The sequence below is a fragment of the Leptosomus discolor genome, chromosome 7, assembly GCF_034619465.1.
Source record: "Leptosomus discolor isolate bLepDis1 chromosome 7, bLepDis1.hap2, whole genome shotgun sequence".
NCBI lineage: Eukaryota > Metazoa > Chordata > Aves > Leptosomiformes > Leptosomidae > Leptosomus > Leptosomus discolor.
The window spans coordinates 13,304,012-13,413,490 of NC_141397.1; the positions used below are offsets into that span (position 1 = coordinate 13,304,012).

The window sequence follows — 109,479 nt, forward strand, 5'->3', positions numbered from 1 at the left end:
CCGCGCTTGCTTCGCTGCGGACACGCTTCTTGGTAACCGCCAAGTTGCCGTTTTCATTAAGCTTTTGATAGCCCAGCACTCCGTCACCTCCTCGCCTTCATCAGCCAGTGGATCCCACCGGACCCGCCGGCTCCCGCCGCTGTCAGCTCCGAGGCCCGGCGGCGGAGCGAGGCCATCGCCCCCGCGGCGCCCGCCGGTCACCCCCCGGCGCGCGGGAACGGCCGTGGGGCCGCCGCCCCCGCCCTCCCCGGCGGCCCTCGCCCCGCCGGCGCCGCCCATTCGGTGGGCAGAGGGGCGGCCGCCGGGCAGGGCCCCGACGGGAGGGGTGGGAAGGGCTCACGGCGCGCCGGCAGCCGCCGTCCGGTGCGAGCAGCGCTGCGCCGGCCGCGGGGCGGAGATGAGCCAGAGGGGCGGAGGATGCGGCCGGGCGCGGGAGCGGGCTTTTTTGTGTCAGCCAGGAGCGGCTGCGCGGGGAGAGGCAGCGTGTGCAGGAATCCAGCGATAACCCCGGGGCGAGGGAAAGGGCCGGCCGCCGCCGGGGCGGGCGCGGGTCCTGCCCTCCGGCGGAGCGCCTCCGAGCTGCCGGAGGCGGGTGCTGGCGGCGGAGCCGCCCAATCGGCGCGGGGCCGGCCCCTTGATTGGCAGTGGCGGGCGGAGGGGGGGCGAGCCCGGCTCGCTTACTCTGCCTTCCCCGGAGAGTTTCCTAGCGGGGGCGGCCGGGGCTGCCTCTCCCCTCGGCGCTGCCGGCATTTCCCCCCTCGGGGCTGTTGCCGAGCGCTGAGCCGGGGGAGGCGGCGGCGAGCGAGGGAAGCAACCACATGAATCAGTTTCTCTCTGTATCCGGCTCCGGGCAGAGGCGGCGACCATAGCGGGGAGGAGGGGAGAGGGGGGAAAAAGCGGCTACTGCAGCGGCAGCAGCAGGGGGGCTCCCCTGGCCACCTTGCCGCCGAGGTGGGTAGCGAGGGCGCAGCGTGCGGAAGGGGGCCGGCTACGGGGTGGAGGCGCCGGGGGCAGGGCTGGGGGTGCTGCTGCCCCCGGGCCGCGGCTGCGGGGCGGCTGGATGTCGACAGGCAGCGGGGAGAGGAGAAAAGTTGCCGATGGCGCCTGGGAGGGTGCCCCGCGGGGCGGCGACGGTGTTCGCGTTCCGCCGCTGCTCGCCGTCGCTTTCTCGTGGCCCGCCGGAGAGGGGCTGCGGCGGGTCGACCCCGCTGTGCGTGGGACGGGCTTTCCCCCGGGCTGGGGCCGGAGGGTTTGGGGTGTGTTGTTCTTCAAGTTCTCTTTTCGTTCCCGCTTCGTCGCTGCCGGTTTCGCTGTAAGGGTGAGCGCACCGCCATCAGCGCCTCTCTCGTTTTCCTGCTCGAGCCGCCCGAGCAGCGCCGTTCCCCCGGTCCCGCCCGACCTCTCCCCAGCGGAGCGGGCAGCGGCCGGGGCGGGCCGGCCCCTCTCCCCCCTCGGCGGGGCTGCGCTCCCGGCGCGCGCCGTTCCCGCCCGGCGCTGCCGGCGTCCTGCGCGGACCCCCGCCGGGTCGCGCGTGTGCCCTGCGTGGCGTTTCGCGGAGACCTCGCGCAGCCCCTCCCCTCCCGTGCGCGCGTCTGTGTGTGTGTGTGTGTGTGTGTGTGTGTGTGCGCGCGCGGGGAGCGCGGCGCGGTGCGAGTCTCCCGCCGCCGCCCCAGCGAGGGCCGGCGCTCACGATCGGTGTCTTTTCCTTCCCCAGGTGCTGAAGGGCTGGTGCTCGCCGAGACGCTGCCGAGGCGTTGGTCGTGCCCCCTTCCCCCCGCCCGGGAGCTGCGCGGCCTCGGCAGCCAAATGTGCGGAGGGGCGAGACTTTTGCTCAAAATCCCCCGATCGTAAATACACAGAAAGCGGAAGAAGAGCCACCGCCGAGCAGCTGCAGGAGGAGGGGAGGGGGACAGCGATATCGTTTCTGCTGTAGTCAGGGAGGGTGATGGCGGAGTTTGGCAGCGGTGGCGGCACCGGCGGCGGGGGGCTCCCCTCCTCCCCGGGGCCGGTCCAGGGGAAGGTGGCCTTCAAGGCAGGAGATGGGGAAGGAGGAGGAGGAGGAGGAGGAGGTGGCGGCGGCGGCGGGAGATCCCGTTTTGACAGCGCAGGCAGCCGGGTCTCCAACGGGGACTGTGCCCTGGCGGGAGCCGGCGAGGAACCGGGATCAGCTCCTCCTGCCAGCCCGGAGAGCAGCAGCAAAGAGAAAGGATTTTCCACCGGTCAACAACGGGAAGGCAAACCCGGCATCCCCCGGAGGAGCAGCATAATTAAGGTAAGGGCACTTGCTCCTCCCCATCGGGGTCTTGGCGCTTTCTCTGTGACAGGCAGGGAGATGCGGGCGAGAGATTTGGCTCTCGGAGCCTTGGCTCTAGATGAAAGGGTAGGCGGCTTTTTTTCTCCCCCCCCCTCCCCGCCCCCGTGGTGAGGAGACTTAATTTTTCCTTTGTCAGAAGTGGACAACAGTGAGCAGTGAGAGGAGGACGGCTTTACACACATCCACGCTTGGGGGTTGCGGGGGGGGGGGGGGGGGCGGGCATCATGTTTTGAGGTTTATTAAAACAGAAGGCTCTAACTCCTGTTGCAGAAGGCAAGAGTAACTAGCAGGCTTGTAAAAAGACAACATGGGCACCAGGCTGGCAGGGAAAGGCATGGATTACACAGTATCCGTGTTATTTGGGATGCACCTGTGCACAGCAATTTTGTGGCTCCATTGGCTTGTGTGTGTGACAGGCACACAGCAGGTGATGAGAGATTCGGGAGCTCATTGGGCTGGGGGTGGGAGAAGGTAGAATAGGGAACATTCTTGTTAAAAGTGACAGCTCGTTTAACAGTAGGCTGTGTTGCACTTCACCTATAGAAACATCTCTATACTTAGCTCTGCATACTCTGAATGCTAATGTTTCAGCTTGAAAAGTAGAGGGAGCATCGATGGTAGAATGTAGATTGGGGAAAAAGGAATGGGAGTGGTTTTTAATACAATTATTTATACAAACACATTTGTTCTCTTTTCTTAAATCCATCCTGAGAGATGGCACTTTGTCTTGAGTCAGCTTTCCCTATGAAAAGGCTGAGAGAAATAGAGAAATTACTCCATTGGTATAACAGCTCTACTAGCCATAAAATGAAGCACAATTTCAAGTACTTAAGAACTGAGTTTAATCAAGATCAGCTTGATTAAGATCAAGCTAGATTTGTTGTCTTCTTAGATATTTATATGTCTCCAAAATCAGCCGTGGTGGGTTGACCTTGGCTGGATGCCAGGTACCCATCAAAGCTGCTCTATCACTCCCTGTCCTCAACTGGACAGGGGGGAGAAAATACATGGAAAGGCTCATGGGTCAAGGTAAGAACAGGGAGCGATCACTCAGGAATCACTGTCTTGGGCAAAACAGACTCGACTTGGGGAAATTAGTTTAATTTGTTACCAATCAAATCAGAGTAGGGTAGTAAGAAATAAAACCAAGTCTTAAAAACACCTTGCCCCCACCCCTCCCTTCTTCCTGGGCTGAACATTATTTCTGATTTATCTCCCTCCTCCCTCTGAGCAGCACAGGGGGATGGGGAATAGGGGTTGTAGTCAGTTCATCAGAGGTTTTCTCTGCCACTCCTTCCTCCTCAGCGGGAGGACTCTTCACACTCTTCCCCTGCTCCAACATGGGATCCCTCTCATGGGAGACAGTCCTCCATGAACTTCTCCAACGTGAGTCCTTCCCACAGGCTGCAGCTGTTCATGAACTGCTCCAGCTGGTCCCTTCCACGGGGTACAGTCCTTCAGGAACAGACTGCTCCAGCGTGGGTCCCCCACAGGGTCACAAGTCCTGTCAGCAAACCTGCTCCAGCATGGGCTCCTCTCTTCATGGGGTCACAGGTCCTGCCAGGAGCCTACCCCAGTGCAGGCTTCCCGTGGGGTCACAGCCTCTCCGGGTATCCGCCTCCTCTGGCATGGTGTCCTCCCCGGGGTGTAGGCAGACATCAGCTCCACCATGGACCTCCATGGGCTGCAGGGAGACAGCCTGCCTCACCATGGTCTTCACCACAGGCTGCAGAAGAACTGCTGCTCTGGTGCGTGGAGCACCTCCTCTCCCTCCTTCACTGACTTTGGTGTCTGCAGAGTTGTTTTGCATATTCTCACTCCTCTCTCCGGCCACTGTTTTTGCAGCTGTATTTTCACCCTTCTTAAGTATGTTATCGCAGGGGCGCTACCACCATTGCTGGTGGGCTCAGCCTTGGCCAGCAGTGGGTCCATCTTGGAGCCAGCTGGCATGGGCTCTATCGGACATAAAGGAAGCTTCTAGCAGCTTCTCGCAGAAACCATGCTTGTAACCCCCCCACTGCCAAAACCTTGCCATGCAAACCAAATACATTCCGTCTCTTGCCTCTGTGAATCAAGTATTTAAGAATTATGATTAAATCCAAATTAATTACCCAGTCTTCACAGATTTCTGTCACGTCAACAAAAAAAGAATTCCCTGCACTAAAATCGAAATAACATCTTCACAACACCGAAAAAGTGGACAATTTACACACACAATCCACCCCTTATCCCTTCACCACAATTAGAACAACAGAAATTGCCCACAATCATTCACTCTCTAACGTCGCTCAGTCCACGCTTTGCCCGTAACCTCTGTTGTTCTCTTGGCTGGATGACAGAACACCACATTCAAGACTAGTAGCGTATCTCAAGTTGTGTTACTGTCTCCTGGACCTTGCTACAAAAACCAAGGGGAGAGCAAGGGCAGTCAGCAGTGGAACACATCTGACAGCCGGCACCCACCCTTCCTGTTCAGGCAGTGATGCTGGGCGTGTACGTTTGTGTGTGTGAAAGAGATTATAACAATAGACAAGGGGCAGCTGAGCTTAGTGTTGGAATAACTTAGTTTTTACTGGATTTGCCAGCGATTTCTTTTTACAAGTCTGATATTTCATAATACTTTTGTGGTAGCCCAAGAAAGGTACTAGCGTTGTTTTTGGTGTGTATCATGCCATCGTACTACTTTGTGGTGTATGATTTGATTATACGGCAACCTTCTGCCTCTCTGGGGACCAAACAAGAATACAGTACTTAGGGATTTGTGATATAGTAAGATCAAGAAGCATGAAATAAGGGAATATGTCTTGGATTACGTTTCATGAATACCTAAGTCAAGGTTCTTAATTTCTACAGAAATGGTAGCACTTTGAGATATAAAATTATTCAACTTTCTGGTATTATTACTGATGAATACCATTTTGCAAAGGTGAACAGTAATCTGTTTAGCTGTTGAGAACTGGTTACTACAACTTTGTGTTATCATTTGAATAATTATGGCATGAGTGGAAAAATCTGACAACACTACATTTAAAGTTAGGTGTCCATCTTTATTTTAGATATGACTGTTTTAATACTTCTGGGAAAAATCACTTGTCTTCATTAGGTACTGCGTATTCTTCTGCCTGCTTAATTCAGCAGTTCACAGGTAGTTTGAGTCTGGTTGCACAGGTGCCTAGTTTTTGGTATGAAACCTTTTGGAAAATCTGGCATGAGTGGTAGACCAAACTTTTACAGAGCAAAAGTCTGTAAAACAGAGTGGAAAAAGTAAAATGTGATCTCTTTCTGGAAAATGTTCCTGGAGTTCTAGTAGCTTACATCCATGATGTGAAACTGCTCTTAAAGAAATATGAAGTGACCTCAGAAAACAGGTCTGTCCCATGCAGATACAGATTTTGTACCTTTGTGCAAAACACAACATTATTAGTTGATCTGTAAAATGCACGTTTATGGAATATCTAATACTTTAAATGTTTTGCCTGCTTATTACTGTGTAGGCTTTTGAGTCACAAACAGAAAATTGATGTTTGAATAATAGTTCAGTTGAGGTTACATTCTTTAGAACTGCATTGTTGTGCATGAAGATCAGGAGCGCAGAAATTTATTTTATTTTGGTTTTAGTCTGTGCTTCCATTGGTGGTCTGTTTTCATCTCTTCTCAGAGTAGTTGCTGCCTTTTTTCCTTTCCTTTCTTTTTTCTCTTTTTTACTGGTTCTGTATTTTTTTCTTTCTTTTTTGTGCACCTGCATTATTTTGACTTTTTCTTTCTTATTTGGTACAAGAGGATATACTCCTTGAGGCTGAAGCGTCATCTAGGATAATGACAGGTGGTAGGGCCACTGTTACTGGAAAAACTAATGCGATCTTCATACCATGGTAGTTTACTTGGCCTTTGCCTCTTGTATAAGCTGCATTTAGACTGGAAGTGTTAAAGATTATACCCTTGATTTGGAGCAATTTCTATGGAATAGCCTATTTCATTGCTTACCTTTGACCTAAATTTGAGGGCTAGGGGCTGTATGTATGTGTTTATAGAGACCTTTTCACTTTCTATTTCATACTGTCTGTATTTACGAGATTCTGATTTTTCGGAAGTGATTGTGATGACACATTGTGCTTTCATATGATTTAGGCTCTTCAGATACCTGATTTGGGAACTAATTTATGGACCACTTATTTGTACATAGTGATTTTTTTGGCTGCTGTTTTGGTTTTCTATAATATTTTTCCTTGGTGCAACTAGCTGTGGTTTCCTATAATGTGATTTCCTACAACAGTTCCTATAATATTCCATAAAATGAATTTACAGTGAGTCTATCTTGCAGTGGATTTGAGCATCCTGTGAGCTTCTCTTAGCTGTTCTGACAGCTGGCAGTGAGCTTGCTTTGTTTTTGTATGAGGTTCCTCTGTGTCTTTCTTAAAGAGACTTTGAGGTGGTAGGAGTTTGAGAATCTTTAAGGCAGCAGATGACTTGTGGTGTGTATGTTTCCTCAGAGCTGCCTGCTTCCGGGGGTCTCCAGTAAACGCTTAATGGAACCTCACAGTTTGTCAAAACTATAGACCTAGACAGAAAGAGATCCAGTGGGATAAATATGTCTTTATTAGGAGAGGTGTTGCAGTAATAAAGTGAGAAGAGATACACTTAAGAGAGACTGCAGTTATTTAGGAAGACAACAAAGAGAAATAAATGGAGAAAGGTAGCTTGGCATTCTGTGAGCAGGAGTGTTCTTATCAACATGTGTCTGGAAGCAAAGTCCAGGGTTTTCTTTTTTGCATATAGTAATACTGATCTCAGTGTCAATAAATTTCTTGGCCGATAACTTAAACAAATTTGTATCTTCCTTTTTTATTCTGGGTGTAAACTCAAGCTTTCATTTTGTAAAGTCATGCACTTGCTGAGCATTGGCAACTCCTGAGTTCCAAAGTCTGTGAGAGGAGCGGAACCAAATTTAGCAGGTAGATATTCTAGGGTATAATTTTCAGCAGAGCTTTGCTTTTGAAACTCAACATTCTTATATCTGTGTCTTTCTGTGACTGGGGATTTGTACAGCATATGCATCAAGATCTTTTTTCTTATTAAAGTGCCAGCATACATTATTATCTTATTCAATCTTCTATGATCTGTAGTTCATATTGTGTACCTGTGTGTATCAGGTGTGCAAAATATGAAATACAGAGAATGTTATGCAGTATTTTCTACAACTGTGATTGTTTTAAAGGCTTTAATAAAGCCCTTTGTGTTCATGGTAAACTCTGAAGTAGTATTTTCAGTAGATCTAGGTTCTCTGCAGTCCTTAATTACCTTAGCCACAGTGGCATGTTAGCAAGTCTTCACAGAGTCCCAGGAATAGATCATACATGTTCAGCTTCCATCTAAAAGGCTATAAAGGAGTTAGGTTGCTGGAATCAGTTTAAAGTGTATGAAATTACCTGATTTTCAGTCATCTTTCATATACATATATATATATATATTTATATATGCATTTCTGCCCAAGTAAGTTTTCAATGTGCTAGACATTTTCAAGTTACCTTGATGGAGCAGCCATAGGCTCAAAGGTGCTAAGGCTCCTTAAGTTCAAAGAAAACAGTCATATGTGGAAAGAAGGAGAAAAGTAGCATGTACTTTCTTTCTGCACGCCCTTTCCCATTGAAAATAAAATGTTACAGTATGAGCTGAATTCTTCCTGGTTGCAGAAGATCCATGTGGAAGAAATACATGAATAGAAGGTACTTTGCTCAGAGCACACATGCTAATTGACACCACAAACCCCAGCATGTATGTAGGAAACAAGGCTGTGATAGTTGAGCTGCTCCATCTTACCTTGGGCAGGCTTTCAACTAGACAACCAAAGCATAGATTTTTTCTGAGGATCTGCTTCTGGATTTGTTTTGTTTGTTAATGTCTTTGTGTTGATTTGTAGTAGATCTATCTCATCTCTTTGGTTTGTCAGATAGTATGAGAGAGCTGAATGGGTATCTGCAACTCCATAAACCCTGGAGCTTTCTTTTAGAGGATAGTTTCTCTTTGATTTGTTGGACTCTTAGCTAGGCTATAGAAGGTTACCAGCACCTATCAGTGTTTGTATTATTACTCCTTCATCCTCTACTACTTATTGTGTACTGGCTTCCTAATTTTTTAAAATAGAATCTATATTTTAAAACAATACTTAACACCGTATAGTAGCTCTTCCTAAATCATATCTTCTGTCACAGAGAAGCTGTATACCTTAGGTATTTCCATATACATTGGACATCTATATCAGGCAGTTTACTACTTGTTAACAGTGACACTGGACTGAGGTCAGTCTCAGCCACTGAGTGGGTGTGTTGTGCATTGCATTTGGTATATATTTTTGTTTGCATTAGTACTTTTTGTAGATTGCAGTAATCAAAATTTTATTTGGATATGTGTAACACAATTTTAAAAAATGAAGGATGTTTGTAGAAATGTGTACATGAGGATATTCACTTTACCCCAGTTCAGCATGTAGTTTAGTTAGCTTATGTACTATAGACCATGAAGAGAAGATATTTTTTCCAGAGGACGGCTTGGAGCAGGAGCTTAATTTGGATGAATTTAGCTTCTCTGACTTCTCTTCTGGAAGAGCTTATCTGTCTATTTCTGTTGACTGAGTAAAGAGCTTGGCTAGTGTGAATAATAGCAACTCCTTCACACCCTCCACCCCCAAGTCCTTAGAATATCCACAAAACATCTTCAGTCTGTTCAGTGGTGAAAAAACAATTAATGGAGCTTAAAAATCATTATGAATACCTGATGAGATTTTTTTATGCCTATTATCAGGCTTGATCAAAGATATGACTATTAGTTTAGACGTTTTTTAAACTAGGAATTAGAGCAATGGTCTCCCACCCATGGCTTACAGATAATGCATTGCTCCCATGATTTGATTGCATTAATGGAAGATGAAAAAATTTAAACTGAGACCGACAGGAGAAGTTAATTGCATGGTTTTCAAGCCTTTGCTGGTCCATGGGTGATACTGACATTGGTCTTTGTATTATCCCCACTGACTATTAGAAAAAAGCGCTTAAATAAAATTTACCAATTGTCTAAGGGCCAAATTAAGTTAAAGCATATTATAATGCTAGGACATTGGTTCCAAAATATTTATCTTTGCAAACAAATGTTGTTCTGTGTTCAAAATTCAGAATTCTAAGTATAAATAGACTGGCAGGTAGATTTTTTGGGGAAGAAAGGTGTATAATAATTTATATTTAACATACATGGAGAAGAGGAAAATACGATAAAAAGCAGCAGCGTATGTGTATTAAAGAATGTTTAAAAATTGAGCTGGAAGAGACCTCAAGAGGTCAGTCTACTCTGCTCCTCTGCTGTGCTACAGGATCAACTGTTAATAAATTTTAGTATGATGCTCTTTGTCTTTTAATCATCTTTTGTTTGTGATCCTTCTATTGCAGAACTGCTGGCTGATTATTCCTCTTTGTATATGGGCAAAAGCAAGCATCTGCATAGAGTTTAAAAGCTTGTACTTGTCCTACTGACTGCATTCTAATTATTTCAGATCATGTTCAATTTGTCACGTTCTTTCTGATTTTGACTTACCTTCCGACATGCATGCAGCTCTTCCATCTTCAGGTGAACAGCCAATTTTAACTGTGCTCTTACTTCTGTTTTACGATGATGCACGATTTTTTTTGTTACATGATTGTAGTTTTAAATATAGGTTCAAATTCTGTACTCCATGGTTAAAATAAAAATCAGTTATTATTGCTCTTTACTGCCTGTAAACTGGGCAATATGATGTTGCAGAATCTAGTTCAGAAATACGATTTATGAGAAAATGTCTTTCCTGCTAAATATATTAAAATAATAAACAGTAAGTACAAATTTATAATATACTTAGTAGATGTCAGGTTAACGATTGAACTCGATGATCTTGAAGGTCCTTTCCAACCTAAATGATTCTGTGATTGCAGTGTTGTCATAAAGAAGGGTGCTTTGAAAGGGGCCAGTTTGTTTGTCATTAAGGAGAGTAAGTAGCGAGTGTCATCAGTCCCTGTTTTCCAGTTATGTTTATGAAGACTATCGGTACTGTTTTACAGTTGGTTTTTCACATCTGACATGCCTTTTAATCATGGGGTAGTGCCATCACTGTACTTGCTTCTCCCTGTTGTAGGAGATTATGTATGGAGCAGTCCTTTTGGAAGGGCATGTTGCCCATCCTCTTGCCTGCAGTACAATTTCTACTTTAGTTTCTTTTTAAGAACTGTCAGTATAGACTCCTCTGCCTCTTGCTTCAGAAGAGGAACATGCCTGAGTTCACCCACCTCTTCCCTCCTAAACCTTGACCTCACAAAACACCAGTGTTCAAGACAGTGAAGACTGCAACGTAGCATGTGACTGGAAATCAGCAGTAGTGAGGCTCACAGCATTAACTGGTGCAGCCTTGGGAAAGTTAAATAGATGTTATTCATTTCTGCCTCCCCTGGGATTCCTTTTAGTGTCATTTGACCTTTTGGAATAAGTAATAAAATATCCCTGAGTGCTTCAGATGGTATACGGTGTTCAGGGATCTTTTGAGATACCCAACAGTCATGTTCCAGAGATTGTAGGACGTGGTTCATGAGCGCAGGCAGACCGGAAGTGCCTTTAACCAACCAACCAACCAAAAGCCTTTCCAGAATAGCAGCTGAGAGTTTCATAAAATGAAAAGTATAAAATAACAAGATATTAAGCTGGATTTCCAAATTTACTATAGAAGTATTTACTTTAATAAGAGAAACTTATTTGTGGGTTTGATTTTAGTATAAGGAATAGGTGCCTTACAAATATATAGCGGATAATTGATATTATGTTTATTAGTGTCATGACTGTCCTAATACCTTTGCTAAAATTGCTGAAAATGGTTTGATCTTTCCTTAAACTTACAAGATAATCAGTATTGCAGAAGAAAAGAATTGCTGCTCTTTTGTTAGCAAGCACTTCCACAGAATTTTCAGGTTCTTTTTATGGTTGAGCTTCTGTGATTATAACTTCTTTTTTCTTTCCCTGTTTTCTTTTTTATTTTTCTTTGTACATCCTTCTTACAAGCATTATTTTGCCTTCACTAAAAAAGGCAGAGCATTATAAGGTTCTGTGAGTGCTTTGATGTGTTAGCATCCATGTATGTGAACATGTCCTCAGCCTTTACTGCCCTTTTTAGTGTAGGATAGGAGAGGAAGAATGATTGTGAAATTGTGCAGCAGCAGAAAAGTCTGGGTGGTTTTTGTTTCATGAAGCACATCATATGATGGAAAATATTTGCTTTATATATTTCATTACCTAGTTCCTGATGACAAAAGTGTTTGACATTGTCTGTCAACTGTTTACTCTAACTGCATTCTTTAAAATAAGATGTAAATGACTGTTTGTTTAAATAAAAAAAAAAATTAATTGCTTGATTCTTTGTATTATTGAAGTGTAATTTGGATTAAAAGTACAGGAATTCTGCTCGTTGCCAAAGCTTTTGTTTAGATTCTGTTTTCTTCCTACAAGTTATTGTTGGTGTTTTTAGGATGGGTAGTTGTTTATTGAGTTTAGGTAAAACGGTACAGGAACAATTGGGTTTTTTTTTATAAAAAAAAAGGCGAGACAGCAACTCTATATGCTCTACCATGCTTTTCCCTTTAGTGAATTAGAAGCAGAACGAGTATCTTTCATGTACCTATTGTAGAAAAAGGTAGTTTCTGAGTTGCTGAAATAATACTTATATTCATTGCAGTATTTATATGATTACAAATACATATATTTTTGCTACGTAAGGCAGGAAAAACTCAGTTGGAAATAAAGCACTTCAGGAAATAGCTTGAATCGACTGAAATGTATTTTGCCATTTACAGAGAATGGTTGCTAAATCACTTTTTTTTTCTTTTAGTTATGCTGGTAGCAGATTGTTGCAAAAAAGCATTTCCAGTCTGAATCCTGGAGTTAAAGACTAATATTTATGTGAAATGAGAATGCATTCAGTAATGGCACGTTACTACCACATAGTGGAGAAAGCTAGAGCAGACATAAGTAGTTTGAGTTTGGATAGTATTATGTTTTTCTTGCTTTTGAAGAACCCTCAAGAACATTTTATGGCTTATTGGATGTTCTTCATTTGTTAAACTCCAACTCTCCTTTATTTTCTCTTTGTTGTCCCCAGTTGTGGTAGTTGCAGTGATGCGTCTCACAAGCAGCGCTTGAGGTTGACACTTTACAGCTTTATTTGTTCCTCATCTTAAATAACGCATACCATGTGCCTCATGCTTGGTCCTTCAGTGAATGGCCAGCCTGACTGGGAACCTGCGCTCAGAGTGGTGGGACAGTGTGAAGGCACTGAGTGCTTTTAGTTGTGAGCATTGTCTTTTGGTATTTTGTAGATTTAGAAGTAAGGCTGTGGAAGAATTCATAACATTGTTTTTTTTTACTCTCCTAGTTGGCCTGGTTTTGCCAGTCAACTGTGTAAATCCATTATGGCATAATGAAGGTTTAGCAATATTGTGATACTAAGTTGGACTGTAATTTATTTATTTTTAGTGTTGTCATCATCAAAGATTTAAATGGTATCACTGTCACTAATTGGCAATGGGAGAGTGCTGTTAAAACCTTTTACTAAATATTTAAAACCTTCTCTTTGAAGAACTGTGTAAGAATGTCTGTGCTGGTGATGATGCTTGTGTTGAAAGTGGCTGGCATTAACATCTTTGCAGGAGACTGAAGTTCTGTTAGAAATCTTTTAACGTGTCTTTCTGTGGTGCTGGTGGCACAAAACGTTGCTGATTAGCATGTCTAGCTTCTAGCTATGGTCAAGTAAGTTTGTTTGCCCAGTAACAGAATAAAATGGCATGGACATTACATAAAGCTGAAAGATTTAGTACTGATAAAATGCTTTCGTTTTATAATAAGCTGTTAAATATGAAAGAGGAAGTACCTTCGTTTTGTAAATTTGATCCGATAGTATTTTGGATGTCCTAGATTTTTGAGTTTTAAGATTCTTGCCCAACACTCATTTTAATGGATTATTTTATTCAATCTTTTATTTCTTTTGCTTATATAATGTGTGATGCTCTTCAAGGGCACCTGTGTCAGAGTCCAGAGGAGCCAAGAAGGCATTTCTAGTCTTTAGAAAACTCACACAAAGTATAACAATGAAATCAGATAGCTTCCTGAAAATAGAAGAGCATTTAATGTTTCGCCTCAGAGGAGAACTTGTCTGAGGACTAAAAAGGTTATTAAATGGTTACAGTAAGCAAGAAAGGATAAAAACAACTAGCTTTTATGAGTCCCATTGACTTAAAAATCTTATATAAGTGTTAACAATGCAGTTGTACAAACCTTCCTCTTTTTACTTGTCTAGAAGACATTGCCAACAAATTTCTGGAGGTCCTTGCAGGACAATGTAAACAGTATTGGTCTTGCACTGATCAGCTGATTACGCAGTTTAAAGCCCTTCGTAACCTTCCCTGTTCTTGAATTCTGATTGTATTCAGGATAAAACCAGTATTATTGAATATTCCTGTCCATGAAGTTGACTAGCAGTAAGTCCTCATGAAAAGCAAGCTCATAAGTATAGTAGTAGCTTCTTTAGCCTTATCCTTGAACTTTCTGGGACTCCCCAGCTGAATTTTCTTCCTTTTTTGATCCCCTAGTTGCTTTAGACAGTGTGTACTCTTTTGCTTGCTTCAATTGTCCTTTTCTTTGGTTTAACTGTAATGAAACCCTTTGAGATAAAGTGTATGAAGAACATGTTTTGCATTCTTGTTATGTTTACCTACAGTACTGTCTAACCTTAACATTCAACATAACTATTGTTTAAATTTATCCTATATTTAAACTATTTGTTTCAGCAATTTGAGAGCAATTGCCATATTATTTCTGAATTGTGTTAGATTAGAGGCCCTGCAAGCTTTACCCACATACTATGGTGATAACAGGAATCAGATGCTCACAAACTTCTGTTTAGCTGACATGAGAATTTCTCTAGAGGAAAGAAATTAGGATAAAAGCTTCTACAAAATTCTCAAAACTTGTAACCAGATACAGAAATCTGAGGACCTAAAGGTTACTAGTTAAAAAAAAAAAGAGTTCTGATTGATAGTTAAAAATTCTTAAAATGCTGTTCTTGACAGGCAGAATGTCAGAAAAAAAGAGTAAGGCCTTAATTCAAAGCTCTTCGTTTGTTATACTAGAAAGGAAAAAAAATAGTTCTGTATTATTTCAGGCCAACAACTTGGCAAGAATTTAAATTCGAGTCCCAAGGTTTCTGAAACCAGAGACTTGAGAATGTTAGTGGGTTTCAGGGCTGGTAATGAAGGGGAAATACAATGATTTCACAGACAGCTGAGATATAGAATAAAAGTCACAATGTTCAAAGGAGTTACTTGGAAAATGTAGAATTACATATGGTGACAAATAGAAAGAGCGGCATTAAGTGTGCATGTTGCATGTCTTCCTTGTTGGTCAGTAGTAGGGCAGTTTTTGAGAGCCAGTGAAAAACAGGATAGATTTCTGGTTGTGGGTCAGGATGAGTTTTATGCCAAGAATAATGTGACTGAATGAGGCAAACTATTTTCGAGTCCTTTGCCTACCACTATGGTAGCTCATAAATGGTTTCAGCTACACTTACTAGTATTTTGTGGTGGCGAGGTTTTTTTTTTTTTTCCTTTCTGGGATGCCAGTTAATTTCTTGCTGGAAAGTGTCCTGGGAGATCTTATTGTGAGAGGCAGTTGTTGAGCAGCAGCAAAATCCCTCTGTGACTTGTCAAATCGTCTTCTATCAGCATTACAGTGTATGAAATTAATGTGACATTTCTTAACCCTCCTTCCTGAAATACGGTTCTTTTTATGATGGTTCTTAGTTTATAAGATTTCTTTCTTAATATAGGTGGAATAAAATTTTGTGTCTCATACATTTTTCTTTTGTTTCTACCCTGCTTTTAATGATAGTCATGGTCATCCCAGGAAGGAAGCTGCTTTTTCTCCCCAATGATCCAGTAGGAAAACAAACAGGACTGGCATTCTTGCACCTGCTACATGGAGGAAAGGGAGAGAGGCAACACTTTAGAGAAAATAAAACATGTTTGGGCTTCTGTCTTATATTGCACTACTGCTCTGGAGTGAGAAACGTTCTCATCCAACTACGTTGATGTAGATGATACAGGAGACTTCTCTTCACTGCATCTATGGTCGTTCTGTGTGTTATGCTAGCTGCAGATCTGTGAGGCAAAAATTATGCTGCTTGAGACTTCCTCATTTCCATCCCTGTTGTTTTTGTAGCTTGCCAAACTTGTTTGTTTTAAATCAGAAGTGAAAAGCCATTTCTCCTTGCCTCCAGGAAATCTTTGTTTTGATGTAATTTGTTACTGTAAAACACGATAAGAAATGTACTAAAACTGTAGGAGACTTTGAACCAAACTGTTACTGAAATGTACTTATCTCACATTTTACATTTTCTTTCAGTGTTCACAGTGACTGATTGGGAGAAGGTGACACCTGCTAGAATGTTATAACCCTATTTTGTTTACATGTAGGAATTAAAAATAAAAAAAAGTCTGTCTTTAAGGTGTAACTTCAACTGTGAATACTAGAAAAATTTCAAAGTTTATAGGCATCTTTTCTCCAGTTCCTTGACCAAATTGTTTTGAGATTCTTTACTGAAGGCATTTGTTATGCTCAACTTTTCACAATCTTTTTTCTTTCAGTTATTACAAAACTTAAGAGGGCTGAGACACTTGTATATCACAGAGAAACAAGGTCTCAGAAGCCAATGTAAGGGACAGAACCGTGATCAAGAAAATGTTTCTTAACAAATACTTTGGAAAGGAATCTGACAGTTTTTTCAAATGGAAGGAAGTAAATACTTGATGCAAAAAGCTGTCTTTTAAGGTGGCATCGTGTAACTTTCCTTCACTTTTAATTCCATCCACATGTTACCTTTTTTCTTTTTTTTTTTCCCTTTTTTTTTTTTTTTTTGGTGTGACTGTGGGGAGTTTCTTCTCTGGCCTGCCTGTTGTTTGAGTTCTAGTAGTTGACCTGTGTTTGTAGCTAAGAGCAGTAGAAAGAATAGTGTAATTTTATTTTTCTCTGCTATATGCATTAAATTATTGTGTTGTATGTGTTTTTTCTTCTTGTAGCATACGTATCCATTGTGTATCACTTCATATTTTGGAACCTTTTCTTTTAAAAGGTGGTAGCATAAAGTTACTGTCATTTTCTTGGTCCAAACTTGTAAGCTTGTTCTGTTTAGTTCAATGTGTAGGATTAATTGAATAGACTACTTTTATTTTGGTGGATATAGGTATTTTAAGGGGAAGACCAGTTTACCAGGAAGACGAAATATCCTATTTGAGTATTGTTGAATCGAAGCTGTGGTTTTCGTGATATTTGTTCCTGATTCATAGGAAAGTTCTTGATTCATAGGATTCATTGGAACAGCCAGGTGTGTGAATAAAACAGAATTCTACTTGCATTTAAAATTGTCAGTATAAACTTAAAAGCAGAGGTATTTAAGTTATTCCTTATTTACTCTGGTACTAGTTACCCTTCAGGTTTATTTAGTGGCTTGGAGATGATTAACTACACGGAAAGAGAATGCTGTGTTGCTGTGGTGTTCCAGATGGCCTAACTGGCTTCTGATCCATAGTGGTAACAGTTTGCTGTTCCAGCAAGTTTGTATTGTTAAAAAAGCACAACACAGAGAAGGTCAGAGCATTATGGGAGAGAGTTTATATATATAAAAGGGAAAAGGGAAAGGTACAGAGCACTGGTCTGCACGTCTTTTATGTTCTGGTTCTTCTATTATCTCATTTTCCTTTACACTTTGATACGGCCAAGGAAATGGAAAGTAGCTCAGAGCTACCTTATATATTCCTCTTCTCTTGGGGCAATGTGGTAGTAGGAGCCTTGCCATGAGTGAAAGTAGCATCATGAGTTGTTGCAAAGGCTCTATATGCAAGTTCATCAGTAAAACTCACTTCCATCTAGCACTGTTCCTGTTGGAAAATAAAAGATGGGTTTTAGAAGCTGTTAAACTGGTAGTTAGCAGCTGCTCTGTTCCAGTGGTGCACTGTAAAGCAAGCATCAAGCATTGTGGTGCAACAATCTCCATTATTGAAGCAGATCAGAGACTTAAAAACGAATATAAATTTGTTTATTCTCAAACACACATCTCTTTCTTAAGTCTTGGGTTGACAAGGGCCTTTCTGCATCCAGACCATCATCCTGTCTCTAGTGAGAGTGGGGTTGCAGAAGAGTGCTTGAATGCAGGCTCTGAGAAGCAGGCAAGGAGGGCAAAGCTGAAGGTCATTTAGGCCAGGGATGAGCAACAGGAGAAAATAACCTGGTGGGCGAGCGCTCACTGAATAGTTACTAGATGGGGACAGTCTGCTCAGAAAAGTACAGACAGTGGAGTTGCATGGCTTGGCAAAGTCTGAACTCTTAACTGAAAGAGAGAACTCAGTGCTGAATGTCCAGGCTGCCCTGTCCTGGATCCACAAGCACTTGCTGGACTCTAGCACAGGGAGGGGACAAGGTACCAAACTACAATGTCGGAGCCCCTGCAGCCATCCAGGTGCTTCACAATGAGGTCACCTGGAGGATATGGTCATGCTAGGGCCAGTGCAGCCATCACTGCTGCCTTTGCCTTCTGGCTGCTTTGCCCTTGAGCTGTTGACTGCAGTCAAGGCTGCCAGCCTAGGGAAGCGGGGGGAGAGGTGCAGCAAAGCAGCTTTGTGAAGCCAAGCATCCAGCTATGTGGCCTTGTTGCCTCTGCGGAGTGCTATAACGGCCTGTCAAGCCCCACAGCGCTTGGGACCAAGGACAGCATCCCCCATTGTCTCAGAATCCTCAGTGTGGCGGAAGGAGGACACAGGCAGTGAAGCCCTGGTTTGTGCTTTGACTTTAATAATAAAAAAGTTTGCTGCTCTACACCCCCTACCTTCCCCTCTTTTTGCAGAGAGGACTGCAAGGATGAAGTAAATATTTATCATTATCCCTCAATACTGACCTAGTATTCTTCAGTGACCTATTGCTCAAGGGTTTTCTGAGTCAGAGGTGGTATTCTCATATTTAGTATCTACATTTAAAGGACAGGTTTTGCTCCCATTGTTTTTTCATGTTTGTTTTTGAACCCTGTACACTTCGGTATCTGTAGCACATCCTGTGGCTCAGACTTCCATATCTTGAATGTGTTTCTAAGGAAAAGTTACCTTCTTTATTTTGAATCTGCCACCTCCTAGTTTAATTTGATGTCGTCTTAGTTGTTTTTGTAGGGTGAGATGGTGAGCAGTCATTCCTTATTCATGTTCTTTATTTCACTTTTTAAGTAATACTCTGATGTTGCATTTGCTGTCCTGTAAAGTAGTCATGTATGATGTATAACTTAAAAGATTTCTTGAGGTCTTGGAATCATACTTTAACACAACAGCTGTCCAGTCTACTTGGAAAGAATTGAAGTCTTTTATTAATAATGTGCTGTGTCCCTCAGCCTCATTTTCCTCATATGAAAGTATCTTGGGCACACCTGGAATCTCAGTGCGTAGGGATCTTGTGATACATGTTGACAGAGTTGGTTTATCTGATGTAACTGTGAGCCACCTTTCACTTATAGGAGAACTCTTCCACCCTTACAGCTTATTTTGACTAATCCTACTGATAGTCTTTATTACATTGAGTTTCTGAAACATCTGTCACATCAACATCCTCATTTAAAGTTCGGCATTCCTGTTTCTCCATGTTGTTTGTCTGCATTGTTTAAATGACTCTGTTCTATTTTATCCTTATTCGCTATTGAAGTGTAGTCACTTTCTATCCCCCCTCTTGAGTATAGAGTGTTACTGTGATTCTTCCACAAAGGATTCATCATCTTAAACTGTATGCTATTCAATCCTTAACGGCGTTTCTCAGCTATTAAAATTTAAAATGTCACAGAAAAGTATTGAATTAAATTGCTGACACTGTTCCCTTTTGGTTTAGATGAAGCCTTCTTCCAGTACGTGCTCACTCTCTTTCTTCTAGTTTTGGAAAATCTGCTTGGATTTATTCTTCCCAGAATTAGCCTCTCTAGGGAGATATGAGGTTTATATTCTTTTGTTTATTCTTCTTCCCTTCCATTCACCTCTTTTACCATATAAAAAAGAAAACCCTTCTTAGTTCTCAAAATGATTGGAATGATTTGATGACTTCTGCCCGTGGGAGAGAGGGAGATTATTTTCTTCATTTTTGGTGCCTTTTTCTCTTTTCAAGGAGTTCAAGCTGGCCTTTTGTTAACACAAATTGCTTGCTGGTTGAATCCATTTACAAAGTTCCTGTATTAAACTTAAGATACCTGTGGCTGTCTCATGGTGGGTACTGGAATTATTTCTTCATGCTCAGCGGGAGGGGGGGAAATGTGGTGTGTACGAGAGATGAAAATGAACAGAAAACTGTTCAGTAATTGTCCATAGTGTTTAGTAATATACTGATGGGAACTGATAAAATCCAATTGATCTGGAGAGTCCTTAGCACGTCAGTCTGGATCATTTGGAACTGGAGAATATGCTGCAGATGTAAAAATGACAGTTCTTAGTGTTCGTCCCTAAAAGCTGAGGCTGCAAGAGAGGATTTCTTCCACAGCTCCTGATTATTGCTGCCATGTTTTTATTACTGACTGAAAGAAAGATAAAAAGTATTTTTATTATTTCCATGTTTTTTAAAAAATATGTATTTTTTTAAATTGTAGATCCAAGTTAGAACATAGAATTAAATACAAACCCCCAAAACCTTGTAAAGATGACCTTGTAAATCTAGTTGCTTAGAATGGCAGCATCTCTGCCTGTAGTTTAATTTTCAAGTGAGAATTATTTTGTTACTTGTGATGCTAGTTGGAGGCTTGAACTCTGGTCTCTGTCAAGACCTTTGGGAGAAATCTCCTTTTCTCTCAAGGGAAATACGGAGAACGGTTAGTTTCTCAGAAGGTTGTTGGACACATTTTCTGTCTAGAGTACAGATAATTTGAGCCACAGATAATTTGGAAGTAGAATATAGAAAAAACAATCTGTACTGTGACTGGTTAGACTAAACAAATGGCAGTTTCTGGGGTATTGAGAAAAAATTTGGAAACACCTTGGCAACACAGGTGTTGAAGAACATGGTAAAATGACTAGCTTAAGAATTTAAAATTATTTCTGCAACTTATAGAAGTGTATACAGGTTTAGTACGAAAGTAATAAGAATACAACCCCAGAAGAAATTGAATTGGTAAGTTTTAGTCAGAAATTTACCCATTTTATTGCTCTGCAGCATTTTTTTGGCTATTTTTTACCGATATTCCCGCCCTGCCCTTCCATATATTGGTCTTTTAAATACAAAAAGGACAGCGTTAGTAATCCCAGGAGGGTGCTAGTGATGGTCCTTTTAGCAGAAAACAGGGCTGGAAAGGATCTTGAAGTTACCATGTGTAGTGGGTTGACCTTGGCCAGCAGCCAGGCACCCACACAGCTGCTCACTCGCCCTCCCCTCCCACGGCCAGAGGAAAGAGCAGGAACAGCAAAAGGAAAAAACCTCGTGGTTCAAGATAAAGACAGTTTCATAAGTGAAGGAAAGAGGAAAGAAAAACAAGTGATGCAAAGGAAATCACTGCCTCCCGCAAGCAGACCTGTGACCAGCAAGTCTCTGAGCAGTAGCCACCTTGGAAGACAAACCCTCCTCTTTGCTACCTGAGTTTTGTTGCTCATCGTTGGCTCATCCTTCCTATCAATCTGCCTCCTATGACTAATCCCTTTGGCCAATTCAGGTCATTTGTCCTGGCTCCTTGTTCACCCCTAGCTGGAGTGGGGCTGGAGTGAGAGGAAGAAAGAGCCTGAACACTGTGCAAGCACTATCCAGCAGCAGCTGAAACATTGGTGTGTTATTCACACTTAGTCACAAGTCCAAAACACAGCTCCATACAGGCTGCTGTGAAGAAAGTTAAACTCCCATCACAGCCAGACCATGGTTTTCCCATGTCCCAGAGTGGAATCATCAGAGTAATACGCTTCTCCCAAATAAGTACACGTGTGTATGGTTTGGAGTTTCTCCAAGTGTGTATTTCAGTTTGGTATGCTGATGTCTTTTGAGTAAACCACTTCTTGTGGTTTGGTGTTGATGAATGTAGGGAATATGGTAGATTTGTGATCAGAAAACTTGCATACAGCTAGTATGGCTTTGAAAAGCCTTTAAATGGTTTACAGCTCTTTAGAGTACTTAATTTTTTAAGTATTACATATATTAATTAAAAATTTTGGCTCAATCTCTGATAGATACTGAATCATTGTAAAGCTAGTGTGGCGTGCAGGCCATCGAGGCTGGCTTTACAACTGTTCTGTCTTCAAATTTCCCTGGCTACCACTAATACCAGTTTCTCTCTCTTCTGCAATCGTACATGCCTCTTCGTGTCATTTTGCCAGTTGAGAATAGAGTGGTGTAATACAAAATCTTAAGGCCATAATGTATTTTCCATCTTAACAAGTAAAAAAAGACAGACCCAGGTCATGGAAAAGGGTGACAATTCATTCCTCTCAGTGCCAGAAAGCCAGAATCTTTATGAGTTTTTCAAAGTACTGTTTAATTTCAGTAACGGAGAGAGACTTTGATGAATTCTAATTTCGTCTCACAATCTACTCAGTGCATCAAGCTTCCTTATAATTTCAGTAATTGTATGTCAGTTTTTAGGAATGATCTAGTACATGTAGGTCAAGAAGTCTGATAAGATAATAATATTTTAATAACATTTTAAAACAATTAATTGCTCCTGAACTGTCAAAAACTTGTCTTGAATTCAAAGAGAAAGCGCTATAGCTTGTTATGTATGGTACTCATGTATTTGGGAAAGGGAAGTTTGTCTTTCACATAAAAACTGTTACACAGAAACTGTAGAGAAATGACCATAGTTGTTGTTCAGACTGCTTTCTTTCCTCTATTACACAGGCGAGTAGCTTAGCAGGAGTTAGTTTGAGAAGTAGGTCCTGGATTTTGCATTGCCTATTCTTCTTCCATGTGTAGGTATTTAGAATAGGACCTTAAATTAACTGCTTTTGAAAGCATTTGTGTATTTTTGTTTGTATAAAATATTTGGTTTAGATGGTTGACAATAAAGCATATAGGTAAAATTTAATGTTATTATCTTTGTATAAACAAAAGAAAAGATTTTGGATTCTCCTAGTTGTTCATCAGTATGTATAGGGGTTTTAAAAAGTAAAGTATTAAATGGTTACAGAAAATGCAAAGCTTGACTTGAGGTGTTTTCCTGTAACTAACTACATTGGCACAAATAGGTGCAATTTTATACATGAATGGTTTTGAATTAAATGACAAATACACCAAGTGCTAAATTAGCATTAATTAAATAGGTATACAGCTGTGACTACTTTCTGTAGCCGTCAGAATATTGCCAGCTAAAGTGCTCCTTGATTGACATGTGAACATGTATTGTACATTCGCTGACTAATGTTGGAGTATTTTGCAAAACAAGGCAGTGTTGATTTTACTTCTGTATTGTTACAGAGCTCAGTATGTGAGTGCCCTTAGTATCTCAGGCTCTTCATGTGTTTTTATGAAACATGGATGGAGGAATTGGAAAGAAAGCCCTTTTGCTATAGAAGAATTTGCACATTGGTTAACCATGGAGTGCACTAGCCTTGCATGCAGCAGCTGAACAGGTTAGCAAACAGGTCATCAGAAGGCTTGAGAAACAGCCATCTGGGAAGGTAGCCGTAGACTGAACTGTTCCTGATGGAAAAATACATTCCTGAGCTTGGCATCTGAGTCTGCCACTGCCAAAAATATCTGTGAACGGTCTGTTCTCGACCACATTAGGGAGAAAAGGTTAAAAAGAAGCACAGTATTAATACTACAAACAGGAGGAAGCAATGCCAAAATAGTGTTGGATTTATCCTCTGGCCAGTTTTCTTACTAGCTGCAGTATGGTAGAAGGCCAAAACGTGAGTTTCAGAATGTATTTGATTCGTGCCATATAGAAATTGCAGAGAAAAGATTGCTGTGCAACCATACACTATCAAACAAGTTTTGGTCAACTGTTACTGAAATGCCAAATAGTTGGGGTTTTTGTTTGTGCATTGTTAGGGAAAGTTCGCTAGTTCTGTTAAACCTGTTATCTTCAAACAGGAGTGAGAAACTTCTCTTGTTTTAAGATTTAGGAATAGAAGAGTACTAGAATTGTTAATGCTGGAAAAACGATATTATACTGTTAAAAACAATTGTTTGAACTGGATATTTTTATCTGTTCTTTTTTCTCTGCAGTCTCACACTCCTTAGTTGTAATTTAATGTATAAAACTTGCCAAAGTTAAATGGAATGTAGGAAGAACGTACTTAATTAGCATCCATTTAGAAGCTGGGGAATGGTGGTGGGGGAAGAAGGACACTTTGCAGAATCTAATATTTTGCTGGATTCTAGCATTTAACATCTGTTACTATGTATTTAGTCTTTGAAATACAAAATAATTTTTTAAATGTTTTGAAGCTTAAGAAAAATATAACGTTTAATAGATGAAGGTAGAAAGGAAATGTTGTTGAATGTTGAAGAACAAATTGGATATTTTTGGTGCAGTGCTGAAATGAAGAAGCTGAACCATACTGATGCTGCACTTTCCACTCACTAAAGTAGAAGTCAGCAGCTGTTATAGCTCAGTGTTAAACACAGTAGTGCAAGGGTCATACCAGTAAAAGCAAAAAATTAACTTCCCGGGTTGTATTGGTGAATTTTTGCGCGTGCTGTTCTCAAATTAAGACCTGACCTGAAAGGTAGTGTTTGCTTGTCCTAAGTAATGAGAAGAAAATTGCAGATGAGTTTCAGTACTTTGATTTCAAAGAAAATGGCCTGAGCAAAACCATCTCTCTAAATTGCAGGAGTATAGTTTGAAGACACTTGAAATTAAAAATGTTTCCATTTCATTTGAATTTTTATCAGAGTGCTTGTAATATTTAGGCAGGACCAATGTCTTGTTAAAACACAGTAAAAGGATAGAAAAATCACTCAAGCTTGAAGATAAATAGGTGATTCTTAAGTTGCTTGATATAATTTATAGAAATAAGATACTGGAAATACACAAATGGGGTGACCTTTCAGAATATTTTTATAAAAGTATTTGCACTCTCATAGAGACAGTAGCAGGCCACAGCAGTCAAGTGGCTGCCGTACTATTGTCTGTTCTTGGTCACAGTATAAATGTACCTTTGAAAGGAGTAAAAGAGAAATTGCAGTTGTCTTTAGTTGCAGAATTGCTCAGCTAAGGTGCACGTGTTCAGAACTACTGATTATTAATGAATACTTATTCCAAGGAGTAAGGGTGAAAGTAGTTCTATATTGCTGGTTATAAACTTACCTGCACAGCACCAATCAAATGCTAGTGCGTTAACCTCGCAAGGGACTTGTGTGCTGGGGAAGGGGTGTTATCTCTGCTCTATCGTTTCTAGAGACTGAGTTTCATTCCACTGTTGTGTCATTTTTCAGTGAAAACTGGCCCAAAGGTTAGGTTAGTTACCATGTGAAACATTGCTGAGAAGTCGTTTCTCCCTTTCTTCCCCCCTTTTCCTTGTGAAGACTTCATCAGGCTGCCTTTGCCTTTTCCTCCAGTTCCATGATCTCGCAGGTCAATCAGAACTGCTGTCCCATCTTCATCAACTTGCACAAAATCCAGTCATAACTTCTTAAAAAAAAAAAAAAAAGAAAGAAAGAACATACGAAATGCATACAAAATAAATATGGCCTTTGTTGTCTTCTTCACCAGTGCTCTTTGCTTTCTTCTGGTTGCCCTCATGACGTACTTGCCATAGGGATACAATACCTTCTTGCTTCCCTCACTTCTCTATGCATCATTTTCCTTTTTTTATTTAGATATGATTTCCTTAGGTTCTGCCACTCCTGGTGGGATACCCTAAGGACTCTTACCTTTCTAATTACAAGTACTGTCTTTATTCTCTCCGCAGAATTCATTCTGTGTGCCCTGTCAGCAATGAAAGGGAGTATAACCTGTACGTGATTTAATACTGAAGGATCTGATAGCTCAGAACATGACAGAATTCCTGATCTAGAATGGTGCATTCAACCTTATTGCGTAGCAGTTTATAGAGTGCAGAACAAAACCCATGGAGTCTTGATTTATTTTTGTAAACTCTGGGACTGGCAGTTTCTAGTAACTATGCTCAGGTCCTTCTCCTAACTGTTCACCTAGGCACTATCACAACATTCTGTAGTAGTTGTTTAACTGACATAGTTTTGTGTTCACTTCTGTTTAAACTTTAGAGGACAGTGTAGAGGTTATGTCCCTTGCTACTGCTGGGCTTCAGGAATTAGCCAAGTGTGTGCAAACACTTGTAATCTCTCACCCAAGAGCAGAATAAATTTGCTGAGATAATTCTGTAGTCAGGATGCTTGCAGTAGCTGTTAGTATTTGCTTAGATATTATAGCATGACAGCTAGAAATGTGAGTATGTAACTAACAGAAATTAGTTAATTACAAAGCAGCAGCTTGTACCAGTTGTAAATAATGATAGGCACAGAATGCAGCACTAACATTAGCAGCTTGGTTTGTAATGTGTTTATGTAAGTATACTATCTAGATTTTATAATTTAGTAAAGCTTAAAAAATATTTATATTGGCCCTACCGACATCTCCGTTTTCTTGTGTTAATTTCAGTATATATATAGTTAGAACAAAACTGCAAATATGATTTGGAAATATTCTTACTGTATTAAACTATATATGAGATAAGGCAGTGTTTTGAAAGCTACTCCTGCTATTCATATAGAGTACCCTTCTTCACTGGGGACCTTGTAAGTGGAGAATTCTAGTGTTATATATTGCAAGCTATTAGTAATAAGGACATGAATTTGACAAGGTAATATACAGTGTAATGATGGAAAAATGGATAGGAAATGGACTTGCAAGTTCCCAAGAATAAATAAATAAGTGTAAATCAATGTTGCCTATTGTTATTAAGGTGTATAATAGAAAACTTCCAAATCAATGCAGATACTTAAATAGCTTCATTAAAATTTAGAACTTGAAAATTATTTTTCGACTCTGTTAACATTTTAAGGTATAGCGGCATATGTCTAGCCATTTACACCGTGTTGTGACAGATTCTCAGTAAAATGTGGGGTTCAGGCACATTCCTCACTGCTTTGCTAAGAAGCAGCAGGATTTTTTTTGTTTATTCGATTGTCAGTAGCCTCAGGAAATAGTTTCTTCCTCTCCCAACCAAAGCCATTCTACATTTGGCATTGAAAGTTGTCTGAATTATCCCAATATCTCAAAGGCTTGCATGCCCTTTGATATCAAATCCTTTTTTGTCTATCAGATCAGGAGGATCTATATTACTAGAAAAAAAGGATGTAATTGTTTTCACACATTGATGTGGCTGCTGCCCTTGTGTGTGTATAGATAGAGAGTGTAGTACTGAAAGTGAAATATGTGAGCTACTGATTAATTAATAAGCATCATTACTTCAGTTATTTATGTTTGTCTGAGTACTTGACTGTGTTTGCTGCTGATGCAATCAGAAGTTTCAAAATAGCTAAGTCTGTTGACACAGAATAGCTGAATCTTGTAGACAAGCATGGATTGGGAGATCTCTGAAGAAGGTTATATAAGTTAATTGCTAATGCAGATGTTATAAAAATTACTATAAAAATGCATGGAAGTTAAAAGTGTCAGGTTAGGTTTCGCTTGGTTCTAAAGTATTTCAGGAATATTCTGAAGTATTTCTTGTGGTTATAGTGTTGATAGGTATTGCATTCTGCTGCTGCAATCAAATCCTGTTGGACTGGGTTGTCTGAGGAAATTTTTTGCAAATGTAAACATATACCAAAAGATTTATCTGCATTTTTTTAAGTTTCAAGAAATAATGTTCCTGATCAACATGAAATCTTGATACTGATGTTGTTCTTAGTTGGTAGAGTTTTATGACCTTTTATAAGAGTAGACGAAAATAAAGTTCTTTTTTGGCCCTACAGTCGAGGAAATCCCAAAACTTGCAACTTCTTGCCAGAAGAGGTAATGACAACTGTTGACTTTGCCACATTCAGGAAGTAATTCAAGTTAACTTTTTTCCCTAGATTTTCAGAACATGATGTCCATATTTGCAGATTAATTTGAAAGGGAAGAAATAAATGTTACTTTTTGATAATTGGAAAGTAAAGTTAAGAGAGCATTTCATAATGTTGTGATGTGAGTTTTGGTTTCAGGTTTTATTTTTTAGAAGCACTGGACAATTAAAAGGGTTCTATACGTTCATATGTGCACAGGAATAGACAGATTAGTAGAAAACATGTAAAAGCTGTAGGCAATGTAATGGCTGTTATTAGCTGATAAGAATCCAATGTCTGGAGTCAGCCCCCCACCCCCAACAAAGATTAAAGTCAGGAGTAATAATGCTTGATTATTTGTTAAGGGACTCATGCTGAATTGTTGTTGATGGTGTCTGGAAACAAATCAGAACATGTAATTTGTTTTAATATATCTCGTTACCTATCAACTGTGATCAAACCTCGGATCTACCATTTTCTGCCTTGAATAAGTAGCGCTAGCTCTTAAATGCATGGAGCTAATTTGTTCTGCAAACCAAATCAGGTCATTAGTTTTCAGTATTTTTGTTCTTAGCTGACTGCAATTCTGTAAACTTAAAATATGCCCATAATAACAGTAGTAAGACAAAACATGCTTTTTTAAAAACTGTATTCGTAAATTAGAAATTCTGGTGTAAAATTGCTGTTGCATGAGCTTCAAATGGGTCTGACATTTTTCAAAACTGCATTAACATCATCATAAAAATACTCCACTCAAAAAATATGAGATGTAAGCCATTGCAGCATAGTATCTTTCTGAGCTTTCTGTAATCCAGAGAAACTTCTGATATCCCATAATCAGTTCTACAGCCCAGGGGGAATGGGATATGCTTTATTTATAGGATGATATACCATGAGGATATTCTGGGGCTGATGAGAGATTTCTGATTACCATCTGCTGCGACTACTCAAGTTTCAGAGTGGATTAACTATGTATACTGAGACCGTAAGATCCTAAATCCAGCTGTAGGCTGTTTATCAGTAGTGGTAGACTATGTAAAATCTCGTTGGGTAGAACGTCTGAGCCCTTGTCTATGGCAAAAGAAACTTGGCACTTGGAAGTCACAGTGTTAATGAAACAATTTCATAGTCAAACTGTGGATTTTTGTTCCTTAAATGCTACTTTTCCATTTTGGAGAAGATGAAATTGGAAATTGAATCTCTTGGGTCTAAAGGTGAGATAATGGCCAAAATGGCCTTGTAGGAGTTTGCCGATTCAGCAGCCACAATTTTGCTCTCTAAAGAAGCTGAAGATGATGGTGGAACATACTTTTGTTTGAAATTCTGAATCTAGACATGATTCAGTGCAGATCTTAAGATTCTTGAACACTTGACTCATCTTTCTGGTTAGGAACAGAAGGTATTCTATGGGTATAGAAAAAGGAGGCTTTGCAATAATAATAGTAAAGTTCGATACTTATCTTTAGAAAACTAAAAACTTTACAATGACAATTGAGAATTTCTCCTGTTAAGCCCCATTCTTGAAGAGACAGCTGTATAGGTAGCTGTAGAGATGCCAACTGGGTGATGGGTTTCAATGAGCGGCTTAATTTGGCCCACTTTTTCTAGTGAGAAATGCTAATTTCTCCCTAGAGTCTCCCTCCTTCTCACACCAATTTTTAGGAAAACAGCTGGAATAAAATGATGTTAACAGATATCTCTCTCCTTTTTCAAATTTCATTAAGATACATTTAAAAGCTATGAGACTGCAAGAGGGAAAGACACACAACTAGGTGAACATTGAAAGTATTTACATAATCTATGTGTTAGAGGAAGTTAGTTTAGATAGAGACTTACCTGTTTTTGAAGGAAGAAACATAATTACATCAATAAGGATAAAACCCCTTTATTTAGAAGAATACCAAGACCTTAAGTAATTTTGTTGTGCTTCAGTTGTTAGTCTGTCATAATTTTCCTGCTTGGCAGCTGTCATACACTCTTGTATGGGAATTTGCCTTTTTTTTTTGAGGGGGTGGGTGGGTGGGTTTACTATTGATAAATGATAGCAATGTAGCCCTGGCGCTAGTGAAGCTGTATAATATTTTCCTGAACCATAGTCCAGAATTGTAGCCTAACTGAAGTAGTTTCTTGAATAGATTTTGCCTTCCTGCAATCTGCTGTGTCCTTGCCAACTCCAGATGCCTGGTTACTCTGTTAGTTGGACCCCACAGCCTGGAAAGGGTGCGGGGAAGCTTTTTAATCTATTCTTAAACCAGCTGCAACAGGAAAGAGAATAAACTGTGCTTAAACTCTTTTTGGCCCAGTGCTTTTCCAAGCTAATTTTAGTAAACATGTTTTGTTAAAGGCTGCAAAATTAGAATACATGTTCTGAGAGCTGTTGTGGGGTTTTTTTTAACTTTTTATTGCAGTGGTTGATTAATTAATGTTTGTGGTAGGATCAATGACCTTATGAGTAGTAGTTAGAGGCTCTTGTGGTTGAGGACTTGGCAAATACTTTCAAATGAAAAACACTAGCTAGTTTTTGCAAAATGGGTGGTAATCTTTCTGGCAAGCTAATGTAGCATTAGCAGAGGAAGAAACAACACATTTTTGCTCTTGACTAAAGAACTTGCTTTGTAACTTCACATTATCACTGAATTAATGCAAAAATGTTTTCACTCTTTCTTGTCCCCTTAGTTGCCTAGGAGCAATTGGTTTACAATATTGGAAAGTACAGACTGGTAGAATTTCACAAATTGGATGATACTGTGTTCAGGAAACAATGAATAATTTAGGCTTCTGTCATGATTGGATGATACTGTGTTCAGGAAACAATGAATAATTTAGGCTTCTGTCATGATTATTGTTGTTAGGATGCATGCTTCTTTGCTATGAAGATTTTTGTAGTGTCTGAAGGAAAAAAAACCAACCACCCATGAAATAAAACTTGTACAAATTAAGGTGAATTTCCTACCAAGTTGTATGAGGAAGACCATGGAGGCTGTGAACAACAGGATCATAAGTTAAACTCTAAAGATGGCCAGAACAAGCTAGTTCTAGTGTAATTTTAAGGCTATTGAGTCAAATTCTGCTTAGTTGCACTATGCTGAAAATCCGTAATACTTGATTTTAACATTTGATTTGAAAGCAGATTAACAAGGACAATCTGGATGCTATTCTGCAGCTAGTAGTTAGGGAGTGGTTAAACAAAGAATTAGTTTCTGTCGGTGGAGTTAGAGACAGAGTGGAGTAGAAATGTCATAAATTTTGGAACCAAAAGTTCTTATTCAAAAGTTGTTAAAGATTTTTTTCTAAATAATTTAAACTTCAGTTTTTGCCTGGTATTTTTTTATAAAACTGCTTCATGTGCTTTGCAGTAGCTCCTAGAAGACCTCAGGTAGAGTTACATTTTGTAAATTGCTAGCACTTAGCTAAGAAATAATACATGCAATAAGAAGTGAGGAGTAGATCATGAAGTTTGATTCATATCTAAAAATGTGGTAATATATTTGATTGTAAGTGCAATCTGTATTATTTGCTTAACTGGTAATTGTTTTCACATATAATCATTCCTATAAAAGGAACCCTTTCTTACTCCACTGTAGTTTCTGCTTATTTGTGGATGTTAACTTTACAGAATTAGATTCAGTTGCAAAGATAGGTTGCAGAGCAGACATGAGCTTCAAATCAAATATTTTTGAAATTGTCTGTTTTGTGTGAACTGGATAAGCTTATTTTTAATCATTACTAATTTTCCTTTTTTGCCTGTTTTTACAGGCAGTGTTCTTTCAAGTTAAACCTATGAAGTCAAGTGTTAACCAAGTTGACATATAGAATTAAAAAATTATCTATATCACAGAAGTTCCAGATCAGTCCCTTATGTACCAGTCTCTGTACATGCTGTGGCTTTCTAAATGCAAACACTTCTAGAGGATGTTAGAAAACAGTTGAGATTCTGAAGCATATGGATCAAAGTGTGTCTCTCTCATCCCAGTCAGAATATGTAGCTAACACACTTCAGGATGTTCCAAAAGTGCAGGACATTCCTTTGGGAGTAATCTGCTACTCACTTTAATTGAATATCTCTACAAATATTTATGTTGAAATGTGAAGGGCTAGCACTCTTGGGGGGGGACACTTTCAAAACTTGGAGAATGTTGTGAATGTCACTTTATGCGACAACAAAGGAATTTCTGCTTCCAGCCTACAGATGTGATCACTTGACTGTGTATTTAGAAGTGAGGAAATGCCTGAAAGCATTTTCTGACTCTTACTCCTCTGTGTTAGTGAGAACAATATTGCAGATCTTCATTATTATAAAATCTGGGTACACATGTGAAGATGTGCAGGAAGTATTGGGTAATACTTTGAGACCAATCTAAATAAAAAATTATAATTCAATTTTATTTGTCATTCCTTTTCAGTATATTTCACTGAGCTTCCAGAACAAATAGCAGCTATGCTTTTTTTTCTTTCCTGCTTATCTGGTGCTCTGATACTATATGCATCATTTGGGCCTCAGATGTTGTGAGTGAACCTTGTAATTCAAGTAACATTTTTTGTTGGAAGGGAAACTACTCTGTTTCTAGAAATTCTTGTAAACTCTTTTTCACAGAGCTTATGTTTATAAATTATTGAAAGCACTCAGACTGCCTATAATCTACAGATCTGGGTAATTCTTGCTAATTGTAAAGCGCTGAAAAATCAGCTTGAAGTGTGTTTTGATTAAATTTTGAAAGCCTGTTGCTCTGAAATCAGCGAACTACTACACGTGACAAATTGTATGCAAACATGCTGTAAAATTATGATACAATCATATTTGTATGATTAATACTAATGAGAAGAAAGTAAATAGGACAGGAGGTGCAATACAAGTGGTGATATTTGGCAGGATGCAGTGCCCATGCTGCTTTTCAAAGTAGAAACTACGTGAGACTGGAAGACGACTACTAACCCCCCCCCCCTTTTTTTTTTGTGTTTGTGTGTTTATGTGTACGTACGTGTTCGCACCCAGAAACCTCTACATTACTCTCCCCTCCGAGGTAGAATTGTTACTGTTTCATTATACTCTTCTGTTCAGGGTGTGCTATGCTTGAGAGTCATGGATTGGTCCCGCTGTAAGAACAGGTCCTTTTCTCTTTCAGAAATTTGAACCTGTATTGTGAAGTGTTTTTAACTCTAATAAATACGATGTGAATAAGAGATTATTTTAATATTGAAAATAAAAAAAATTAGAAAGCCAGAGTAGTTTGTCTTTGTTTTTTTACTTTTGAAAAGCGTAGTCCTTTTTCTTTTTCTTTTTTTTTTTTTAATGAATGGGAAAACTTCCAAGAAAGTCTTCTGTCTTTTTTTTTTTTTTTAATATCAGTTTCTATTTTTTAATATAATGTAGTTGTTTGGTTTTTTTATTGGGTTTGGTGGGGTGTTTTTTTTGAATATCATTTATTGGGCAGTGTAACAACCAGTTTTTTTCCTCTGCTGCCACTGTACTGAAGAGGATTACGGTCGGCTATTTTGAAAGTGGTTCCAGAGCTGTGCTTTCTTCTGTCTGCAGTCTTGAGCTTGGAGTACGATGCCAAAACTCGTACTGATCATCTCAATGTGTTTTGTTGAAAGTTTTTATAAATAAAGACTCCACTGGGTTTTTCTACAGAACTGATGCCATCTGCTACAAATGAGCTTTTTCTTTATACTACAGGCTTGCTCAGCTAGTCTCCTTCCAAAACGAAGACATAATAAAGAGGAGATACTGTTTTGTATTGCTGATTTAAAATCTTAGCAAAAAGCTTATCAACTAAACTAAATACAAATCTGTGATTCTTTCAGAGAATAGTGCAAATTAGTTTGAAATGTAACAGTGGCTATAGTGAAGAAAAATTAGAAAGTTCTGTCTTGCAGTGTGACTTACTGTAGAAGCATGAAAATATTTTTGATAAATGAGAAAACACCCCGGGTTTTACTGTGTTTTCTCCAAGTCCGTAGTCTTTTCTCTCCTATAAAAGCTATTTTCTGTTTTTTATAAAGCCAGCAGGAGACTGATCTTTTGTATGTGCTTCCTGTCTGGATTGCTCAGACAATGGAAGAATAATTTGATTTTTAAGGTTCTAGGATGCTAAAATAAACCCTTAAGAGAATTTTGTCTTTTTTTTCTGAGAGGCAAATGGTAGTCAGGATGTGTTTCCCGTATAATGTGGTTTTCCTGTAATGATAGGGAGATCCAGACAGTTCACACCTCCTTAATTACCTGGAGAAAAAAAAAAAAACTGAAAGAAAATGAGATGTATAATAAGCTAGTTACCTAGATACCAGAGTTTAATCCAAAGATTCCCACTTGTATTTGTAAAAGTTAGATTTTAATTCTATGAGAAAATTTTTCCAGCCAGGTTTCCTGAGGAGTGAGTTACTGCATCTGCCTGTCACTGGCTAATTCCTACAAAATAAGACTAAAGGGTAAAGGTCTCAGACATAATTTAGTTTTTCTAAATTTCATGAACATTTACAGCTGGAGGCAGAAAAGAGACACTGCTTATTCGTCATTACAGTAACTTAGGGAAAGTGCAGTTATATCTGTTCACTTAGTAGTGACTTCTGAGCAAGTAACATGTCTATTGCCCAGCCTTTCAGCACAGGTGCTGTTCCACATGAGCTACAGCACGTGCTGTCTCTTTACTATCCTGCAAGGCACGTAAGCAGAGTTCAAGAGGAAGGGATCAGGATTCACATGAAATAAGTAGGAGCATTGCTGGGGTTGGGAGGGAACCATAAAGATGGGAAGAGGTAGTGGAAAGGAGTGTGTCTGATTGGGAAGATAGGGATGCGATCGAAAATGAGACTTGCAGCAGTTGTGGAATCTGGCAGTGTGAGGAGATGTGGCTTCAGGCTGTGTTCAGACCGGCTGAGGCTGAGAATGGTTGTTCTGCTCTCTGTGTTCCTGTCTGCCTGTTTTGTTAAGAGGAATTCTCTCTGAAGCGCCCTTCTGGACTTGGGCTGTCTTCGAGGGCTGCAACAGCTGTACTGGCTCGATGCGGTGCAGTGGGTTGCATTCATGCATGGCACATGCAATTTTAGCATAAATTGGAGTCTCTTGAAACGTCTGTAATTTACAGTAGCTGACGGTGACCTCAGAGGTTGCCCTGGTAACTGGTGTCCCAGGAGCCTCTGTAAATATACCCAAAAAGTGGCCCAAAGTCCACATACCAATGCAATAGATCTAAAAATATTGAGTAATTATGTTTATATTTAAAAGTAGTTATATCAAGGTGGTTTTAGTAGCAGTCTCACCCAAATATAAAAATAAGAAAAATATTTTAAGATATGAAATTATATGGATTGAAAATTCCTGAAAAGACATCAGTGAGCACTCTCCCAAATTATGAGCCATTGACACCTTGGCAGTGTTAGGTTAATGGTTGGACTTGATGATCTTAAAGGTCTTTTCCAACCTAAATGATTCTATGGTTCGATGATTATTTGATGATGCCTTCTACTTTTAGCATAATGACATAACTAACAAGTGAAGTTCATTTGGTAAGAATTATGTTTAAGTCATTAGAAGAATGACTTCTACCTTCATATGATATAAAAGGAAAAGGTGTGGGTCAAGGTACTTTCATACTCTTAGCCTCTGAATGAAGAAGCTAAGAGGATATAATATGTTAACTAACAGGCACAAGTGATTCTGCTGTAGGTTTTTCATTTACTTATATACGATATAAGTAAATATAAGTTCTAATGAAGGAATAATTATCTTCATTGTAAGTATTTGTTTCCTTTCTTTCCCTCACTCTCTCTGAGCTGTGAACCCTGAGCAGGAAGCAGCTTAATGGTGTTGGCACTTTGCATTTGTTTATGCAGTTTGGAGAAAGAATGAGCTGTAACGCCACTAGCTTTTAGTTGGAAGATGAGTAGTGTTGCCTAAGTCATAGAATGCTTATTCTCTCGTAGTTACCTTGACTTCTGAAATGCTTTTTCTTTTGTTTGGTGAATTTTCATAACAAGCTATAAATAGAAATTGTAGAAAGCAATCTATTTTATTCCATTTAAGAAAAAGTGGGACTTGGAAATCTTTATTTAAATCTTGACATGTGGTGCATATTTAAATTTAGTAGCTGTACAGCTTGGTTTCAACACATACCTCAATGGAATTTTCCTAGTAAAACAAGAATTTTAGACCAATGTCATGAAGACTTCTTGATTCTACTGTAGTTTCATTAAATAAGAGAATCAGAAATGTATACACCAGTGACATAATTATTGGATGGTGAATAATATAATTGAACAAGAATATATTAAAATATCAACAGATGTAACAGCATATACATTGCTATGGTTGTGTATTTTGTAGTAAAGTGAGAGTGGTCCATTCCTGAAGGAAATAGCAGTTTATTCTTCAGAAGTCTCAAAGTGATATTCCTTAAACTAGATTGTGGCTACAGAAGCAATTTATCTAAATGCTGTCTTTAAATAAAAGAAAAAAGATTACCAGATGAACGTTATGGCCATATCAGGCAAGCTTCAGAAGGCCACAGATTCTATAAATACTGGCCTGCTGTGGCAACGTACAAATAACCGAAGACAGACATATAAAAATACCACTCATCTCGGTTGCTGTGTATTAAGGAGCTGACTGGCAGGTAGAGAATACATGATTGAGCCCCTTGTCTTTTACAGTCCTGAATCTTAGTCTTATCTTTATATTCTTCATATTCTTTATCACTCTTGTCTGATGACAGCAAATAAGTCTGTCCTTTGTCCTCAGACTATGGACAATATGTTACATTTAAAGTCGGTTAAAACAAATTAATGTCACACAGTGAGTCAGAGTTACAGTCTGAATTTGGAACATTTTGCTGAAACTTGTTAAAGTCTTTGGATGAAAAGCATCCAAAAGATTTACTGTTGTTTAGCCTTCGGGTTCAGCTGTTCAGTTTGTTTCTGGAACGAGCCAAGGACAGATGTGTGTGCAGTCTCGCTGTTAGCACTCCTTGCCATACAGTTACTCGTTTTATGACTTCTCCACATGCTACAGGATTCAGAGCTGTGAGAAGTCTCTCATCTTTTCTTGAGGAATTGTGTACTGCTGATGTGTATGTTGTTCAGTTGTGTCCATGGCAAAAGGATGTGTATGGGAGACTTGCTGTTTATAAAGTTATGTATATACCTAGAGTCTGGTTTTAGATACAGTAATTTACTTTTAATCTCAGGCAGAATTGCAGTCCTGTTACCATACAGCATAGAATTGTAGGAAAGTTGCCTGTGTAAACATCTCTTTTTAGCTGCCAGTATCTTATAAATCAGTGAATAATATGCTTTCATGCGTCCATAAAATGTATCTATTTTCTCTACATAACATTTTTCAATCTGGCATGTGAGAACAAAATAGAATCATAATTCTGGAGCTGCAGTACGTTCACAGCAAAGTGCAATGAATGGCTAAATGGAGTATAACATTTTGGACATGTTTTTATGCATCTTGAAATATTGGTGTTATGAAATTGCTTCAACAACTATTAATTAGTTGGGAACTAAACAGGGATTACAGTCCTGTAAGATTTCCCTGATGTTGAAAATACTCAGGTTAACGTAGGAAGTGATGATGATGTTGGACTGTTCATTTTGGGGTGTCTGACTCTAGCACCTCCTTAAAGGAGTGACTGATATTTGCTAGGGGTCAGGAAAATAGATCACTTGAAAAAGGTTTAGTGGAAGCAACTGAAAATTGAGCTCCAGAAATCAATAGCTGCTCCAGAAAATTTGGGGCTGTGTAATAATGACATTTCATAATCTTTTTGAACTTTGTGGCGTTTTTTAGCATGTTTCAGTTTAGTTTATAGACCCACAGAGTTATCTACTAGTGTTATAAGAGGGAGTGTTTAACAGCGCTCTTGCTTTGAGTTACCTTTCATGTATCACTTAGAAATGATCCAGAAACCCTGAGAAAACCATTGACTGTAAGTCATAAATCTTGAAAAGCATAGAAGATAATATCTTGAGGTTTTTTGGTATATTTATAGTCACCATTAACAAGCTGAAGAGTAAACTCTGTAGTATGTGTAGTATTGTTTTGAAGGCTTTTCTCTACTGCTTCTATCAATGCTTTCTCATTAACCAGTGGGTAGACTGGGTGCTTAAATGGTATGTTTTCTCTCTAATTTACAAACCAGAAAGATGTGTGAATCAACTGATCATTGTAGGATTAATGTGTATACTTGCGTATGTGGTTTTATTAAAATAAAATGCATTGTGAATCTTGGTGTCCTGTAAAGATATACTATAAAACAAAACTCTGTGTTAGCTGCATAAATATTGCGAAGATAAAGGCATTTCTAACACTGTTTATTAGTCAAAATAGTACATCCATATCCAGTTGCCTTCTCAGCATGCTTTCCTAAAAGTGTGGCAGTACTTGGTACGCTAGAGAGAGAAGCACTTGCTCCTGTAAGAACTAATGTAATGGAAGGCGGGTGTCTTTCTGTCCCCCATGCTGTATATACTGGCCTTGTGTATTGAAATTGTAAAATTTTTTTTAAGTCTTACTGGGTTTGATGTACTCAGCTGCTTCATCACTGAGGCTGATAATAGTTAGCAGAACATGGTTAGCGGCTATTAAATAATAAGCAACAGAGTTCCTAACAATGGATAAAGAAGCTATGGACAGCATTGTCGCTTTGTTCGTTGAGAACACAAGTAATTGCTGAATTATACTACAATTATCATAGGTTGCAGCCAGTATGAACCCTGTGCATAATGAATTTTCACTTCATGTGTTTCACTGAGCACAGAACCTTCAGGAGCAAAGGTCCTAAGAAGAGTTGTATTTGAAACAAGCAAATATTTAGACATGCTTCTAACTTGTGATGAAAGTCATCGATAGTATATGTATCACTACTCTGTTAACTTTTCTTTTTCCTCTTAACAGTCAGTTAGCTATTTTCGTCCTTTAAGGCACCTATCAATGAAACATGAGAATGTTCATACTTCGCCAAGAAGGACCTTGGAGTCCTAGTGGACGAGAAGCTGACCATGAGCCAGCAATGCACCCTTGCGGCAAAAAAGACCAACAGTGTTCTGGGATGTATTAGGAAGAGTGGTGCCAGCAGGTCAAAGGGAGGTGATTTTTCCCCTTTACTCACCACTAGTGAGGCTACATCTGGAGTAGTTAGTCCAGTTTGGGTCTTTCCAGTACAAGAAAGATATGGATTTACTGGAACAAACCCAGGAGACTCCACAACCTCTCTGGGCAGCCCCTTCCAGTGCTTTTTCACCCTCAATGTAAAGAAGTTTTTCCTCATGTTCAGGTGGAACTTCCTGTGCTTCAGTTTGTGCCCGTTGCCCCTTGTCCTGTCACTGGGCACCACTGAAAAGAGCCTGGCCCCATCCTCTTGACACCCTCCCTTTAGATATTTATAAGCATTGATAAGGTCCCCTCTCAGTCTTCTCCAGGCTGAACAGCCCCAGGTCTCTCAGTCTTTCCTTATAAGAGATACTCCAGTCCCCTCATCATCTTCCTAGCCCTCCGCTGGACTCTCTCCAGCAGTCTCTCTTGAACTGGGGGGCACAGTACTGCAGATGTGGCCTCACCAGGGCAGAGTAGAGGGGGAGGAGGACCTCCCTCGACCTGCTGGCCACAGTCTTCTTAATGCACCCCAGGAGACCATTGACCTTCTTGGCCACAAGGGCACATTGCTGGCTCATGGTCAACTTGCTTTCCACCAGGACTCCCAGGTAATATCATCCTGTGCATGTACTTTCAGGCCCCTGTTGTCTTCCCAGCTCTGTGCTCTATGCTGTGTTTTTATTCTAGGGTCACGGACTGTTTGTTCTACCCAGGACATCTATTACTTACAACTGTCTGTTAACTGCAAAAATACATAGGGTTACATTGCTTTGGAATTTGGTCAATTGCACAAAGCAGGTAATAAACACCTGGTCATTGCTATTACAACTAGACAAGCTAAAACAAAGCTCCAGGTTGGCCAAGACAAATCCAGAGAAAACCTGACATGCCTAAGGCTTTTGGTATGATTTTAATGCAAAGCCCATGGCCCTTTAGTAGCAATGTCTACAGAACAATACTTCGTTAACCTCCTACAAAGCTCTGGTCTCCCCTAAGAAAATAAATCGATCGAGATTAGGGTAGTCTGTACTGTGTTAACACAAAGAACCTGTTTCTGAAATCTTACAGTTTAAATCAGATGTTCTACTGTCTTCATTAAAGGAAGTTTTGTGACTAGTGTGTGTATCCACCACTTGTCAATACCTGCTAAGGCCAATGGGATGGGTGGTTTTGTTGAGATGCAATTTACAGCTGACTTGGTTGAAAAAGAGCGTGAATAGTACAGTGCTGGTTTTAAGCACTTCAGGCAGTACATGAATTTCCTACGTTGAAAGAAACATCTGTTTACCACAGTAGGGATTTTGACACAGGTTGAGATCTGATCTGAAACCTTTCCTGTTCTCTCCCAAAGTTGCCATAAACTTCTGTGGGAAGACAGCAGGTCATGCTCAGATGAGATAAGCCTCTCTGTGGTTTCTTTCCTAGAGGAGATAAGGAATCTCGGTCTCTGTAGCACCAGAGACGATTGTCTTTGAAGAGGCAGGTACTCTACACCTGCCCTTCTTGGAACAGGGTTTGACTGATAATGTTATACAACAAGCTTTGTTTTTCTTACCAAGCCCTTGGGAGTTCTTGTCAGTGCCATAATGCCTGCTGAGGAAATCTGAGCGAGAGGCAGTAAGGAGAGGTACTTCAGATGTTTAGATCTGGGTGTCGTATATCCTTTTCATTTATGTGAAGCCAGAATGAAAAAAATGAAGGGGGGAAAAATGGGATTTGGGCTAAAATCAGTCTTGCCTCTGGGAGACAAGACATTGTGGAAGGCATCAGGACCTTTTCTCTGCTTTGGATTCAGTTATGTCTGCCACAAGGTTAATGACGTATGAACTCCAGTAGGATTGTGTCTTCTTAGTTGACTTGGGGATCCAAGGAGGTCTTAACTCTTGATTTGTACTTTTTTAATAAGCTGAACTTTTTTGATCTTTTTTTCTTCCTGGCTTCCTGGTTTTGGAAAATTTGTGGGGCCTGGTCGTCTTGAAACCTCTTCTTTTATCAGATTTAGTTGAAATCAAGAAATAAATTCTAATGTTAGGAGGATGGATACATGAAGAGGCACACATAGACCATGTGAGCCCTAGGATTATTTTCCTAGGAAACCATCTAAAACATAATATATGGTTCATTGGTAGCCCTGGAAACAGCTTGCTTCTATCTCAGTTACTTTTATCTTCATGAAGCTTGCTCTGCCATGATACCCTTCTCATAAATCTGTAGCTTGGTTTTAAGAAATAGTTCTTATAGTAACTAAATGCCATTGTAAGAAGTGTGCAAATACTGTGGTAGGGAAAAGAGTAAAAGGGTCTATGTACACTGGGATATTTTTGCTGTATTTGAGTGCAATAATAAATTAGTGGGCCCAAAATTGAATCCTTTACAATGTAACACATACAACTGCAACTGTTCTTAAAAAAAGCTAAAGTAAATAATCTGGTACAATAGGCTGGGACCAAATTGTTGATTTTCCAAATGTGTAAAATTTGTGCACTTCGTGTTGTAAAGTTAGTTTGTTTCCTGTTACCACAAGTTCAAATAGCTAACGTACTTTGGTAAATGATTGAAATAGAGTTGCAGCATAGAGCAAGTTACTGAAATAAGGTTTCAACATAATGTTGAATGAGAAGTTACCAAGTATCAGTGAAATAGTTATACCACTTATGTTTGTTCTTTCCTTCTAAACTGTTCTGACAGTTAAAATCCAATGGTACAGAAAAATTGGCCAGCAATGAGTTACTACAGATATGAATAGACAGTTCTGTTAATATTGCCAGAATGCTTTTGCTGTGTTCGGTTAACTTTGTACCTCAGAGAAGTGGTTGATTTATAGGATTTTCAATTATAATGTGACTATTTTTAGTTCAGAATTTAAAGAGATAATGAATTCTATTTTCAAATCTATAAATATGCAAGATGTAGTATTCAAATGATTTAATAATTTTGTTAACTTTTCAATTAACCATTCCATCAAATTAATTCAGCAAATTGTTTTCCCTTACATGTATTCTTTCTATTCTGTCTTAGTACAGAAATCTAAGTCTTCTAAAGCAGCATTCCACTAATGGTCTCTCTGCTTCCTCAGTTTTTACAATTCCCTTTGGCTCCTCTGTCATTTCAGACTTAAGTTCTGTTGAAGTGCAAGTCATGTTGCAGCATGAATTTACTAAAATGTGTGGTAATCTGGGTAAAGTTGGTTAAAGATGTGCTTTTAAAATGTTTTACATGGGATCTATTTTTAAAGCAAGAGTTTTTAATTTTAATGTTAGTGCTTTTCATTTTTTCTTTTATCTAATAATCTCTTTGGCTTTGTAAGAGGTTAGATTTACTTTTTTAGTGTGTGTATTGGTTAAACTACTCTGAGAGTTGTTTAATATACAAAATGTAGTTCCTTCCACTTTTTATGATAGCGCTTGAATGCTTGCCTTTATTCTCAGGGTTCAAATGTAAGTAATAATACTAAAGGCTTGTCTGCTTTTGACTAGAATTATTGGTATAGGTGACATGAGGGGCAGCTCTGTTTTTAGGGACTACACAGATTCTAACAGTGGGCTTCTTTTGCTGGCATAATTTAGCTACTGAAATGAGCAAGCTAGGTTACCAAAAGGTGCATTTGCAGATATAACTGTCCATTCTAGTACTTTTCTGGTACACCAGTGTCATTTACAGCTGGGATTTTCTTTACGTTACTGTCCGCTGTACAGGCAAACTTTCGAACATAATGTAAATATACTCTCCACCACATATTGATTACACTATCGGCGTATGCTTTATGTACATAAGTGGTTACTGTGATTTATTTTCAGTTCCAATTAGCAGTATTAGGGAAAGAAAACATTTTTTGCACAAAAGTTTCCGTGTTGAAGATGAGTGTTTAAATAATTTTGAAATAATGAAATATGAACTATTGAAATATTAAAATATGTTTGGAAAGTTCTGTTAAATCAGTAATTATAACAAAATAGAAAGTGAACAGTTGAGTATAGGAAGCTGGGAGGGTGAGGTGGGTGACTGTAATGGAACAGTTCTAGTTTCTGTCTCTCTGCTGCATCGAACAAGAACAAAACTTCTCATAAAGTCGCTCAGGTTGCATTGTGAGTGGCTATAGGGTTGAGATAAGGAAGATGCATATAGTTTTGAACCATTATCTAAACTTTTCAGCCTTTTCGTGACCACCCAAGCCATGCTCATTTTTTCCCCTTGGTTTAGGCAGACAGGCCTTCTTGGAGGGACGCTGACCTGACTTCAAAGGACAGGGAGATATCACTCTGCTGTGAGCAGAATCAGTGGAGACCTTTGGTTTCAGAGTGAGCACACAGTAATTCAATTTGTTGAAGTAAATAGATGAGAAAATTGTTTTGCTTGTATGATTGCTTTTAGTTTTTAGATGTTGTTTGAGTTAATTTTTGTGCTCTACAGTGTGACCTTTTGAGTATTGTGATATGCAAGATATTCAGAAAGCTGCATACAGTGTATTGAGAGATGGTAGAGGAATGTTTTAATGAAAGATTGATGTTATTTCCCTAGTATGTCTTAGTGACTTAAAAAAAATTAGTCCCATTTTCCTAGTAGGTTTCTTTTCCTCCTCAGAAGACAGTTGCAGTATTACCATATTTTCATTATTGCCCATGTGTTAAATACAATGAGCTCTGAAAATTGAAAGTAGGATTATTTTTACCTGCCATATATATATTACTGAAGTTTGAGTGCATACCGGATCCATAGGCCTCCTCCACATCTAGGAGGGTTGTAAACTTTATTTTCAAGTATTTGAAATTCTTGCATACTTTCTTACCACCTAAGTGCTAGAATTCTAATCTATATTGAGAATTTGTGTTGAGATCATCAGCTGCTTGCTAAGATGCTGCTGTTGTAGATGGGTTTTCAGAAATTGTCTTCAGTGAACTTGCTCTTGACTCTTGCGTCCTTTAACTGCTTGAAACTGTAATGTCCTGTAGTGATGCTTATTCAGCATTCCTCACAAGGTAAACTTGTAGCACATGATCAAAACAGACCTCTTTAAAATAGTAAAAGCCTGGAGAAAACTGCTATACCTGGTAATTTTTATTTGTTTAATTGTAATTGTTTGGTAAAAGCATACAGATGATTTACTAGGTTTGGTTTGTCAAAGCTATGAACATTTATATAAATTTAAAATCTAAAGAGCGTATGCCTTGCTTATTGTTTGTTGGCTTAGGATAAACAAATACTTTATACTGTTTGTTTTTTGTAGTCTCTCACATGTCTTTCTGTTACAGACATCTTGTATTAAATATTTATAGTTCACTGTTCTTTTCTAAGAGCTTGTAAGTGTTATGAATAATTAAAGAACAGAGTTAAGGGGGAAGAAGGGCATTGAGATAGCATTCAGAATGAGGATTTCCTATAATTGTTTGACGACTGTAAATTACATCTGAAAATCAACAAGAAAAACATACTAGAAGCAGCAGTATGTGGTTAGCAGAGGTACTTGGGTTCATGTCTTCTCTGACTGGGTGATTGCTGAGCGATGGTAATCCAAATAATTTTTGTCTCATTCATAAGAATTGTACTTCTTAAACAGTTAATTACTACTGTTTAATTTTCATCGCCATCTACGTAATGAGGCTGAAATGGCAACTCAAAGAAGTATTTGCAAGATAATCTTTGTTTAGCAAATAGTAAGTTTTAAAAAGTTCCAACTTTTGTACTTCATTTCATACTGAATTATGTACATGAACTTTTCATGGCATTGAAGAGTTAATATTGGTAATGGTCACTCTTCTACTTGACAAAAAGTAACTTACTTCAAACTACAAAAGCAGAACAATTCAGCTTGTGAAGTTCCATCTCTTTAATCTTTAGGGTTATCTTATGAAATTTACTAGTCCAATTACCATTAGTCAAACAGCAGATCTGAAGACACCGTTCATCAGTCACTGAAATGAAGCAAATCAGTTGATGAATAGAAAGCTGCTGGGCAGAAATAATATTAATTTTTAGAATAAAAGAAAATTCTACATTTTATTCCTCTTAAGCCTGAACGTTTTACTCGGATAAAATGACCTTTAGGTGATAATTTTACTTCTGTGTTGTTCCTGGAAGACACTCAGTGAGAGGAAAAGACACAAAAAGACACCGTGAATTTTCCGAAAGAGCAGATGACATTTGGATTGAAATTTGGACAAAATAAATGAATGGGCAGTACAGGTAGAAATTAGCATTTTGCAACATCAGTGAAAGTGAAATTCCGTGATTTAGACATAACCTTGTGCTGAGAGGTTGAGTGGGATGACCTGTATGGATGTGTGAAAAAGGTCAGTCCTTTGAATTATATAACACATCCACGGTCAATCTGCTGCTCATTCCTTGGGAGCAAAAGTTGTTTGACAGTTAAGGGAATATCATGTAGACTACGTATCACACTAGAGGAGAAGCAATATACTTTTTCTGCTTTCTGACTAAATTAGTCATTTATAACAAACACAATGACTTTCACTTGTTGGCTGCATTTGCAGCATTGAAAAATAAGAATTATTGCCTGCATGGAGCAAGGTGTCCTCTTCCATATTACTATTTTTTTAGTATTCAAATTTATGTAACTTCAGTTGCATCATGGAGTACGTACCTGTGATGGCACCCTAAGATGCACACCTTACAAGCTTGTTTTTGTCAGGTGGTTTGTCCTCCTGTCTCCCTTAGCTCTGGGTGACATGCAGAACATAGGAATGTTGGTATTCGTAAAATGCAACTTAATACAGTTGATTGCAGGAGGGCTTGGGCACCCCAACTGTCACTGAAAATAACTTCCCTCTTGTCATTGAAAATGTCCTTCAGTATGATCCCTCAGAATGATTCGTTACTTGTCTTCTGCAATTCTACCATTTTAATCATACAAAAGTGTGAAATATACCATGTAGACACAAATACATACAATTATGTTACTTTTAATAATTAAAACTTAAGTTCTTCAGAAGTAGTTTAATTTGCTAGGAAAGCTGTAGAGTTAGGTTCGTGAACTGATTCTCAAAGGTAGCAATTGAGAGGCTAGTACATTAACAGTTTTCCTGTTTTGTGAGTAGAGAGCTGCCGCTTCCATCTTTGTGTTTCAAAACACCTTTAATGAGTCTTGCTTTTTTTGCACCATTGTCAAGTTTTTCAAAGCCTCATTTAATTTTACGTTGCTTGTTTGGAAGTAATGTAGAAACAGCAGTCTTTAACTTACGATCAACACATTGTGTTTGCACAAATGTGCACAGAAATTGCCTTGTGGGTTGTGAATTAGATAGGATAGTGTGTGGGCCTGCTAGGTAGGAAACTTGGTAAAATAAAACCCCAAACACAACAAAACCAACCTATATGTCTGTGGGAAACTTTGGAAAAACTGCTGAGAAGGCTCTACCAAGAGGAGAGGGTAGGGAGGGTTGAGCCAGTGCTCACACTCGCCTCTTGCTGGTCCTATGTTGGCTTCTCTTTCCTCTCTGATGCTGAAGAGGAGCAGCACAGGGAGAGGTGAAGCAGCTTTCTGCAGAGCCTGTGCTGCATCTGAAATTACAAAAATCTTAAATGGCAGTTATTGTGTGATCTTTATAAGTCACCCACATGCTGTATTTTTGCTTAAAACTGTGAAGCCTGACAGCTGTGTTACGGAAGTTACTTACTTTGCCAATTCAGTCAAATTGTTGTTTATGCCTGAAATGAGAAATGGAAAAATGCTGTGCTTTCTACCAGTGGAACTGACTTGCAGCTATGAATACTTGAAAAAAATTTGAGATTCAGCTTCAGAATTATTGCTATAGTATTCTGTGTATTAAATCTTGTCGATAGGTTTTGATGAAAATGTGCATGAAAGTGTATCTTAGCTATAACATTTGGGTATTTAAAACATTATTGAAGAACTGAAAATGCTCAGTGTTTAAATAATTGTGCCTGGGTGCAGAAAGAGCACCTTGCTGGTTTTAAGGATAACAGCAGAGACATAGAGGCTTCTTCACTCCTGAGTGGTACTGAAACCTGTTGGGCCAACTTGCTTGTTTGAATCCTCCAGTGCCTTCATCTACAGTGTCAGCTTTGTCACCTTCAGTTATTCTTCAAGCGAAAAGCATGTATAACTGTTATTCCTTTTTCTGATCATCGATGGCTGAAAAAATAAATGCTTATAATAAACATCGGTTTCTCTATAGTAGTTAAAATGGTCTGTTTGTCATAGTTTAGATACAATTTCTTAGTGCATGAGAAATTAGGAGTCTAAAATACTTGCTACTTAGTTATCTAGGGTTATTACTCTTTTCCCATCGTCAAGTATTTTTTAACAACTTTCTGTCAATGCAATTTCCTTGTTTTAAGTAACTGCTGGTTTTCATAAATAATTATTGTAGTTCATATGAATGTGCTTAAAATACTACTTTTTTGGATCTGAAATACACATGTTTTGCTTTTATCAAGTTTGTGAAAACCGGATACTTCTTTTCCTCCAGTGGAAATGCTACCCAGAAGCCTGAACTGTAACTGACTCAGTAAAATTAAAAACTTATACATTCATGCCAAGCATAACTCAGGCTTTTGCTCTCTCAGTGCTTGCAGCAGTCTGAGTAGTTTCCTTAGATGCTTCTTACTTATTTTCTTTTGAGATTAGACTTTTCTTTTTTCCACTGCTCATTTCTATTGTATATTAACCCCTGAAACCAAATGCCCCTTTATTTTAGTATCATAAATATACAGATCTACTTACACATGAAAGAATGCCTCAGTGGTGTTTGAAAGTAATTTTTGCTATTGTATTTTAGTATCCAAATATAATATTATCAAGTTATCTCATTATGTGTTTTGCTTTATAAACGTAACCTTGTTTCTGTAAGTTACAGTAGTTGCTGCTAGAAGGCAAGTGTACTTGGCAGCATGAAACTGCAGAATGGAGAAGTCTTAGTTAATATAGAATTCAAAATTTAGGTCAAATCAAACATAGTGTAAATAGTTACAACTCCTTTATTTTCAGCAGAGGAAGCAGTATCAGATTGTTTACTTTCTTTTGAAAAATATATGGAATGAATTTATGTGTGCTGAATATGAATATGGTGAAATGAATATGGCTGAATGTGGTGAAATACCACTATGATTTAATGTTTTGTTTTTAAAAACCTAATTAATTGATCATTGATTTTTTTAGTTCTCTTTGTAAAACTTACCAGTATGACTTGCAAACACTAACAGCGAGGAATATAATAGAGCTAATGTTTTGAGACAGGAAATGTGTTCGTGCTGCTTTAGCAAGTTTTAGCATTGGAGTTAGGACATTCTCTTACCTTGCTCAGCTTGTGTCAGCTTTAAGAGCTGAGTGAGAGGGAGCTAGCAGCAGCAAGCCTGTGGATGTCTTGGGCATCTTGGTGGAAAAAGCATCTGCCTCGTAGCAGAGCTTCACAGAAAGCTCCACGGCAACATACTGCGAGAGCATTTGTATGTTGAAGAACCTAAGGATACTTAAGACAACAACATATTAAAAAAAATCAGTTTCTTTACTCTTGGTAAACTGATCAAATGACTAAATAAGCTTTTCTGTAAGAAGTTTTACTAAAAAGGTCTTAGTCTAGACTTTATTTGCAAAACCATATCCTGTTATTTCCCTGCTCATCACAGTCACAGTCTTTAAGTTAAATTGCCTGCTGTAAAAGCAACAAGGACAACACAAGCTACCATTTTTCTCTGCACTTTCTAGTAGCTAGTGTAGTAGTGATCTCTCATATAATATACTCAGAAATTTTTTGGTGTCCTGTTTCCTTGAAGTGAGGTGGAACAACATGAGCCAAAGGAGCCCTGAGAACCTAAATTCTGTTATTTTATGGTGTTGGTAGTTCTTTCTTACACTTTGCCTTTATGTTTATGAAATGCCAATATGCTCATGAAATTGTTAATGTACATTCTGTGAGGTGGACCAAGATGACAGATTTTGTTTTCCCTAATGATGTAAAGTTCTTTTGTCAGGACATGTAGGATCTGATTTCAAAAGAACAGTTTCAACTGCATTGATTTTAATAGAATTAATTTCTTGATAAAAAGGAGTGATTCTGTTCTCCCATTTTTAGTTAATTCCCTGTTTCTAGTGGTTATTTTGAACCAGCTCTGATACTTACCCAATCATGTGGCAAATTGTTTCTTTCTACTAAAATTTCAGAAAACTAATTCAACAAAAAAGAGATTTTTTCATTTCTTGAGGTAGTGAGGTAAATGAAGCTACTGTGTGTTAGAGAGGTGCTAACGCAGACCTGAGGAGCTGAGGTAGGCAGAAGGGAGATGCAGCTGGGGCAAGAGGAAGAGACAGTTTGAAGAGGGAATTGGTTTAGCTGTATCATGAACCACATAATTAGCTGATCTGAAATAATATAAGTAATTTTTGTTTGTATATTGAACTAAGACTTGCCCTTATGTCCATATTCCTTTAATAACAGAGTTCCCTTAGTAAAATAAGATTTAAAAAAAAGAAAGAATTGTTACTTGTGCAGCTTAACTTTGTATTTTTCTTTCCTCCTCACTGTTACTTACGATGTTGTGTAACTGGGTCTGACTGGGGTCAACCCACCACATACTGAAAAAATATCTTTCTCCTCAAAGATTTCTGCAAACAGCAGATATGCTATGACTACCGGTTTGGAAATATATTTAAATGCTGAGCTCCAATGTAGTGATTCAGGACGTGTGGGAGGCCCTGTGTTTTCCAAATAGCTGATGTTTTGTCTCCCCTCAAATGCCTATTATTTCAGTTGAGGACTCTTTACTTTGTCTTAGATACAACTGCTCAGTGCTGTGTACTGTTAAACAGTTCCATTCAGAAACTGTTGTACATGGTGTGATTTAATATGTGCAATTTCTGCAGTGTTTGGGATTCTGTCAGCTGAACTGCTAATTACTTGGAGAGCTTTTTCTTGTTTTGATTTTCACATGCTCTGCAAGCCTTGGACAGCTGTGTTAAAGCATTATAAAGAGAATGCTTTTTAGTGAATTTGGGTCACTGTGTTAGTAAGAATCTCCTAGTAATGGCAACTTAAAAGGCACTGACTAGGAAGAACATAGATACTTGGCTGGAGGAGAGAGGCTGAGTGGTGGCTGTCAGCAGATTCTTCTGCTGAGTTGTTGATTCCAGGAGAATTAGGCTGAGAGAGAGTGCACCAAGGGTGTAGACCTCCTGCCTTCGAGGGCATGGCTCCTAATGGTGGAATGGCTTTCCTGTCCCACCTTCTCTCCTCTTTCCCTCCTGCTTTCTTCCATTTCCCTGCCCTCTTCTGAAGAAGACTGTCACTGTGCCTTTAATTGCATGTAACTTTTGAAATTAATGTTAAATTTTGTGTAACAAAGATGAAATGTTGCTGATTTTCTGATTTTAGTTACCTGTTATTTTCCTTCCTTTTTTCTACTGATTCTTTCACACAAAAACTTGCTTAGCTTCTTCTGTAATGCTTCATATTATGTTCTGGAATGAGCTGGCAGCTGTATGTAGGCAGCCTATACATAATATTTAATACCTTTTTGTGTGTTTGCAAAAATAAGTGGTCCTGTTTATTATTGCTGTAGCAGTTACAGGTATTTTTAAAAGAAAACACTAAATATTTTTGCAATGAAAATATTTATGAGGAGAAGGATAATATGATATTAATGTTGCATTTGTGACTCATTTGCTGTATGTCTTCATTTATATCTCTAAAAGCACAGGTGAAACCTTGGAAAAGAACAAATCACAGATATTACTGTATTTTTATTAAAATGCATGGAGAAATGGAATGTTTTAAAATACTGCCTTGAAAATCTATGTTTTTTTCCTTTGAATAGACCTAACTATATATAGACATACCTGAAGGCTTTCTTAAGTATAATAAAAATCTATAAAATTCAGGGGTTTTGTTTTGTGGAGTTATGAAGAAAAATGCTTATGTATCATAATTAAATTAAAGCTTCAAATTTTTTTTTGTAACTAACCACTTCCTGAAATAGGCTTATGTTATACATCATGTTGTTAAGCTAGGTGATTTTGCAATTGCTGCTGAATTGCATTTGGTGAAGACAGGCAGTTTTCATACTCGAATTGGCTACTTAAGTATCACATGCACTATAAAAGTAATCAATGAGTTGTATAGTGTCAGAAGAGTAGTTCACTGTATGTTCATCATAAAGATCATTAGAGTGTCCTCATCATGAAGTAGTGAATTGTATTGCAACTGTTGATGTACATTAAATTACTTCTAAAACAGCTTTTATGCTATGTGACTAATAATAGTGTGATTTAAAAAAAAAAAAATTAACCAAAGTATGGCCTGTGTTCTCACCTACTCACCAGTAATTGTTCAGGGTATTGCCACAACATTGACTCTCAGATTCACCAACATATCACTTAATTGAGAGCTTAGGTGTGTGTGAATTTCTTCACATATTGTCAAAGCTTAGTCATTTACAATCAGAAAGCCTGCAGTGAGGTTCTGGGGTTGACGGGAGATGTCTTATGGTCTGTTTTTTATATAGTTGCTTTGTTGGCAGAGCACTTGCCTACGCATTGAGTGTCTTGGCTCTAGTCCTTCTGCCTGGAGATCTTCAAACACACAGCTCCTCGTGTGCTAGCCACATGCTCTTAACACTAGGGTGGAGCTGCCTTCCACGCTTCTGATGAACCTCTGGTACATAAACCTGAATGGGGATTTTGTACGGTTAGAGCATAAACAAGAAGCAGCAGGATCTGTCACCTGGGGATGTGGGTGTTGCTCCGAGAGGGCAAAATTCAGTGTTCAGGTCCCTGCTGCATGGACTATTTGTATGTTTTGCACTCAGGGTCACCAAGTGAAATGTTTGTGGAGTGATGCCATCAGGGACTTTCACTTCCCAGATGAGTGATCTAAAAATGTGTCATTCTGCCACTTCCTCTTGTTACCTTTGTCTTTTCTTTGTAAAGTCTTCTCTCTCAAAAAGAGCACTGTAACAGGCTAAATGCAGATTAGAGCCCTTAATCTTCAAATCCCAGTTAGTGTAACTACCGCATCAAAGCTGCAGGTGGCTGCTTTAGCCGTGGAGAGAGGTGGGCTCACAGACACCCGTCTCCGAAGTTTGCACTGGTGACTGTAAGGACCATTCTTTGTTGGCTGATGGAAGGACTGTCCTGCCCAGTGCTCTGGTTGCACCCCCTCGCCTTCCGCCTTGGGCTGTAAGTTTCTTCCCAAAGTGTTCTAGATTCCGCTGTACCTAACAGTACCTAAACTTCTTGTTAACTCTGTGACTGAATGTTTTTTGAAGTACTTCTTTTCCCATGATGTCTTCAGAGGCATGGTTTATTTGAGCGTTTACAGGTCATAAAGTTCACTCTCTGCATCCTTTCCTTTAGTAGATGGCTTTAAACCTTTCACTATTCATAGTTTCCTCTATTATCCTGACCTGTTACATTATCAAAGCTTTGTTTGAATTCCACTATCAGTACCCATGGTTATTGGAACTGCTCTTTAAGTAATTTTATCATAAAGTTGCATATTTTAAAAGCTTTGCTGTTCAGGAATGATGTGCATATCTCTCAGCGTCTGATTCAAGATTCTTTGTTGTCTCCGGAATTCTGTTTTGTAGACAGCGCTGTCTAAGTCACACAACCGTTTCTTTGTCTGTACCTTGAGAAGAATTAAAAAAAAAGTTATTGTGGAGATACTCTTCGCTGTTTGCTCTTTTAAGCTGTTTTCTCCAGCTGTCTCTGTCTCTTAAGTGCCATAGATGTCAGCTGGGATTATTTCTGGTTTTTAAATTGCTAGATACTTTGTTTTCTGTTTCTCTGAACTCCTGGATAAACTAAATTCTTTGTATTGTCTCTTGCAGCAGGTATTAGCAAAGTTTCACAACATTTTTATCTGTGGTCAGGTCTCTTTCTCAAAACTTCTTGCAGGTGACCTTGGATATGGCACACATGTTTTAGAAAATGTCTTGATGAGGTGGTCATTTGAGTTTCAATGGTAAAGTCTTCTGAAGAACAGGCAGTCGTCAGGGGAAGTCCTGAGTTATGATGACAGTAACTGTTATAATTTGAAGATTGACATTGTCTTCATGGTGTGAGAGATCCTAGAATGACTCTGAAAGTTGTTTCAGCACAAAAATTGTAGCTTCTGCTGTGGCCAGAATTATGCATCTGCACTGTAGAGCCAGTCTCACTTAGAGCATCTTGAACGGCATCAAGAACACTGTAAGTCTCATGAATGCCGAGAAGTCACTCCTCTGTTCATTCAGATACAGAAGAGTTTTCTGATGCACCGGTCTTTTTGTTTCAAGACAGACTTAAGGCCATGAGAGACCTGACCCAGTTCATGAATGCCAGTCCACTTTCAGGATGAAATCCTCTACATCATGTAACAGAATATATGTGTCTCCTTCTTCATGCCAGACTATATCTCTGAGGCTCATAAACCTGTTTCATACAGTTTGTGCACACTCTATGCAATTACGTTCTCAGCCTATGACTGAGTTTCTCTACTGTTTCTTTTCAGACAGGTGGATAGTTCAGATAGGCAGATAATTCTGGCCAGTGTGGTTGGGAAAATATTTTTTAAATTATTCTGTTTATGCAGGTTGATTGTGACTGCTGTGTCTCTGTCAGGATGGGGACTCGCACAGGCAGTCTGGTAGCTCAGGATCATCGATCTCTGGAGAAGCAAAAAACTTAGAAAGGAAGGGTGTTCTGGAGCTCAGAGCTGTGAGAAACTCATGAGTGCTTTGGAATTTGCCTTCACGGTCATCACATTCAGACAGTGATGTCTGCCACCAGCAGGCTTTATATGAATAAGCCAAGTGGTAAGATTGCTTTACCCTGCAGAAATGCAGAATACTGTTGAACTGGCTTTAAATTCATCTGGCAGTGTCAATAGTCTTGCAGGTGGTAGATTGAATAATTCCTCTGATCTGCATGTGTGAACTCCAATTCAGTCTTTAGGTAACTAAAGCTGGGAATGGTGTTGCCTCGAAATTGACCTAATTACATCAGATGGCATCAAGAAATGGCAGATTTTTTTTTCTCCCTTGTCATTCAGTGTCTTAGATCAGCCACAATCCTGATCATAGAGAAGGGCATAGAGCTTTCTTCTGTTTGGTTAATACTGATGATGGTCAGGCAAGGTAACACTTCCCAGGCCCTGACAGTTCTGGTGTCAGGAGGTTGCCTGTCAGCTGACTCTCACTGGAGAGTTCAAGAAATATATTCTTTTCCTAGATCTGTGACCGAGAAACCTGGAACATTAAGGAGTTTCAGCATGTTTCATTCTAAGCTCTAAAATACTGGAGAGGAATGTCATTGCCCATGTCTGTGGGACTGTCCCTTGCAACTTTTTCAGGTCAGAAGAAATAGATAGGTAGCCAGACAAGAAGCTAGGCTTAAAGCAGAACAAAAGTCTTTGGAAACAAAAATAATATTTGTAATTTATTATTTTTTTTAATTAAGAAAATGTGTTTTTGTTTGAAAGCAATGCTTATGCCAAAACTACATATAATGAGATTCCAAGAGTCACCCTGTGCGGTATCCATTGCAGGTGTTTGATCTGGAGTTAGAAATGAAACAGTCCTCTGTAGAGTTATTAGCTTATACTGGTCTCTTGAGAACTTGCATAAAGCAAATTCTGCTGTCATTAAAGGTGCAAGAATCGTATGGTTGATTAATTTTCTCAAACATGGAACAGCAAATATTAAGTCTGCTTACTTTACTAATCATTGTTTTCAATGAAGGGCTTTTTGGATGCTTATAAATTAAATTACAAAACCAGAATTCTGAATTTTTAATTTAATGAAATTAAACATACAGCGTATATGCCCTGAACTGGAAATGTATTCTGTAATGGATGTGTTTTATTTGAACATCTGTTCAGTTTAGCAATCGTTAATTTCCCTCTCCTTTCTGCTGTATAAGCAATGCTGATTGGCAGTGGAACATACTTCCAATGGAAAACTCTTTGAGGGAAAAATCGACATTCGTTTTGGATGAAGTTGGAAAAGTAGTTTTTTGAGCTGTGCTGGAATAGAAGAAGAACACTTATAAATAGAGCATCTAACATAAAAAGATTATTTCCTGGAAATATTATTTTAGACTAAAAGCTTATCAGGACATGTGGCGCTTTTGGAAAAAACAAAATACAGCATTTTTTCAATCTCAGAGAATGCATATAACGAAAGCACACAGGTTTCTTAAATTCAGTTCTTTCATGGAATTGATTGTACTTAAGTCATCTGTTACTGATTTATTTGCACTTGTTTGAATTAATGCAAACAGCAAATAGAGGTAGCTAAATGACACTGTTTTTTCTTTCTTTTTTTTCTTTTTTTTTTTTTTTAAATGGCTTATATATCCAGTTTTCTGCCCAAGCTTTCTCTAAACTAAGACCTCTGGGTTATTTCATTATTTTAGAAGCAAAGGTGCATCACTTTTGCTTCCCTTCCTGACCAGGTCTTGCGTTTTCCATTCAAGTTCTTTCTAATGGTACGCAGCTTTTTTGGAACCAGTTGAACTTTAATCCTCTCAAACAGTTCCCTCCTGAGTCACTGTCATATTTCCTGAAACTTAGAACTTGCAGTCAATTGTGTCTGCTCCAGTCGCTTGTGTTTGAGTGTAGCTTCTTAAGACTAACATGGATGTTTTCCTAGTGTAGGGGAGGGATGCATGTGTTAGTGCTCTGGGCAGTCTGTGGGAAGAACACGGATGGGTGCAGTAGAGAAGGGAGCTATGTGTAATGAGTCCTGTTAACTTCTTGTGTGCTTAGATTAGGACCATGTCCCATGGATTTTATGTAGTTAATTGTGTATTAATGTTTCCTTGGTGTTCATGAGGACCCTGTCAGCATGGTATTAAAGCATTATATTCTGTACTGCCAAAATGCAGCAAGTATCTGTAGGACTGTATAAGGACTCAGAGGAAAGGTTACTTCCTACTGCCTTGGTTGTAGAACCTGTTATCTCTGTAAGTAGGTTATTACTGATAAAATAAAATGCATGTATTCAGCAATATTATTTCATTAGCATTCAAAACTTGCTTTGTTTAATTTTGTGTACATATAAAATATTAAAAATAATACAAAACCCCCTGGAACATTACTTATATAGGCAAGAACAAATATAAAGCCCATATTAGTATTTTCATTTGTGATGATTCCAATAGGAATTTCCATCTTACTCATCATTGCACCGGTGCTGGCACTTTTTGAACTACTTTATGAACTTTCAGCTTTAAGTTGAAACCTATTTCAATGTTGAGCAAAATTGTACTGATACATGTTTTCTTTTTCCCCCCTCCTTGTTTACCAGGATGGTACGAAACAAAAGCGAGAACGGAAAAAGACTGTGTCATTTAGCAGTATGCCAACTGAGAAGAAGATCAGCAGTGCAAGTGACTGTATAAACGCGATGGTTGAAGGCTCTGAGCTCAAAAAGATTCGATCCAACTCTAGGGTGTATCACCGATATTTTCTTTTAGATGCAGATATGCAGTCTCTACGCTGGGAACCTTCAAAAAAGGATTCTGACAAAGCAAAGATTGATATTAAATCAATCAAAGAAGTAAGAACAGGTAAAAATACAGATATTTTTCGCAGCAATGGAATATATGACCAGATATCAGAAGACTGTGCATTTTCAATTATATATGGAGAAAACTATGAGTCACTAGATCTTGTTGCTAACTCAGCAGACATTGCAAATATTTGGGTTACTGGCTTAAGATACCTGATTTCTTATGGAAAACATACTCTAGATATGATAGAAAGTACTCAAGATAATATGCGGACTTCATGGCTTTCACAAATGTTCAGTGAATCCGATGTAGATAATTTGGGACATATACCACTGTGTAGTGCTGTACAGTTTATAAAAGACTTAAATCCTGGTTTAAAAACGAATAAAATTGAACTAAAATTCAAGGAGTTACATAGATCCAAGGAAAAAAGTGGTACTGAAGTAACAAAAGAAGAGTTTATTGAAGTTTTTCATGAGCTTTGTACCAGACCTGAAATCTATTTCCTGTTGGTTCAGTTTTCAAGCAATAAAGAATTCCTAGATACCAAGGACCTTATGATGTTTTTAGAAGCAGAACAGGGAATGGCACATGTTACAGAAGAAATAAGCCTTGAAATTATTCAGAAATATGAGCCAGCCAAAGAGGGCCAGGAAAAGGGTTGTCTTTCTATAGATGGGTTTACGAATTACCTTACTTCACCAGACTGCCACATATTTGATCCAGAACATAAAAAAGTTTGTCAAGATATGAAACAACCTTTATCTCATTATTTTATAAATTCATCTCATAATACATACTTGATAGAGGATCAGTTTCGAGGGCCTTCTGACATCACAGGTTACATTCGTGCTCTTAAAATGGGTTGTCGAAGTGTTGAACTGGATGTATGGGATGGTCCGGATAATGAGCCTGTGATTTACACAGGGCATACAATGACGTCACAGATTGTCTTCCGTAGTGTGATTGACATTATTAACAAGTATGCATTTTTTGCTTCAGAATACCCTCTTATTTTGTGTTTAGAAAATCATTGTTCTATTAAGCAACAGAAAGTGATGGTACAACATATGAAGAAAATTTTGGGGGACAAACTACATACACAGTCTCCAAACATTGAAGAGTCTTATCTTCCATCACCAGAATCACTTAAAGGGAAAATACTAATTAAAGCAAAGAAACTTTCCTCTAATTGTTCTGGACTAGAGGGAGATGTTACAGATGAAGATGAAGGAGCAGAAATGTCACAGAGAGTGGGGAAAGAAGGGGTAGAACAGCAAAATTCGATGACGGGGAAACGATTTCAGCTCTGCAAAGAACTTTCTGAGTTGGTAAGCATATGTAAATCAGTTCAGTTCAAAGAGTTTCAAGTTTCATTTCAGCTCCAGAAGTACTGGGAAGTGTGCTCGTTTAATGAAGTGCTTGCTAGCAAATATGCCAATGAAAACCCAGGAGACTTTGTAAATTACAACAAGCGTTTTCTTGCAAGAGTTTTCCCCAGTCCTATGAGGATTGATTCTAGTAATATGAATCCCCAGGACTTTTGGAAATGTGGTTGTCAGATAGTAGCAATGAACTTTCAAACACCTGGCTTAATGATGGATCTTAACATTGGTTGGTTTCGACAGAATGGAAACTGTGGCTACGTCCTTCGTCCTGCTATCATGAGAGAGGAAGTATCCTTCTTTAGTGCAAATACGAAAGACACCGTGCCTGGAGTTTCACCTCAGCTGCTTCATATTAAAATCATTAGTGGGCAAAACTTTCCCAAACCCAAAGGATCAGGTGCCAAAGGTGATGTTGTGGATCCTTATGTCTATGTCGAAATACATGGAATCCCTGCTGACTGTGCAGAGCAAAGGACGAAAACTATGCATCAGAATGGGGATAATCCCATTTTTGATGAAAGCTTTGAATTTCAAATAAATTTACCAGAACTAGCTATGGTGCGTTTTGTAGTGCTGGATGATGATTACATTGGGGATGAGTTTATCGGGCAATACACTATTCCCTTTGAGTGTCTACAGACTGGTTATCGGCATGTTCCTCTGCAGTCTTTAACTGGTGAAATTTTAGCACATGCTTCCTTGTTTGTGCATGTGGCTATTACTAATCGAAGGGGTGGTGGGAAACCTCATAAGCGGGGCCTCTCTGTGAGAAAGGGCAAGAAATCAAGGGAATATGCTTCTATGAGAACATTATGGATTAAAACAATAGATGAAGTGTTCAAGAATGCTCTCCAACCTATTCGGGATGCCACGGATTTGAGAGAAAATATGCAGGTACAGTTTTTACAATGAATTTATTGGTTCTTATGTGTATTTTTATATTATGATGCAAATGGAATATATGTTTTTAGGAGTCATGCTGCATTTTGTAAGTCAAGTTATTAAAGTCTAATGCTGAACAGTTTTAAAAAATGGATTATGTCAAATCAGCCTTTTAGGTGATACTGGCTTCTGAGGTGACCTTGGATACATACATGTATTTTGTTGAACATGAACTGGAAATGTGACTCCAGTGTTAGAACTAAAGCCTGTTCACTCATGTTATGTCTTTGAAGGAATGTTAGATACACACTAGAGGAATGTATTGGCAGTATTTTATTTTCAGAAAATTAAGTTAAACAGAAATGCGTGAGGAAAATAGAGTTGATAGAAACAGGAGACTTTACTCCTTTTTAGAAAACAACTTCTTATACCTGAAGTATGTTTAGCATAGTTTCACTGAGGTTTGGGTTTTAGCTCATTCCCAAATAGAAGACAGTACTTTCAGAAAGACCATTTGCTTTCCATGACTCTTCCTAGCAGCAATAAGTTAGAAATACATGGAATTAGCACTAAGGTATTAGAAGGACATCCTCTAGAAGAAATTACCTTACCTTAAAGGTCACATATAGTAAACACATTGAATTTCGGGAAAAAGTACAGGCTGAGGTGCTTATTTTTGTGGAAGCCAAGAGATCCCACTTCAAAAATGCGTTGTTTGGAAATTCCAATAAAGATTCCAGGTAGGTACATAAACCCTTGTAGACATAGATTAAAGTGAGTTGTATAGTTGTGTTTTATTTAGTAAAGCTTTTAACTACCTGTAAACTTCTGATAGAATACTAGTAGTGATCAATAAAATTAAGCATTGTCATTTCAAATGAAGTGACCTATTAAATCCTCTTACTCCTGTGTAATGTTAAGGGGAAATGGATTAAAGGAAGTGTCTGAGGCTTGATTCTGGATTTTAAAGGCACATCAGTGTAGATAAATTTTCATCATGAATAATCTTATATTGAAGAGATTTTAATAGTAATACAGTTTTAAAACTATTTTTTCTTATGTGTTATGAAGCTCTCCCATTCCATTTGGTATACAAAATTGCTATACTAAAAGATTATTAAAAAAATACAAGGATGATATTTTGACTCAAGTGTTTCACATTATGGGCTATGTATAAAGTGAACTTTACCTGCAGTTAACCTATTGAAGGCTAGAATTCTGTCATATAAAGGATTTTGAGATACCTTTCAAGGAAGAGCTGAACCTAAGATTTGAGGAGACAGTGAAAACATGCAGTTTTTGTAGCTACTTCAAACTCTTTACAGTTCATGCTGCAGTATTTTCCAGAATGGATATAGTTGAAAACAGGCTCTCCAGTGTGGTTTCTTTGAACATGAGATATTAAAAGGTATTTTATGCATTTTATTCTGTCAGTTTGAAAGTTGTGCTATCAACTAAATTCATCGTTATCATCTCTCAAAATGCTATCAAGAAGGTATTTTAGGTACATGAGGGAATATTAGTCTTGCATAGCTTTACTGACAGATTATATAATGTGCACAATTTAAACTGCCTAACTAAGGTTTTACAGCTAATAAAAGTAAATAAACCACTCAAATATCAGCTTATGTCAGGGAATGTGGGATTTGTTTAATTTCTGTATCACTGAAATTTTGTATTATCATAGAATCATTTAGGTTGGAAAAGACCTTTAAGATCATTGAGTCCAACCGTGAACTTAGCACTGCCAAACCATGTCCCTAAGCACCACATCTAAATGACCTTTAGACATATTAAGGCATGATGACTCATCCACTTCCCTGGGCAGCTTGTTCCAATGCTTCACAACCCTTTTGGTGAAGAAATTTTTCCTAATATCCAATTAAACCTCCCCTGGTGCAACTTGAGGCAACTTTCTTTGGTCCTATGGCTTGTTACTTGGGAGAAGTGACCGACCCCTACCTCACTACAACCTCCTTTCAGGTAGTTGTAGAGAGCAATAAGGTCTCCCCTCAGCCTCCTTTTTCTCCGGACTAAACAACCCCAGTTCCCTCAGCCGCTCCTCACAAGACCTGTTCTCCAGCCCCTTCACCAGCTTCATTGCTCTTCTCTGGACACGCTCCAGCACCTCAATGTCTTTTTTGTAATGAGGGGCCCAAAACTGCACACACTATTTGAAGTGTGGCCTCACCAGTGCCGAGTACAGGGGCACGATCACTTCCTTGCTCCTGCTGGCCACACGATTTCTGATACAGGCCAAGATGCTGTTGGCCTTGGCCACCTGGGCACACTGCTGGCTCATGTTCAGCCGGCTGTTGACCAACACCCCCAGGCCCTTTTCTGCCAGGCAGCTTTCCAGCCACTCTTCCCCAAGCCTGTAGCGCTGCATGGGGTTGTTGTGACCCAAGGGCAGGACCTGGCACTTGGCCGTGTTAAACCTCATACAATTGGCCTCAGCCCATCGACCCAGCCTGTCCAGATCCCTCTGCAGAGCCTTCCTACCGTCCAGGAGATCAACACTCCCGCCCAGCTTGGTGTCATCTGCACTCGATTGAATGCTGAGGTGCACTCGATCCCTTCATCCAGATCATTGATAAAGATATTAAACAGAACTGGCCCCAGTACTGAGCCCTGGGGAACACCACGTGTGACCAGCCACCAACAGGATTGGATTCCATTCACCACAGCTCTTTATAAATAATATTTAATTAAAATGTATGATTATATATAATTATATATAGTAATATAATGTACAATATAATATGTAATATAAAAATAATGTTATAAATTGTTACAGGTTTTATGATACAGAAATAATGTTCCCACAAGCCAGATTATAAAAAGCAGAGTTGTTTGGTTTTTTTAATATAAGGCGGATGAAAAGAAAAAAGAAAGTGTGCAGCAGTGAGTTTAATGGTTTCTCTAAATCTGTATACAAATGGCTAGCATTTTTCTTCCTTGTTAGCTACTACATTACTGTGACAAAAGCTGATGTCATAACTTCTTGTTACATATTGATCACTGATAAAAGTATAACATGAGTGATTAAACTGCATGTGACGTTGCATGTTTAAATCACTTGACAGTATGAGGGATAGTCTCTGGATATAGGGTTGGAAGTCCAAAGGCAGGAGTTACAGCGTAGTTCTGTCCTGCCTGCCGTTAGTTAATATGTATGTCCCCTGGGTCCTCATTAACCTCTCTGTAAAATTCTTGTTCATAATGGCTTACCCATGATGTTTATCTCAAACAAAATCTGTTTGAATGGACTTCCCAATGTCTGTCTTTTCAACTATGTATTTATTGTGTCATTAAGGTGTAGTCCAGTTAATAAAAGTAGTTTCTGTTTTCTGGACATCTACTGGTGCTACTAAACATTTACTTAAGAGTTGAAGTGCACTGTAAGTGACTGTAGGAGATGCAATTTAGTATTCACATAATTTTACATGAATATGCTTTATATATGTATTTTGAAGTCTACTTCAGGTGTTTTGTCTCATAAAAGGTCAGCAAAATATTTCACATTTGATTCGTGTTTGCATTAAGGTTGGCATTATCTCACTCTAAGAAATCTGTCCACAAATGATGTTTTAATCAAACCACTTTCTACCGTGCCAGCAAGATGGAAAATGGTTTTGATTAAAATAAAAATCTGTCATATGCCCTGCTTGGGTAAGACGTGAGAGAAAGGAGCATTGAGCACATTTGTAACTTAAATATACCGTATTTTTGTTTTTGTTTCCTACAGGAACACAAACTCCAGACCTGCCATAGATCACCAGCTCCCACTTGGTATAAAAATCTTAAATTCATTACAGTGCTGAGAATATTCCTATCATGGAATTTCAGTTACTACTTGGAGTCACACTGTATTTCTAACACTAGAAATTGTCTTCAAGTTTAAATATATGGTTTTATATTCTACCATATTGGATATAAAATACAACTGTAATAAATTTTAGGGAAAGGCACAAAATTGGTATTTATATTAAAGTACCTTAAAAATTCACTTAAGTGTGATTCTGTGATAGGATTGACATCGGTAGTGGAGTGCAGGGTTTGTGAATCACATCAAATGGGAGCCAGCAGATCCACAGCATGTCTGGACTATAGTTCAGGTATGTTTAAAGTTATAAATGGGCTGAATTCCTCCTTCCACTTCCCTTTGCTTATTTAAGACATTCAGCATACAAATTGTATTTTGTTTCACTTGATGGCATTAAAAAAATTATTTTGAAATGTCTTTTAGAATTTTTCAAAATATATAACCAGTCTGTTTTAGTATTTAAATGCGTGGTTAATTTTAATAGTGATAGAGACCAGACATACTTGTTCTGAATAGATTTTTTTTTTTTTTCCCCTGTGGCAAGTATTGAATTCTGTTTGCATTTTTAACATTTTTGGTAAAATATATGTGTAATATTGGTTGCTTTGGAAAACTGCCAGTTCTTCAGGGAAAAGCTGTGGTAATTCCACATTGTAGCTCAACTATAACAGTGAAGTATTTTATCCTGAAAGACTTGAAAATTCATATTTAACTGTAAAGGAAACTCTTTCTTTCCTTTTTGCAGAATGCAGTAGTTTCATTCAAAGAATTATGTGGCCTCTCTCCTGTAGCAAATCTTATGCAGTGCATTTTGGCAGTGTCTATGCGCTTGGTTGGGCCTGATAATACACCCTTGGTAGTACTGAATCTCAATGATCAGTATCCGACTATGGAGCTCCAAGGGATTGTTCCAGAGGTCTTGAAAAAGATTGTAACAGCATATGACATGGTGAGTAGTCCTTTGTGGTTATTTTATATAGCGCTTGAAAGACTTCCTTTTTATAGTATATTTTTATAATATACCATGCCAGTTTTGAAAGGTCATTTTAACCTGTGACTTCCTATTTCATATTTCATTACATGTGCTTGAAAGTCATTCCCATGAACGTACAGCAACTGATGTTTTCGTATTGAGTAAAACATAGAGATTAATACACTGCCTGCATATATGTGTTTGTGCACTTCAGAAGGCGAAGTGGTTATAATCAAGAGGATTTAACATGAAGAGGATGTATTAATTTACCTGTTTTCCATTAACTTGAAACCTTTTGCATATCTTTAAACCTCTTCCATTAATTTGCTGCTTTACATTTTCCAGTTTGTGGACCTTGATTTCTTTTAGCTTTGACTCCACATAGAATAGGAGAACGTCAGTAACTATAACTAGGGATTGTAGTTTGATAAGCAAATTCTACACATGCTTTTTCAATTTCTTTTGCTATATCTTTCTTACGGATCTCATTTGATTGGGCATTTTTACATCTGTAAGCAGCTCTAATGTTAACTTCGGCCCTTATACTTCAGTAAATATGTAAATTGTGTCTTTAGATACTGGAAATTAAGAAAGGAGAAATATCTAATACACTGAAAAATACTGATTTACATCTGCCTTGCATTAATTTGAAGTACGGGAAAAAAAGATCCAGACGAGTGTGATTTGAAATGTCCTCCTTACTTCCACTGAAGTAATTGGCACAGAGTAATTGAGCTTTCATTTATTTATTTATTTAATGATTTCTTTAATTTGATGTATCATCTGGCAATAAGTAAATGTTTCTAGGATAATTTTGCGTTAAGTTTGTGGGCTAAAATGAGAAACCTCACTTGGTGGGATCAAGTCACTGTTTTAAAAATAGGTCTTGCTATTTAAAGAAAGAAAATGAAGGAAAAGAAGCCAGTAGCCCAGTTTCATATGTATCTTTTAAATTGCTTTCTCAAGAAAAAGTAGCTTTAGAATAATGCTATACCAAAGTCCAAAAAGCACTCACTGGTAATTAGGAATTTAGGTAGGGTTTATGTAATTCAGTGGTGATGTAAACACAACAGAATTTGTTTGGAATGGTAGCACAGTTAGAAGAAGATAGTGGTATGTTCTCTTAGTGGTAGCTTATAGGAAATCACTATGATTAGGATGCAAACAAGCTTGATTGTTGGGATTACACCTGTAACATGTACGTAATGAAGTTCTGTCTGGTTGATGGAGATGTCTCTACCTGCAGTTTGTTCTGATGTGACGATGCTGCTTGTTAGTTGTTAAGCTATTCCAGATACTTAAAATCTTTTTGTAAGTCTGGATTAAATTTTTTGTTTGAATGTCACTTAGAGGTGACTCGTGACTCCAGAAATCTTTACAATCCAAGTTTGGTTTGCTCTTTGTTTCTCAAGGACTTTTTTTTCCCCCTCGCATCCTGTAGTGAACACATGATTTGAATATTTGTGTACATCAGAAATCTATACTCTATTTTCATATGTAAGAAAAATAGAATATTTATTTAGTGGCATGTTCAAAGCATTTTTCCATCTCCTGTTCCCTAAAGGGTAAAGGCTTAATTTCAAACAAAGACAAAGAGTGTGATAGTGCTTCTAGCTCTAAATTACATTGAAGATAAGTAAAAATTGAGATTATTTTTGTCAAAAAAACAAAATTAAAATAATGTGATATGTTTCAATTTGTGAAACTTTGGTCTTGCCAATACTGTGTCCGGTTTGACAAAAGGTTTTAAGCAATTAAAATCTGTAGGGTATACTGGAAAATGAAGTCAGCCATGGGACCCATGCTGTTAGCTCTTACTTCTGGAAATTTCTCATACTTGTGAAACAGTGGGAGACATCCATACTATCCTTTCCTTCAAAGTGAAGCTATTTAGCTCATGTATTGATGTTTGCTATAGTGGCAGATGTTTATAGTCTGATACTATCATAGATAGTATTCTTTTTGGGTGTTTTTGGAGTAAATTAGTATAGTGAGCCCTCAACATAAGGGCATCTCAATGGTTGATTTTTGGCTTGGGGATTTTTTTGACATGAATAATTAACAGGTGGGTGTAAAATTCAGCTTAATAATGAGAAGCGTCATCCAGAATTAAAGAAAGGGTAGATGTACTGTCAAAGTAATGATTGCTTACTTGTCTTATTTTCTGCTGGCTTAGGCCTCAATATAGGTCAAAATTATATGACTACATTCTTCCGTATGTCAAGTACTGTAAGTATGAAATCATGTTGGTGACAGAGATTGTGTTAAATGTTTATTAAATAAACCTTGGTTAGTAGCATAAATGCATAGGCTGTCATTATCTTATGTGCATTCTCAATGTGGCACATGTAATGATATTCTCAGAGTACTGCTGTGTCAGGGTCACGGTGTTTTTGGCTAATGAAGGGATTCTAATTTGTTAGAAATACTCTCTTTTTTGTAAAATGATAATAAACATAGAAAGCAATATTCAGTCAAGATTCTTAATTATTCAGAGTTTGTTTACATTAGGAGCGCTTAAAGGACTCATCGTTGCTCTGTAAAGTGAGAAAGGATGGAAGACCATTACAGTGGGACAGTCAGTCCACACTGAAATAATTACAAAAGAGTACAGTACTGCAGGGGCACGTGGAAAGGTGAGAATACCTTCAGCGTAGCCCAGGTACATATATTTTTTAAAGAAACAATGAGGCAAATGATAATAAGTTAATTATTATATCACTAGATACTTGGGGTTTTTACAAGTAAAGAAATAGCATGTAATGCTTTCTAAAATTGTCAGGATTCACTACTACATTAATGGAAGAGCTGTAAGTGATAAAGGTTAGTACTATTCGTGGGTTAAAATATTATATTTTTGAATTTAATGAGTAATTCGTCACCAGCATTATTGGAACTAGTTTACCCAGGAAATAAAAGGATCTTTTGCTTTTATGCATGTTATAGGAGCTGGGGTGTCTTTTCAGAATAATGGAAAACGGATATATCTAGGAATTTTTGAGAAAGACAGAAGTTTGTTGTGTATTTTTCTCTAGCTTCTCCGTGCCCCTGAGTATTTTTCACCCTAACATATTTTCAGTGTTTAACAATGTTTTATTTTTCCCTCTTATTCATGAACTTCAGCTTCCTTTATGTGATACTTCAGCATGCACTCTGTTGGTGTCATCACACCCATCACTGATCAGTGCTGCAGACTGAAGCTTGGAGTTAAGGCAAGTGCCTCTTCCACACCATTGCATGTTTTTTTAAAAAAATGTCTTACAACCTTTAAGATAAACAGTAAGTAAACCTTCAAAAGTTATGCTATGGCAAGAGAAAAAAAAAATTACCTCGTCCTAAGTCTGCAGCATTTTCAGTGATGAGTATAATAGCACTGCAAAGATATGCTAGAGGATCATACAAATGAAGCCAGATATTGTTGAGAGCTTGGCTGTCTCTATCTGCCCTTAGTGGAGGATGAAGTGTCCTATCTCATGAAGATAAGGCTTTCTGAACTCTGCAAGCAGATGTTTACTTCTAAGAGGGAAGCTAGCACAGAAAAGGCAGAGAACTGTACCTGTGTAAAAGAAGATAAAGCAATGCTGCTACAATAATTAGGACTAAATGTTAGTAGGACTAATTAGATAATGCTGCTAGATCAATTTTTTCACAATTTCTGTGGTGTTTGTTTTTTTAATATTGAGGTTATGTAGTAATTCAAAATATCTGCAGACTACAGTATAGGAGGACTGTATTTGATTCAAACAAAATAAAATAAGATGAATAGATTTTGTATATGCACCCTAGGGATAAGCTTGAGAGCAGGGCTGTGTTTATTGGTGGTGGGGGTTGTGAAATAATGAAAATGAGAGATATTAAAATACAGCAAAGCTACTAAACTGGAAAACAGTATATGATTGGTGATTAGTAGCTCTATAGTAAGTTTAAATCTACAACAATAAATTGTTGGCTCATTTCAACTACTGACTCGGTCACGTGGAAGTTAACTTCATGTTATGGAGTTGCAGATTTGGCTGATGACATAAACTGAATATGATAGCCTATAGTTTAAACTTGAATGTGTCCGTCCTGTTGGGGAGTAGGTAGTTTGACACTATACCTTGGAAGAGTTACAGGCTGGGCTGGTACTAGTAGGGCTTGTTAAGAGACTATCTAAAAAGGTTTTTGGTAAGATCAAGGTTTTGATAAAATGTTAATAGCCCTCTCATATTTCAGTTACTGCTCAAACCCCTAAATATTCTTTACCTTTAAAACTTATTTTGATATCAATATAGATGAATTGGGTGGAGCACTTCTGAATCAGGCATGTTGGATTGAAGCTTGTAATTCTGAAGGAAGCAAAGAATGTGTCCATTGCCTTTTTCACAGGGCCTAAAAAGCAATGATGAGCAGCTCTGTTTTGGGTTATGCTTAGCTCCTAAAGTCTGTATTAATTGCCTTGTTGTTGATGTAAGTCCTTGGTTATGGTTACTTTGCAAATACGGTAAGAGGGATTTCAGTCATTCTGCTGTAGTTATAGAATTGTAAGTTGAGAGAACAAATAGATGAAGACTTTTCTACTTCATCTCAGCTTACTAATGTGCCAGAGTTGGAAGCCTTTGTTCCACAAATTACCCTTTGAGGTTGCAAACTTCTGGGGTAACCAAAAAATACTAGATCCAGTGCTGGTAATTACCAGTTTTATCTCCTAAAATGGAGTGAGTGAATAGGTTACTTTAACTCTTGCATAACTTTGTTTTGATCTAAGTACTTAATGTCTGATTGTGGCAGAGAAGGCTGAGTTCAAGATGCTCTCCAGTCTCCTGTAACTGAACTCAATCTTTGGACTATCTGTTTTGTCCACGTGAAAATCCAGATTTTTCCATCTGTTACCTTTTCTGAGGAATACGTGACTGGCACAGATTGTGATAGCTGTGTTCTGATTCCTGGTTCATTCAGAATGTTGTTCTTGAGCCAATGTCTTCTGAAAGTCCAGCACCATGGGTGTTCCATGTTACAATTTAACCGTTAGCATCATCTGGCTTATAAAGCAAAGAGCTTAGGCTTTGCACAGAAGATTGAAAAGCTGTTATTCCTTGCTTTTACACTTAAGAGAGTAACTACATAAATATAAAAAACCTTGTTAAAACAAAAAGATAAGAGAGTTGGTCAAAAGAACAGATGTCATAGACACTCTAAAGATAACACACAGGCGGCTTGAAGTAAATATGTACCACTTACCAAAAAACACTTGAAGAGGACAAAAAGAAGGAGGTGCTGCTGAAAAGAAGGCGGCATCTTCCAAAAAGCTGAATTCACATTCAAATGAGGAAGATAAGATAGATATTTAACCCTGCAATGTTAAATAGAACTTAAATAGAAATTATAAGAAAGCTGATGGTGAAGAATTTCAGGAATGATCTGAATAGACTTCAAAATATCTGTAACTTCTTTTCTGAAAATACCAGAAACAGGAAGCCTGTCAAAGAGTGTGTATGACCACTAGTTGATCAAAGTATAAAGGAAAGCCCCATGAAAAGAAATAAAGCCGCAACAATAAATTAGTTTTTGCATCCATTTACCTCCGGAGATTAAGGTTTCACATGGGATGCTTCTTTATGAAGGACTCATTGGAGAACTCGTTTCTAACTGACATGCTGATTGAAGATATTACACAGAAAAGGTGAAATTACTAAGAAAAAAAATACCAGAAAGAGGTGACATTCATTCAAGGGCTCTGAAAGATCTCAAGAGTTGATATATCCAAACTGCTAATTGTTGTGTGTATCCTCTCACTTAAAACTGACTATCAAAGTTGTTAGTGTGGTGCCAGTGTTTTAAGAGATTTCCAGGGAAGATCATGAAATTACGTATTAGACAGGCTGACATCTGTACTGTGAAAATGGGTAGAAACGGTTTTGAAGAAGAAAATTAGAGGAAACATGTCATGTTGGGGAATACAGCTTTTATAAAGTGAAGGGCTCATTAATCTCTTGGAGTTCTTTGAAGTCAAGAAATGTGTAGACATGGAAGATTAGTCTGGTTGGATTTTCCAAAAGTCCCTTTTCAAATGCTCATATTGAAATGAAATTACTATTAAATTTTTAGCCTTTAAAATTCTTAGCTGTACTCTGATAGCTGGAGTAAATGTTGAACTTAAGCTAATGTTCCAACAGGAGAAGATCAGTTGAAGACAGTTGCTTGTGTTGATTTTTGCATTAGGGTGTGTTTTTGCAGTAAGTGGATTAGAGATAGTAGGTATAGCTCCAACAGCTTTGATCTAGTTAAAATAGCTGAGTGCTCTTGAGGATGTATGAGTTAAAGATGCCCCCCAGATTTGCAAAGATCATCAAGATGTGAGGCGTGTGGGTGCTTAGAGTTTAAACAACTTTCATGTTGGATTGTTTTATAATGTGTGTTAAAACAGTAAGTTTCAGAGTTGGCAATATAAATGCAATATTTAAATAACGATAACGCACACTGTCTCAGTATTTCCATTATTGCCTCTGGCTTTGTACAGTATGTTTGCTTTCATTATTAAGTCTCTGCAGAGTTAGAACTGTCTTTATTTAGGTAATAAATGGCTATAGTTCAGTGATGAAGAGATCTAAGGGAAAATATGCACCATTTATTGGAATTTAATATTGCAAATAACCCAGGTAATGTTTTTTGCCATGTTAAATGAATTATAATAATTGTAGATCTTAGTTGTTGAGATGAATTTAAATAGTTAACTGATTGTGTAGTTGTTTGTCACGAAAACTGATGGAAAACAAAGTATTGATGGAAAATATAGTGAATAGCTTGGACAGTTTCTTCAAAATGTTACTTATTATCAGTTTTTATTTTCCTGTTTTATAACAGGACAGTCATTCTAAACTGAAGGTTGCAATTATGCTTCCAAAAACAGAGCTGCAGGTGATAACCTTATAAGTTATGTTGGGCTTTTCAGTCCATAAGGGCAGAAACAAATGTTTAATTTTGGATATTCAGACTCCAGTGCCAAATGTTGTGAAGTATGAGCTGTTTTACATTGATTGAAAAGCTCTGATAATGACAACTTCATGCTTCTGGGAAGTCAAGATTTCTTCATTTTTTAAGAACCTGAACGGTAAAGCTTTTTGTATGCTCTCACTAATCCCATTATGGCTAATGGCTGACTCAAAGTATTCATAAGAGCATAAAATAATATGACTACTTAGGAAGAGGAGTTCGTCTAGCTTACTGTCCTGTTTCTAATGTAGTCCAGTGGAATGTTTATGGAAGAGCATAAAAATAGGTCAGATGCATAGCAACTTCTCTTAAATATACTCCATATTTCCAATAGTTCTCTTTTTTTTTCTCAATGAATTGTTAATCTTCTGTTTGTCTTTATCACTCCTTCGGTGTGAAAAAAAATTGTGGTTATTCTTAACTGTTACTGATGGTTTTAGTTTCAAAAATAACACTACCTATTAATTTTTTCACAAGGGTGATAAATTTCTGCTTCTCTTTACAGATAGAGGATGTTTTCCTTTCATATATGTGTGCATCCTTATTGTCCACTTTTTCCGTAGTGCTTTCATTCTATCCACTTTAGTTTAAAAATGATGAAAATAATTTTGCTGTAACAGCCAGAGTGTCAGGAAAGCAAGGAGAAATGGCTGTTGGATTTAAAAGAGTTTAATGTCACTGTGTGTATAGCTTAGAAGAGAGCTACTGATTTTTTATTTGCTCTGTCTTTCTCAAATACTTTACTCATGAGGAATTAAGAAAGAACATAAGACTTTTTAATGGAGAGCTTGTGGGCTGTTTGTTTCTTTGGTAAATTTTCTTGAACTGTGGGAAATCTAATTCATTTTGGGATACTGCAGAATTAAGAACAGATGATGTCCTATTTTTTCTTGGGCCTACAAGAATTACTTTTGGTAAGTGGATTTAATCTCATGCTCCTGCACTGCATTAATGGCATAATCTCAGTTTGCTTCTTTCTGAAGACAAAAAAACTTGTTCTATATATGTATCTCGTAGGATATACAACATCTCAAAAAACGAGGTTGGAGAGGAAAGGGAGGATGAAAAAATGAAACCATGAATCTGTTCCTGTGTTTTTCCCACTTATGGGGATGTGCTGCCACTGTCACTTAGGTACAGCATTATGTTTATATCATAATATACCGGTGAGTTCAGGAAGTGTAATGGAAATTTCTTCTGCATTTCTCTCGGAAGAGGACAGTTTGTGGAGTCTACGTCCTTGCAGATATTAAAAAGCTGTCCGGACATGGTCCTGGGTAACCTGCTGTAGGTGACACTGCTTGAGCCCCTTCCAACCTCAGTGACTCTGTGTCTCTCTGCAAAATTTTTTTTTTTTTTGTACTTGAAATAATTTCTAATTTAGACAATATGTCTGCTAAAAACCTTACTGCTTCAAAGCAAATTTAGTTTGATTTGAGGAGTCTTCAATCTGTACAGAAGTAGTACTTAACAGCTTTGTTTTCTTACCTTAGTACTTCAGACCATACTTAGATAGTAGAAAGATCTGTTGTTCTTTATTATAGAGCAGCTTTGGACTGTACGGGCAAAACCACACCTCATTTTCATCTATAATTAAGTTATTGTTGATTGTAGTCTTGAGCCAGAAAGCTCAGTTCTAACAACTTCTTTTGATTAGAGATGTGAGCGTCACTAAAATCCTTATTTACATAGAATCACTGAGGTTGGAAGGCACCTCTGGAGATCCAATCACCTTGCTCAAAGCAGGACTAGATAGAGCAGGTTGCCCAGGACTGAGTCTAGTTGGGTGTTGAACATCACCAAGGATGGAGACTCCACAACCTCTCTGGGCAACCTCTTCCAGTGTTTGACCACCCAAGATCCCCACTGAGCCTTCTCTGCTCCAGGGTGAACAGTCTCAGCTCTATCAGCCTCTCCTCATACAAAAGATGCTCCAGTGCCTTCATGAATCATCTTTGTGGCCCTTGCTGGACCCTCACCAATATGTCTGTCTCTCTTTTGTCCTGGGGAGTCCAGACCTGTACGCAGCACTGCAGATGTGACCTCACCCATGCTGAGTAGACGGGAAGGACCAACTCCCTCGCTCTTCTGGCGATGCAATTCCTTAGCGTTGTCCAAGTTGTTGTCCACCAGGACACCCAGGTCCTTTTCTCCAAAGCTGCTTTCCAGCCAGTCAGCCTCCAGCCTGTACTGGTGCGTGCACGGGGTCATTCCTCTCCCGGTGCCGGACTTGGCACTTCCCTTTGCTGAACCCTTTTCATGGGGTTCCTGTCAGCCCACTTCTCCAGCCTGTCAAAGTCCCTCTGAGTAGCAGCACAACCACCTGCTGTATCCACTCTCCTCCAAGTTTTGTGTCTTCTGTCAACTTGCTGAGGACACACTTTGCCCCATCATCCAGGTGATAAATGAAGAACTTTAAACAGGAGTAGCTCCAGTATCTGCCCCTGGGGCACACCAATACTGACTTTCCTCCAGGTGAGCTTCATGCTGCTGATCACAACGCTTTGAGCCTGGCTGGTCAGCTAGTTTCAATCTACCTCACTGCCCACTTATCTGGCCTCTACTTACTTCCTTAGTTTGTCTAAGAGGATGTCATGAGGGACAGTGTTGAAAGCCTCAGTAAAGTCACAGTAAAAACCATCCACCGCTTCCCCCTCCTCCACCAAGACAGTCACCTCATAGTAGAAGTCTGTCAGGTTGGTTAAGCGTGATTTCCCCTTTGCAAATCCATGTTGACCTTGCCCGATCACCTTCTTGTCCTTCACGTGTTTGGAAATGGTTTCCAAAAGGATTTACTCCACCACCTTCCTAGGAATTGAACTGAGGCTGAGTGGTCTGCAGTTCCTTGGTCCTCCTTCTTCCTCTTCTTGTAGATAGGAGTGAAATTTGCTGTCTTCCATTCCTCAGGAATGTCCTCTGATTGCCATTGCATTTCAAAGACAACCGAGAGTTGCTGTACAATGACATCAGTCCGCCCCCTCATGTCTCATGGGTACATCCCACATATATGTCTCTGTGTTTGATTAAATTGTTTTTAAAGACAACTTGGTACATCTTTGCCAGTCAGTACCTGCTTTGCATAACATGAATTACTCAACTCATAGACTGACTGTGATCTACCTGTGTTAATTTCTAAAATTTCTCTGGGTTTTGAACAAAAATATTAAAAGAAAAATAATAAAAATCTGTTCTGCTGGGCCTTTGCAGGTTTTTTCCTGTCTCATCACTTGCCAGTAGTAGTCATCAGAAAGTTGTAATCTTGAAAATTGTTCAGCTATCTTTTTTTTTGTGTTCTATTTTCCGTGCAACTTAGCGAAGTATTCTTCAAATATTTTAAAGCTCTACTAAGAGGTCTTCTGGAAGACTGTAACTTGAAGTTGGGACATAGAAAAATATGTCGTCCCTTCTTTCAAGGTGCTACTTCACAATCACTTCAATATATTTCTTTGCTTTATATCACTCCTTTTTGAATTTGAGGATGCCTTTACTCTTGAAAACTGAGTAGCATGGATCTAGTGGTACTAGCAGTCTGAAGGGTGGTAGGTGTAAGGCTTTTATCACTGCTTATTGAGTTTTGAACTGAGCTCAGTAACATATCACCAGTTGCCTGCTTATTAGAAGTCCACTTCTGTTGTTTGTGGTGATGCTGGTTAAAAGTTGGACATTCAGAATGCTTTCAGTGGTGTCCACACTATTAGAACAATTCATTTGAGTTATGAGGTTTCAGATGAGTTTACAATCTGATTTTCCAGTAATTTCCTTCCTTATTGCTATAACACCATTCTTCTCCAGCAGAAAATCAAAGGCAGAGTATATAGTTCAAAACAACTCTGTATGCAACTTCAGAGTAAGCTGACCATGACAGTCGTCACTGAAAGGACTAAGAACAATTTTTTCGCTTGTTCCTGTGCCACAACAAAAATGCCTTCTGGTGCACTGACATTGAATACTGGTCTGCTTGGATACAGGTTATACATACATTTGATTAGAACTGACCATATTTTGTTTGTGTTCCCAGGATGTATAGCAATTCTTGAGAACAGAAGTGTGAAGTGTTTATATGCTGTGTCTACCAGAGTTCCTTTCCTTGCTGTTACTGCTTCGGGCAATGGTAGCAACTTCTGACCCTCTCTGGGTCATACACATCTTTTGAAATGGTGCAGATACTATTAGCAGTTTGTGTATTGTAGTTTGGGACGCGCTGTGATTGGTTTCCTTTTTTATGAAGTGCTATTTGCAATTTGGTGCTGTTCTGGACTTTATAAAATGACTAGAAAATGCAAATTACATTTTAATTACTACTCTTAAGAGTGCTGGTTTGGCCACTGAATACTAAACTGTTTTCAGAAATGGTCTAGTTTGTGGTTTCAGAAGTATATCTAATATGTGGAGACTTGAGATGAAAGAAGAATGTGAGCAGCATTTTGTGGAGAGCGCCATTTTAATAAAGATTTGGTTTATACCTACTGTAAGTATGGCTTCAATTTTACTGTTGGAATGTAGGTCTAACAGTATTGGCAACACATATTCACAGATTTTGAAATGTATAGTGTGCTTTACTTGCTAAAAATAAAGTTCATCCTTGCTGTTGGAACTCTGTCAGTGAAGGTATTTTCTCTCACTGAGTTTCATCAGCCAGACACAGTTTATGATTGGCTGTTTTTCCCATTTTAAAATGCAGCTGATGTTTCTCTTGGTGTGCTGTTAACCAGTTCCACATGCAGAGGAATTAATAAATCCTGGGTTTTTTTGAGATATCTTTCTCAAGGTCTGTATTCTTTGTTAAATGCAATGTGTAAAATATTTAGTGTTGAGTTCAATCTATGTCTTTTCCCTAAGTTGGGGGCATAAACAGGATGTCCTGTCTTCTACCAGAAGACCTGTCTTCATAAGCCTAGTAGAAGTAGATCTTGTTCAGCTAAAATTGAATGGATGGTCTCAAATGTATGCATGTGTACATATGTAGAAGCGCTTATATACATGCATAGACATACACATACACAGAGTTAGTTCATAGCACTTGCGTCTTTCATAAAACAACAAAACAGACTTAACAGCTTCGCAATATAAAAAATAAGCCAAAAGGGTAGTAGAGACATGTATATTCTTTTTTTTTGGTTTTCTGTAGCTGTCTCTCTTAATAAGAGAATTCTATTTTGCTGAGGAAGAGGATAGATATATTTTTTAAGCATATGACTTTTTCATTTGGTTTGTGAAGACACAGTCACAAAAGTGGTGATTGGTACTGTTAGCAACACAGTTCCACCAGTTTGATGCAAGAGATGTGTTGATTTCTAACCATCATCATCATGCTTTTTAATGCAGGGACAATATATAATAATACTGGTCTCTAATCCTCACTGAGAACTCTGGACAAATCAGTTAGTGTTTATTTCTAAACCCCCTTAAGAATAATTTAAGTATTTTTTTACATCTTCCTTGATGTTTGTCCTTTTCTTAGACTTATTGACAGTTTTCCTGATAACTAGGTAAAATGATTGCATGATTTAACAAATAGAGTTTGATGAATAGATCAAATTGTCAGCCTGACCTCTTCAAAAATGTTATGACTTTAAGGCTCATAAATCAGACCATTCTGCGTTTCCCATTTTCCTTTGACCAAAAAAAAAAAAGAAAGTCCAATATGTAGTGACTACCAGAGCAGTTCTCTTAACTTAACTTAACCAGTTAACTCTGGTTAAGATTGGAGTGGGAATTGAAGTGACAGTTGAAGCAATTCCAGCAAGTTCTGTATTTTAAATATGTTTGTTGGATATTTTGAATCTTAACTTCCAGAAAAAAAACAATGTAAGTTAGAAATAGGAATTAATATTGTAAAAGACTTGCTGGAAAGTATAGCTGCTGTTTCATATCATATCTGTTCTTTCCTTAGAATAGGCATGGGTAATTTGCAATACATTTTTAATGATCAGCTGGTAACTGGTTGTCCCCTGTTAAGATTGTTTACATTTCTGTTTCCAATTTTGACACTGATAATATTCTCAAAGTTGGCTATGGTTAGCAAATATGTGCTTATTTGTTAGCTTGTTCAGTACCGACTAGTCTAATATATACTAGTATCTACTTGGTCTTTCTCCTCAGTTTCCACGACTGATTTGCCTTGAGAATTTCATTTCTCATTCTGTTGCAGACATACTGTTTTTCATGCTGGAGCTCATGCTTACTCGTCATTTTCTACTTTGCTTTTATACCAAGCATACGCATACCTACAAGTGTTGTTTGGATCAGGCTGATTTTCTGTTAAATATAACCGTTTATACTCAGTTGTTCCATATGCTGTGCCTACCAAAAGTCTTTCAGTCTCTGTTAGTATCTACATGAATGTTTGCACAATGTTATAATTTTGTCTTGAACACCAGAAAGAATTTGTATGTTCAAACGCTCCTTAAGAGTCATTTAACAAATAGCTGAATATGTAATAAAAGGTGACTGCATGGTGAGGAGCAATACAAGAATAAAATTATAATGAACTAATACTATTACTTTATTAATCAAGCACAACTGAAAGTGACACCTAGTCACACAGTTTACTGCTCCGTTATTTCATTAGTGAAGGACATCAACCAAACATACCATTGTTTGAATGGTAGTGGCAGTCAACCCCCAAACTATTGTTGTCTCAGCCAATTTTGCTTTGTGGTGCTGTTAATCTTAAATACAGTTTTGTATGTATTTTAGAGACCAAAGACAAAGAAAGTAACTGTTACTGGCCTTGGTAATATAAAAATTGGTATTGCAATCATTTTTGTCACATGAAATGCATTGGCATTTTTCTTCAAAAGTTGCAAAGAGGGCATTGCTTTTGATCTGAGAGTATTTAGGCAAAGAACCTTTCCATAGCACAGCTGAAATAAGAAATCTGCATGTTACTATAAATTCTTTGTCAATGTTAGCCTTGCCATGATGAAAGAGCACTAATACAGCGATTAGTTTAATTTCCTTTCATCTGCAGAACTATTACGACTTTCTTGCTTTGTCAATACAGAAAGTAAACAAAGAAACAGCGATATAAGCATTTTATTAATGAATCCTCTTATTTCTGAAAATTCGTGCAGTGTCTCAGAGTCAGTTTTCTAATCTGCTAAGACTTGTTGTCTACTATTTCTAAAATGTCAGATGTGCGTATAGAATGTATTGTATGAAGGAAACAGAGCAGACAGAGATGTTCTGTGTCTGAAATAGGACCTAGCTGAGATGACTTAGAAATTATGTTATTATACACATGGGGTCAGAAACACAGAATGGACTAACACAGAGCAGTTGCAGTATTTCATATATGAACAAATATCTTGAATAAGGCAGCACAATTGGTCTCTCTTTGCTGTGAACTCCAGTCAAAAGGGTTTTCAGATTAAAGGATTCTGATTGACAGAGAATCCCACTGGAGTCCCTATTATTGTGTATTAGCGTCTTGACAAAACAAGAGCCATATATGCATTTCATTTTTCAAGGTGATTTTCAATGCAGCAAAAGCTCAGTGGAGGATGCTTTACAGTATACTTTCAGCTAGTTATCAAATAACATCAGTTATTGGAAGTGTATTTGCAATCAAAGTCAACTGCTTTGCTTCTCTTCATTTGAGTGCCTTACAGAAGCAAATGTGTTACATGACATACATACTGAAACAGGTAAAATCCTTGCCTTTCAAGGAAGTTTATAGTGGCTTTATTTCAATTTTTAAATACTGTTTTAAAGACCAAATAGTAATGAAACATAGAGAAGTGCAGCTTTCTCCTTGACGCATCAGGAATAGCTGGTTTGCAGTACTACCTATAGAAGCCTATCTGGGTGAAATACAGTACTAGTCTTTTATTTAGGTATGCTTCTCTTTAAAATAGTTGTCTTCAATTTATTACACATAATGATTAATCAGCATAATTCTATTCATAGGCAAGTTTTGCTTGAATGAATATTGATATTTATATTCAAAGAACAGTCCAGTTAAAAATGGGTAAGCTAAAGTGTTTCACTTGCAGCTTAGCAACCTGATCAAATTATTATTTTTTCCTCATTTGTTATGATTTGTTTGTTGGGTTTTTTTTAAACTGACTTAATAGAAATCAGGGTAAATATATACTCTAAAATCAAACACAGGTTAATCAGGATGTGAAAATTTAATTATCCAGTACGATGACCTCCACATACTCTGAAGTTGCTTGTTCATATGTGGTTTATATGTAGCAACAACATGGAATTGTGGCTTTTGCATAATTTTCTTTATTCTGTGATTTTAAATTGTACTTATAGAAACAGAACTAGAATTATTTTTAAGTGCTTTGTAATTTACATAAACCAGATTTTTGTGTAGCTGCAAATAATGGAAATCTGTAGAGCAGTTTACGTCTGTACCAGTGTTCTTCTCACTTGCACACTTGCCATCGTAAAAATCTGAGGCTTACTTGCCTGCTTCTCCAAATTGATTTATACCTCAGAGCAATGTTCAGAAAAACAGCCTCAATGTCACTCAACTGGAGAAGGCTCCTTCTAATATGTGTGAGGAAGGACTGCCGTAGCCATGCCTCATAAAGTATTATTTCTCTGAGGAAAAGTCTTAGAGAGGTTTAGGTTTTTTTCTTTTTTTTTTTTTTCTGTAACGTGGAACATTCCTGCTCATAACAGCAATTGCAGTCTCCAAAGGAAAAGAAAGTTCTACATGAACATCCACATAAGTAACATGTTAAACTTTAGTCATTGTTCTTTGACGAGAAATCTATCTGCTTGAGTGGATACCAGAGGTGTCAGGGTAAGGTGTGAAGCAAAGTTGTTACTTCTCAATACATACCCTAGGCCAAAACATCTGCACCGTTTCATCTTAATTGGTGTGCTTTCAGCTGAGCTTCCATGAAAGGCTTTTTGTTTAGAAAGATCAGGTAAAGGAATAAATTATTTTTCCTTATCTTCCAGTACCAGCCTTGAGTGATTTGTTTTCTTCCATAGAGTGTTGTCTCATACGTATGTACAGGTCAAGACATAGAAAGGGAAAATGTAGAGGAACAAATCTAGAAAAGCAATGGGATGATCCCTAGGGAAAAGAAAGCACTAGGTGGTGGGTGGTCATCATCCTGACTGTTGGAGTGAGTGAGCAAGAGGAAACCTGCATCCAGGTTATCTCCCCCAAGGCACCAAAAGTGAATTACCTGGTAAACAGTTGTATAATTTCCACTTGCTTTGATAGGCAGTGAATTATGGAGTTGGCATTTTGCTTCATTGTTCACAGATCCCAGCCCAAAACCATCATATTTTTTTATGGCTTTATGCCACATTTAGAGTACTTCTCTGCCTGCTCATGGCCACGAAAATGAATGTATTCATTATGTTAACAACAAATATTAGTTTATTGATTTGAGTTTCCATTTAAGCATCTTTTACAGATTAAAATTTTTCAGTAAAAATTGAATTTTACTGATGCTTCTGTATATTTTCATTTATTTTCTCTACAGATGATTCAGACCATCAGGACTCTAGTTGAGAATACAGATAGCTTATATGAGAAGATAGTACAGTGTCAGAAAGCTGGTAAGTAAAAGGTGCTTTTTAAAAATGTTATAAAGACCTTACTGGACTTTTCTTTATTTCCCAAAAATTTTAGTTGAGTTTATGTTTCAACCATAGGAAAAAAAAAAAAACAACCAACAAAAACCACAACTAAACAAAAGAGATTATTGTAATACAGGCATGTAAAATAACAGTGAAAAGGACATTTCAAATCGTAGAAATCAAAGATCCATACAATTACAGCTTGTCTTTGGAAATCATGAGCATTTTCTTTATGGACAGTAGCTTGTCAATATAGTGATTTTGCAAATGCAAACAAAGTTAGTGTAACAGGAAAGAAAGTGAATGATCTTCCTTCACAATGAAATCTTTTGACCATTTACTCCAATCTCCTTTTACTATGTGAGAACTTTTCCTGTTTTGTCACAGTAGGCTTAATGCCTTCAAGAGCCTTGGTGAAGTACCCTGCCTTCTGATAATTACAACAGTAGTTCAGATATTTTGGCTTTGTGTTTCTCTAGACCTATGGGGTGGATACACTCTAGTTCTGCTGAGTTGTTACTATTTTGTCTATTCAGAGTAAAATTGGTTTTTCAGGCAATTACATGATTCTTCCGTGGCAGGCTTTTCAAACCACATGGATGCAGAAAGTCTGTTTTTTAAAACTTCGTTATGACCTATTTGTCTCACAGATTCTCTAGAATTTTTGCTGTTTCTGATACATATTTGAAACAGATTGTGTAGTTAATTCTTAATTCCTTCACAAATTGCCCCTTTTTCACCTGATACATTGTAATGGTTTTCCGATTTGAACAGGACTTTGGATTTTGAAGGTTTCCCTCTTATTTTGAATAGGATCTCTGATCTTGCTGTTTAATCATGCTTGTTTTCTTTTGGACCTTCTTAAGTATTTCTTAAACAATCTCATAAATGTACTCAGTGTAGTGATGCGTCATGTTTTGCATCAGAAACAGGAAGTCTGCCAGAGAGTCAGTCAAAGTGTCTACAACCGTGTCTTGCGTGACTCAATCGGGACAAAAACTTTTTATATACAAATTCATTTTTATCCATCTCATATTCAGCATCCTGCTGCTACCATCATCTTCCATGCTTTTTTCCTGTTCTTTGATCCACTTCTCTGCTTTCCTATAAATTTCAGTGTCTTTTCTTGGTTCTCTTTTCCTGCAAAAAAAAAAAATAATACTCTTCCACCCTCACCCTTCCTTTACAAACCCTTTTCTGTTAACAGTGTCTTCCAACTCAGATCAGCAGCAGGAAGCCTTACCCACTCTGAATTTCTAGATCTCCCCTTTATTCACATTCCTCAAACTCTGAACTTTAGTCAAACCATAGAACTGTCAAAATAGTTGAAAATTTTAATATGTCCTATATACTTCCTGCTGTTAAACATAAATAATCATAAATACTGTGAGTGACAAAATATTATTTCACATATCTTGTTGGTAGATGCAGAGATTTATCTAAAGTATCCAAACTCAACATGTATCATGCTTCCATAAGGACATTGTCTTGGAGACTTGTACGTTTACTCCTTGAATCTTCTCCCATTTTTGTGTTGATAGTGTACCATATATTTTTAGCTTCATCAGTGTCTCAAGCAATTTAGATCCTTGGTTAGAGGTAAGGCAAAATCTAATTGCTTGATTTACTTCGTATTTTAGAATTGTTGCCCTTCAGAAAAGATTGCTTTCTACAAGCTTGTAGATTCCAGGAAAGTTCTGTCTGTCTGATTTTCTTGAGTCTTACCACCTTATTTTACGTCAAGTGCAGCTGGGTCCAAGAATCCTTTGTTTAAGAATGCTAAAGGCTTAAAGCCTGTGCTAAATACTGGAGATTTTGATCTCATTTAAATGAGAAAGCTCCAGCAAAGTGACATAAGCCTAAGTATGGATTATGTAATAGATCCTGCTATTTAGGGCAGCTTTAGCCCTGCAGGGTCAAGGTGCTTTTTAAGATGAATGAGCTGAATTGAATTACCTTTTAATATCAATGGTTTTTGAAGGTTTTCTTATGACTAATTGATCTTGTGATCTCAGTAGTTGCTACTCTATTTAATTCTGAGTAAAAGATTATATGTTTTCCTATGTAGTTTCTTGATAAGGAAAAAGAAAGATTATGCACTTGTCTGGGCTTTTTTGTTCTGTGGCTCAGAGTGAAAAAGCTGCCAGAATAAGAAGAAATACTCAGTCTTCCAATAAGCAGTAATATTTTGTTGTCATGAACAGGCTTCTAAGAGAAACCTGTTAAGTAGATGAAGTGGACTCACTTTATTAAATAATTTTCTAACTTAAATTTAATAATAAGACTTCTGTCCTCTAAAATTCAGAGCTAATTTTAAAATAAACGCACCATTATTTCTTACTTAGTGACCTATTGAATAAGCAAGGATAGGATTCTTGAGATGGCTCTTTTCAAAATTCAGATTCTTTGCTATTAATATTCTCTAAGAACATTTAGCTCTAAACTTCTCCTTTTGGTTCTTTAAAATTAAACCGTATCAAAAAACTTCTCTGTTTTCTTCATATCAGCATATTCATTTCAGCTCAACACATTCTGTTCTTAATTAAATAGTTATTGAAAGCATTTTATATACATTAATGAAAAGGTATGGGAACATAATATTGCTTTGTTTCCCACAGTGCTTCTCATTCTTTAACAGAATTAAGGAAAAAGTCTGCATAACTTCAAAATTATTGCAGTGCCGTTTATTTTGTTGCTATTAAGCCAGCTAAAGATCCTGCAAGAAAATATACTGTAGGTGCTAAAGGGAATTTAAAGATAATCCAGTCCATCCCCTTAATCTGTTTAAAGACCTAAAATGCTTCTGTGTCTTCTCTAAAGAATTTGACTGTCCAGGTCACCTTACCCCATTCCTAGCTTCCTTCATACCCAACTCACATAATTCTTGTACTTCTCTTTTAACTCTTCCGTTGCATTCTTTTGCTTTATAATTTAAATACTGCCCGAGTTCATCAGTGGTTAAAAGAGAGAACCACAGCTTAGGAATTCATTTTCATGTTCAGCAGTGGGAGCTCAAAAGGACATGGGATATTCCAAGTATTCATTAAATGATCAGGGGGCCAAATAATGAGCGAACACAATTTGCTGGTGACAAATAATTCTTGAATGTAATCAAATGTAGATGTGACTGTGAAACAGTACAGAAGGATCTTGCGACACTGAGAATTACAAAACAGAGTGTGAAATGTAACATCAGTAAGGGTAAATTAATGTATGTAGCAGAAAAAGTAGCCTCGACAATATCTACAAGAAATGGTCTCTAAGGTTTCTGTTTTAATTCAGGAGATGAAGTTATTGTATACAGTTCTACCAGTGTTAATTTCCTGCTAATATCATGTATAAATACGCATTCCAACACTGTGAGCTGGTGATGTAGATCACTTTTTTTTCTGTATGGTTTTAGAGATATAACCTTCCTTAGTCATCTGTGCAACCAGATCTCTTGCTCATGTTCTTATCTTCTGGGATCTTGGCTACACTATCCTTTTCTCTGAGTTTGACCGTTACAGTTTTGCTTTATGTACATCGTTTTCCTGACTGTCATTTTGATGATGTCTGTCCCTATATTAATTTCTATCTTTTTCCTCGTTGTACGTCAGGACTGAGCTGCTTTCACTTTTCGTATGTTTGCTCATTTGGTAGCAAGAGTTGCCAGTGCCTGATAGATTGTCAGCTGTCGTCATGCTTTCTATCATGTTGTCCCACAGGCTTACTGTAAACATCCACCAGGCTACTTCCTTTGAATTGGTTTTTAAAATTATCCCACAAATATAGCTAGATTGACACATGTCCTCCTACCACCTGAACCAAAATAGTTTTCATTGCTTCCTTGTACTCCCTACTCTTTCTTTATCCATCTGTTCTCTTTTTTTCCTCATACTTTGATTCTGAGTTGTTGGAGCAGGGACTGCCTTAATTATTCCATCTGTACAGTGACTAAAACAGCAGTGACTCTTGATAACTTTTCTGATAAGCTTAATTTTAATAGTTTGTAAGGTTGGAATACCTGAGTGTTTAAGGAATATAATCAGAAAGAGAAATATTAAGAAATGTATTTAATGCTGTAAAAAATTAAAGCCCTGGCTTTCAAAGATGTGGCCACGTGTAGCAATTGTATGTGCAGATTAAATATTTATGTGTGGAAATGAGTACTTACAGCTTGAATTCTTTCCTTTACTATATTACCATTTAACCTACACAGCATAAGAAGAAGTACATTAATGTATAAAGTGCTTTCTTGGATTTTTTTTTCACTTAAAGAACGAATCTGTGTATGCAAATTATTCACAGAAACTTTGTAAGCATTTGAGATGACTGTATGTAGTAATTCAGCTGCAATATGTGGTAACCTAAGCAAGAGCTCTATGATATTTTCCTTCCATTTAAAAAATATTTAATGTTTATTACATTTTTATTACTCATTTATTACTCTTTTGGAAAGTATTTTGTTTGCTTTATATCAAAGTGCTTTACCAAGAATGAAATAATATATATGTTGCTTGACTGAAGTTGAGTGCTTACCTGCAGTATTATCAGTGTGTATTTTATATAGGCATAAACAAATATTGTTTGCTACCCATTTCATATTAGGCCTACTCAGTATATATATGCATTTATTGCCAAAGTTTTGCCATTGTGCTATTTCAGTGACACAGTTCTTTGTTAAGAGAAAAAGCCTACACCAGGAGGAGCCCACCTGCTGTGTCATCATATTTCAGCTGGGCTGTAAAATCACGCTCTTGGCCAGAAAGCTTTCACCAAAGAAAACAAATGAGTATGTCAAGTAGAAGTCTGGCTTTAGAAATACAGTATAGCAAGTGTTGTGCTCACTGTTTTGCTAAGGATTCCTTGAAAAATGAGTATCTCAACTCTCAGTTAGAGAGGTGTGAATTTTTTGCCTGTAAACTGAGGTTGCATGCCAGGGCTTTGTGATAGTAACTTTTACAAAAGCAAACAAATTGCAGAGTTCCAAACAGTCTGAATGCCTACCTTACGCGCATGCACTCCAATTTCCCATGTTTCAGTCTCTTTTCACGTCTTGATTTTAATAAAAATGTTGTTATCATCAGATTTTTCCAACAAAGATATATGCATTGTACATATTTTATTGTAACATGAACGTGTGCAGCTCAGAGACTTATGGCTATCTGTATAATATATGGAATAGCTTCAATTAGTTTAAAGCTAGCAGAATCACTTATGCTGCCTTGTATGTCACATTTTAATCAATATCTTAAGTATACTACCTTGGAACTATAGTAAAGGCCCAGTAGTGGGAGGAATTGCTAACTGAATTTTCAACAGGTGTCATTTCTAGTTAGTAATTAAGGATAGTGAATTTCATATGAGGTTATTTCATTTTGAAGAAATTAATAAACTATTTTTTCCAAGCTAAATACAATTGGAAATGAGTAACTTTTAATAGTATCTACAATGTTGTTTCTGAAATATATCCCCAAATAAAACTTTCTTCTGAAGCTACTACAAAGCCAACATATCCAGTGTGCAGGGCAGCAGCAGAAACACATCAGTCTTGTTCCAGCATTTCAAGCATCAGCAAAACAACAACATGCATATTATAAACTCACATGCTTGTAAGTTATGAAAGGTTGTGGATCTTCTGAGCGTATTTGTGACAATTAAAATATTGATTAAGAACCCAGAACTATAAAATAAAGCTAAGACTTTAATCTGGAAGTGATTCTGACAAGTGATGGTTCAGAATTCTTATCAGCCCATCAAGACTGTTGTATTGCCCTGTATGTTTTATTTGGGAAAGAGATCTTGGCAATTGAAGTATGTTATAGCAATAAGACAACCTAGTTTCTGTACTGTCATATCAGTTCTTGTTTAGTTTATAGACTAAACTCAGATATGCTAAGCATAAATTAATGCAGGTTCGAGGTCTGCCATGTAATATTACATAGAGGATTCATTGTGCAGCTGATTGAGGAAACACAGGGCTGGAAGGTCCTGAAGCCTACTCCCACATACAAATTTTGGAAACTGATCATGTCGAGCTCTATTTTAAAATTCATATGAGTTTTTATTTGAGTAATTTTGTCCTTTTTAAGACTGCTTACAGAACATATCTACACCACTTATAAATTTTATATAAATTCCAATTTTACTGTTAGACATGTGTCCTAATACTGTTCTTTAGCTGGAATGATTCTTTGATGTCCAAGGTCTTCCCTGACTGATGTGTATCTAGAGAGCAGTTACTCCTCTTTTGGTGTTCTTTTTGCTAGACTAGCCAAGCAAGTTTTTGTTGGTCTCTCACATGATACTGGGTTCCTATTTCATTGATCAGCTTTATAGCACTTCTCTTTTCCTCATGCTATTTGAAGTTACTGAAAATGGGAGAAAAGAATTGTACATAAAGTTTCATAAGAGCATCTCAAATGGTAGGGTATTCCCAGGAGGACTGGAGAAGTGTTAAAGCCATCTAATGCATTCCAGGGTTGGGGGGAGGGTCTGAAAGAGGAAAAAGCTGAGACAATCATGAAATTCAAACTAAACTAATCAGCATTCACTGGGGAACCAGAAAGTGATGTAGCAGTGAAAGGGAAAATAATTATTTGGAAATAATGAAGCACTGCTTATGAGAATGCTTAAAAATAATAAATGTACTGCAGAGGAGAAGGATATGCTGTGAAATCTTTGATTATGATTGTTTCCAGTATTTTATTCTGTTTAAAAGCCTGTTGTTGAATCATGCTATTACTATTTTGTTACAAACGTATGTTTACATGACTTACAGTAGTTGAGGTGAATATTTCACTGAAGAGCTGGCCTTTAACATGGGAGACTTGAATCAGATTATGAAAGATTGGAAGTGTTTTTGTTTTGCAATCACTTACGAAATTGTATGGCTTCTGTCAGCTAGCCCTTAGTTATGATGGTGTAGGGGTTACCACACTTCTTGATGCAGCTTATGCAGACAAAGTGCCCTAATATGCCACAGGCAGAAACTCAGAAGGGAATCAAGTAATGACATTTGAAACTTCATCACACTGGCGTAAGAGGCACATTTACCACAGTTTTAACAAGTTCAAGAAGGGTAAAAAGTAGGACCAAGCCAGTCAGCCTCGGTTCAATCCCTAGGAAGGTGGTGGAGTAAATCCTTTTGGAAACCATTTCCAAACACGTGAAGGACAAGAAGGTGATCGGGCAAGGTCAACATGGATTTGCAAAGGGGAAATCACGCTTAACCAACCTGACAGACTTCTACTATGAGGTGACTGTCTTGGTGGAGGAGGGGGAAGCGGTGGATGGTTTTTACTGTGACTTTACTGAGGCTTTCAACACTGTCCCTCATGACATCCTCTTAGACAAACTAAGGAAGTAAGTAGAGGCCAGATAAGTGGGCAGTGAGGTAGACTGAAACTAGCTGACCAGCCAGGCTCAAAGCGTTGTGATCAGCAGCATGAAGCTCACCTGGAGGAAAGTCAGTATTGGTGTGCCCCAGGGGCAGATACTGGAGCTACTCCTGTTTAAAGTTCTTCATTTATCACCTGGATGATGGGGCAAAGTGTGTCCTCAGCAAGTTGACAGAAGACACAAAACTTGGAGGAGGGTGGATACAGCAGGTGGTTGTGCTGCTACTCAGAGGGACTTTGACAGGCTGGAGAAGTGGGCTGACAGGAACCCCATGAAAAGGGTTCAGCAAAGGGAAGTGCCAAGTCCGGCACCGGGAGAGGAATGACCCCGTGCACGCACCAGTACAGGCTGGAGGCTGACTGGCTGGAAAGCAGCTTTGGAGAAAAGGACCTGGGTGTCCTGGTGGACAACAATTTGGACAACGCTAAGGAATTGCATCGCCAGAAGAGCGAGGGAGTTGGTCCTTCCCGTCTACTCAGCATGGGTGAGGTCTCATCTGCAGTGCTGCGTACAGGTCTGGACTCCCCAGGACAAAAGAGAGACAGACATATTGGTGAGGGTCCAGCAAGGGCCACAAAGATGATTCATGAAGGCACTGGAGCATCTTTTGTATGAGGAGAGGCTGATAGAGCTGAGACTGTTCACCCTGGAGCAGAGAAGGCTCAGTGGGGATCTTGGGTGGTCAAACACTGGAAGAGGTTGCCCAGAGAGGTTGTGGAGTCTCCATCCTTGGTGATGTTCAACACCCAACTAGACTCAGTCCTGGGCAACCTGCTCTATCTAGTCCTGCTTTGAGCAAGGTGATTGGATCTCCAGAGGTGCCTTCCAACCTCAGTGATTCTATGTAAATAAGGATTTTAGTGACGCTCACATCTCTAATCAAAAGAAGTTGTTAGAACTGAGCTTTCTGGCTCAAGATTGCAATTAATAACAACTTCTTTATAGACATTTGTGCAATCAGCAGAAATTAACACCCAGGACATTCCATCTGAACACAAAAATATCACACATCCTATCTAATCTTTGTGATCACTCAGAAACTTCTCAGTGATATCCTTTTTAACATCTATAAGTATAAATGGAAAAGATGAGTAACTTGTGCTTTTTGGATTAAGTGGGTGGTATATGCAGTAACATATTGAGTGATCAATCAGGTTAGTAATATGTCTATTGTTAATGAGCTCTCAGGCAGTTCAAAATTACTAATGGACTAATAATTCTAGAAGTAATTAAGCCTCATAAAATAATTTGCTTACTATATCTTAAGGAGAGCCAGAGCTGAACTTTTACTTGCAAGGAGATGAGAATATTCTGTGTATCTATAAATAAAAGACGGTTAACATTCAATTTTCCTTGCAAGCATATCTTAAAGGCAGTTTTACATGAGTGTATATGGACATATTTTTCATTTTATTAACTGATCAGTAGATGAAAAGCTCTTTACTTTTTTCCTTGTTTTGTTATCTTCTAAGTAGTCAGTTTCATTTTGGAATTTAACACTTTTGGTTTTACTTTGCCACTATTAATGCACAAAATAGTTCCAAGGCAAAATGCAAGAAAATAAAGCAGGGACATAGAAGGGAAATACCAAGAGAGATGTAGCCAACAGTTACATGCTGTGCTGCATTCATACTCTAAAATTATGTTATCCATATATTGTGTAGCAAATATCATTCATTCCATTCAGCAGATGGAAAAACTGAGACTAAGAGGTGCAATAATCTATTTCAATTTATCAGACAAAATAGTAACAGAAACAGAAATAAAATTCAAATCTACTTGTCCCTGGTTGTACGTTTAGATTTAGAGTAGGATAGCTTTACTTTAGCATGATAGGTAGGAGTTGCCCTACCCAGTCCCTAAGAGATGTTGAGGACAGGGGCATGATTAGTGCTGTTTAAGCAGGAGGCGCTTGTTTGCTGAGGGTTTGCATGTGTGTGCCCTGGTAGGATGATCTGACTGTGTTTCATTCTCTGAAAAAGGGCACTGAAATATTGCTGCTAACTGCCAGGAATATTTAGCTGGAGTGGAATGGCTTTAGCAGAACAGAAATGTAACATAGCATGAGCGTAAAGGAGAAAGAGAGTCACCACAGGAGGTAGTCAGTGAACCAGAAAAGAGGTCTTCTGGCTAGTAGAGTATGTGGTCCGTGTTTGAGATAGCAGTGACTTTGTAAACATAAGAATAATCTGAAATCTGCAAAGCACCAATTTCGCATCGATCATGCAGGTGCTCACCGTTATTCTTAATCTCCCTCTGAGCAGCTTCAGTTCAAGGTTAGTATCGATCACTAGTGCTCGTGGATTTGAAGGGCAGTATTTATAAAGATGGAAATGAAGTACAGAACTCCAAAAGTTTAGCAGTATAGTCTCATAATTTGTGGTTCAGATCAGAAAATCTGTATTTTTATGCTGGCTCTAGAAATGTAATGTTGTGAATATGGATCTGTGCATAATCTTTCCATGATCATATTAGGAGTTTATTTTTTTGAATGATGCGAACAGAAAATGGATGCTTGGAAACAGTGATGTATAAATGGACTTTTATTTCTCACCTGGTTAGAATTCTGTTTTGGGGAAATAGAATATGAATACTCTACCCGAAGCTGTACTCTAGAGGCAGAGTCAGAGCTATGGAGTTGTGTTTGAAATAAAAATGATATGGTAGTTTAATTCAGGTAAAATATTTGCCATTTGTTTTCCTTGTAGTAAAAATTAAAATAGTAAGAAAGGCTAAAAAGAACAATCTTATCTCTCAAATGAATTTATGAATAATTTTTAAAATGTGTATATATATGTATAGGAGTAAGGTAAGGGAAAATACAATGAAAACATTCAGTCATACTTCTTTCTTCTAGTGAGACATGAGTGTGGGGTAGAGAGTTTATAAAGAATAGATACAATAATGTCCTTAAAAGTCAGTCTACTCTAGGATTGACAGCCAGTGGAAGTTTGTATGGTTATTCCATGATAATTAATTACATGTAAATTTTGAAGCACGTATACTTACTGGGCTAACAGAACATCTCAATCCACATTGCTAAAATTATAATTTCTAATTAAACTGTGTCTTGGTTTTACGTTCACGTTCATAGGTGTAAGTCGCAACCACTGGCCAACTTTTGCCCTCAAAATACCCTTTATGTTATTACGGATGGAGATCCTGAGAGCACAATTTGATGTATGATTTCCATAGAAGAGTTGATGTAATCCATGTTGTACCTGTGGAAAGACATTTTACTTGCCCTGTATGAAGGAAACTTTCAAATTTATATAACTTGTAACAGCACCATGGAAAGTAAATTGTTTTTCTTATATTTGTGCTGTGTGCTGGGTTAAAACTAAAGCTCTGGTCGCTTCATTCGATGTTTAGATCAAGCTAATCTGAATTTGCCAAAAATTTTTGTTTTGGAGTTTGTCAGATACAGGTTTGTGGGCACAGTAGTTTACATAGGTGTGCCAAGATTTCTTTGGCGGTTCACTTGGTACTCCTCCTTCACAGTTACTCCTTTTCTCCTCAGGGTGAGGTGAGAAGGTTATTTTCTGGGTTGGCACCAGCATATAAGCTGTTAGCTGGACAATTCTAAATTTAGTGCATAAAAGAGCAATGCACAAAATAAATTTGTTGAGATAGAGTATTTAATGAAATTACTGTTTCCATTTGATAGAAACTCACAAAAAGGTTTTTACATACGGTGCAATAAATTCAGTTATACTTAAAGAATATTTTTGCATAGTAAATATTTGCTTTGCTCCATCTTTGTATGGCAGTGACCCAACAGGTACTTCAGTGTGGACTTTGGTTTAGAGAGGTTTGTGTATATTGGCACGTTGTATGACGTTGCACGTTACTAGATCAGATACAATTGCGATTGAAGAATAAAATTTATGAACCTTTTTCACTGTCCTTTTGCCTTATTAGTTTCAAATCACTATCTCTGTGATCGCAAAACCACATTAAAATAAATACTATATTCCTCCCTCTTTTATTCTCCACAGCAATGGAGTTTCATGAAAACCTACACAATATAGGAGCACGAGAAGGATTAAAAGAAAGAAAACTGCAAAAATCAGTAGAAAGTTTTACGTGGAACATTACAATTTTAAAGGTAATGTGTCTTCCTTTGGTTAGTTACTGTATTTTTCCATTCACAGCTGACATTCTAATATTGTTACTGGTCATTATTCTGTGTCACAGTTCAACTGGCTTTATTCACTTCTATAACCATATTCAGTTATGGTTATGTAACTCGAAAACACGGCAGACTCTCAATGTGAATTTTTCTTCTTTTCTGTTGTTGTCAGTGGTTGTTTCATTTAGTTTGTCTGACATTTTCTTCTTATAACCTTTTAATGTTAAGAAGATTTGCTGTAACCTTGAATACATGGGTGAAACAATGAGTATTGTTTTCTGTGAAGCGACTCGGGCTGGGAGGTAGCTATGCCGCTGTCTAAAAACTGCTTTGTGATTTGAAAAGGAGTAAGAGTGTTAAGGGTAATGCAGTTGTTGAAAAACAAAAAGGGAGGCTGTTGCTGCTGCAGTCAGTGATGAATGGCGGTTAATGATACATACAAATTATATTAGTGATCCAGACTGGAGTAAGTTGAGTGTATATGAGCTGGAGATTCTCTTTGCATTTTGTCGAACACATTTGCTCACATTTTGATGCAACAGTAAGTGATGAAGTGTAAAAAAACTTTCAGCCAGAGGCACTCAGGAAACTAGAATGTGGAACAGTTCAGGTTTCTTATCGCTGGTCTTTCATCTCAACAGAATATATCAAAATTTATAGAGATAGCAAAACTGCCTCCCTTAATTTATTCCCTTGACACTATGCTTCTAGCCCAAATTATTCAAGTTTTCTGTTTACGTCCACTAATGAGTTCTTCTCTCCCACTCAAATATTTCATCACTACATTAAAGTCTGTTTTAATTACAAAGAAAATTATTTTTCTCCCACGTACTGTTTTATTTTTAGTTCTTATTGAAAGTAGAATTCCCTATTGTCTCTTCTTAAGTGAACCACTACAGGAAAGCAGTAATACACATGTATTTCTCCAGTTTTCCATGTTGATTTCAACTGCTAAGCTTTGCACAGTGTTGTCAGGTTCTCCAGTCCCCCTTGTGTTATACCACACAAATGCAATGCAGAGGAGAATCAAAAAGAGATTAAATCAGCTATGTTGTGTACAGTTAATGAATTCTAAAAATATGCATGCAGGTTGTGCTTTTGGGTAAAAGGACCAGACTATCACTTTTCCATTATTAGAGTGGAGTTTTCTGAAGACAGCGTATGGGATGTGTCAAATACCATTCCTGTGCTACCTAGGGGATAGGCAGGATGGGAGTCAGCTCAGCAGGTTTGGGCAAATGTCAAAGAAATAAATTCTTATCCCTTCTTTACTTTTCTGTCAGAGGTATCAGATATCAGCTTGGATAGGCAAATCTATTTTAATGCTGCCTGAAACAGCAGTACCTTTGCTTCATCTCTGCTTTCTATATAGAACATAAGGGTTGGGGTGGAGGGGAGGTTTGCAGTTGATGAGCAACTGAAATGTGAAGTCGTGATTTCTGTGTAAGCCAGGAATTAGAGAACCCACATGGTAGATCTGGCTCTTCAGAGCACTGAAGGGCTTTTGTGCATATCCTTAGGATTAACATAATTAGAAAGTTAGAAGGCCTTCCTTTTGAAGAGGTTATTGAGAAATTGTCTTGCACATTTACTTGGGTTTTTTCATACTCGCAGAATTAAGGTCCTTTCTGTAGGAAGGTACAATTTGTCCCATAATTAGTACTTTATCAAAAAACTTGGTGAGGTGTTTACTCAGCCTGTCATTGAAACTTTAACAGGAGATGTTCCAGAAATTTCTGGTATGTTGATACATCTTAAAAGTTATTTACAAGTGTTACAGTTCACATAGGCATCTACTACGTGCTGTTATTCACATTTAGATGTACAGAAAGTTAGACATTGTGATTTGTTTAAAATAAGATGTGGAGGTTTTTTACTTCAAACTCTTAACTATAGGCCATAACCATAACATAATTAAATAGAAAAAGTTTCTCAGTTTCTAAGACACTGCTCTTCCTGTCTGCTGAAAAAGACCAGCGATCATAATTTTGATCTAATACTATGTTTTTCCATTTCCTTTTTTCCAGTTGTCTGAAAACAGTGTGAGGACAGGGAAGGAAAGTGAATGCCCACGTTTTCTAGAGTAAAAATTGATCAGCAGAGTGACAATCTGGGCCACTGTAAAAATAATTTATTTTTTCTGTTAATTCCCTGCCTATGTCAAATTAACTTCCCTCTTGAACAGCAGAATAAGTAAAGCCCTGTCTATTCAGTGGCCTCAGATTTTGCTGTTCAACAAGCAAGACAGTTGAGCAACCAACAAATTGAAGGCAGTGCCATGCTGAGATAGATTTAACTTTTTATTCTTCTTGTGATTAGGAACAGTATTTTATATGATCTCTTGGCTATGATTTAGGAATTGCTGTGTGGTTCTGAGCAGCATTACTAAATAATTCTGCATGAGCGCCTTCCTCAGCTTCCTCACAGAGGAGTCATAGAATGCTCACGTGGTGTGGCTGATGTATTTTCCAAACTGATTAAGCTGCGTTTTACCCTCAAGGTACATATTGATCTTTTTTATTTCAATTGGGACATTTTGGCTACAGTTGATGCAATGGAAAGTTTGATAGAATAACAAAATTGACAATTTAATTCTAGGGAACTCTTTGTTTAGAACATCTGACGTAGCTATTAAATATCTGTAAGTGTGTATGCACGTGCACACATTACAATTACTATTTTAAAGGATTTTATTTTTCCTAATTTGAAGCCATATGGCCAAATTTATTATTGGTATAGTATGTTTGAATTCAGCTGGAATGTGTACATGTATATGCACACATTCCCATTCTCACACACCCTATATATGCACATAGAGATAATTTATTTAACTTCAGAACATCACTTAGAGGAAATTTCATCTGCTTTAGTGAACTTTGTTGCCTGAGAGATTTAAAGACTGTACGGTGTTCGAATATTCCTCTCTTTGAAGTAGGTAGTTTGCAAGATCATTTGCTAGTAATTTATTTATTGTTATTACTCAGATTGATAGCACTCATATTTTCTAAACATAGATAATGACATTTCCTGCCAGAAAGACTACACAGTTGAAGAAAGAAAATCACTGTAAGTGCTGTTGCAGCAGACTCCTACAAAGAACTTCATGTAACAATTTATGGGCTTTTCTGGCATAGCAAAACTTTGGAAAAACCCTCTATGGGCTCAGAATTTGAGATGCCCATAGGAAGAGTATAACAGCATCTTTAAATTAGTCTTTGCAACAAAGAGCTGTTCTAAACATATACAGAGAGTTCAATGGAAGTACTCGGAATGAAGGTAGGACTCCTAACTCCAGCATTTTTTATATACTTTTTGTTGGCTATACAACGTTAATTACTTTCTCTTGAAAGAAAAGGCATGCAGTTCATGGCATCTGTTACCTCTGTAATGACATTCGTTCTGCACCTACATTATTTTTATAAGTCTCTTTATAAATGGAACATTCAAGGCACTTACAGGGATGCAACTTCTTACATTATTTTTTTTTAAATCATCTGAATTTTATGGACCGAATCTACAAGTGAATTCAGGTAGAACTGTTGTCACCATGGGGTGATAGCTGCTGCCTAGTCCTCTACGTACTCAGAAAACCTCCCACATCCCAGTTCAATTTAAATATCTAAAACTACTAGTCTCTTGATGTTGCTGGACTGATGGGATTTTGGCTCCTAATTAAACCCGTTTAGAAGTTAGGGTGTTTAGTCTTTATGTCCTGATTCTGTAAATGCACTCAGAGCATGTCAGCTGGGCACGGAGCAGTGCAGTATGTCCCACTGTACCTAGCAGCCACTAGAGCAACACTTTGAGAAAGGGATACTGGCTTCTTACTTTTCCTGATAGGAGCTTTGAGTCCCAGAATCTGAGCTAAAGCCTGGTCATTACTGATACAGTTTCTTCAGATTTGGGGGGAGAGTGTACTCATGCAGTTATTTCAAATGTCATCTCTACAGTTCTACTTTCATGTTCACACACTCACTTAACCTGTTGACCAAAAATCATGAGTGAATATGTACCAGGTTATAAAGGTAGCTGTGCTGAGATATTCTAGTTGATGCTGTATCTGATTGACTGTGAAACGATACCTCGTTTCATAGGTATGAGAATTGATAGGAAACATTTTGGCTTTGTTTTTAGTTACATTTCAGGAGCTATGGTATAAAAACACTGCCTCTTAGCCGAAAGCTTCAAAACAAACAGGTTTTGAATGTTTTTAAAAAATGAAAACAGAGTAGTTTCTCACAGGCATACTGGGACAGAGAGGTATGAAAGATGCGGAATTGGGCTTCCATATTAATTCACATCTTTTATCATTGTTTATTAAAAGCTTATGAATGAATATCAGTTTTGTTCTTTGATGTTTTGTAAGGTCTTTTTCATGTCTGCCTGCAAAACATCTTGGTGCTTGATACTTTTTTTGAAGCTTGTAAATATCAATATGTGAAATAGTTATTAAAGTTACATAGTACTTGGTTCTGTGAGTGAATTTGAACCATGGTGAAGGAAAGGGAGCAGTGATTGCTATCTACTGCAGTGAGGACAGTGCTTTCGCAGTGCTCTGCACTAGTGATGTGCAAGGCACCTACCGGTCCTGTTCCCACTTGGGAATTATCACAAGCTGCCTGTTAACTACAGTGCTGGGCGTAAATTTGAGGTTTGTGGTGCATTTGCCAGACGACACTAAGGACTACATTTATTTACATGTTGACTTATCTGAGGTGAAAGTCTGACCAAGGCAGCCCTACTATATAGCGAGAAACTTAGGGGTTTGGTTCTGCAACTGCTCCAGATTCCAGCATTGAGTTGTCTCTATGGACCAGCTGTATTTCTTTGAATGTAGGGTTTTTGGTGCTTCTTATGATAAATCTGCTTGACTAAGGTTTGAGCCGTTGATAGATTTCTTCTGTTGGCTTTACAATATGCATTTTATCAGACCAAGTAGCCTACAGCCATTTGGGACTGGTAAGAAGATGAAAGACCTCCGAGCAGTCCATAGATATGAGACGTTCCCATGTTCCAGCTTGTAGTCAACTGACTGTGCTATTAACTTACTTTTTAGGTCAATGGCACCTACTGAGAAAATCAGGATCTTATGCAGCTACAAAATGCATGGAATATAAAGAATTAAAACTGAATCTTGAGAGCCCTTGGACAAGAGACAATTGATATATAACTAGAAGGAAGGTCTTTGAGTTCTTTTAAGTGACTGTGTGGGGGCAATTTTTTAAAATCTGAGTGACTTTTTTAGTTTTCTGCCTTTCAGATGTGTTGTGTTACTGCTCAACAGTGTTCACTGTGACTGCAGCTTGAATTTTTAAGATGCATACTGCTTTTTTTCCCCAGCCTATGGCTTCATGATACATCAACAGAGCTAGGCACTTCACATCAATTGTGCAGACCTCTGTCACTTGAACTTGTGCTGTATTTGGTAGCAGTGGTTGGCTCTTGTTTTATCTTTGGATCAAGATATGCCAGCAGATAATGACAACACAGTTGGTTTCACAAACATTTTTTCTGAGTACAGTGGCATTCAGAAATCAGTTGCTTCATTCTGAGTGTTGGAAAAGAGAGTAATGTGTACAGATTCATTTTTCTATTTCACCCTGGTCTAAACTTGATCCCATTTGGGCGGATGCATTTATTCTGAATGCTTCTTGTCTGCAATAATCCATCCCCTTATCCCAGATCCTCTCTTGTCTACAAAGTTCATCTTCCCTGATCAGTCTTGTGCAGATACTTGCAGTTTCCTGCTGAAAATCCAGCCATTCCCTCTAACCTGTGGCTTCCTCTTTCCCCTCTTTCCTCCATCCAGTATTCTGTTCTCACTTGGTGCCTGATTTTCTCTTCTGGCATTTTTTTCCCATTATGTTACAGTTCATGTCGCCCGCTCTTCACCTCCTCTAGACATTCTTCGTGATGAATCTTAGTTTTCTCATCACCTTACCTTCTTTCTTTGTATTCTGCAGTCTTCTCCCTGCTATGCATTTTTGCTTGGTTTTCTCTCTCACCAGCTTTTAGTCTCATTACCAAGCTCTCTCATTCTTTTGAGTTGTTAGTCCTTCTACTTGTCTGTCATTTTCAGGCTTCTTTCAACATGGTGAATTTTGTCAATCTGCTTTCTTTCTGTATTCCCAAATGTTGCCTCAATCTTTCCCTTTCTCTGCTCACCTGTCTGATCCAAATTCAGTGTTGTTGCACTGTGTTCGTTTTTCATTATTTCACCATCTTCTCTTTCAGTAGTAACACCTAGTATCTACTTCCAACTTCCCTTTCTGTAGTCCCAGACTTCCTGCCAGATCAGTTGCAGATACTGCTCTTGCCCCCTCCTTTTCTCTATCCGTCTCCTCGCCAGAGTGCCTGTCCCAGGCCTGTCCTTCCCATCCTCCAGTCTGGCTTTTGGACTGCCTGCATTGGCAACCAAATGTTGGTGGCAAGACAACTTGGAGAAGCCATACAGGAAAAACCCAACTTTTTCTTCTAAGGCATATTCATTATTGTGTGGGAATGGAATATGCATTGTCTTGCCGCATTGCTGGAGCTGTCAAGACATGAAGAATGATCGAGAGTGAAATCCTGAGTGATTGTACTAACCACGTTCAAAATCTGATTTTTGTTTATTAAAAGCTCAGAACTTGGATCCACTACTCTGGGTCCCTGAAGTCATTTGAATTACAAGTCCCTACCCCAAGTGGGAGTGAGGAGGAAAGGATAGAAGACTGTTAAAAAAATTCCAACAGCATTTTCCTGTCTTTTTCTCAGAACTGAATGAACCATATGGATGAGGTTAAAGAATAATAGTAAACAGTAATAGTAATAAAATCTGCCAATGGCAAAAGTCCTGCATAGAAAGTATCAGCTTAAGTAGTTAAAGTTTGGCAAGCATATAAGCAGCTGAAAGCAGGATTTTTTAAATGAGAAGTTTTGGACAACCTTATTAATAGTCTGTTGCTAGCAGCTCTGCCTATAATAAACAACTTGATTAAAGTTCCAGAACTATATTCTACTAATCCATGTAAAATGGAACTTGGGCTAGAAACAGATGCACTCCAGATATGACTCATTTAGTCTGCTGGAGTGTTTTAAATTAGCTTTTAGTTGTTTGTCAGTTTGGAAAAAAGTATGTGATTTAAAAAAAAAAAATCCCTTGTTTTCTTTAGAAGAAAATATTACTGAAGCATGTGCTGTGATTGGTGAAGTTCTAGATTTTTTCCTATCTGGTAATCAGAAAAAAACACTTTGGCTATTATAGTCTTGGATGGGGGTGGGGGGGGTGGGGGGGTGGGGCATTATTTCTTTGAAGAAAGCAATATTTGTTTTTAATTTGTGTGCCTCAAATGCGTAATTCTGCTTACTTGGTGGGATAGTGTTGGTGTTCTGACTTGATAAAGAAGTAAGGCTGAAGTTATCACACCATGAGTGCACACATGTTCTTGACTGACTGCTGTTCTACCTCTCCTCCTTTATTTTTTAAATCAAAAAGTAAAGTTGGATTTCAACCTTATTTAGCAGAGGAGCAGAGGCAATGTATCTGTTACGTCTCTAGAAGAGACATTAGCATCTCTTCAAGAGAAGTGTCTGTCAGGAGCCAGAATTTACACAGGAGAGACATGAGTAGCCCAATTACAGGAAAAGATGCAGTCAGTGTTCGTACTTATTAGACATTATAGGAACGGACAGTCTCAAGGAACTACATTAACTGGGGTGGGTTGGTTGGTTGGTTTGTGTGTGTGTCCCTTTCTCCACTTCAGTTGGAAATGACACTGTTTAAGATCTGGTATTTTTGAAGCTTCATTTGCTTTTCTGTAAGCTATGGGGCAGTTCTCCTTCTGGAGTGCAGATGCAGAGCAATCACTTTGGCCCTTGCAGACTTTCTGCATGTGTTTGTGAACTTTTCTGTGTCCACCAGTAAGACAGGTGTGCTCACCATGTGCTGCTGCAGCTTTGCTGCTTCCCTGCGTATGGGCAGGGTAGGCTGATAATGGCTGCAGGAAAGGCAGTCCGTAGTCCAGTCATGAGACCTGTGGCTGTTAAAGAGGGCTTTAATCAATCCAAAGAGATGGAGTAGCTAATACTGCAGGACAGAGCCAAATCACCTAAGTTTGAGACAGTTTTTTTTACAGCTTTACTTAAATCTTACCTTCTATGAAAAGTAAGAGTGCAAGTAAAGAGGGATAGCGATAGCGCTGAACTGCAAACAGCCCTGTGAATCCTTTGTCATCACTGTCCTTTTTACATGTTGTTTGCTAACCTGTATTTTCATATTTCATGCTTTGACAAACATTGATCCTTTACCATGCTACTATTGAATGAATCACATTGCTAGGAAAACAAATCTCTGAGAACCAAAACAACAAAACAGTTGAATGGCTCCCTGAAGTGTTAAAATCAGCCATCACAATTTTCTGTATGCAGAAACATTTATAGTCTCCATGGATTAAAAACACAGCACACATTACTTTCCTGAAAGCTATTAGGTAGAAATGATCCCTATCCCTTTGTTTATGCAACTGGTTGGCTCCAGAGAAAGCGAAGAGCTTGGTTCTGAAATAAACAGAAAAGGAAAAAAAAATAGAGAATCCAATTATCAATTGTGTAGTCTAACTGCATTTTTTTTTCTTACAGGGACAAGCTGATCTTCTAAAATATGCTAAAAACGAAGCACTGGAGAATCTGAAACAAATCCATTATGCCACTGTTTCATGTGGACTCAATAAGCCAGGCACTGAAAATGCAGAAATCTCAAAGCCCCGTCGAAGTCTGGAGGTCATACCTGAAAAAGCAGGTGATGAAAATGGAGAATGAGAGAACGCTCTTCTCATAATTATGGAGTTTATAACTCTGTGACCAATTGTAGCTGCATAGGACATTTGCTTTGCACTTACTGTTGGAAAATATTTGGAATTTTTAAAGCACAACTGGAGAAGCTAATTACAATCTATTGAAACTGTGAATGTATGTAGCAACTCTGCTTGTGAAGGCAATGATATTGTGTAACATGGAAATTACATTATTGGCCAAAATCTAGTATATATGTAAAAGATACTGTAATTCAGTAATAGCGTGCTGAAAAGTTGATTATAGTGCCATAGGGAAATAAACATTTTTTAAAATGATCTATGACTAGAGGGAAATCAGTAGACAGAATTCTACAAGATGCCTTGATTTTCAAACGAATTGGATTCAGAGGGCCTTTTTTTTTTTCTTTTGGCACAATTTGGTAATTGTGCTAGTGAAGTGAATTATTCTTTTGAAAATCAGGTCCAAAAAAGTAGAATCCGCGTGTTTCACACTATATGTAATTCAGCCGCTCAGATATTTGGGTTTGAAGTGGTATTGATTTTGTTGTTGAGCCATAAATTAATATGAGAATGTAATTAGACAGTGATCACTGACTTCAGTGCACTATAGGAGAGCCATTATGTAAAAGGAAAATGTGCAATCAATCTGATATAGCCTATGTCAGAAGAAGATACATACCTATTTTGCCTAAGTTCTTCTGCAAATGTGTGTAGATAATGTGACCAAACTGCAAGCAAAATGTTGTAAATAGTTTTTCATTTTGTGAAGTGAAGTGCTCATATTAAAAAGAGTTTTATGAGATTGCTCCCGGACAAGTAAAGCTTTTAACTAAATTTTAACTTTTTTATTTTTCAAGTATTTTCTTCCTTACGGAATAGGTGATATATCAATAAGCAGGTTTGTCAAAAAAAAATTTGCTGTTCTGGTTCTCTTTTGGTTTCCTGACAACATTAGGTAAAGGTATTGTAGCTGATACACTCATTGTAAAATGACTATACCAACCTAGAGTGTTCCCTTACTGTTTCTCATTTAACAATAAAATGGACTATATAATTACAGAAGCTAATAAATTTGAAGAAAAACAAACAAAGTCCTGCAGAGATCAAAATGCAGTTTTTGTTCAGTTGTGGAGAAAAAGGGGAAGATGGTGATGTCTGTTGAAAAGCATTGTTTTAATTAGAGGTCTTCAAGACATGCATTCTACACCAATTTTTATTTTTTTATCGAATCCAAGATGCTGTTTCTGCATGCAGGTTATAATGAACATCCACATATATATAACATCCTGTAAAAGTCAAAGGAGCTCTGACCAAGAACATCGGTATACTTGCACTTAATCTGAATTATTAGGGACTTAAATTTACTTTCTAGTCATTATAAAACTGAAGGGGGGAAAGATGAAAACATTTGCATAGTAAATGTCACATCTTGAGTGTGCGCTTTTAAATGTCAAAGTGCATGGGTTAGGAGCAGTTTTAGAAGGTGCTAAGCTCTTTCAGTGTCTAGTGACAGATTGTATGCTCGATATTATGATCTTGCCAGGAGCGAGTTCCTTTCTGTGTTGTACAAAATGAAACATTTAACCTGTGGTAAACACCTTCAAGCATTGCTTTTTTAGACAGTCCTTCTCTATGTTGCCAGCTGGAAGTCTTCTGATTGCACCTGAAGTTGATGGGAAACAACATGAAATTCACAGTTGCTAACTGTATTCCAAGCCGGTATGAAATTAGTCTTCCAGGGCCAAATCTATCAGGTCTAAATCTGATTTATCTACGGCAAAATAACTGTGTTACATCAAGATTCGTATTTGGTTGAGGAGGATTGGGTTAGAGATCATTTAGGCAAATGGACACTCACAAATCCGTGGGCCCCAGTGAGATGCACCCTTGAGTGCTGAGGGAGCTGGCATATGTTACTGCTAAGCCACTCTCCATGATCTTTGGAAGGTCATGGAGAACAGGAGAGGTGCCTGAGGACTGGAGGGAAGCCAGTGTTACTCCAGCCTTCAAAAAGGGCAAGAAGGAGGACTGAGGAAACTACAGGCCAGTCAGCCTCACCTCCATCCCTGGAATGGTGATGGAACAGCTCATTCTGGATGACATCTCTAAGCATGTGGAGGAAAAGAAGGTTATCGGGAGTGGTCAACATGGATTCACCAAGGGGAAATCATGCTTGAACCAATCTGAAAGCCTTCTATAGTGGCATGACTGGCTGGGTAGATGACAGGAGAGCAGTAGGTGTTGTCTACCTCGACTTCAGCAAGGCTTTTGTCTCTGTCTCCCACAACATCCTCACAGGTGAGCTGAGGAAGTGTGGGATAGATGAGCGGACAGTGAGGTGGATCAACAACTAACTGAAAGATAGAGCTCAGAGTTGTGATCAGTGGTGCTGAGTCTAGTTGAAGGCCTGTGGCTAGCGGTTTTCCCCAGGGGTCAGTACTGGGTCCGGTCCTATTCAACATACTCATCAATGAGCTGGATGAAGGGACGGACGGAGGGCACCCTCAGCAAGTTTGCTGATGGTACTAAGATGGGAGGAGTGGCTGACACACCAGAAGGTTGTGCTGCCATTCAGTGAGACCTGGACAGGCTGGAGAGTTGGGCAGAGAGGAACACGATGAGGTTCAACAAGGACAAAGGTAGGGTTCTGCACTTGGGGAGGAATAATCCCATACACCAGTACAGACTGTGGGTTGACCGGCTGGAGAGCAGCTCTGTGAGAAGGACCTGGGAGTTCTGGTGGACAGCAAGTTGACCACGAGCCAGCAATGTGCCCTTGTGGCCAAGAAGGCCAATGGTCTCCTGGGGTGCATTAAGAAGAGTGTGGCCAGCAGGTTGAGGGAGGTTCTCCTCCCCCTCTACTCTGCCCTGGTGAGGCCACATCTGCAGTACTGTGTCCAGTTCTGGGCCCCCCAGTTCAAGAGGGACAGGGAACTACTGGAGAGAGTCCAGCAGAGGGCTGTGAAGATGATGAGGGGACTGGAGCATCTCTCTTACGAGGAAAGGCTGAGAGACCTGGGGCTCTTTAGCCTGGAGAAGAGAAGACTGAGAGGGGACCTTATCAATGCTTATAAATATCGAAAGGGTGGGTGTCAAGAGGATGGGACCAGACTCTTTTCAGTGGTGCCCAGTGACAGGACAAGTGGCAACGGGCACAAACTGGAGCACAGGAAGTTCCGCCTGAACATGAGGAAAAACTTCTTTATTTTGAGGGTGGCAGAGCACTGGAACAGGCTGCCCAGGGAGGTTGTGGAGTCTCCTTTCCTGGAGATATTCAAAACCTGCCTGGACGTGATCCTGTGCGACCTACTCTAGGTGAACCTGCTTTAGCAGGGGGGTTGGCTAGGTGATCTCCAGAGGTCCCTTCCAACCCCCACCATTCTGTGATTCTGCGACTCAGCCAGGCCATAATTATACAAGGTCAGTTTCACTTTAGCAGAAAACCCAAAATCTAGAATTTTAATTACAACTTTCAGTGCTAATTGAAAGATGCAGACTGTGGGAAAATGTCGATACAGTTAGCATTATTCTTCAGAGAGGCCTAAAAGCCAGTAAAGCTGCATGAGCAGTTTTAGCCTACCACTGCTTGCATGGCATTTGCAGAGTGACATAGTTTATTTCACAAATGAAGCATTTATCTTTCTCCAACCAGGTTATCAGAATTGATGGTTTGGGTATTAGCATTTGTGTATTTTTGTTTAGCACATGACAGCCTCGAAAGAGGTGAGGGAACATTGAAAGGATTAAACACAGTTTGGTGTTTTTTTCTTTAAGGCAAAAAAAAAGTAAGTGAAACGTGAGTATCACATAAGCTAGGGCTGACAGTTTTTGTGTGTTCAACTCCACTTACTCTGATCCTGTTCTATCTTGTTAGAAAGGAAGGTAATACTTTTTTTGGTGTAATATCTTTACACAGTATCTCCTTTTAAAAAAAAAACCAACCCACAAAAAAAAGTTAAAATACATGCATTTAGATAAGTGACCATTTAAATGTGTTTGGATTTGAGTGTAGTGCTGATTCCTTAAGATGGCGGTCACTTTTGTGCATTATTCATACTCAGTCGAGATCTGTAAGTACCATAAAGCCTTAAAATGAACTCAGTCAAGCAGATACTCTGAAAGATGATGTGTAGCTAAAAATCCTTTAGGGAGTTTACATGTTGCACGTTAAAAGATTACAGGATAAACACCTGCAAGCAAAGTATCAGGCTCTATTGTTAACCCAGTGATGATAATTTCAAAACCAAATTTATTAGCATATTTTTTCTATGTCGTATTTTCTTAAAGCATTCTTTGCAGCCATGATGCAATTTACTTTTATTAATAGCCCATTTTTTACAGTGTTTATTTTAGATTACATAGAAGAAGAAGCACCCAAGATCTGGTGACATAGTCCAAATAAAATTAATCACAGGTTGACTTTACACTCCTTTTTTTGCCTTTATTTTCTTAAATGTGCTGTAATACAGTTGGACTGCTTAAAGATAGAGCCAAAACACAAGTGGCTGTTTATCTGACTGCCTTTTTTGCATTTGTTTGGCTCCAGTAGTCAGTGAGTGAGTATGAGTATGTGTGGAGACCTAAGGTAACATATTGCTCAATTTAAAAGAAATACTAATTGGGAAAAGTTCAAAGTTCAAAAACTTCAAAAGTAGACACTAACAGTGAATTCTTTCTTTGAACACAAGAAGAAGGACGAACAGTGCCTGTTTAAAAATGGAGCATCTCTCTAAGCCTCGTCTGCGTTCTTGTTTGAACTCCCCTCCTCATCCGTTGTACTTGGTGTGGTACATAGCAGCCATTGGATATTTAATTACAGAACCCAGGACCATGCCCTCCATCCTCTGAACACATCAGCCAGCTGCAGAAGACAACTCTGTTCTCCAGGAATTCCCCCAGCAGTACTTGCTGAGGGGCACTGCTGAGCCTGTCGATGCCACCAAAACGGCAAAAGCCTTCAAACTGGAGCTGGGGGCCAAGCTCTGCTGGGGGCCAAGCTCTGCTGGTGAAGTTGTGGCCCTTCTGCTGTCGGCAGTATTCTACGCATGTCAGTAGGATCAGGATTTAAGTGCAGTGTTGCAAAATTTCCCCTTTGTCTCAGGTCTTTTTGTTTCTTTACTTTCCCTTCATGTTCTTACGTTGCTGCAGCAAGGAGTACTACATTGGTGCCCCACACAATTTCAAAGCTTGCCCATGCGGGCATGGTGAAAGATACTGTATGAGTCAAGCCTTTTTTCAGCTACTTCGTACAGCACAAGAATATTTTTATTAGACTCCATGGCTGGTTACTGTATTCACTTTTTCCTGTTTTGAAGTTGAAGCAGCAGAGAGAGAGATGATTCAGAGTTGCCAGCATGAAAAATGGAAGTGAGTTCCAAGATGACTAAAAATTTTAACTCTGGTCTACTAATCAAATGAACTAATCTGAAAGGACCCGATCCTCCACTCTTGCAGTGCTTGAGTTTCCCTTCTGTTTGTATGATATCCTAGTTTTCTACTGCATGAATGTTGTTTTATCAGTAACACTGATTTCTTCTTGCTATGTGCATTGTTTGCAATACACAATCAAGGAAACTCCTAAATGTCCTGTGCATGGTATAATAATCTTTCATTAAACCTTGTTTACACTTGTGTTAGTTGAAGTTTCAAAATGAATATAGAGAACAATTTTTGCAAAAAGGGCGATCATGGAGCCATATTCATGGCACAGTATGCACTTGCTATGGCAGGTACTTCACTGTGAAATCATTTTATGCCCATATAGCTAACAGTCGGAGCGCTGCTCCCAGGGGATGACTAGCCCATGGGGTTTAAATACTGTGAGCAAAATTCTGAAACTGATGGAGTCACCAGCTTGCTTCTTTTGACTGTAATGGGTGTTGGACTTCACCACATTTTTTCTTTTTCTATTCACAGCTCACTGTGACCAATTAAGATTTCTAAATGAAATATTTAACAACTTGTTTTAAAAGTTAATAGATTGCACTTACCCTATAATGACCTCCAGTCTTTTGAACTCTTGTAAACATTTAAAAAAAAAAAATCTCCATAGTTCTTACCACCCCCTGATTGCGTTTGCTCTCAGTATTTTGAAAAGAGCTGTGGGGCAGGTCAGTTTGATAATTTTCAGAACTAACCCATGTGACATTCTTTATTCATTACAGCTTGGTTGCTCTCAATAAGAAAAAGGCAGTAAAACTATTGAGGTTTTCTGGTTATTTCTGTTTCTGGACACTATTAAACTTCCCTTTCTGACTCATCACCTCTGTTCTCTGGGTGACTGTGGAAAGACAGGGTAGCAAAAAGCAGCACAGCAGAAAGGTTAGAAACAGGACTTGAGTGCAAGAGCAACAAGCCCTCATAGGCTTAGGGGAGATCTGTTGTAGTCAAAGAAGTTGGAAAGGCAGTTCAGGAGTTACAGGTAGCAGTGAGGGGGAGGAAGATATGCAGAATTAGATGTAAAAAAAAAAAAAGATAAATAATTTTAGCCCAGGAGTATGGGCAACCACAGGATGGCATGGTGCCAGTGCCATCCTCTGGGATCCCTAATGCTTCCTGGTAGCACTAGAAATGTTTCCAGTACTTTGGGACAAAAGCATAATGTTTTTTCCCTTGACAATATGATCTGGTGTGGCAAAAGAGAGCAGTGAGCTGGGAGAGCGGTCAGGTGTGAACGCTGAACTCTTAATTTAGCTCTCCCTGCCCAGCTGCATGCGCTGCTTTGCTGTACCTACGTGTGCCACTCCAGCTCACAGGAGTTCCCACTTGGTGCCACTGTGGCACACTGAAGTTGAGAGGAAAGGGGAAGGACGGGGGGGTGTGTGTGTGTATTACCAGGAGAGGAGTGCTTGAGAGGCGGCACAGGAGGGTGGCATGAAAGGAGGCAAGTTTGTTAAGAGCCACCTGCAGTCTGTAGAAGAGCTTTCTGAATGACATTAGGTGTTTTATTAGTAATCTGTTTTCCATGGAGATAAACGTGGAGGAGCAGAGGACCTTCTCGGCTGGATGCAGCATTGGCCTGTGCATTGGTGACTGGGAGAAGGAAAGCAGCAGGGCCAGGAAGCAAAGCGGGAACTCAAAGGCCTGGGCTTTGTTCTCTGGCCCTCAGCTTCCTCCATCGATAAATTGGAGGAAATGACACCTACCACTTTTTGAAGTAGCAGAAGAAACATACTGTGTAACTGCAGAAAAAAAAAAAAAACCACAGAAGGCGTCCAGGAGCGAAATAAACTGACATATAAATAGTACATCGTGAGAAGGCAGCACTTTTTGTGTTTGAATGCCATATACATTAGTTTTCACTGGATGCTGTTTTATGAAGTGCACTGATGCTTTCATAGTTTTTCAGTGGCATGTACTTAGCAAACATACTCAAATGTGCTACTGATTGGTGAACAGCATTTTGAAATAGAAATCAAATCAGTTGATTATAAAGTAAGCATGCCTGTGTGGGGTCCCAAGTCCCGGGCAGTTCAATATTTTTACTGTCTAGTAAAAGAGTAAAAGAAGATTTTGTTACACTCTTATAATATGGGCTTTATGCTGTGGCTCACAGCATGAGCCCTTCTTTTTATCTCAGATGTTATTTTATGGATCAGAAAAACCCCTCCCAGAAATCTTAGAAAAAGCCTTAGGATTCAGCTGTAGATCTCAGCCTCTGTCCTCAATTCCAGAACTGATGATACCTGCTGTGATTCTGATACGTCCTTAGCCAAATAATGATTAAATTTCTCAAGTCTGAATATGTAACAAAATCTTCAAATGTCTTATTATATAATATGCTGGTGCTGCTACTTGTTCCAGGATTACTAAAAAAAGTCAGATTTTCTTTGGATGGAGAAATAAGGATCACCTTTTAGACCAGGAATCTAATTGTGGAGGTGGGTAGGGAGCTTCCCAGGAGAGTAATGGCTGTCCCCGCATTTCAGTAGGTCTCATGCCTGTGACAGGGAGCAGTCAGCAAGCAGGACTGCAAACAGAATTTCCTGAACATCCTTCTCTAGGGTGCAGTATATCATGCTTAAATTTATTTGCACACAGTTTTACAGAACCATACACTTTACTCCCATTTTTTTCTGAGCCTTGATTCACAACCAGTATTCAAAGTTTATTCTCTTGGCGAGAGTTGTGTCAATTTGATGAGTATTTTTCCAGCACTCTTTCCAACATGATTTTAATGGCTAGTCATGGAATCACAGAATGGTTTAGGTTGGAAGGGGCCTTAAAGACTGTCTAATTCCAACCCCCCTGCCATGGGCAGGGACACCTTCCACCAGCCCAGGTTGCTCAAAACCCCATCCAAGCTGGCCTTGAACTCTGCCAGGGAAGGGGCAGCCACAGCTTCTTTGGGCAACCTTTGCCAGTGCCTCACCACCCTTGTAGTAAAGAACTTCTTCCTAACATCTAATCTAAATCTACTCTGTTTCAGTTTAAAGCCGTTACCCCTTGTCCTATCACTACACCCCCTGACAAAGAGTCCCTCCTCACCTTTCCTGCAGGCCCCCTTTAAGCACTGGAAGGTCACTATAAGGTCTCCCTGGAGCCTTCTCTTCTCCAGGCTGAACAACCCCAACTTTCTCAGCCTGTGCTCACAGGGGAGCTCAGAAATAGTAAGAGCCCTCATGCATGAAGAGCGGTAGTGATGTCAGCACTGTGACAACACATACTTTCGACTGAAAGTCTAGTCACTATAATGTGAGCACAGTTTGACATGGAGGGGCTGCACTGGGGATAGTATTAACTGAGAAGACCTGTTAGCTCAGGAGGGGGAGGCGGCAGCAGTTATGAGATTAAGGACAGAACTGGGTGCAAGAGATAGAATATATTCAGTCCTAGAGGAGGAATCAGCTACTAAATCCAGCTCCTTCCCCTCCCCCATGTCACAGGCAAGACTTTTCAGACATGACAGTTCAAGATAAAAACTCAATTTTGTATTAGAGATAGTTCTCTGTAAGTGATGATCCATCACATGTGATGGAGCACTCTGACAGCATCTCCCCAGAAGAATTCTGGCAAAAGAAAAATGGCATTTCCTACCCGCATGAAATCTCTGCCACAGCTCAGAGCCCAGAATAAAACTGCAGGAACAATGATCAGGTATGAGCATTGTGTTTCAAGTTAATCAGAAGCGTAGTGATATGCTTTGCCTACCATAGCCACATTACCAAAAGTAGTATGATCCAAAGAGTAGGACCCTGAAAAGATAATATGCACCTATCCTGGCGGAGATGCACAGAACAGGTTGGAGCACTATATGCTCTAAAATTAATCACCTCTGCTCTTTTCATAACCCGCATAGAAAAAGAAATCCTCAGCCCAGTCTCTAAGCAGTGCTATATTTTTCGCATACTTACTTTCTTGTACAAACTAGAAAGACAGTTAATAAATAACACTGTAATGAGCAATGCTGGAATTGCAGCTTTTGCAAATTGCCTAAGTATATAACTTGGAAATGACGCTGATGCAATTCCCCCAAGTGCTGAATCTCTCTGAAAATCAGACCCTTGCACTTAAGATTCTGTTCATAGACTTTTCCTTAAAAGAACCAGATTAAAATTATCTTACAATCTGCACTGCAAGTAATAGTATCTATAACAGTATAAAAATGGCTATATTTCATGTCTAAATATTACTAT

The 109,479-nt window shown here is 38.4% G+C and overlaps 1 protein-coding gene across 1 annotated transcript; it reads left to right on the forward strand.

The window, feature by feature from the left end:
* The first annotated feature begins 1,945 nt into the window (after positions 1-1,945).
* Positions 1,946-104,692, forward strand: PLCL2 (phospholipase C like 2). Its single transcript, XM_086467871.1, has 7 exons — positions 1,946-2,272; positions 55,731-58,217; positions 62,777-62,980; positions 79,438-79,513; positions 90,916-91,025; positions 99,669-99,828; positions 104,640-104,692. Exons 1-7 carry the CDS (start codon positions 1,946-1,948, stop codon positions 104,690-104,692), a joined length of 3,417 nt encoding a protein of 1,138 aa, XP_086323997.1.
* The last annotated feature ends 4,787 nt before the right edge of the window (positions 104,693-109,479 follow it).

Excerpts from the sequence above, each read along its gene's own strand:
- PLCL2 (XM_086467871.1), top strand. The coding sequence starts at position 1,946 with ATGGCGGAGTTTGGCAGCGGTGGCGGCACCGGCGGCGGGGGGCTCCCC. Across the intron at positions 2,273-55,730 it reads GGAGGAGCAGCATAATTAAG|GATGGTACGAAACAAAAGCG; the intron begins GTAAGGGCACTT and ends CTTGTTTACCAG. Across the intron at positions 58,218-62,776 it reads ATTTGAGAGAAAATATGCAG|AATGCAGTAGTTTCATTCAA; the intron begins GTACAGTTTTTA and ends TCCTTTTTGCAG.